A 144,179-nucleotide genomic window follows, 5' to 3' on the forward strand; every position below is an offset into this window, starting at 1 on the left:
ATAGGACAAAAAAGGTAGACTAAGAGGCACCAAGAGAAGAGACTAATAGACTAATTCAGAGAATACAAAGTATTGAATTTCTTAAGACTAATGTATGTTTTATGAGCCAAGAGTTTCTTTTATTATTAATATCTTGATCTGAGTTACATTGGTGTTGATTTTTAAAGTTTTGGTTTTCTGTGTTGTTTCCTTTTTTTCTTGTTCCTGCTTGATACATGTTTGCTAAAATGGCTGAACCACTAAAATGCTATATCTTTCGGTTATTTTGGTTATGGAATGTTTATCTGGAGTATAGTCTCATGTATACCTCTCAATCTGTGGATTAAGATTGGTTTTTAAACAAATGTTACTGATATACTTAGTAACACTCTTTCTAACACACTATCTTCTATTGGGTGAAATTCACATACTTACTACTAAATTTCCCATCTCATTTGGTGAGTTTCATTTCCAAAATAATAGGACACACATGAATTTCAACCAAAAAGAACTGAAATTGTTTTCAACTTCTACTGTTCATAGTGGCTACATTCATGTTCACCGGAAGCTCTTCATTTTGAAAATTATACTATTGTCTGGTAGAAATTATGATATGATCTATGTATCTACAGTTTTAGTCAATCTCTACGTGATACGTAGTTGAGTTTTTCAATTCACAATAAAGACTAGATAAAACTCAATATGTATCATGGCTGAAACCATTAATCTGAGACTATATATATCAAGACTAGATAATCCTTTTGGCATATTCAACGATGACATTGTTACGGCAACTCAACACATTAATAATCACATTTTAAAAGTCTTACTTAAGTAAACCCCTAATACTATAACACATATATATCAGCAAACAAGAACTCTGAGTACTTCGACATCCTTACCTTGACAGTAGCAAGGTCGCGACACCACTCCAAAGAGCACGACTTCGGCTATGGCGGTGGTGGGAACAACAGGTAGCTACGGTGGGCACGACGGAGGTCAGGGAACGGCGATGTGAGGGTGGGCACAAAAGAGATCGAGTGGGAACGGCGATGTCAGGGAACGGCGCTAGGTTTTAGGTTTTCGTCGTAGAATTTTCGAAGACAGGAGATGAAGTGTTGAATCAATATGGAAACACGAGTATATATAGTACGAAATTTACGACGGTGTATAAGCAACACCGTCTTTGTATACTTTTATTTCTACGACGGTGTCTTCAAAAGCACCGTCTTCGATAAGTTGAACCAAACGTACAAAGCCGGGGTTAAATTCAAACGTCGTCGTTTACGAAATGTACCGTTTAAAAATCGTATATAATTACGTAAATGCCACCGCGTTGACTACTACGTCGACTACTGAATGACCGACGTAGAATGTGCGTCGTAAAATAGGATATTTTTAGTAGTGTTTTATGAACAATTATATCTTACAGTATCATGAATTATGTCTAAATGTTATCATGTGATGAAGATAATCAAAAGTCGTCCAATACCAAAAATATTATAGATAAGGAAATATTTGATAAAATATAATTTATTTAATTTATATATATATATATATATATATATATATATATATATTGATTTATTTATGCTTGTTTTATAAAATAGAAAAAGTATTCGGACAACATTATGCATGGACACCAATTTGGACACAACAGAAAGAGAAAGCATCTTGTCTTTTAAGCAAAAGACAGAAGTACCTTTAATTATATCAAATTTTATTTTTTATAATTAGGATATTTATATCATTTTATAAATATTTTTTTTATTTTCTTTCACTTTCTATACAACTAAATAAAAAAGAAAAATGATCTTTCTTATTTTATTTTTTATCAAACAAAGTAAAAAATTATTTCAATTTTTACTTTTTTTCTCTTTTTAATTTTACTTTTTTTTTTTTACTTTTTCTAAACAAAAATACTATTAATAAAAATGAAAAGGACGTGAAACTTCATAATTATTAGAAAATGAAAATTCACCTATATGATATAGATTGAAATGTACATTTTTTACACGTATGAAAAACGTGACCCCATTCGTTTGTCTTTATTTCTAACTACTTTTATAAAAGTTTGTGTCTTACTAAAATATATTTTAATGGTAATAATAATTATGTTTCATCAAATAAATAGATAAATACTTTGATTTTTTATAATATATATTAAATTAAATGATCCAATCTATATTTAATACCACTATTCTTATTCTCTTTTAATTAAGCTATAAAAGCAATTCATTAACAAGTGCTAGCAATTCCCCAACTCATTCAACAACAACAAAAAAAAGAAGTGCAAGTTATTTTTGTTAGCTAGCTAGGGGTGATTAATATACTTTTACAAATAAATTACATGACCATTTTTCAAATTAGGTTAGATTAAAAAAGAAAAACATACCTACTCCTTACATTTAAAAATGTAATTGCCATTGAATTGAAAACTCTTTAAAATGTATTAAATAAAGATGATTTTAAAAATTCAAACGATATATCTTAACTATATATTACCTTTTATAAAAAAAACTATATACTACCTTCTCATTTTTAATGATTAAACAGAACAAAATTAGCCTTTTAACAAAGATTAGTTGTGATGTAAAACAAAGACTCGTTTTTAAACTACCCTTGGCTTGATGGAGAGCTAACTCTGACAATGTACTGGTTAAGATATTATTTTGTTAAAATTAAAAAAAAATGCAATTTAGCTATGCATTAATTAGAAAGAGCTAGTTTAAAGGAACACTTTCATTTTTTTTTTCATATCACTAATTTGTATTTAAGATTGAATATCCAAATTTCATAATATATTTAGTGTAATAGACAAAAAGAAAGTATTGAGTGTGGGTACTACGTCATGCATTGGATGTTAACTATAATCTTTGAGAGTTTCAAGAATAATTAAAAAACGGTAATTGTTTAATTCAAACGTATTTCATTTTGTTATAATTGTTATTGCATGGTATTAACTTATGTTTTGTTATATCATGCAGTATTTCAATGATGCTAGACCATTGGAACTATAGACAATGAAGGCGCTTCGTATCCAAAGTGGGCAACATACTATTTGAAATTTAAAAATGAAATAATTAGGGGGTGTTTGGTTTGGTTGTTTCCTGTTTTCATTTTTTACCGAAAACAGAAAATGATGATGGAAATGTGTTTGGTTGAAATTTTGAAAATATTTTTAGTCCTAAACGAACCAGAAAATGAAAAAAATAAAATTCCATTTTCACTTGAAAACAAGAACCTCATTTTGGGTAAAATGAAAATGCGGTGGCAAAGAATGTAATTTTAAGTAAATCTAAAAATACAAGAAGATAAGAAGTCAATATATCATAAATTTTCAGTGTTTTTATTTCCTAAAAACAGAAAACAAGAAGTCAAACTAAACATATTTTCAGAATTCTAATCTTTTGAAAATGAACACAGTTTTCAGAAAATGAAAATGAAAACCAAAAATTGATGTCGGGGAAAACAAGAATTCATTTTAGAATTGTAGTTTAGTTAATTTTCATATTTTACAATTCATTTCATGTAAGCACAATAAATATTATTTTAATTAATAGTAAATATTAAATTTTTATGGAATTTCTGCTTAAAATTGTCTGAAAACAGACTGAAAACTATCTGGTGTGGTTCTGATTTCAAATTTACAGGTTAATTTGGGATAATTAAAAAAAACAGCAAACAAATTAAAAAAAATCCAATAAACAACATCAATTATTTCAAAAACCGATGTTAAGTTGGACTCGCAACATTGATTTTTTTTTCTAAAAAAATGATGTTGTTGTTGAACATCAACATCGGTTTTCACTAAAAATCAATGTTAGTTAGCATAACAAATCGATGTTGGGGAGTACAAATAAATATTGGTTTTTAGTACCGATGTTGATTACCAAAACATAACATCGATTTTTTTTTATAACAAAAATTGATGTCGGGTAGTACAAATCAACATCGATTTTTCTTAAAAATTGACGTTATATGTATATACTAACATCGGTTTTACTAAAAACTGTTGTTATAGATATTCATTAATATCAGTTTTGGTAAAAATCGATGTTGATTTGTACATATTTGACTTTCATTTTTTGTTATTTCTTACTGTACAACATCGATTTTTTAAAAAAATTGATGTTGTTATTTTTATGTTAACATTGGTTTTTCAAAACTGATGTTAACGTTATTACTTTCAACATCAGTAGTTTTAATATCGGTTAATAACTGATATTAAAAGTACTTAATAACCGATGTTAAAACCCTATTTTTGAGTAGTGAAACATGTTATGACTACATCAATCAAATCATTATCACTCATGAAAACACAACAAGGTGAGTAAGTTCCAAATACAAACAACAAACATCAAGCATTCAACAAGACAACCAAAGAATGCACAAAGAGACATAGCAGACTCACAACTCATTGGCAGAAAGGTTTGACCTGCTCTGATACCATTAATGTAATGACTCGCCTCGTCGCTACGATATCACTAACTATAAAATGTGACATTTCAATTTTAAGTGAAAGCTCCGTTAATATTCACATGTTAGAACATAATTTAGTTTTTACATATATCTAAACCTGGGACTCACATGTCCAATAAAAAAGAGTCAAGGAACCAACTAAGGAAGAGTTGATAACAAAATAAAACTTGTTGGACAAGTGGCTTCAATAACTTAAGAAGGGGGGGGGGGGTGAATTAAGTTTTAAAATTTTCCCACTAACAAATTTTAACCCCCTTTTAAATGATATATGATAGGCTCAGAATGCAAAAGAAGAAATAATCAATTTAATAATGTTCTTTTAAATGCGCAAGACAAAGTACTCTGCAATAAAATAACTGAGATAAGGGAAGAGAGAAATGCAAACTCGATTTATACTGGTTCGACCACTTCTCATGCCTACGTTCAGTTCTCAAGCAACCTACTTGAGATTTTTCCCTATCTCTGTAAATTCTTTACAGTCTTTGAACACAACTTGGGATCCTTCACCATTGTGTTCAAGATTCTCACAAGCCAAGAGACAAACAATCTCTTGATTACAACTGAGTATATGAGATGAACATAAAGATTTTTTTCTTTAGAGTAAATGATACAAATTGAAGTTCCTAGTAGAATTCTCAATAGATTTGCATGTGTTTGACCAATAGTTGTTTAGAGAAAATTTAACAATTAAGTTCTCTGAATCATCTCTCTTTTTCTTTTCGAAGTCGGACACACATATATATAGGCCCATTGTGTCTTTTCAAAATAGTTTGAAGAGATGTGTCTTTTCAAAAAGTTTTTCTGAAATTTTCTCACTGGTAATCGATTACAAGATTCTGGTAATTGATTACACAGTTATATTTTGAAGGATGATGACTTTTCAAAGTATTTTTTGAAGTGTCGTTACTGGTAATTGATTACAAGATTTAAAATTCAAATTTTAAAACCCTCTTTGAAAAGCCCATTTGCAATCTGTCTCTAGTAATTGATTACAATACCTAGTAATCGATTACTAGTGCCTTGAGCTGTTGAAAATAATTATTTTAAGCCAAAACTGATCAACCAGTGTGAAATTATTTTAACAAATAAACTAAGGTCTTATCTTTTTTCTTGATCTTGTTTGCTTGACCTTGAATTAATCCTGAAACAATCTCTGTTTGCTTAACCTTAAAAGTTTCTTGAAGCAATCTTGTTTGCTTATACTTTGACATCATCAAAAATCTGTATACATACATCCACAAAATTGATTCAAAATAAAAACTATTTTAATCAATATAATATTATTTTAATAAAGACTTGTAAGTATCTTATGGTACTTTATGTTGATTAAAAAACGTTAAATATTGATTCAAAATTTTGCCACTATCTGATAACCAAATAGGACAGGATACTACAAGACAAAATATTTTTTTGTAATTAATTGTTTGATATGCTAAATAAAATATGATTATCTTATCTTAGAGGACTATAATAGTCAAAATGTGATATAGATCAGGAGAAACGAAAATGTAAGAACAAAAGTCTTTAATTTGTGATATAAAATATCAAAGTTGCATGTTATGAATACAAGTGGTGTTTGGTTGGGTGTGGGTTTCAATGGGTCTTTCATCTTTTACCTACATCCAATGTTACTAAAATCGACTCGAACCGATCAATCAAATTGATCCAATAAATGACACAATGATGCATCACATCAACTATACATGTCTTAAGAAAAGCATGTGAAAATTATATAAAAAGGATAAAATATGTTTTTTGTTCCTATAAAATTATCAAAGTTCGTTTTTAGTTCCTGTAAAAAAAATTTGTATATTTTTCGTCCTCACAAAATTAAAATGTGTGACTTTTTTGCCAGAAGTCAGGTTTGGTTATGTTTGAACTTATGTGTTTGATGATTGTGTACATAAGCTGACCTAGTACCCAACTGAATGCTGACATGTTTAAACTCTAGCCCAATTTCTCTCTCTCTTTCTCTCTCTCTCCAATTCGTGATTCGACCCAAAATCCCACCTCCCCTTCCTCTTGCTCTTCTCCTTCTCCACAAAACACCAACCATGACTCTAACCATGACCTATTTCTTGGGAGAGTCAGAATATCCGCCCCTCATCGGAGCTCCATCATGACCACTTTGTGCTCGAACTAACCTTCATAGAAAAATTAAGGAGATGTTCGACTCTTTCTCGTGACAATACTGGAAGGGCGATGGGGACTAAGGGAGACAGGGGCGTGGAGGGGTTGGCGGAGAGGGTGGGTTTGAAGGAGGTTTTGGAAGCAAATGGGAGAAGTGGTGGTGGAGATAGAAAAAGGTGTGTAAAGGATGAGGCTTCTTGGGTTGGGACGAAGGGGAAAATTGTGGGGAGTGAGAGGGAGAGTGAGGCCACTACAAATTATGGTTCATGCTATTTTTGTTCCTCTTTCTCTACTTCCATTTGGTGAGTGGAATCCATTTTGGAACAAAATAGATCCATTATCACGACTTTTCAAATTTTGATTTTAGGATTTGGGGATTTAAGGGCAAGTGAATTCATATTTGGGGGTTGGAGGTGGTGGCTATTTTGGTTCGAGGTGCGATGGTGATGGTGTTTGAGGATTGGTGGTTATGACTGATTTTTACATTTATTTTTTGCAATTAGTGGCAGTTTTTCCACCATAAATTGTATTCTTGCATTTTTTTAAAAATTTCTATAGTTGGTGGCGATTTTTAAAATGTAATTTAAAAAAATGTCACATATGTTTGGATTCATTCAAATCTAACTTTGAATAAACAAGTCACACATTTTAATTTTGAGGGGACAAAAATTTATAAGTGTTGGATCAAGTGGTCTCAGAATAATTAAGAAGGGGGTTGAATTAATTATTACTAGACCTTTACTAATTAAAAATTACCCTTCTTAGGCTTTTACTATGTTGTTAAGAAAATAAAGAATAAAAAAGAAACTTAACCAAAAGTAAAAACAGGAATTAAAGTGCACAGCGAAAATTAAAAGAGTAGGGAAGAAGGAGACAAACACACAAGAGTATTATACTGGTTTGGCAACAACCCGTGCCTACATCCAGTCCCCAAACGATCTGCGGTCCTTGAGATTTCTTTTCAACCTTGTAAAAATCCTTTTACAAGCAAAGATCCACAAGGGATGTACCCTCCCTTGTTCTCTTCGAACAACCTAGTGGATGTACCCTCCACTAGAACTTATCCACAAGAGATGTACCCTCTCTTGTTCTCAGTCAACAACCCAAGTAGACGTACCCTCTACTTGTACCACAAAGGATGTATCCTCCAATGTGTTAAGACAAAGTTCTCAGACGGTTAGTCCTTCGAAACTTTGTGAAGGGGGAAACAAAAGAATTTTCAGGCGGTTAGTCCTTTGAAATCTTTTGTTTATGGGAAAGGGAAGAATCAAAAGAATTCTCAGACTGTGTCGTTTTGAATTCTTTGACAAGGGAGAAGGGAGACACAAAAGAATTCAGGCGGTTAGTCCTTCGTTCTTTTGGAAAAGGGAGAAGAGAGACACAAAAAGAATTCAAGCGGTTAGTCCTTGGCGAATTCTTTTTGGCAAAGGGAGAAGGGAATGAAAAAGATGAATAGCACAAGTTTTTAAACAAAGAACTTTTCTTGGAAGAAAAAGTTTTGAACAAAAACTTTTAGAAAGATGAAGAGAAGATGAAATAAGAAAGTTTTGAAAGAAATGAAAGAAGATATTGAAAGATAGATTGAAAGATAGAATGGTTGAAATAGATGATAGATCTGAATGAGATTGTTAAAATGTTTCATGCCAAGGTCACATATTTATAGTTTCTTGATGACTCAAGTCAAAACTTGTAACTCATGGCAATTCCTTTAAAACTATTCACTTAAAAAGATATGACTTTTGAAAGAATCTTCAGAAACAAGTCACTTGAAGAAATGTGACTTTTGGAAATGAATTTTTCGAAAACAATCACTAGTAATCAATTACCATAAAGATGTAATCGATTACACATCAACAGATGTGACTCTTCATTTTGAATTTTGAAAATCTTAACGTTTTAAAACCATTGGTAATTGATTACTATAATCTCGTAATCGATTACCAGAGAGTAAAACTCTTTGGTAATGATTTTGTAAAAAACTTCTTGTGCTACTCAATGTTTTGAAAAACTTTTTAATACTTATCTTGATTAAGTCTTCTCTTGATTTTTGAATCTTTGAGTCTTGAATGTTGATTTTGATTACTCTTGAATCTTGAAATCAAATTTCCTCTTGATCCTTGAAGTGTTCTTGACTCAATCTTGAACTCATTCTTGAATGTCATCATCTTTGTTATCATGAAGTGATCTTGACTTTTGAGCTTTTTGTCATCATCTTTGTTATCATCAAAACTCCTTGAATCAATCTTACACACACACACACACACACACACACACACACACACACACATTTTACTACCTGTAGGTAGCCCCAATTCGTCAAGTTATGATATGAGAGACGGAGTGTCACGTCACCATGTCTTGTCATTGACACCTCAATGCCATGTCATCACCTTCTTTCCTTTTTCCCCTTCTTTCCCTTCTCTAATGGAAACTATGACCATCATGTCATCACCACACTGTGCCACCATCGCCGTCCACCACCACCACCACGCTGTTCAACCCCTTTTCCCCTTAGGGTAGATACCTTCTAATACTTTTCTACCAAAAATGCTATCACTTCTTTCTCTCCAGCTCAATCACCCCAACAATGCAAGAACCAATATCTTCCACAACTTCAAGCTGGACGACCAAGAGCAACACAAAAAAATAAAATGAAACATTGTTATTTACTTAAGCTAGATCCAATTCAAAGAGAAGTTGATAGGAAATTTGAGTAATTGGGGTGAGATTATGAGGGTGGGGAACTGGGTTTGCTTACCAATTACCACTTCTACTCTTTATTCATCACATAGCCGCAACAACTCTGCATGTGTTAATTGTTCTCCTGAGAATAAAGCATGGGGCAGGTGGTGAGGCGCGACGGCGTGGAAGATTTTGAACCACCCTCGGTGGCAACAACCATCGTGTGAGATGATAGATGCAACTATTGTGTGCCTCCCCCACTTTGACTCCCTCGTGCCTCCGCTGCTGCACAAGCAACCCTCCAACACACCACCTTCCTTTAAATCAATCTTAGCTTTGACATCACCTACGTCGTCGCCTCCCTTCCAACACTACCACTGTCCAAATTTGGTGTTGCCTTCATTTTTTCACTTTGCAAATCTTCTTTTTTTCTTTTCAAAAGTTTTTTCTAATGGTAGATCTAGTCTCAAAATCTCATTTGCAATTTTTTTTCCGATTATCTATTTGTTGTGGGTTCAAAATTTTATGTTGAGTTTACTATTTGTTGAAGAAAAAAGAGAAGGGGTTAAAGAAAGAGACAAAATGGGTTTAACATAAATAGAAGAATTTTTATTTTTCGTTTATTTTTTTGTTGCTTGCCTCCTTGCTTTGTACCCAAATGTAGCATTGTTATTTTTTATGCTTCCTCACTCGGTTGGACGACATGGTGGCGGCAGTGGTGGCGCGGTGTGGTCAGTGGTGGCGCGGTGTGGTCAATGGTGATGGTGCGGTAGTGATGATTTCTGTTGGAAAGGGGAATTAAGGAGATGATGTGACATTGAAGTTTTAGTGATAAGATGTGATGATGTGACACTCCGTCTGTCATATCACCATTTAACCGAAGGGGACTAACGACGAGTTATAAAATGTAATGTAAATTATTTTAAGTACTTGGTTGAAAAAAATGAATGTTAAATAATCTAAAAATGATCTATTTTTTAGAATGGAAAACTTAACGAAGCCTATAAAAAATATATATTCAAAATTTGTTAAAAAATTGTTTGAGTTAAAACCAAAATATCTAAAAAAGATTAGGAATCGATCGAAATCATATTAAATCCTTAGATAAAAATAAAAAGGACGCCTAGCTAACTGCATAATAATTATAGGAAAATGAAAACCCACATTTATGATGTAGGAACTGACGTCATTTCTGTGTCAATTGAAAAAATAAACTTTTTAGAAATATGAAAAACGTGACTCATTCATTTGTCTTATTTCTAACTACTTTTGCAAAAGTTGAGTATTCCTGCCATATATTTTAACTGTAATAATAAATATGTTTCAATAAATATTAAACAGATAAACACCTTTTGATTTGTTTTTACAGAACTTCTTGGTTTTAGTTACTATATTAAATAATCCATTTTTTAATAAAATATTCTTATTATTCTCTTGAGTTATAAAAGCCTTTTTTTGAAAAAGCATTTCATTAACAAGTGCAAGTTCTTTCTGTTAGGGGTGAGTAATATACTTGTACAACTATACTCCCTGACCATTTTAAAATTGAGTTAGATTCAAAAAAGAGAAGCATGCCTACTCCTTTCATTTAAACATGTAAGTGTCATTGAAAGCTCTACATAAGATTAACAATTTATTAAATACACAGTTAATTTTAAAATTTCATCAAATGACCATAACTATATTACATTCTTATTTTTATCATTACCTTCTTATTTCTTTGAAATGATTATACAGAAAAAAGGAAGCAGAAGTTAATATAATATCCCTTTTACAAAATCACAAAAATTCGTAATAAATTAAAACATCTTAATTAACAACTTTAAAATAGAGAAAGTATACACTATAATACTCCTATATTAATTATGTAATTATAAGTAAGTCACTGACTCTTTTAAAAGAGTGTGACAAAGAATATGTTGCTAATATTTCTGTTATAAAAAAAATAAAATTAGCTGTTTTTACTGAAAACATGTAAGATTGATCCATGCATGATGCATATTTGTGGTTGGTGTTCTCTGATAATAATGTCCTGCAAGTAGGGTATCGACCCTGTATAGACTGGGACGGATATACTCATGATAGGGGGGCCTTGGTCTCCTCTAGCTTTTTTCTTGCTCAAAATTAATCCTTTCAAAGTGAAATTTAATTTTGCAAACTAAATTCATAGTACATTCGCGTATATGTCATGTACTAAGAATTCGATTCCTATAAAACACGGCTTTCTTATATATAATTATATATACATGAAGGAGATTATGTGAACCACGGCTTTCGTTCTTTAGTTTTGTAAAATTAATTCACATCCACGGTTTTCGCGTATATTTGTTTCCATACACGTGAGCATCCCTAATAAATTAGTATTTTATTTTTATGTTTGTTTTTTAATAAATTTTTATTTTATACTAAATATGTAATAAAATAATAATTTTATTTTTGTCCTTAACATTTATTTGTAGTTCCTGATAAATTAATAAATTTTATGTTTTATTCCTAATAAATTTTTATTTTCTGTCTTTTACTATGGTTTTCTTATTTATGTTCAGCAGTACTTTATTTATATATATTTAGCTCGCTTAGTTAATTTTTAAATTTATTTAAACAATACTTTATCAATTTTTTTACCTATTTATTTCCTATTGTTCTAATTAGTTAAATGTCAACTTTTCGTGCAGGTCGAAGATTATGTAAACTAGCAAGTGTTTCGTACATATAAATTTTAAAAATATTTAGACATTAGTTTACGTTAATAAACATAGAAACTAAAATAGAAACATTACAACTTTTAATTTTTTGAAAAATACTAAAAAAATTTAATAAATGGAATATTATTTTAATGAAGACATGTAAACATCTTATCATACTTAATGTAAAAAAAAATACTTAAAGGAAACATAAAATATCATTTGGTTATACTAATTAAAGGTGAAAAAATTATTAACAAGCTCGTAAGTGATATTTAATTAAAATGAAAAGGACTCATAATCATCTGAAAATGAAAACTCACATTTATGGTACAATATTGACATAACTAGTTGTGTCAAGCGTGAAATATTTGTAAGCGATTCGTCTCTGTTTTGGATTCAAGTGCAAAAGCTACTTTAAAAATTTGTATATGAAATTTTTATATTCTCTTAATTTCAAACTTAAATTACTTTCTTAAATAAATTATATATATATATATATATATATATATTTTAATTTTAATGATTGAGTTTAATTTTTATACACTTTAAGTGTAAATGTCAACAATGAAAAAATCAGTATAACTTTTAATATTTTTATAAAAAAAACAACTTACAACATGTAATAATTTGTGATTTCATAACATTGTAAAAATTCTTACAATGAATTATACATTGTCATTTTTTATCTATTTTTTTCAATCATATATTATTAATTAGATTTTAAATTTTCTATCTCTTTACTCTCGTAAAATTTATTATACAATTTATTACAAGTATAATCTCTCAAAATTTTGTTACTCTGTTAGTGAGTGTACCTAACTGATTTTCTGTCTATGTACATCTTTATACTTTACCAGAATGAATTAAGAATATCATCCTTATAATTTCAAACATTTTTTTTGAAATTATATTTGTATTTAAAAAGAAGTACCCGCACTGCTCAACTATATAAGAGGAAGGAGTGGCATCATATTTCTTCACACCAAACCCACAAAACACTATAGCAATAGAAACATTTGCTTTTGAAAAACCCCTCACTCTTCATCACTACACTAGCTAGCCACATACAATGTCGACCAAATTTAAGGTGTTTCGTGAATTCACAAGCGATGACTCATTCCTAAACCAAGTTATCCCTGAAAACATCACCGAATTCCAAGTGACTCTGTCCCTCGCTAGAGACTACGATGGCAACAACTCAACCAACGGAAAGTTCATTCCTTACTGGGACACTGAAAAGGTCACTCCCGAAGTGATAAAAAAATTCAAGAAAAAATACGAACCCACCGCACTGAGGGTTAAGGTTCTTGTCAGCATTGGAAACAAAAACAAACAATTTCCTTTCACCATTGGCTCGGACTCGAACAGCGAAGCATGGGTCTCCGAGGCCACTGCTTCGCTGAAGAGCATCATTAAAACCTACAACCTTGATGGCATCGATGTCAGCTACGAGGACATCGCCGCCAACGAAGCCGACTTTGTTAATTCCGTTGGGGGGCTTGTGAGGAACCTGAAGCAGAACAAGCTCATTACTGTGGCTTCCTTCGCAACAAGCGCTGATGCCGCCAACAACAAATTCTACAATCTCTTGTACGCAGAATATGCTACTTTCTTTGACACTGTGGTGTTTCTGAGCTGGGTAGGGTTTACTCCTTCTCGCGCCAACCCAGTTGCGAGCTTGGAGGAGAAGATCCTTGCCGTGGCCAACGAGTATAAGGCCGTGAAGGCCTTTCTGGTCGCTTACAGCACCGTTGCTGAGGATTGGGCTAATTTTTCGCCACCTATCTTCTTTATCACTCTCCATGGCCTTCTGGGTAACTCTGCGGTTAAGGGAGCGTCCATTAAGGTCATTAGTGACGCCACCGCCTCCTTTCCCGCCAAGTGGATCCCTGAAATTTTATTGTTGGCTGCCTCTAAATGAATGAGGTATGACATGAAGGGTGAACACGTATCTCAGAAGTGTTATGTGATATGTATGATGTGTGAATCTTGAAATAATATCTTAAGGGCAAGAAGTTATTAGTTAAAATTATTAGAGGTAGTTTTATGAATGGGTCATAATAATAAATGCTAGCTATATGTACCACTATGGAATAAGATTGGGTCATAATAATAAAGCTAGCTTGCTAGCTATATGTACTATACGTAACTATGGAATAAGACCCATACTAGTGCTATAGGGGCTTGCTATATGTATGTGTTTCATCTGCAAATTAAGAGCTGAGACGCTTGCCATGCAAGGCAGACAACTATTATATATATTATGTTATGTGTTTGAAAAAATAATGCATGTGTGTGTCTTGTGAATAAAATATATTTTTAAGTTCCAAATGTGCATGTTTTCATATATTTCCAATCATGGTATTCATTAAATTATGGTGTCTATAACTACACTTGTGGCTGCGATCATATCGCAACCTTTGCAATTGGTGCATTTTCCCACAATTTCTTGTAATGTTGAAGATGGGACGAAACTGTAATTATGACTGCAACCACAATCTAAATCTATTTTTCCAATTTAATGTAGCTAGTTGTTGAGGATTAAATTAAAATTGTATTTTTATTTTTTAAAAATAAGTATATGCAAAATCGGTGTTTGGACTAAAATTATGAGTTTTTTTTATAAAAAAATGGAGATCAAAATTGCGATAAGAAATTTTAGGGAATTAAAATTAAAATTTAGTCTAAGTGTACTGATAAAGGAGCTGCATCTGGTAAATTACCTTTTCACAAATTTCTATTATAATTTCACCGCAAGGGATGTGTGGCCCGTTTTCAAGAAATTAATATAAGGATGTAGGATGAGCGGTGTTCATTCGGAGGAAAAAACATAAATTTGGTAGACAATTTGGCTTCGTTCATTTCAACAATGTAGCAAATCTGATTAAATTGGATGGAGGGTGAGCCACTATTATGATTGGGGACCAATGTGTGCATGATAACTTTTCAAGGGTTTAAATGTGGAGTGTGGTCATAACTCATAGCACAATAGTATTAATGATACCGATGAGAAACGTGTGGAGAAAAAGGGGCATGTTTCGTCCGAGAGTCGCAGAATCAGAAGGGTATCTTATGCACAAGTACGTAGAATCAAAGGTAGCTCTTATAAAGGCATGCAAAAGGGGTAAATGGAAGAATGTTATTGGAACAAATCCAAGTACTCTCACATAAATTAGAGATAGTTCCTAGTGTTTATATGTTAACTTTGATAAAGGAACAAGGGATAGACTTGATGTTGCTGGATAATCCTTATGCGGACTGTACACAAGACTTCATCTACATGGTGATAACGCTTGATCATAATTAACGGGAATGGGGATAAGTTTATGTTGTAAGTACCTTAAGGTATCTCTGGTGCCGGCCACTTATTATAATAAAGTATATATATTTGCTCAGGCCGACTCAACATATTTCTAGGCCTAAAGTTAATCTTCTAAAGCTAATCTTGAAAATGAGGTTTTTTTAAAACAAATAATTTTGAAAAATGATTGATTAGAGAGTATCAAATACTTACCAAGACTAGGAGCAAGCGAGCAGTAGCATGCGTAAGGTGTTTTAAAAAATTATGAATTGAAAAGTGCAAGAAAGAAGAAAAAGGATTAGGGAAAATAACTTTTAGGTGAATTTTGCTAAGAATTTATATATTTAGAGTAGAGAATGTAAAAGTGACTGTTAGACTAATTTTAGTAATAATTCATATATTTAGAGAGAAACTTTTGATGTATCTAATTATAGAATTAATGAGTAATTAATTTTTTAAGTGACAAAAACAATAAAAAGAGGCCCACTATAATGAGTGATAAATTTTGAATTCAAATACCAATATTGCAGATTTGGAGCATCAGCGGTACCAATATTGTAGATTTGTAACATCACTCTGGGCACTTTAAGAAAATTGGCCCATTACAGTAGAATAACATACATTAACAATTATATAAAATATTAATTGTAAGGATATTAATTTAGGGGGCTACAGCAAGGGCTTGAGTTGCTTTATGCTTCAGCCAGCCTTATATTTGCTGATCCAAAAAAAAGAGGATGTTTTTAAGGTGAAAATTTTAGAGTTTTCAATAAATATTAAGGAATAAGAGAAAATCTGTTAGAAACAGTGTATTAAAGAGCATATATTTTACCACTCCTTGGTAAAAATTATGTATACATACTATCTAAGATTATTGTTCCCTCCGTTTCAAAACTTTGGGTGTTTAGGGATTGTTTACTTGCCATTTGATTTTTTGTTTTATTTTTTAATTACAAGATTGCCTTTGTATTTGAAATTTGTTCTGTTTTGAAAGATTGGTATAGGAAGCAAAGAAAACAAAAAACAAAATATTTTTAACGTTTTCTTTACAAATATTTTAAAACAGGAAATAAATTGAAAACAACATAACGATTTTGTATTTAAAAAGTAAAACAAAAAATGAAAATAGAAAACAAAATTGCAAGTAAATTGTCCCTTAACTTTTCATTTTCGTTTCAAAACTTTGATTGTATTTTGGTGTATAACGGGGACATTAAAACTTAGAACTTTAATTGTGTATAAAAACCTCTAGCTCGCAGTTGTGCAATTTTTTTACTTACTTACTTACAGTACTTCCTCCGTATTCATCATAATTGCCGTTAAGTTAATTCATACAAACCAATAAAATTTAACAAATAGATAAAAAATAATAATTTTATAAAATTAAGATTGCCACCATTAATTTATTTATAGTTTCTGGTATCCATATTATTAATATTATAAGAAATATAAGTAAAAAAATATAATTAATATTATATTAAAAAATTAAAATAATAATTATTTTTGGATAAAATTTTTCTTCTTCGACAATTATTATAGAATGAAGGGAACAATATATAACTGAATAATTAAAACGTTTCTTTTAATGAAGTATTAATACTTTTAGTTTTACAAGGTACTTATAAAAGACGATTAATGTTATTTCTAAGTGAAAATTTTATAAAAAGAAATGTTTTATAAGAGTATAAATAAAGCAATTAAAATAATATAAAAATAATTAATGATAAACGAAAATAATTTAGTTAATTATTTCTTTTTAATGGAAGTTTACAGCCTCGTCAAGACTTCATATCACTTTTTAATAGAGACACTAATCTTCAATGATCATCTGAAAGTGGAAGGAAGTTGAACTTCTCTTTGGAACCTCAAAATTCCTCCCAAAATAAAGCACTTTGCAACCGACTTCAGACTAGAGGAGTATCCTATCCACCTTGTTGCAACTATTGCAAATTTAATACTAACCTAGAAAACCATTGGCATATTTTTTTCGGATGTGATCAAGTTAAGAAAGTTTCGGATGCTACTGGCCTTTGGAATACAGTCCACACGAGCATGCAAGAAGCTCAATCAACAACCAATCTCATTTTCAATCTTATAGATACTCTTCCAGAGGATCTCAAACGAACATTAGTCATTACTTCATGTGGCATTTGGAAGCGACGGAATGAGAAAATATGGGAGAACAAAACACTTCCTCCTAGCATATTAGTTTCTCATTCTCTTCAATTTCTTGCAGAATGGTCCAAGGCCCGAGGCTCAGCATCAACACTCAAACACACATCAAACCATTCCCTCATAGTGGGTCAAACCATTGCAAAATGCTTTTAAAGTTAATATTGATACAACAATTTTCCATGATAGTGGTGTATATGAACTGGATTCTCACAGATGCTGTCTTCGAATTTGAATCTGATTGCCAATCTGTTGTGGATGTTCTACATAGTCGTTTCAAGGGAGCTTCAGAGTTTTATATGGGCTTGGATCAAAGTCAAGCAAAGCAATTGGGAGACACTCCTATCATGACTCTAATTCTTGATCATCTGATTGGGTGAGGAGAGAGGAGATTGAAGAATTAAAAAACAAGTTAAAAGCTATTAGACTGAGAGGGATGATCTTCGTGACAGAGTATTAAACAATGAGAGACATAATCAGCAAAACAACACCCTCTTGCAACAAGTGATGGAAAAGATAAACTTTCAGCCTTCTAGAGTGCAACTTTCTTCTACTTCCAGATAAAATGACCTTATTGATAAGTCTTAGATTGGAATTTGACTGAAAGCATCTAAAGTGATAGATATTTTCTGTAATTATCTAGATAACTAGTTACTTACTACTACTTTTGTAAATGTTTTCATACTTAGTTTGGATGAAATTTGATACTTTTTGTGTAATTTATCTTGGTAACTAGCTACTTGCTCTGCTTTTGTAGATTTTTTGATACTTAGATTGGATGAGTCATGATAATTTATTCTATAAAACAAACTTGTTATGCATCATACTATTGATGTATTGTTTGTAAGTTGTTTGAATGGGTCTTAATGATAAATTCCATAAAACAAACTTGTTGTCCACTATTAGGATTGTTAGTATTGATATACTAAAGAATTAACTGGTAAATTTATTCTAAACTCAAATATAAAGATAAAAAAAATATTTAAATAAGTGACTGATTTATTGATGGAATTATTGAATTAATCGGTGAATCACATTATTAAATCCAACCTCAAAATCCTTAATTTGGTCACTAAATCAATCATTGATTAAGAGTTGCTGAATCATTCTCTAAAAATCTATCATTGAACAAGTCTCTAAAATTTAGTCGCTAAACCAGTCGTTTAATGTCAATCATTGAAGATTAGTCATTGAACCTGTCACTGAATCCCAATTTTTTCATAGAAAATCTTTGTATACTGGTCAAAATCATTCTTTGATGCCTATCACTGAATCAGTCTCTGATTAACAATTGTCAAATTATTCACTATAGAACAATGACTAAGATTATAGCGACAAACCAATGTTAGTCGCCAAATCAGTCGTTGATCAAGATAGCGACTGATATGCTTATCATATCAACTGATTTTGCTACGTTATTTACCTATTTTCTTGTAGTGGTCGGGGAAGCTAGTTGACCACCTTTAGTAGAGTCTTTCCTTCCTATTATATTTTTCCATTTACAAGACTCATACCTGAAATCTTGTTGTGACTAGGGATTAATGTAGATAGAGACTCACCAGGGTTTTGATGGGTATGAGAAAAAAATGAAAGATTCAAATTTTAATCGTTTTTGGGACTGTGATTAGACCCATGATGGTGGGAAGCACGATATGGTTGATTTAGGAACAAGTGAATGCCGAGGCACGACAATGGAAGGCCTTTCATTTATCTAAAGAGTATATCTAATGGTGTGAAATACACTTTTCCACAAGGAAAAGATGTTTCACTTTTCCATGCTAGAATCCATCAAAAATAAAATTAAAATAAGGAGTATCAAGAGAAATTAAACGAAACCTTAGTTGATATTTGTATACTTTACCTAAATTTTAATTTCCCAGCCTTGACCTGTTCGGTTTTGAAAATTATACAAATACATTGTTTTCTTTTTCTTCTATCCCAATCTACATATGTTTGCATTATAAATATCTTTTTACTCTTATGTTTTTTTGTTCTAGTTTGTAGTACTACTAAAAAAAGGACTTTTCACGATGCAGTTTTTACGACGGTCGTGATGCAAACGTCTTAAAAATATACGCGGTGACATGTTCGTAATTTGAAGCTGCTATACGAAGACGGTGTTACCCGTCTTAAAATTACTTGTTCAACGACAGGTACTGCAGCACCGTTGTAGAAAGGTCAATGGCATTTATTTTATAAAATAAATTATTTTATTTAAAATGATTTAAGATGGTGCCGATATGCACCGTCTTTGAAGCCAAGAGAGACAACGATGATGATTTTATAAACACCGTCTTTAATTGGTTTAATTAAAATTAAAAAATAATGCCCGCATCTCTTTATCTGCGCTTACTTTTCACTCCGAAGGTTCTAGATCAAGAGAAGCAACTATGAAGAAAGAAGAATACCAAGTGTTTGAAGAACTCGGGCAAGGCCGTTTTGGCATCGTGTTCCGCTCCTTCCAACAACGAGGACCGCTGCTGCATCGAAATGGAGGCCTTGGAGGTTGGTGGCATAGTGGTGGTGGTTGTCGCCAGCGAGGAGGTGGAAAAGAAGTAGCTGCCGTTGTTGTTGGAGAAGAAGTCGTTGTCATAGTCGTTGGTGAAGAAGTTGCGGTCTGGTGGAGGAGGACGTAGTTGGCAGAGCGAAAGTTGCACGGTGCTCCACAGATCTCAAATCTAAAATAAAAAAACTCAGATTTCAGATCTAAGAAAACTCAGATCTTAAATTTTACATAGAACCTTCTTGTGATGGTCTTACTCTGCGACGGAGGTGGCTTTGTCGGCGGCAGCGATGGTGCAATGAGGCCGGCGGGCTTGACCGGGGAAGAGTGGTCGGAGAAGCGAAGACGCAACAGAGGTATTTTTGTTAGTTTTTGTAATTAAGTTGAATTTTATTGTGAATGAATTATGGATTACTGAGTAATATTATGTTCTTGATTGCTTCATTGTAGACCTTGAATTGCATGTTCATCATCAATGCAGGTTTTGGATTTAGGATACTGTGGAACACCGTAAAATCATTCCTTGATCCTAAGACCACCGTAAAAATCAACGTGAGCATATAAACCTACTTTTTTTTGCTAGTGCTTGCGGCGTTTTGAACGTGCTCATTCTCAAGGTGTCATAAGTGTTTCCTTCTCTTGTGATGGAAGCTAGTTATTAAGCACTTCATTTGACAGCACAACAAGGTTTTCATTTAATTTTACTCCTTTGATGTAATTTTTTGTTCTTTTTTATATCTTTCTTTGGAGATTAAGCCAATTATTAAATTGAGAAAGCAATACAAGGTTTATAAAACTGAATTAAGGGTTATTGAAGGGTTACAAACATGAACATTCATATTTTATTCCTTTTGCTTTTGAAAAAAAGAAAAAACTCAAATATGAGAGTATTTACTTAGAATGAAAGGTTTACCTTCTGTTCCCGTTTCTCTCTAACTATTCCATCCTAACATATCCTTCTGGTCCAAATCATCCTTCTATTCCCGTTGCTGGACAATCATGCCTTGTTAGCTGCTGCTCTTTCAAAAGATTGATATGAAGTTGGTTGTCTAAAATCCAGGGATTCTCACTCCTTTGGATTGTTTCTGCTTTATTAAGTGAATGCTAGGATTTAGTTCCCAATCTATCTGTAAATGCGCAATTGAGGTGTGCTTTGGTGTCTTTTGGTTTAGGCTCATGCTGCTTAGTTAGAAGCATTGCGATTTTTTTGGTAATAAAACTTTTCATGTACAACAATTAATTGTAATCTATAACCATGTTGAATCTTGAGATCATCTATTTTTTATTTGCACATGTCTTAGCAGCTTTTTTCATCTGTAAAATATGCCATGTAAAGTAAGTGCTAGTACCAGCACGAGTAGACATGAAAATTGTCCTTTGAAAATATTAGACATTAAAATGTTGTTTCAAAGGTTTTTTTTTGTTTATTATCAGATTATATTTTATTATTAGATAACGATTAGAGGTTTACATTGCATTATTGATTATTAGATTGATTCTATGTAATCAATAGTGATTAGAGGTTTACTTTGTATTATCGATTATTAGATTGATCTTATGTAATCAATAGTGATTATATTTACTTATTGTAAATGATTAGAAAAATTAAGTATGAGATCAGATAAAAATAGTGTTAAGATACGATATAGAAGTGGAGGATAACTCTCAATTTATGAGTTAGCTTTTGAGATTAAATTAAAGTCAAACCCACATTTTAAGGTTAAAAAAAAAATAAGCGTGATCCCCCAACACACACAACATATTATAGTATACCCTTTTAACATTGTATTAAAGTCGTACCATCTTTCATGACCTCTTTAGCCATCATTCTGAATTGATTTTCCAAAATGTTTCAACTCCAATTAGTCACCTCTTTCACTTTGCCTTTGAGACCAGTACTTGCAACCATTTTCAAGCGCCTCCCCACTTCAGACTCGGGTTTTGTTTTCTTTGATCTTTTTACTTGTGTGTGCAGTATTTGCGATGGACAATGTCGCGCTTTCTATCACTATTTGGTAGCCACCACGCCAATCCTTTTTTTGGCGTGTGATTTTTTTACCATTGTTGCTTATCTTTGATAACCTCCACGCTGTCTAGCACACAACCAAACACCGTGAAGTTCATGTGTGCTCTCCTTTCTAACTCGTGATGCATCTTTAGTCCATTGGTTTTCTCTATTTCTTTCTCATAGTGATAAAATAAAAAAATGGCTTTCTTTCCTTTCCATAAACATAATCTAACCTTTCTACCCTTTTATGCCTTTTTCTTGGTGAAAACTTAGATGTTGAAGCATTGGCAGGCAGCCGTTGATTGATGATTAAAGGAAAAGACCAAGGATACCATTTCAATATAGAAAGACATTGTTTCTCTCTCTAACTCAAGATGTCCTCTCTCTTTCCTTATCTCTTTCTACCTGAGAATGTGCTTCTTTCACAAGTGAGCAATACCCATCACCATTGTGCGCCTTTGTTGGCTACCATCGAGCCATCATTTATTTGGCACAATCATATGATTGGAATTGCCTTTCATTTCTCTTGGGTTAATCATATTTGTAAAAAAAAACTTCTTCATATGACAAATAGGCTTTAGCTTGAAGAGGAGTACGATGTTACATGGTATTTATTATTAGATAGCAATTAAGAGTTTCTTCTTATTACTTATTATTAGACTGATCATATGTAATCAATATTAATTTTATGTGTATTATAAAAAAGACTAAGTGTGATCATCCAAAACATACAATATATACAATAAATCCTTTCAACATTTATTAAACATGCTTAATTTATGGGACCTTGTAGTCTGGAATCTAACAATTTTTTTTTTCGGGAATGTAAAATCAGTGATTCTTTTTGGTTGAAAGCATCTTTGAAAATCCACATTGTGTTGTTATTGTGTTATATGATCACATGAAAATCTTTATCATTTTTTTATTGATAAATGTTAGTTATTGTTAGTTTTCGTTAGAAATATAAGTGTAAGAGATTTATCATTTCTCTCCCTTCTTCCTTCATTCTTAAGTCCTCCTTTCTATCCATAGGTCAATCTTATATCTCCATGAAAATCTTTAGCATTGTAATAATATATATAGAAATGAAGTGGGAAATCAAGTTACACTATCCCTTCACACTACTAGAAAACTGATAATTTCTTGTGAATTTATTTGTGAAAAATAATCCACAAGAAATTCCTGCACATTTTTATTTTAAGAAAATTCATAGGAAATACTTGCGGATTTTATAGGGATGTATAATTTCTAGGAAATACCTACAATTTTCTTGTGGACATGTATTTGTAGGTAAAATTTATTAATTATATAATAACGTGGTAGGAAAATTAGGACAAAATTTCATGTGAATTTACAAGCAAATTTAGTTCCACAAGAAATATTAATTTTTTTATATCATTAGTTTTAAAATTATTTCAAAAACTCTTTTGTCAAACACTGGTAACCTGAATTAGAGATTTAGAGTATAGAAATATGGTATTTGTGCCTCTGGCGCCATAAACTCTTTTGTGCCAATGACCTAAAATCTCTTCTCTAAAAAGAAAAGTCAATTGAAGCTTGTCTCTTCTCTTGTTCTTTTAAGTTTGCCTCTTCTCTCTCATTTTGATTTACGCTTGTTTTTCTTCTCAACCTATATGTTAATTTTCTTTTCTATTGAGAATTGTTAAATCGGTATTTGCTTTTTCTTGTTACCATTAAATTCCTCATCAAGATTGATTCTATGAAACTCTCATCGATTATCTTTCAAAGATTATTTTGTTCAAATAGAATCTTAGGGTTTGGAATCTCCTCAAAGGCTTTGAACACATTAGAATATGAAATTTTTGTTGAGAGCTGTTGTAATGATGTGTTGTATTTAATCTTTAATTAGAATATGCATTTCACAAAATCTTTTGAACAAATAGTCATCCAATCATACAAAAATTTAAATTGCATTTCATTGAAAGGAAAACACAATTCATCAAATAACACATAAACAAAATGTGGAATTTAGACAGAACATGGTTCTTGAATGAGATGAAGTGAAATGCAAAAATTGAAGAAAAGGATGTTACTTAGACAAAACATGGTTCTAGAAAACAACCATTGAGTGCAAGGAAATTTGCCCAAATGAATTATAGCTTAATGGTGAAGGTATCTACTCGCCCAGGCGAGTTGCTTGCTTACGACTAAAGTTACATCTTAGCCCAAAAGAGCTGGATGCTAGCCTGAGTGGATTTAGAGTCAGAAATCTTCATGAAAAGACCATTTTGCCCTTCTTTGTGGCTTTGTTTCTTGATCTAAAAAACAATCATAAAAAATTGAGTGACCCCTTGGCCTTGCATTGTAATCAGTGTCATACATCACAATTCGAGATTGGTTCCCCTTTTCCTTCTCTGTAATTTCGTTCTTAATTTATTGCGTTCCATTTTTTTCTATCTCTATCTATGTTTTTCTCCTTTGCTATCTTCTTTGCCTCTTTGAAAAATTATGTTTTGCTAAAATTCTAGTTGAATTTGTCTTTGTTATAAATGACTCCGAAGAAACTCGCCTCTAAGAGAGTCATAGAGAGTCAAGAAGACCATTGTAGGAGAAGGATCTAGCACAACTCCACCTGTAGAAATTGAATTTGATGGACACCACTTTCGTAGTGAGGAACATCAGCGCTACTTTGAAGTGATCAAAGATAGGTTTTTCCTCAAGGAAAGAAAGGTTTAATTAGTTGAAGGTGAGTATATCTAATTCTAAGTAGAGATTATTAAGAGGCATTGGACACAACTTGCAGAGCTCATGCCTAAATATGACAAGGGTCAAACTGCATTTTGGAAGGACTAATTCATACGAAATTCTTTGAAAAAACCTCGGAGAAATTGAGTACAACAAGTGGCTCAAAATTAAAAATCAATTATAAGCTATCCAGTGCAATCATAGAAAACCAGGGTCTTAGGATTGAGACCAATTTTCTTTTGGTAAAAAACCTTAAGAATGAAGTTATCCTAGGATCACCATTCATCATATCTATGTTCCCTCTCCAGATATCCAAGGGAGGAGTAACCACTTGACACTTGGGAAGGAAAATCACCTTTGATTTTTCTACTAAACCAATTGCAAGAAACATAAACTTCATAGAATAGAAGATTAGCCAAATAAACTTTTTGAAAGATGAAGTTTCCTTTAGTAATATTCAGATCCAACTAGAAAAACCCAAATTGTAGGAAAAAATCCAGTCCCTACTAAAACACATCCAATCAACAATTTGTTCCAATTTGCCACATGCGTTTTAGAATCGAAAAAAATATATAGTTGATCTACCTTATGAGAAAGACTTTAGGGAAAAACAAATTCCCACAAAATCCAGACCAATCAAAATGAATGAAGAACTCCTTCGGTATTGCCAAAGGGAAATCAAGGACCTCTTTGATAAAGGATTAATTAGGAAGAGCAAAAGCCCTTGGTCTTGTGTTGTTTTCTATGTCAACAAGCAAGCAGAACTTGAACGAGGAACACCTCGTTCAGTAATAAATTAAAAACATTTGAACCAAGTCTTACAATGGATTAGGTATCCTATTCCAAACAAGAAGGATTTACTCAATTGGTTGAATTCAACAAAAATATTTTCAAAATTTGACATGAAGTCAGGATATTGGCAAATCCAAATAAAGGAACTAATAGGTACAAGACTACCTTCACAATACCTTTCAGGCAATATGAATGGAATGTTATGTCATTCGGTCTTAAGAATGTCCCTTCAGAATTTCAAAAAATCATGAACGATATCTTTAATCCGTATTCAAAATTTGCCATTGTTTATATTGATGATGTCTTAATTTTCTCTCAAACCATTGACCAACATTTTAAACACCTGCATACCTTCATTAATATCATCAAACAAAATGATCTTGCGGTTTTTCAAACCAAAATCAATCTTTTTCAAACAAAGATCTGATTTACCAATAGACAAGTCAATCAAGTTTGCCGACAAATTTCTGAACCAAATCTTAGACAAAACCCAATTACAAAGATTTTTAGGGTGTCTAAATTCTGTCGGTGAATTTGTAACATACTTGAACAATATTGTCAAACCACTACATGATAGGTTAAGAAAAAATCCTCCTCCTTGGTCTAATATTCACACCCAAGTTGTCAAGGATATCAAGCTCAAAGTTCAATCCATAAAAATTCTGTATCTCCCAATTCCACAGACATTCAAAATTGTCGAAACAGATGCATCTGACATAGGTTATGATGGTATCTTCAAATAAAGAGTCAATACCCAAGAAAATGTCATTGCATATACAACAAAGCATTGAAATTCTGCATAACAAAAATATTCAACTGTTAAAAAAAAATTTAGCAATTATTTTGTGCATTTCCAAATTTCAATCTGATTTGTTAAATCAAAAGTTTTTTATCAGGGTTGATTGTAAATCAGCCAAAGAAATTTTACAAAAAGATGTAAAAAATCTTGCCTTGAAACAAATATTTGCAAGATGGAAAGCAATTTTAAGTGTTTTTAATTTCGAAATAGAGTATCTCAAGGACACTTCAAACTCTCTACCTGACTATCTTATCCTTGAATTCTTACAGAAACATTGTCATGCTGCCTAAGGCATCCAATGCCTCCTTATGAGGAGGAAGAGGTAGCGGGAAAGGTTTCAAATTGGTTGGGTCATCAACCCAAGCTGAGTCATATACCCATAAACCAAAATAGCAATTCGTTTGAACGAATTTTTTTGTACTCAATGGTTGTTTTCTATAAATAGTCATGCATGATTGAAGGGAAAAGAGGTTTGATAGCCTAAAAACTTGAGCAAACACAGAACAAGAATGAGGAGAGGAAAAGTGGAGCTGAGGCACCAGATAGTTGTGACTGTGGATTACTTTCTTCGTCATTTCTCTTATTAGTCTTGTGCTCGTCGTAATAATCAATTAATTTTTCTTAAGGATTGGACGTAATCTTTGTATCATTATGCGTCCCTTTTGATATTATGTATTAATCTTTTCTACTCATTATTGGCAATTTCATTCTACTTGTAATGTTTGATCTTATTTGATCACTAGTGTCATGAAATTAAATTTTAAGTGAGGCTGCAAAGTAATCTTAGAATTTGAACCGAATGATTTTACTCTTTACATTACGTTGCTAAGAATAAAGCATAACATTTTGATTGCAAAAAACACGAGAATATAATTGTAATGCTGGGGTATTTACTGCATATGTAAGGGATCAATATTTAGTAAATGTTATTAGGTTCCAAGTGTGAAGAATCAACTTGGGATAACTATGGTGCATCAGTAATGTTAGAAAATTATTTATGTATGCTAATCTTATTAAGATAGTAAGGGTATGAACGATGAAATTCAATCTTATGTTTTCTTGAATTAATTTAAGTTGTTTTCATAATTTATGTATTTTTGACGCACTCAATTTTATTATTTTCTTATTTTTTTGTTATTTTTGTTGTTCTCATGATTTTGTTATTTTTACTATTTTTTTTACTTTATGTTGTCTTTAGTTAATCAAACCAAAACCAATGACATTCGATTAAATTTATACATAACTATTAAACTGATAACCTTTATCCGAATAAATTAAGTAAACTTGAGTCACTGTGAAGATAAATTCTTTTATAAATGTGAAACCTACAACGACAATGGGTACACTTGCCAAAAGTCTAACAAGTTTCTGGTGCCATATTCAGGGATTGCCACACTAAGTCTCGGACTGCCTAATAATTCTCCTAGAGCATTTTGTTTTCATAGCACACGACGTTGGATCTTGGACTCACCTCGTGTGCCCGAAGATATTCATCATAGGTGGATACAAAGGATATCCGACCAATAAACAAAACCAAATAAAAAAAAATCAATTCAACACAAATATTTTTACCTAAAGAACTACGTAGCTCTGATTTCCTCATTGCACCTGGGGATACGTAGGAGCAAAGGCAACACCCTTGTCAATTTGAAAAAAAAACAAAAAAATTCATCGCTCTTGGGAAAATAAATAATTTTGAAGTCATATTATTCTTATTGTACCCTTGATTAAAGGTTGTTGTTCTTTGTGACAGACACGTGGGGTGCTAGTACCTTTCTTATGCATAAACAATTCCCGAACCCCTTCATTTCAAAATTCGCCTATATACTTTTTAGTTTTTCTAACATTTAAATAAACATTGGTGGCAACTCTCTCTCTCTCTCTCGTTTTCTTCTTAGAAAACAAAACTCTTTTATTCTCTTTCGATGCTCGATCGTGATGTTAGGTTGCACCACCACCCCTGTACCTCTTATTTTTTTCAACGTGTGTATATATATATATATATATATATATATATATAATATCTTTTTTACCGGCGACAATGATACAAGCATTATACCCAGATGAAATTAGGGTGTGGCGTTATGCTTGAGATATATATTCGGTTATAGTCGCTCAATTTCTTAATTTTTTTATAATTTTTTATGAATTTATGTTTACAATATTAAAAAAGGATTTAAATTATGTTAAATTTAAATGTTATTGTAATTGTAAAATGTGTAATGATAAGATAATTTAATTATTTTATGATTATATCATAACTAATAAATTATTATTGTATTTCTATGAGATGAGTTGTCATGGATATTAGTATTATTTTCTACTTGTGGGAAAAATGTACTGTCTAATAAGTTCTCTAATGTAAATATTTTTCCTCTTTAACATAGCGGTGTATTGTTAGTTAATCATAAAAATACATAAGTATTAATAAATACTTAAAAGAATGACTTTTGTCCAAATATTTTAAGCAATTTTTTATTAAGGATTTTAATGATACTGTGTATATTATTTTTAAAGTATATTAAAATTAACAAATATAAAATGATATTAAATGTCAAAATGAAACATTTTAAATACTGTAAATAAAATATTTTAGAGAAAATAGTAATATAATATAATATGCTTAATTGTAGCAGTACATAGGCCTAACAATCTTATTTTTAATTTTTTTCAAATTTATATAGAATATATATTTTTAATTTATTTCAGCTATTAGAATATAATTTTATATTATATAGTTAAAACTATTGAACATTCGAATTTTATATTAACTATGTATGACATAAATATTTGTATAATTATAAATGAGGTTAATTACTATTTCAATGTTATATATGTTGGACAAGTGACCTCAATAACTTAAGAGAGAGTGAATTAAGTTAAAAAAATTCTCGTTTAATTGACTTCTATATTCTCTTTTAAATCTATATGTTAAGAATATTGAAGATGAAAGTTATATCAACAAAATACTTCAACTGTACAAGATAAATAAAATATGCAACATAAAGTAATCAAGATATGGAAGAGATGAATGCAAACTTAGTTTAGCCTGGTTCGGCCACTTCTTATGCTTACATCCAGTTCTCAAGCAACCCACTTGAGATTTTCACTAACTTTGTAAAAAAAAAATTACAACTTCTGAACACTCGAGGGATCTGTTTTTCTTGTGTTCAAGAAACTCACAATTCAAGAGACAAACAACCTCTTGATCTTAATAAGTCTTTAAAGAAATTACAAATGTTTTTCTCTCTTTTAGAGAAGAAGAGACAAGATAAAGTTCTTAGAAGAATCCTTAATTGATTTGCAAGTGTTTGACCAATGATTTGTTTTTAAGAGGATACAACAATAAGGTTCCGAAAAACTCTAAAAACTTTTGTAGATAAGTCACATATTTATAGACCCTTGGTGGCTTTTCAAAAATATATGAAGGGATGTGACTTTATAGAGTGTCTTTTAAAATTTCTTCACTAGTAATCGACTACACAGTTATGTAATCATGACTTTTCAATTTGAATTTTTGGTAGTTCCCTCGATTATAATGTCTGGTAATCAATTGCCAGTGGAAAAATGTCTGTTAGAAAATGTTAAAAATATTTTAAAACCTTTTTATAATCAATTTAAAAACTATGCTGTGAGACCAAACATTTGCAATCACTAAGAGACTTTTTTTTAACAAACATAGACTAAGACTTAGTTTTCTTCTTGATCTTTATTTTCTTGGTCTTGATTTGGACTTGAAATAAAACTTGTGTTACTTTTATCTTGACATCATCAAAACCTTCATACACATACATTCACAATATAATTATTAAATTTATGTAATAATATCATTATTAATATATTAAATATAAAGTAGTATTATATTCAATGCACACATTTGTTTAAATTAATTATGATGAATCTAAAACTTTTTTCAAAACTTAATATTTGATGAAACTTCCTATTAAATGATTTGTGTATATTGACATGATTTTAATGATGTATAAGGAAAGCCAAAAAAGCTGATGATTTTTGTTTTGATTATTGCTCTTACTAATTTAAAGTTTATGGAAAATGATGTCACAATTCATATACAAGTAAGACTTTTTGGTGGTGTGGTGTCTTTTTAAGTTGCAATTATAGAGTGCAAGATTGCAAAGTAACTAAAATAGCTTATGAGTTTGGTTTATTCTGCTTTAAAAGTTGATGATTTTTGTTTTGATTATTTCTCTTACTAATTTAAAATTTATGGAAAGTGATGTCACAATTCATGTACAAGTAAGACTTTTTGGTGGTGTGGTGTCTTTTTAAGTTGCAATTATAGAGTGCAAGGCTGCAAAGTAATTAAAATAGATTATGAGTTTGGTTTCTTCTTCTTATTATTATTATTGTCTTCCAAGCATGTTGAAAGCCTTGGTAACAATTATTGTATTCTTGATGATTGTCTCTGTTCAAGATGGTTTGAGTGATGATGGCTTTTTTGGCGGGAAGAATACTGTGCGTGTTTATAATGGGATGAATGATAGCATTCTTGTGCATCTCCATTGTCAATCGAAGGACGATGATCTTGGCCAACATGTTCTTGCCGTTGGAGAGCACCAAGAATGGTCCTTTGAAGATAGGGTTTTTGGCAACACTCTTTTTTGGTGCACGATGGATGCAGGTAATGTGCATCAAAGTTTTGAAGTTTATAATGCCAAAATTGAGGTGACGAAGTGTAGTGCCCAATGCAATAGAATTCTAAATAACTATGGAGGCTATTTTTTTAACGAGTTCTCTAGCTCCTGGGAGAAGAGATTGTCATGGCATATTCCAAAAACACCATCTTTTTAAAAGTTTTATATGCATATGTTATGCTAAGCAAAATTAAATAATAAAGAATTATTATTTCCCTTTATTTAGTCACAATTAATTTATTTTCCAATAGTTAATTGTTTTTATTTATAATTCATATTTAAAATTACCTAATTAATTGTCTCGTGTTCTCTTGCCAATTACTTTCCCTATCTCTTTTATAATTCTTTTGCGGAGTCTCTCTTTCCCCGTCTTATAAATCACACCAGGAAAGTTTAATGAAATAAATTCAGAATTTTTTAATTGCAAGGAAAGAAACATATTTTTGAAATACATACATTATTGGTGTGAAATGCTTTTCATATTAATCCACTATGTCTGACATGGTGATAGAAGTTGATAGTTTACAAAGACTTAAGTTCATCCTTATTGTTGTGATCTTTATATTACTTCCCTATTTCAAAATAATTGTTAGTCAATATATTATTTAATACATATCAAGAAAAAGTAATAAATAAATAGAAGAGAGTGATAGTTTTATAAAATATGTTTTATATTATTATTATTATTATTATTATTATTATTATTATTATTATTATTATTATTTTATTTATATATTTTTTTGTTTACTATTAATATTATAAAAAAATATAAATAAAAAATATAATTGATGTTATATTAAAAAATTAAAATAATTATTATTTTAGAATAATTTTTTCTCTTTTACATGAGAGACTCTAGGGGTATAAAATAAGAATAGTTTGGTAATTTAGAAAAGTAACAATGGACTTATTGTTTGCACTTATTGTACTATTAACCAACAATATAATAATTTCTTAAAAAAATTAAAATAAGTCTTCTTTTAATGTGAACTTATAATTTGACTTTTTATTTTCTTTAAATCATGATTAACTATGTTGCATTTATTGTACAATAGTTTATTAATTTAAAATTTGTAATACAACATTTGTTTCATAATCACAAAACTTTTGTAGTTTTTTCAAAATTGCATGAGATCTCATACTTAATTTAATTTTAATATTTAATAAATTTAATATATGAAAATATTATAAATGGGACCATTTGCAAATTGTACATTCTCCTATTCTTTTGAATTGGAGGGCTTTTTGTTTTGCTTCATACATTATCTATTGAAGATTAAAATAATAATTTTAAAATAAACTTTTACTATCTCATGGATGCTCCTTTCTTTTCTTGATGCTCATACTCAAACCTATAATCTCATAAAATTAGCATTACTATCTCTTTGGATCATACCTTAACATTTACTTAGGCACCTAGAGTTTACCTCCTCTGCCAAATCAAAGACAAGTGATGCACTAAGGCTTGTAAACGTCACTCTTACTCTTTGACCTCTTACTAAGATCTCACTTTCCTTTAAAATTGAATGTGAACATGCTCAATTTTTCCTTTCTTTGCTAACTTGCTCACTAGGGCTTACATCACCTCTCTAAGATGTATAACATCTTGCATACCCCTTTGGGTAACTCACATCATGCATAGTTCCTCCTCTATTGTATAAGTGTATGTTGCATCTCTCATCTCGCAACTAGGCTCACCATTCCTCTTATGCATCAACATAAGGAACACACATAATCTTCCATAATAACAATTCCTAGTTGGTTTCTACAGTTGTGTGATTTGTATTACCTTTTTATTAGTTATTTTTAGCCTTGTGTCAATTTATTGGTTGAGCTTAAGCCAAGAGAGACATCCTTCTCGCAACGACCACTTAATTACCACAAGTCAAAGTTGTTGAACTACCTCTTGTTATTGAAGGTTTACCCCTCTCTTCTGAAGGATGAATCTCCCATTCATATTGAAGGATTTCCCCTTCCTTCTTCTAAGAAGTTGTGGTTCCTCTATAGCGTTGCAACGCCTGTGGTACTCGTTGTCTGGCGTCCATACCTGGACTCATCACTAGGAAGACTTTTGATACAAGAGATCCTCATGTTCATGGATCCACCACCAATTCCATTATACTCACCCGAGTTTGTCACCAAATAAAACCATAAGTTCTTATATCAATTATTGTGCAATCGAGACCATGAACAATCCAAAACCTTAAGACATAGGTTTATGGTCATTATTCTCACTTATATGATGTTTAATTTTTTCATTTCTACCTAACGTAGGATTTTACTTACACTAGTAATCTAACAATTAATTAGTCCCAGACTAAGCAAAGTACCTTAATCCATTCTTCTTTCGTCAAAATCATATACATAGCAATTTCTTACAGGTCTAGTTTTTAATGCTAACTAGCTAAATCAACATCTTTCTCCGTTAAAAAGATTAATTAAACAATTTATGATTTTAATCATGGAAGAACCCTAGCTTATAATTTTTCTTAAACAAGGAACATGATGTATTAGACCAAGGGGGGTTTCGTTAAATTTGAAGCTCATTTTTTTTATCTGATATTAAAAAACAAATATCAAATTTAATTACCTGTTAAATGTTATAATAATTTCTTTAATAGTTGAATCATAAAGTTTTTTGTTATCTTCTTTTGGTTTTGTACAATGTATTTTGATATTCATGTGAGACTCAGTTTTTTTAAAAAATCGGTGTTGTTTTTTGACTTTTTTTTAATATCATATCTATTTTTTTTAATTATCAACCTATAATTATTCATATCACAACTTATCATTCAAAGTTGTAAAAAAACTCATAAAATAAGTCATGCACCAATAGTTATAAACAAAATATGTCATCATGGTTATCAAACTCTCGAGTTAACTCGCTAACTCTTACGAGTTTACGAGTTCACTTGTCCTCTGCGAGTTGAGAGACATTAATTGAATCCAAGTTTTGAGAATGTTGATGCCTGAAATTTAATTTCCACATATAATCAAACCCTTCACTCACTTGATCGCTTTATTTTGTGAAAATTTTATTACAGCCAGTGTTGAAATACCCACGTATATTTCCAAAGGATTCCTTTTGGGATATGTATGTTTATTTGTTGTTGTTTTCTAATTTTGAAAAACAACTTGTTTCAATTTTTGTATTCTTCCATATAACTGACTCACCTAGTGTAATAATGCTTTTGGTATTGCTTCAATTTTGTTTTCCCTCTTTATTCCTTAAATTTCTGTTTTGCTTTGTTGTGGTGGTGGTTGCTGAGTTTTAGTTATGGAAACATGAATCTCTGTGCAGGTTTCCATATTTCTTGCCATGCTTATTGATATCAGCTTTGCATTTGCATCAGCAATTGCTTGCATTTGGCTTCCGGTAAGTATATCAGTTCATCATTCACATATCTCTACCCTCTTTCATTTTTATTACTTTTATTCAAAACATTTTTTTAAACACTTTATTCTAAACATTAATATCATTACATATCTGATCTACATTCTGATATATGTATGAAATCTTAAAATTCAGGTCATGCTTTATCCAGTACCTGTTGTAATATTTATATATTTTTATTTTAAGTCTAATAAATTTCCAAATTGAAGAAATTCAAAACATTAGTCTTTGTTGTTGTGCCAAGGCCTGGTTTATCCACTAGTGCATGGAAAATATATAAAGTCCCCTTGCTTATGTCTTTCCTAATCAATATCATCCTCCGAGGCTTAGAATTCTATATATAGAAAGGGGTAGAAGAAAATAAGTTATTACATCATAACCGTCTTAGAAAGCTTGGTTCATGGTGTCTTATTGAAAAGCTTAATTTAAGGACCAAAATAAAATCATCCAACTCAAATAGAAACAAGGATTAAAGCCGAATTTAAACAAACTTAGGAAACATATATACTAACATACTTAACTTAGGTAACATACTTAAAGAATTTAATCCTCTTCAGCTGTCACAACATGGTGTTCTTCCCATTATTCTTTCTCTAACTCGCTCAACAACAACAACACACCACAACACATCAACAAAGTAAAAATATGAGATTATAGTTTCATTTGAACAACAAAGACTAATGTTTTGAGGACATATACATTTTAAGACGGTTATGAGGCAATAATCGTCTTAAAAACCTCACATTTTTTATAACGGTTATTTCGAGAATCATCGTTAAACATGTTTCACTTTTAACGATATTGGCGACAACGACGACTAACAACCATCATTAAAAGTTCAATATAGCTGTCGTTAAAAAAGTTTGTTTTAGTTGTGCACACATATATTACGTGTAGCATGCATGGGTCATATTTACTACATATACTGCTAGCTAGCTAGCGTATTATTATGACCCATATCAATATGATACAAAGTTTTTTGTAGTACTCTACGTTGAGTACGTTAATGATTCTTCTCTACAAGTGCAAGCTTGAATGATCCAGGGTTGGAGAAGAAAGAGAGGAGGTCGAGGATCCACTGTGGGGGGAAGTAGGTGATGGACCAACGAGTAACCTTAATGGATGCGCCACTAATGAAACCCTGAGAGAGAAGAACAAAGATGAAAACAAAGAAGAGGGGTGGTGGAAACAGAGTCGAAGGCCAATCCTCACAAATGATAGTGTAGCCGAGCAAAATCTTTTCATGGGCATTTGTTGAATTTCTCCATCAAAACTTTGTGGTCACTAAGATTATTATTCTCTCACTACTAAAAAAACCTTTTTCTACGACGCGCTTTCTAAGACGGTTATACATAACCGCCTTAGAATGTTACGTGGTGGCAGTTTTGTAATTATAAAGAATAGTTTTTTTTATGCCACACATTCTAAGACGGTTTCACGGAACTGCCTTAGAATGTCCTAGGGGAACACAAACGCCGGGTTTTTATACAAAAATGTCGTTGTTTTTGTGTGGCATGTACTTTAATTTCAAATCCCTAGCTTTGACTCTTCATTTCTTCGCCCACTCTTTCCCTCTATTCTTTTTTTCCTCTTCCTAGCTTTTGGGTCTGGAGCTTGATCTCCACTCCATTCGCCGGAGCGGCCGATAAGAATTCTGCATCACCGCCGTCAGAACCTCTCTTCCTTTCATTTGCGGCATCCTCGTCTTCATGGGAGTCGCCCTTTCTATCATCGCATTCCCTATGCTCGCGCGCATCCTAGCGGGGCTCAAGCTCCTCACCACGCGTGTGGGAGAGATCGCCATGGCCGTAGTGGCGTTCAACGATGTTGTCGTGTGGATCCTACTCACGGCACTAAGCTTCGTTGCTTTCTGTGTTCTGGACCTTGTCAATTTTCTATTATGTTTCGTTTTCAAAGCTGTGGACTTGTGGGTTGAGGCAGAGTTTAGACCCTGCTATTGATCCTCCGCGACAGGTACCAATGCCAAAGCTACTCTCTTTCTATCAAGATTGGTATTGTTTCTTGTTCCCCCTTTTTGGATTTTAATTTTTTGTGTCGCCATTCCACCCCCTTTTCGGGTTACTTCTACCAAGATTGGCTTTCAGGCATCTCTCTCTCTCTCTCGCATGCCGCTTCTCTCTCAACCAACCCTGTAGGTACTCCTTCCTCTACTCTCAGCCCTAAACGACTCTTCTTGTTTTCTCTGCTCCCAAGCTTTAGCTTCACCATACATAAATTCTTTAGTTAATTCTTATTTTCACTATACATAAACTATTTTTAGTTTATCACCTAATATATGGTTATTCTTTATAGATAACTTGTATAGATTCATCAAGTGATGGCTACATGTTAAATTTTTGTTTCAGGATGTGAAGTCATTGGACAAAACCCAAGGGATGAAGATAAGTGGTTTATTGCCATATTGGTTCCACATAGCATAAGGTGTTATGCGTAATGATGTTGATATATAATCATTATTTCTGTTGACAGGATCGAACGGTGGTGGGAAATCAAGTTTACTTAGGTCAATTTGTGTTGCTGCACTACTTGGGATATGTGGACTCATGGTTCCTGCAGAATCAGCCTTAATTCCTTATTTTGACTCCATCACGCTTCATATGAAGTCATATGATAGTCCAGTAGATAAGAAGAGTTCCTTTCAGGTTTGCTATTGGCTCATGCTTTTCTCTTATGTTCATCTATAGTAAGACATTATATAATGTTGATTACACCCTAACACATGGCACTAGAGATTGTTCAAAATTGGGACTAAAGGAAAGAATGAGATCATCGAAAATAACTCAAACTCCATCAAGTACACAAGTGAGTAAGGTAATCTGCTTGCTAGTTAAATGTTAAGTATGCAATAGCTAAAGCTTCTACTCAATGGAATTTAGGAATGAAACCTAGATTCAAGGAGGCCCATTCTATTACAGGCAAAAGGAAGCAAACAAAAATTGGGAACACAATCCCAGTATTGAGAAATTTGATTCATGTTGTTATTTTCCATCACTTTTAGCACAATAATAGGAAGTTGTTATTTATCAAAAAAAATGTTATATGAATGTTGCAAATTACTGGCTTAGTTTGCTTGTTATCATGATTTCATTCCTTTATTTTCTTGTCCCAGGTAAAAGCTTGGCATGCCAATTTGAATAGCTGCTCATCAACCAACTTTCTGGTCAAGGCTTCCAACTGAGCAATATAGCTAATGGTAAACATAGGAATTTTGGCACTTCCAACCTGTATACATAACTAGTCTATAGTTATTGATATTATCTACCTCAATTGCATATTTTTGCCTCTTTTAAATGGCTCAAAGACTTCAATCATCGATGTTAAGTTTAGGAAACAATGTCTGCAACATTTTTGTTAGAATTAGTTATTGTAGCTGCATTTTAATAATATTCTAAGAACATTTTAATTTAGTTTTAATATATTTTGTAATGGCTTTTTAATATATTTCTTTTTTATGTGAAACATATTATTGGAATATGTGTATACTACAAAATCAGAAATCTTACAGATTGAAGAGGCAATTGCAATTCTAGGAAATAGTTCTTTTGAGGAGAGAGCAATTGTACTTTACAAGTTTAGTAGGGTCTTTAACAATTAATATCCAATCCTTAGTCTTGTATGCATGTTTTATATTCTTAACATGTGCATGCTTTTGTTCTTATTGGTAGGTAGTAGTTAATAGTTGTGTTTAACCATTTTTATTTCTTAAAAATGTTTAATAAAAATAGTTTATATATATATATATAAAGGGGAAAGTAAAAAAATAGTTTATATATATTTTTATATATATAAAAATAGTTTACTGTGTTATTCTTAATTTTTATTAATTTACCTTGGTTTGTGTTTCTTAAGTTTTAAAGACCCAATTTTTTTCTTTTTTGTTGAATCCCTATTGGTTGGGACTAGCTAGCATTGAAGTTTGGGGAACTGCCATGTTGTCTAAAAAGAAACACTTCCCAACGTCTCATGTGGTTTATTTATATTTTGGGTCAACGTCTCATGTGGTTTGAGTGCAGTTACTGGTTCTGACCCAATTCAAGTTTTTGGCTCCATTGGACTCTTTATTTTTGGGCCAGCTTAATTGGAATTTAATCTAATAGGAAAATTGGCAAATTGGATTTTTTTTTTTTTGGTATTTTTTATTTTATAAACCACATATATTCTCAAGCATTATCAAAACTCAAACTTAGGATTGCTTATTAACTAGAACAATCTTGTGTCAATTGATCCTAATACTAAGTGATAACTATATGAAATTGGAAAAGTCTTGTTGAAGGCCTTGTTTTCGAATGGATTCTACAGTTTGGTACACAGCTTCATTTTCACCCTTTTTATTTGTCAAGTTTTTAATGAGTGGTAGAAAAGTTTAGCTAACTTAACTAAACCATCATCAAAGAATAAATTGACTAGAGCAGGAGGGGTTAGAGAATAGAGATAACAAGTTAAAAATTAAAATAAATAAAAGGCAAAAGAATATTAATAAAAAGTGAAAATAAAAAAGCTAAAAGAATATAATAATTTATTTTATTGTAATTTGATGACTAATTTGATGACTTCCAGCTTTAGTGTTGTTTTGGTGATTGCATGTGACTGAGATTAGTAGTCACACTTGTTCCCAAGATTACTCCTTAATCTGTATTTTTAACTGATGCAGGAAAGTAGAATACAAGTATTATCTTACAGAAGAGATGACAAGTGATAGGAACCACTCATCCATCAAAAACTCTAATAATGCCAACACTTTTTGGATGGAATACTATGATAGGAACCACTCTTTTTGTTAGATGGAATAAAAGGTTGTCTAGCTACTTTCATTGAATTATCTTGCATGTATGAGTTCCTATATATTTACTGTTGATGGGTTTGCATCACATCCTAATAGTTATTCTTTTAATATTCAGTTATTAATTATTGAGGGTGACTATATTCAATTGATCTGTGATTGAATGAGTGCAAATTTTTTTATAGTGTTAGTGTATAACTTTTTTTTTTCTTTTTTACTAATACCAAAAATATATTACAAATACGTATTTCTGAATTTGAGCATCCTGAATTACAAATAAATTACCTAAATACTCAGATATTAATATATTATTGACAATTGATTGAATTTTAATTTATTATTTATTTTCTCTGTCAGTCAACCACTGGCATTAATGGTCCCCAAGATGAAAGTGTTGCACAACAAAAGGTTGAAGCCACTGCAGAAAATAATGTTGCTAGTAATCATTCAAGTGGTGATGTTGCTTGCATTCAAAGAAATATGGAATTAATTCAGAAAGGAAGTGATGCACAGGTTAGTCTTCCAGACCTTTTTTTTTAATATTATTGCAGTTATTTGAAGACATTTGTAGCAAAGACAAAGAACAACACCATCATGTACATTAGGTATATCACTTGACTAGCCAGGGGCTGTAGAGCTTCGACGGAATCATGTAATATTATCATTTTATTTCCTTTTGTTGGTTAATTCATTGCAAATGAGAATGTTTCTTCTAAGATGCTTGGATAATATGATTTGTATATCACGTGGTTTGTATATGGTTTGTCTATGCAAGACAAATGCATTTATGTAAGTATCTCATTCAATTCCATTAATTTCATATATTACTAGTTTTCAATTCTGTAAAAAAAAAAAAAAAAAAGTAGCTCGAACTAAAAAAAATAAAAAAAGAATTCTACATCGATTATGAGATGACCGTTGTAGAATGGTAATCATTCTAAGACGGTCACCTAGCAAAGACCGTCTTAGAATGCAATGCATTCTACATCAGTTCTGAGATGACCGATTTAGAATGCTAACCATTCTAAGACGGTCACGTGTTCAAGACCGTCTTAGAATACAATGAATTCTACATTGGTTCTAAGACGACCTTTGTAGAATGTTCAGTATTCTAAGACGGTCATCAACAACCGTTGTAAAAAAGTTTCCCTTTTTTACGATATCTTTTATAACGACGATTAATAACCGATGTAAAATGTGTATTTCAACCGATGTAAAAAGTCATTTTTGTAGTAGTGTCTGCCACCGAGCTAGTGAAGCACTGGAAAAGAACTTGGTCATTGAAGTTTTTATAATCTTTGTACAAGGGCGAGTAGTATTCGTTAGAGGTATCATTGTTTGGAGATATGGAAGCTCGAGTGATGACTTTTTTTAGCTTTAGGTTCTTTATAACTTCCCCAACACTAAAAACAAAGACAACTAGTGGAGTTCGTGACCACAATGTCCTCGTAATAAACATCAACACCATCCAGGTTGTACTTTGGATTATGTGTGTGAGCAATTTTGTGGCTACGTCAATCCATGCAGACACATTATCCTCATTAATTTTGAAGGGGAAGTGACTCTTGTCGTTGCCAATGCTAACAAGCACTTTGGCAGAGGAAAAGCGTTTCTTGAAATTGTTTATCACTTGGGGAGTCACTATTGTTGTGTCCTAGCTAGGTATAAACTTTCCATTGGTTGAATCTTCCCCATCGTGGTCTCTAGCAAAGGTTAGAGCCACTTGGAATTCACTCACATCCTTAGGGATATCAACCTTTGTGAATGAGTCATCACTCGTGTACTCACGAAACACCGCCATTATATGTATATATACCTGTATTGTGGTTGGAGGAGTGAGGAATTTTTGGAGACGAACAAATAAGCCTAGCTTGCTTGCTCAAAATCAATCTTGCTATTGCTATTTTGTGGGTTTTGAATGGTTTGGTGAGAAGAAATTGAACACCACTGCTTCCTCTTATATAGTACTTTCTCAAGACCACCTCATCAACTACATACTCGTAAGTATGTCATACAATAGCACATACTAACTTTTGATTTTTTTTTTCTTTCACAATCACACTCTATTGGATTTTTCTAATTAATAATTTGTTTTATGTGTATCAATGCATAACTAACTTCGTACCAAATTCATTCAACGCTATTTGTTTAAGTCATTTTTGAATTTGAATTCAAAATATATATACACATGGATTGCTTAAAACTATTATGTCATATCTAAGGTTAATACTTAATGCACTCAGTTTAAGAAATATTTAATATTACTCACAAATTACATATTCACTGACAAATTAAGGTACTATCATTTAAAATTTATGATATGCTAAATGTCACTTTTGTAATTTATGTGGAAAAAAAATTATTAACATGACTTAAAATTTGTAAAACATTAATAGCTTTGAAAATAAATTACTACCTCTATTCTCAATTATAAGTAACAAAAAATAAATTAGTCTCAAATATTTATTTTAAACATATTTAATAATATCATTCTAAATAATATTTTTCAATTAATTGAGATTTTATTTTTAAAGATTTTTTTCATTCTTAATATTAAGTTTAATGAAGGATATTTAAAAAAATATTTTTTAAGATTAAAAAGTATTAATTTTCTTAATTATCACACAACTTAGTTAATTTTCCATACATTTGATCCTGGAGGGAGTAATTAAAACATCATTAGTTTTGAGGTGAAGGGAGTATTTGATACTAGATAATTAATTATGTTAGTTTTTTATAGGTATTTTTGAAACATTCAATTGTGATGAAATATTAATGTATAAGATGTCTTGTCATGTAAAATATCTAATTTGATGTCATAAATGTGTAGAAAATGTATAATACCTTTGTATGATTTCATTTAACAACTTAGATGCCTTTACAAATTTTAGAAACTCAAATGAAAGGTTAATATTGATCATTGTTGGTTGGAAGATAAAGTATTGTCATTGATTGGAGGGGTGATAGCCCAAGGACGACCACAATCACCATTGTTGCATCCACTTCATGGCCCAGAGGGGGAGGGGTTTGTCAGAAGAGCTAGAGTACAAGTCTTGTCAAACCCAAAGTTAGAGTTGGAAGATGAAGTGGCCAAGTTACCCATTGGACAAACTTCAAGAGAAATCATAATTCTAGCCCTGAAGCTCTTGAACTCACTTGAATCACACCTAGAAGTCAAGAATCCATGAGTAAATGTCGAAATGAATAACTATATACATCCTAAAAAGAAACTAGTGCTCAGGTTCTTAGTTGCAGAAACAAGTAAGAAAGATGAAGTTTGAGAAAATGAAGTGTGAAATGAGAAGGATGAGAAAGGGGCATACATAGGGGTTGGGCCTATGGAGGCCCAAATAATGTAACTATTCTCAAGTGTTGGATCAACTGAGATCATTGATTTAGAAAACAATGTCGCTTCATTTCCTGAATTACAATGACCATGATTATACCTACAAAACGAAGCAAAGCATCCTAACACACTGCCAAATACAACACTCGAGACACCTAGAGAAAATTGAACACCTCTGGCTACAACATTCATAAGAAGGGATGGAAATCTTTGGTCATAAGACATGTATGTCAAACTTCTTTATTTTCTTAAGGACTCACGGCTTAGGGAGCATGTGAGTAACATATGGACGAGTACCCTTTGATGAATGATTGGTCCTACAAAATGCCAAATGGGTCGTCAATACCCGCTAATACATGACACTCTAAAATACTAGAGAAATGAAGATGCTTTGTATGATAATGGCCAATAGTAATCTGTTTTGTCCTCTTAATGAATTAAGGCTTGGGGGCATGTGTATTGTATGGCCTAATACCTTTTAGTCACATTGAAGATTGAGTGTACCTTTATCCCTCCACAGGGCTAAACAGACGTCGACTTTCTTGATACATATCATTTTTGTGAAGATTAAAGAATATAGTTTATCTTATAATGTAACCCAATCATCATCAAAGACTTATTACCATGTAATCTCTAATTAACATTCCCTTAATTAAAAAGGTCAGACCCATGGATCATATGATCCTTAAATATGTGTACCTAAATTATTAGATTTTCGAGATGACATATATTATTTATTCTTATTTATTATTCTTATTTATCATATTGGTCTACTACTGACTTGAATATTTGAATGCTTTTGTACATAATAGGAGAAGCACATCGAAAATAGATGAGAATAATTCAGAATAGCAAAGGAAAAAGTTAGCAGATCGAGTACCCCGTGCAAGTTTAGGAATTGAATTATAATACCTTATGTAACACGAGATAGAGAAAATCTTCCAATTAAAATTTATAAAACTTAATGTGAAAATTAAAGAAAGTATTAAATATGTCAATGGAAGAAATGAAATGGAGGAGGCTTCTTGCTATTAAATTCACGTGGCTGAACCAAGGGATGGGGTTTCTAAACAAATTGAAATTTGTTTAGTTGGAAAATAGTGGCACCAGTGCGAGTGAGAGGGTGGATATTAAATTTGTGATTGTCTAATTGCTGCCTGTAAGTATGAGTCAATCGTGACACTTAATTGCATAAAATATAGAAAAATTAAAAGTTAACTTAATAGAACAACAGAATGTAAATTGAGTATCATTTAAATATTTTAGGGAGTATAATTTTGTCAATTAGTTTATCCAAAAAAAAAAATCACTCAAAAGACATTAGATTAAGGAATTTATATAAACGAGGTATACAATATTTTGTCTATATAAAATATTGAATTGATATGTCTAACCAAATTAAAGCCACTGAATATATTTAACATAGTTATTCATAATATTTTATTCAATAAAAATTAAGAAATAAATTATATATATATATATATATATATATATATATATTTGTATACTTTATCTTTAAATTTAGTTATTAAAATATGTTTCATGAATAATAATTAAAATTAAATATTTTATAAATACATAATAAGGTTAGTTACATTTTTAGTTCTATTGTTTTTTTATTTTGTTTAATTTCGTTCCATTATTAATTAAAACTTAAATAAGGTCTCATTATTTTTAAAAGGGTTCAGTGTAGCTCTTTTTGTACAATTTTGTCATTAGTGATTACAATTAGCAGTTTTAAACCGTGGCTAAAAGGAATAAAAGATAGTAATCCCTAATAATAATTTAATGTTTAACTTGTGTGTTTTATACTTTTAGAAAATACTTGTAATTCTTATTATCAATTATTTAATTTCAAATATTTTATTTTATTATTCCTTATTTAAATTTTAATTATAGTTTTTCTATAAATAAGATTCATGTGCACATACACATACAATGGTAAAAGAAAAAGGAGATTAACTTACAAAACACTAATAAATTATACAAAAATCCTATAACAATTAATAAAACTAAAATTTAACTTTACTTGAATTAGCAAATAATACTTCTAAAATATGATCGAGTATGTTACTTACAGTGTATAACGACTTTCTCAGGCGCATTGTTTTTTACATCGCGCGAAATTGGAGAGCGCAAACCGTAACCGAACCCCACGTCCTACGTTCCCTCTCATATATACATATAATAAGGACTTTCTAAGCCTCATTCAACGACTCCAACGTCTCTCTCTCTCTCTCTATCTCAAACGTTTTCCATTCCCAAATCTGCGTTCAGAACTCCAATCACGAGGAGCACTTGCTGCTGCAACTGCATATGCAACAATGTCATCTTTATCCGATTCCGAAACGTCGTCCACCGGTGCAACGGAGTACAGGCCTTTCCGCCATATCAGTCGCGATCGTAAGATCCGTTTCATATTCAGCTTTGCATTTCTCTTTTCCTTTTCTTTCGTTTCTCGACGAATGCTGGTTTAGAATTAGAAACTTGGTTTTGAAGCTTCAATTTCTCTCTGTCTGAATAGAGCTCGGCGTCGAAGCATCTCTGAATCTGCATTTCATTTGGTTTGGAAATTAAATCACAGAGTCTGTCATTTTGAAACTAAAATGAAGATGCGCGTGTTTGGTTTCGCATTGAATTATCTAGAACCATGGTGAAATGCCAACTAACGTGACTTTGAGTAAATAAATATTTTCCACGCCAATGTATTGATTTTGATTCCAGATTCCATTCTGAATTGTGTTAGTAAAAAAAAATTATATTAAATTATCCAAACATTAATTACATTACTTCAAAATCAATTTTATAAAATTAATTTTGTTTTATTTTTATTTAACTTTGATGAGTCCAATCATCTACAAAAGGAATCCACAGGTTTCTCTTATAGAAAATTGTGTGAAAAGAAATATGAATTTCTTAACTCTGATATTTTCTTTTTAATATTTAAATCAAATAGAAGACTAAATTTAATTAAGCATTGAGCATGTAATTGCTTCATTTCATGACTTTGTTGCTAATCATTTTCATGATTTGATGCTAATAGGTTTATTATATGAAATGCTTAAATCGGCAAAGTCACCTGATTCGAAAGCATGGAAGGTGTGTCTTGAGACTTTAATATGAATATTTTTACCATGTTTATATCTTCACATCTCATCTTCAGTTAATTCAAGTTGACATTTGATGTTGGACAGTTTTTCCTTACTTTCTCAGGTGCTAATAATGGATAAAGTCACGGTGAAAGTTATGTCACATTCATGTAAAATGGCAGATATTACAGACCAAGAAATTTCCTGTGAGAACCCTACAAAATAAAATCACTTTTTGAATTTCTCTTTTTCTGCATTTCTTCTTAAAGAAACCATTTACTATCTATGACTGATGGCACAAAATGTAAAGGAGTGGATGGTGGATGTCTCTGAGAAGCACTTATCATTATCATACAATGGTCTAACAGTTAAGAAGTGATTATTGGTGTCAAATGCTACTCTTTTCTTCCAAGATTTATAAAAAAACCAGACAATAAGATTGGGAGTGTTTCTCAGCATGTGTGCTATTTTAAGTTATTGGAGAAAAATAAGGAGTTAAGTACAAAAGTTACATCATGTTTTTTATATCCTTCTCGCCAACGAGTTCTCTAACTGAATGATGACAAATGGATTTTTTTTTTAAAAAACCTTGCAACACATATTTGATAGAGGTTGATTAATACTATTAAAAACAATATCCAGGTGTCATCATTTGATTAAAGAATTTAATATAAGAAATATAAAGAACTTGTCCAAAAATTTAAATCATTTGCCACAATATTTCTCATTCAATAAGCCATATTATCATGTTGCACCTGATATCAATTAGTCTTTGTCTTTCTCCAGCATGTAGTCCTCTCCACTCCAATTGGCAATGTACATTTGTCAAGCTCATTTCGATCTGAATATTGTACACTAAATTAGATGCTTTCTTATGTTCATTGTATCTTATGTTTTTCCTTTATATATACCGAACCATTTTACCACATCATCTGTTCTGTGGTTACTCTGTTAAAATATTGATATAGTATAATTTGTTGAACATTTCATTGCAGTGGTGGAAGACCTATTCCGGAGAAGGCAACCATTACCATCTTTGGATGCTGTTTATTTCATGCAGCCTTCTAAAGAGAAGTAACTTCATCTCTTAATTAGAAATTTCCATATTTTACGTCAGCAATATATATAAAAAATCATGTAAAAATTAAATAACTGTTTTATTATTCAAGGACAACTCTTTCATTACAACACAATATTAATTAGATTTACATAGATTTTAGCATTTTTATTAACTTCCTTCTTGTTAATTATTTAAAACATAGGCACAAAATTTTGCTAGCATTCACTTTGCAACTTCAACGCTTGCCGATTTCAATTTCAATATATCAGATATATATGTTTTTTGTAACCTAGTTTAACTATTTGATACAGCCTATTTATTTATCACAGAAGAAGAGGCTTCAAGCTGTATAAAAAAAATCTTAGTGATATTATCAATTGAGGGTAGTTAATAGGTTTTTTCCTTTAATTCAATGACAAAGGTTTGTGCAATAATGGGTGGGGAAAGAGACAAAGATAGAGTATGTTATAGAAAACTTAAAAGAAACAACTAGGAGACCTAATAGCTTATTCCTTTTCTTAGCTTGTAGGAGCCTTGCCTATGTTTTGTGAACCATTACCACAGAAAGATTCTCAGGTTGCACAAGGATTTTATATTATTCAAAACATTCTTGTGTGTCTACACAGATCATAGAAAGTTTCCTAAAGTTTTGGTGTAGGCTCTAAATCTTTTATGGATTATAAAGTAATCATGCACACACACATACAAATATTTGGAGTGTACAATGTATTCATAGAGGTACAAAAAAGATTTAACAGAAGGATAGCCATTACCATGAGTAAATGGGACTTAAATAATGCAAGATGTCAGACAGAAAAGATAGTTTCATTTTAAAAAAATCCAGGTATTGCAGCATGTCTCTCCATGTTCCTTGCCTTGAATAATACAATTATCCATTTATGTACAACTACATTATGGTAAAAGTAAGGAAAACATACTTGAGTGAGACTTAAATCTAAACAACCTTTGAGCTTTGATGCCTACTCCAAAAAATAATAATAAGAATAGACAGTAAAAAATTGGTTTCTATCAAAATGGATCTTTCCATTATCTGTGAGGATTAATTTAAATAATTGAAACTTGAAAAGCACAGACAACTTGATATATAAAATTGTCCCCATTAAATATACAACTGTTACAATTTAAATCAAGAAAAATACACCTTTTGTTATCTATATCATTCATCAATATCCCTTTTCCATCTTAAATCTATCAGCAGTATAAGGCCACAAGTTTTTGTGTTTTATTTGTATTAAATTCTTAGTGTTCATTATTTCTCTAATCCCTTTTTTTCTAATTTTATTCCCATTTTAACACAATTGTCTTCTCTTCCATGCATCATTTTAAATTGTCTTCTTTTCTCAGTTGTTCCTTTTATTTTCACTTGCACAATTTATCCATATTAAACATATCTTTTGCTAGCATGCAGTGTGGTCATGTTCCTGTCTGATATGTCTGGAAGGGAGCCCCTGTATAAGAAGTATGGGAAGCATTCTAATTTTTCCCAAGTTTAATATTGTTTCAACTTTTTTAAGCTTAACTCAGGACAAAACTTAACATTTTTTTCCCTTTTTATATGGGACGGGGGCTGTGTTTCTTTTCTTCCTATGCAATTTCAGAGCCTATGTATTTTTCAGTTCACCAATCCCAAAGGAACTTGTAAACCACATCAAGTGTGATACAAGTGTCTTACCCCGCATAGGTGCACTGAGAGAGGTCAAGATTTTGTTGTCCCTTTCTATCTAGTTGTTATCAGCAAGTGGTCAACATCAAATTGTTTTTATTGAAATTACTTTTGGTTCTGTTTTGCAGATGAATTTGGAATATTTTCCAATTGATAGCCAGGTAGTTATTGAACTTTGCAATTTCTTTGGAATATTTACTTTTATGCATACTTGGAATGAAATAGTTTAGTCCATTGACCTACTAAATACTTTTTCACAATCTTGGTGTATCATAAATCCTTCTTATACTATTGTTCATGGGACTGGCTTAGGTGTAAGAATAAACTACCTGGATGAATTTACTGATTTCTAACAGGAACTCCTACATGCATGATTTTGTCATATGATCCCAATGTTTTATTTATTTTTTTAGAACTTGCCAAATCTAAATTTTGCAGTCTTCTCATGGAATTTGGGATTGCAATGACATGAGCAATGTATAAATACCTAAATAAAAAATGCAAATCCATGGAAATTTGGCCAATATAGTAATATTGTATGTTACTGTTGCTCTTCAAGTATGCAACACTATTACGTTATTGTATTTATTGTCAAGAGAAGAATCGCCTTGACCTTTTTAAATGATGTTCAAAACAAGGGGAAAAATAGATTTTTCTTATGAGATGTATATGATGCAGGGTTTTATCACTGATCAAGAAACAGCAATGGAAGAACTTTATGGCAATGTTGAGAATACTCGCAGATTTAACACCAGCTTGAATACTATGTCTATTCGAATAGCTACAGTTTTTGCTTCATTGAAGGTATTACCTATACACCTCATATATTTACCCAAAAAAACCCTACACACCTCATACTCTATATTTGTAATTAATCCAGGTTAAGATTTTAATGAACTACTCTTGACTCACTGTAACGAGAGAGTTGCATGTACTTATTAAGTTATCCCCTTTTCTTCTTTTCTCCCTTGTTTTCTTTTTACATTTTTTTATATAATATACCCTTTCTAATTTTCATTCACTTTTGGTGTGTGCATATTTTGGTGCAAGTCTAACTAACTTTTTGAGCAGAACTCACTCAACCAAATAATTACTACATTATGATTCCTAGGGATCCAATCAGTTCCCTATTTGTGACAACTGTTACTTTTCCCCATTATTTTTGTTCAAGCATGATATGGTTGTTTGCATGGGTATCAAACTTAAGTCAAAATAAAACTAGATTGCTACTTACTTGTAAAGTACAATATAGGTCATTCTTCTATTGATTAAATTGAGTTACTCTTTCCCAGGAGAGTTAGGAAGGGGTTTTCATCATGACAAATCAAAATGCAATGAATATATATAATAGAAATTCAATTGTCTAAAACATCAACCTAAGAAATTGAAGCTCGTGTGATAGTTCTATGACGTGAAGAATTCCATACATACTTTCTGAATTGAAATACATGGAACACATTGTGAAGGTTATACAATGAGGGAGGTAAGGCAATTTGATAGGCAACAGGCCTGACTCTCTTGAGGATTTGGAATGGATTGATGAAACAAAGATTTAGCTTCTTTGTCTTGATGGCCCTTAGAAATACATGCTTACTTTTATCAAACTCTAGAGGTTGTCTATGGTTTCTTATTTGAATAACCCTTTTTGTCTATTTTTAGCAACTTGCAACTCATTCCTAATCATTTTGATCTTTTCAATGATTTCCTAGACTAGTCCCAAAAGGTTCCTTTCCCAACCTCAAATCCACATAAGGGAGTCCTACATTTACAGCCATAATGAGTCTCGTAGGGTACATGTAGGAAAACTCTTAGGGTCTCATAAAGAGTCCTATACTTACAGCCATAAAGAGTCTCTTTTGGTGCTCTATATTAATTTGTTGACAAGTTAGGCATCTAGACACAAACTCTACCATTTCCTTTTCATGTCTAACCACCAAAACATTCTCTAATTAAGGTCTAGGTATATAATGGTAGCTTAAATATGTGCTGAGAATCCATTCTGCTAGGAAATCAACGCTTTGATACCACTATTTGAAAATCAACGCTCCCACAAACAAAGTTACTTACATTCATAAAGGATTGTGAGAACACAACAAAGATTACACCGTAGAAAAATAATAACAAACACAAGAATTTAACATGTTGCGGTACCTCTTGCATACATCCACAAAACCGTCTCAAAAAGTATTTCACTATCACAAAAATGATTACAAGATTGTAACTCACCCCAAATAGTGTATCACTCTACAAACCCGAGTACCCCACTCAATGGTTACAAGAAATGATAACACTCTCACACAAAGACACTTTTCTCTCAACAAAGTGACTTTGTTTCACAATCTCTCTTCTCACACACTCTCTCTATGTGTTGTGTTTCTCCACTAATTATCTTCTCTATTTATAGTGAAGATTGACACCAACTATAATAAATAAGCTCTCTTGAAAGTTGAAACAAAAACAACTTTCAATGCATCCATTTAACTAAGATTCATCTAATAAAATAAATCTTTCACTTTGCATTTAAGCCACTTAAACCTTAGTGATAAAAATTCAATTCTCAATGTACATGCACCTTATCTTTTGACTTGAAATTCTACACATTTTTATGGGTTTCTCTTAAGATTTGACCAATTAAACCCTCATTCTTAGGAACACAAACTTTCCTAGGAAAAAATGGCCCCATCATTAGCCACTTCCATTTTGCCTTGTCATCGTTTTGTGTCATTGACAAGAAATTATTTTTACCGTACAAGAATCTCCATTGAAGTTTCAACTCAAACACAATCCTTGTCTACTTTTGATCCCTTGTTTATAAAAATGAGGACCACATATGAAACGTTTTTATAAATGAAATACTAAAATTGAGCGATTTATTTTTAAGGGACTAAAAATGAATATTTAACTCTTAATTGTTTGTAGGAACTAAAAATATATTTAATTATGAACTAGATCACCTATTATTTAATTAATTAGCAAGAGACAACACAAATATGACAATCACAATCTTGTGTTTAGATCAATCTTGATTTAAACTTAATTCAGTTAACCTAGGTTACCAAATCTATTAAACTAGCATCAAGTAGATTTCAAATTAATCAATCCTGATATTTGCCACCACTTCAATTATGAGATTAAAGTTCAAATCGTATCAGATCTAGGTAAACAAAATTGTGTTTGCAAAAGTAACTCATAATTGGAGAAAGAGAAAAAAATAGAAAGTAATATTTAAAACAAACATTAACCATATAAACTCAAAACTAAATTCATAATTATTGAATACCTTAGATTGACTAGGAGTTTAGCTTTCCATAGAAACCAAAATCTAAGTTTCTAGAAAAATGCAGAAAATACAGAAGAGAAGGGAGAAATCCTTAAACCTAAAAGGTCAAAACTAAACATGATTCAAGTTTTTGCACTCTGGTTTTCCTATATATAATATTCAATTCTTTGCTAGTGCATACTCTAACTCTAGCCCAACTTCTATCCCACGAAATTGGTTTTTTAAAGACACCTCATTTGCCTTATTTCTTAATTTGAGTGAGTTGTGCGTCAAACACTAAGGCAGTGTCACTCATATAAAGAACCTCATCAAGTCGAAGTTCAAGGCCAAATTCTACCATTGAAATGTCTGAATAGATTCTGGATGCATTTCACAAGATTTTTAGATTTCTCTCTTAATTTTCCTGGCATATAAAGAACATTAAAATTAGAAATCCATAGCTCAATTTATGTGTTGGTAGTTGGTTAGATGATAGTTGATAGTTGATAGTTTTAGAGAATTGTTTTAGAAAGAAGGCTATGTCATTGATTTCTTGGATTGTCAATTACAACATACCAATTGTCTATTTATAGGCTCAAGTCACCAACTTCTCAATGGTGGTGAATGTTTCTACATTACTTTAGATCTTTCTAGAGTTTTCATGATAGATTAGTATCATGATAGTTCTAGATTCTTCTATCTTATACATACACTTATAGTTCTAGATTGTTCTACCATATTCTATAGTTCTAGGATATTCTACTATTTTCATACATATTATATTTAAGAATATTCTAGAAATTTGTAGCAATTTCAACACTCCTCCTTGATGCAAATTTCTGTGACTCCGAGTATAGCTCGTAATTCTTCAAATCTTGGTCTCGACAAAGCCTTCGTGAATATGTCTGCAATTTGATCTTCTGTTCTACAGTAGTCGAGTTTGATCTCTTTAGTTGCTTCAGCTTCTCTGATAAAGTGATACTTGATTGCTATGTGTTTTGTTCTGTTGTGATGAACTGGATTCTTCGCCTTTGCAATTGCTGATTTGTTGTCGCAGTTGATTTTAGTAGGCTTATCTTGTTTTTCTCCCATGTCTTCAAGTATCCTACGAAGCCATATAGCTTGACTCGCTGCTTCAGCAGCTGCCACGTACTCTGCTTCTGCTGTTGATTGTGCTACTGTAGCTTGCTTCTTCGACGCCCAAGAGAACATTCCCGATCCTAGTGAGAAAGCATAGCCAGAGGTACTCTTCATGTCATCTGCTGAACCTGCCCAATCACTGTCGGTGTAGCCAAGTAATTCTGAGTTGGTTTCGGTAGTATACCATATACCGAACTCTTTTGTTCCTTGTAGATACCTCAAAATTCTTTTTCCTGCTCCAAAGTGTATTTGACTTGGGCTTTGCATGAATCTTGATAGAAGACTTGTAGCATACATTATGTCAGGCCGTGTAGCTGTCAAATATAGGAGGCTTCCAATTAGACTTCGGTATTTGGATGCATCAGCTTCTGGTGCTCCATCATTCTTCTGTAGTTTCTCATTTGTTATGAGTGGAGTAGCAACAGGTTTGCAACCATACATCTTGAATTTCTTAAGTAAGTCTTTTGTGTATTTCTTTTGCGAGATGAATATCCCTTCATTTCTCTGACTTACCTCTATGCCGAGGAAGTAACTCATCAAACCAAGGTCAGTCATCTCAAAGGTCTTTATCATGTCTTCTTTAAACTCCATCATCATCTTAGTATTGTTTCCCATGTAGATAAGATCATCTACATATAGAGAGAGTAAGAGAGTGTACTGACCTTGAGACTTGATGTAAAGTGTAGGATCACTCTTGCTCCTCCTGAATCCTCGATCCATGAAATACTGATCGATTCTGCTATATCATGCTCAAGGTGCTTGCTTCAAACCGTAGAGTGTTTTTCTTAGTCTTAACACTTTGTTTTCTTTGCCTTCAGACACGAATCCTTGTGGCTGCTCCACATAGATCTCTTCTTCAAGTACGCCGTTAAGGAAGGCGGATTTGACATCTAGTTGATGGATACTCCATCCTTTTTGTGACGCAAGAGCTATTAGAGCTCTTATGGTATCAAGACGAGCTACTGGTGCAAATGTCTCATTGTAGTCAATTTCGGGTTGCTGTGAGTAACCCTTAGCTACTAGCCTCGCCTTGTGTTTCTGTATGGTGTCATCAGGATTGAGCTTTGTCTTATAGACCCACTTAACCCCAATGATATCTTTTCCATGGGGATGATTTACTAACTCCCATGTGTTGCTTTTCTCGATCATCTGTATCTCTTCTTCCATTGCCTTGACCCATACTTCCTGCTTTGACGCTTCTTCAAAGCTTCTAGGTTCAAGTATGGCCAAGTTACAGGTTTCATATATGTCCACCAAAGATCTTACTCGTCTTGGAGTAGACTCTGGTGATGATAGTTCTTGATCTTGTTGTTGTGGTGGAGGTGAAGGTGGTTCACCTGGGTCTTCTTCCTCATCTTCTTCTTGAGGTAGTTGAGCAGGTATAAGAACGTTCTTCTCCACTTTTTCTTCATCCCAATTCCAAGAAGCATATTCATCAACTTCAACATCTCGACTGATGACGAGTTTCTTAGTTTGCAAGTTGTAGACACGGTAGCCCTTAGAGATATTGCTATACCCAAGGAAGATACCTCGTATAGTCTTGTCTTCAAGCTTGTGCCTCTTCATGTCTAGAATATGAATGTAGCATATAGATCCAAAGCCCTTAGGTGCTTTGCTGATGGCTTCTTCCTGTTCCAAGCTTCAATCGGAGTCTTGCCTTTTACAGACTTAGTTGGACATCTGTTGAGTATGTAAACAGCAGTGTAGACTGCTTCAGCCCAGAATGTGTTAGGTAGTCCCTTCTCCTTGAGCATCGATCTAGCCATCTCCATAACTGTGCGATTCTTTCTCTCGGACACTCCATTTTGTTGAGGAGAATATGCGACTGTAAGTTGTCTCTCAATGCCTTCATCCTCACAAAATCTTTCAAACTCGCGAGAGGTGTACTTTTTGCCGCGATCACTTCTTAGTACTTTTATCCGTTTTCCACTTTGATTTTCAGCAAGGGCCTTGAACTTTTTGAATACTCCAAAGACTTCTGATTTCTCTTTTAGAAAATATGCCCATGTCATTCTAGAGAGGTCATCAATGAAGAGTATGAAGTACCTGTTGTTCCCATGTGATGGCGTCCTCATTGGTCCACAAACGTCCGTATGTATCAGCTCCAATAGATCTTTCGCTCTCCATGCTCCGTTTGTTGAGAAAGGAAATCGTTGTTGCTTACCAAGAAGACATCCTTCACACACTTCATTGTTCTCCTTTATGCTTGGAAGATCTCTCATCATGTTCTTCTCATGTAACAACTTCAAGGCATGTGAGTTGAAGTGGCCAAATCTTCGATGCCATAGCCATGAATCATCAACTTGTACCTTCATGGCAATGTTTGTTGCATATTTTAAATTTAGAGGGAAGCTTCTATTGCTCTTATTCATCTTTACTTGGGCTATCTCAGACCTTTTATCTTTGTTGTCTAAGATTTTTCATACACCTCCTTCAAAGTGAAGTGTGTAGCCTCTCTCCATCATTTGGCCAATGCTTAGAAGATTTTCTTTTAGGCTGGGAACTAGTAAGACATCATGGATGAGTCGCATACCTTTATATGTCTCCACCATGACAGTGCCTTTGCCTTTTGATTCAACTACACTTTCATTTCCCAGTCGAACTTTGACTTTGGCAGACTCATCAATACTTTTGAAAATAGTCTCATCCTTGGCCATGTGATTGCTACATCCACTATCCAAGTACCAGCTTCCTCCCTTTTCTTTTATTGAGTCTTGAGTGGCGTAGAACATACATTGTTATTGATCATGCTCCTCTACGATATTAGCTTGATGCCTATTTTTGTTGTGACAATTTTTCTCTACGTGCCCGAACTTCTTGCAATGGTTGCATTGTGGCATATTACGGAACCAACAATTTTGCTCTGCGTGGCCTTGCCTTTTGCATATATTGCATGGAGGATTTTTATCTATGTTGTTCTTAAGAAAATTCCTCGAACCTTCTATTCTTTTGGAAGTTTCTCCATAATTTTTCTTTCCTCCATTTTCTTTGTTTTGGGGCTGAAATTTAAACTTTAACTGGAAGGCATTTTCAATTGTATCTTCTTTATGCCTATATAGTCTTTGCTCATATGCTTGAAGAGAGCCCACAAGTTCTGTCTCTGATAGAGTGGACAGATCTTTGGTTTCCTCAATCGTTGTCACGATTGGGTCAAACTTTTGGGGCATAATAATTAGAATTTTCTCAACAATTTTCTTGTCAAGAATATCTTCCCCAAAAGTTCTCATTTGATTAACTATTCCTTTAACTTTAGAATAGTAATCTTTAACTGTCTCAGACTCCTTCATCTTCAATAGTTCAAAATCTCTTCTTAGAGATTGAAGTTTAACGGCACGTACCTTAACACTTCCTTGAAACTCCTCCTGCAATGTGTTCCACGCTTCTTTGGCAGTCTTAGCTCCCATAATTCTTGGGAAAATTAGATCAGTCACCGCTTGTTACAAGGTGAACAACGCCTTTGAATTTTTCTGTTTATTTTTCTTCAACTCTTTTTCTTGAGATGCATTAAAAGCTGAAGTATCCGCGGGAATGGTGAAGCCTTCTTCTACTATGTCCCATAAATCTTGAGATGAAAAATATGTTTCCATTTTAACACGCCAGAAATCATAATTTTCACCATTGAAGATAGGGGCAGAAATAGTTGACAATTGAGTAGTGTTATCCATAGCTTAAAAAAATATTATTAGAGTGGGTTAATAGTACAAAGGAAATTTTTGAAGTAGTTGGGAGGATTTTGAAATGGTAGGTAGGTAATATAACTACGCCCAATGTATGACCGAACCAGGCTCTGATACCACTGTTGGTAGTTGGTTAGATGATAGTTGATAATTGATAGTTTTAGAGAATTATTTTAGAAAGAAGGCTATGTCATTGATTTCTTGGATTGTCAATTACAACATACCAATTGCCTATTTATAGGCTCAAGTCGTCAACCTCTCAATGGTGGTGAATGTTTCTACATTACTTTAGATCTTTCTAGAGTTTTCATGATAGATTAGTATCATGATAGTTCTAGATTCTTCTATCTTATACATACACTTATAGTTCTAGATTGTTCTACCATATTCTATAGTTCTAGGATATTCTATTATTTTCATACATATTATATTTAAGAATATTTTAGAAATTTGTAGCAATTTCAACAATATGACCAAAATGTTGAAACAACTGTGTCAAAATGAAACAAATGTTGTTAAAAAGATTCGAAGTCCAACATGACCCAATAATTCAACTTAATTAGTATTAGGACTAATCAATGAAGATAAAAAAAAATCATTTAAAAGGTAATTATAAGAGTAATTAAATGTGTTAAAGATAGTAAGTAGTAACTATCACTGATCAAGATGTTTAAACGTGGTGTCAATCTTGATCTATTGCATGTTTCTCAAATTCTACCACACAAGTTATACTTGATTTTCCTTTAATTCCTTATCTTCTCTATTTAAGGTATATGCTATAACTTCTGAAAGAGACTATTCAAATGTTTCTATCTTTTTAGGAGTTGCCATGTGTGTGGCATCGTGCTGCAAAGGATAGTGACGAGTCTACAGCAGCAGCGGTTCGTGAATTAGTTCCTACCAAGCTTGCTAATGCTGTTTGGGACATGGTTTCTAAATATAAATCTACCATTCCCGGTTTTCCACAAAATGAAACTTGTGATATGCTCATTGTTGACAGATCCATAGATCAGGTTAAAAATGTCTCTTCACTATGAATATGAATGTCTCCTTTTATAGCTCTCAATTTTGATGACTGTATTGAATCTGCACCACAGATTGCACCTGTCATTCATGAATGGACCTATGATGCTATGTGCCATGATTTGTTGAATATGGATGGAGATAAATATATGCATGAGGTATGACTTTTGCTTGTTTGCCCTTCCCTTCATCATGTATGCTGGTCGGCCCAAGGATAAGACTACTAAAGCTTCAAACAAAAAATTATTTACTAACAATTTTATAAAGTATAAAGGTCACGTATGTTGGTAAAAAGACTCGAAATACAGCTCTTTCAATTAAAATATAAAAGTCTTTTAAAATCTATTGTAGATCTCACTCACAGGAGGGCCCGGCCCCGCACGTATACAAGTTTTCTGCATTTTGCTGTTTTTGATTTTAACATAGCAATCATGTTATTAGGTTCCCAGCAAAGTCGGGGGCCAACCTGAGATAAAGGAGGTTATTCTACAAGACCATGATTCTGTTTGGCTTGAACTACGCCACACTCATATAGCGGATGTACGTCTTATTTACTAGAATTTGTTTGGATAAATAATTTTATACATACTTATAGAAAAAGAAAAAAAAAAGAAATTAATAAGTTTTTTAACATTAGTTTATGCATAAGCTAACTTATAGAAACTCTTTCACCAAATACATTATTTTTAACTTACCCATAAACTAATTTTAGCATATGGAAGAGTTTTTTTTCTCATATAAATGTTTATGGACAAGTTTATCGAAAAAGACCATAATATCAACTAACAATTCATATATTTCTGAAATCTCAATGGTCTTTTACCGACTTAAATACCAGGCTAGTGAAAGACTGCATGAAAAGTTTACCAATTTCGTATCAAAGAACAAAGCAGCACAAATTCAGCAAAGCGGAAGGTTTGCATTGCCACCTTTCTTCTTCCTTTTATGAAAAATAATGGTCATTTCGTGAAATGCCTCCAAATTAATTATGGTCCTACCTTTCACTATATTGTCATTATTCATTTCACGTATGACTTGTTTGGCAAGTTTTTCTTTTCTGAGAAATAATTGCTTTTCTTTTTAGATGCTCGCTCAAAAATAAAATAGAAAATCGGAGTATACAATTAACTCTGTAAGGAAAAGAGAGAAAATTAAATAGAAAATCAAAATTCCCTTTATATTAGTTATATATTGTACATGTTACCCCCGAATACGAGAGGATACTGATCCCACCTGAACCTCACTAAGATTAAATGTGAACTTGGACTAAACTAAGATTAATTACATATCCAACAGGATGATTTGTATAGCCTCCCAAACCTTCTCCTAACAGGTTACGTTGTTGCCTCCCACCATTTGCACTTATTTTGACTAAAATCCAGTTGAACTTGTGGTTCTAGTGCCATTTATTTTTAACCTATAAATTTGATTCTTTGCAGAGATGGTAGTGAATTATCTACTCGAGATTTGCAAAAAATGGTTCAAGCTTTGCCCCAATACACTGAACAAGTGGAAAAGATCTCACTTCATGTAGAGGTGATTTATTCCATCTAACTTTCATTACTTCTCTTTTTGGTTTGTCTAGGAAAAGTATTTGGTTGCATCTTAAGATTAATGGCAATGGAATAATGTAAGAGAACACTATTAAATGACATACATTTTGAGAAATGAGAACTTATGATGGCTTTAGAGTTTAGACACAAATTACATACAACTCTTTCAAATTTATAAGGTCACATTCTCATAACAAAAGAAATATATTTCTATTCTGACCAATCTGCTGGATGAATTCAAAGCAGATAGCTGGAAAGATTAACAAAATTATCAGAGAAACGGACCTTCGAGAGCTTGGACAGTTGGAACAAGATCTTGTTTTTGGGGATGCTGGAGCCAAGGAAGTTATTAACTTTTTAAGAACAAAGCAGGTGTTGAACTAAAAACACATATCTGAATAGTCAATATTATTTTATTTTGAACACTTTGTTTATTAAAATTTGTGTGCCCATGCAGAACACGTCTCCTGAATATAAGTTGCGTTTGTTGATGATTTATGCATCTGTCTATCCTGAAAAGTTTGAGGGTGATAAAGCTTCAAAGCTAATGCAGGTCATTACCACCTCTTAACAAATTGTGCATGTTTCATGTATTCTCCAAATTATTTTTTTTTTTATTTCGCATGAATATAATTTGAAAAATGCCTGGTATTCCCATCCCACTTTCCATAACTTCAAAATTTGTAATACAAGATGCTCAATATTTTCATCAGATTCATATTGTTTAGAAGGTCAGGGTAAATTTGACTGAATTGAACTTGGAAGACTGTACCTAACTCTCACTTGTTTTATGTTCATGTCTTCTTTTTTTTTTGCATTAAATGATCTTTTGTGCTAACTTTGTGTCACTTTATTTATAACTTTGCTCCTATATAAATCTGGATGAGTTTTCTAAGACAAGACAAAATAGGCTTCCTGTCACATTACTTAGTATGTTTGATTTCTCAGCTCCAATCTGTTTTCCAAGGAATTCAGCATCTACCAACTATTTCAATATTAATTTTATAATTCAAGAGAAAAGAATTTACCATAAGCAAGCATTATAAAATTCTGTACTAGAGACGCGTTAAAGTTGTGCATAAGGAAAGTGGTTTTTATTAATGATTTTTCTTATCTAATCAGTTGGCAAAACTATCACCTGATGACATGAAAGTTATCAGTAATATGCAACTTCTGGCGGGATCATCAAACAAGAAATCATCTGCTGCTGGTGGTTTCTCACTCAAGTTCAGTAACCAGAAGGTAAACATATATATATTCACTTCACACTTAAAGTACCTATGTAGTACCTACTCCCTTGTATAAAATCAATTAAAACAAAAATATTTGAATTGTGGATTCCTTTTCGTTAAGGATTTTAAATATTTTAGGCTGAGGCTGATATTTCTCTTGCATGCCCTTGTTGATAACTTCTCTTTCACACCAAATTATCTGTAAATAAGGGTTGTTTTTCTTGCATAGACAAAACAAGCAGCGCGCAAAGATCGTACTGAAGAGGAAGAAACATGGCAATTATTTCGATTTTATCCCATGTTAGAGGTACGACTAAAGATCATGAAAGCCTTGCTTTGGTGAATACAACTAAGTAATTTTCTATAGCCTTTTCTTTTCCTTTAACCAAAGAAATGTAAAAGTAATTCTTGCCAATTAAACAAGGATCAAGGGACTTTTCATTCACTAAAGTTCTACTACCTATAGGCAACGGCTTTATTTTCATGTCGTGATTGTGTTAGAAATAATCTGAGTAAAACTTACGGAGATTCCATACGAAATCTTTTTGTTTGCTTAAACATAGCAGGACTTGTTTCAAACATTCTTCGTTTTACTGTATATGACCAAATGCAATTTATAGATGGAATTGTGTTTATTAGGAGCTCATTGAAAATCTCATCAAGGGTGAATTGCCAAAGAATGAATATTCCTGTATAAATGAGCCAAGTCCTAGTAATGCCCGAGGTTCTGTTAGAATCAGACAACAGACCCAGACAGCTCCAACCACTGCTCCTCATTCAATGAGATCTAGGAGGACTGCAAACTGGGGACGAGCTCGTACTTCAGATGATGGATATTCAAGGTGACATGAACTATTACATCGACTGAAATTTGTTTCTTTACCAGAAACAAGTTGTGCTTTAAAATGATTTTAGTTTCAATTTCAAGTTCCAACCCTGATTTTCTATTTTTTCCTAACTTCAATAGTGACTCCACATTGAAGAATGTGACTACTGATTTCAAAAGGATGGGCAAGCGAATCTTTGTGTTTATCATTGGTGGGGCTACTCGATCAGAGGTAGAGTATGATAGAAAAAAAATGACTTAATAGCACTTTTAGTCCTCTAGGTATTGTAATCTTATGATTTTGGTCCTTCAGGTTCCAATTTCATGAATTAGGCCAAAGTTTGGCAATCATGTAATTTTGGTCCTTACATCTCTTATTTGATATTTAACAAATTTTATTGACATATAATGACATGATAATTGTCATTCAATGTCACATTAACAAAATTTATTAAAATATTTAACTGAAGATTGAGAGAGTGACCAAACTTTTACAATTGTGATATCTTTAAGGATTCAATTTGTACAATTGGAACTTGTGAGACTTGGAGACTAAAGATACTATTAAGCCAAAAAAAATAGTAAATATATCTTGGATGTTGCAATTGTAATCTTATACTACTTCTATTGTCATTTTCAGCTGCGAGTTTGTCACAAGTTGACACAAAAATTAAAAAGGGAAGTAATCCTAGGTACTACTTCCATGGACGATCCTCCACAATATCTTACGGTAATAAGTCCTTATTCATTTTTGCACATTTTCTCACAATGAGTAGTATAGGGCTCTGTGGCTCTCATCATGCATATTTTTATTTCAGCAATGTCCTGATTATATTTGTAGATCATCATATAGGTGCTTTATGATGTTGAAGGTTGAATTAAATCCATCTCAAACGATTTCAGTTTATATTGCCAAAAAGATTTCTGATCCAACTAACATGATTAAGTGAGCTTTTGAACTATTATGGTGATTCTGCAGTTACATGTTATACTATCACTTTCTTGAGTCTGAGGCTTCTATCCTGTATTAATTGGGACTCCATTTTAAACTTTGGGGGCTGAAAACCAAACATCTTGTTAATTAACCACAAGGAGCTATTTAAAATATTTTCAATGCAAAAACAACAAAGTGAAACAAATATGGATCTTAAAAAGGAAATATAGAGGATGGAAATTAAAACAGATATTTTATTAATAGACACATTTTAATCAAAATATATTTGAAAGAATGCTATGAAAAGAATAAACATGTTACTGCTACATCAAGTGGATCACTTACATAGTGTTGTAGATGAGAGAAAGAACACACCCTCTAGAGAGAAAAACGAGAGAAATGAATTAGAAATGTTATTAATCACAATTCACGCACTCACTATGTTGCAATACAATTGATAACGAGTAGGAAAGTGTATAATTGAAGTAGCTGCTGATATTTATTTGTTTATTTTATGTTAATTTTCATTTTCCTGATGTGGTGAATGTACAGAAATTAAAGTTATTGCTCGACAGCAATGTTACACAGCGGGATGGCCTCGGGATATAACTTGTTTCTAAAGACTGCTAATTACAGCAGGTTGGCAATATCCTTTTGTAACAATGATAATTATCCATAATTGTTTAGACATTAGAAAGTTTATACTCTCTTGACAAGGGATAAACACAGTGGGCCCTTTCAATTTTGTTTTATGCAAATTTTGTTAAAACACCACTCCACTCTCATATATATACCAAGGACATTTTTTCTTTTGAGTGTATACGATGGACATCTGTTGTAAGCTGTTGAAGTATATGTATTCATTTGACACATTTCAATTTATGAGAAAAAAAAATACATTAAAAATTTAACAGGAACAAAATTCAATACTTTTAATTTTATAAAGATGAAAAATACATTTTAGTCTTTATTTTTTTAAAAGTTAAACGCTTTTTTTTTAAAGTAAAATTCCCAAGTTTTTAGAAAGTTAGAAGTAAAATGCACCAAATTAAATTGTTAGGATAAAATTCACCAAAAATTAAAAAATTTAGGATAAAAAGTGCAATTAAGTTTAAATTTTATTTATTTGTAAAAATTTTGAATTGATTACCCATCTAATACCATTAAAGATGTTTGTTTCACAACATCTTCTATTATTGGGAATATAAAAGTGAGAATATTTATTTTTATGTTTTCTAAAAGGTTATAAAAAAAATTTGGGTATCTTTTATTTTCATGATGAAGAGTGAGAAAGTGATATTTCTATCGTAATATATGAAATTTTGTATTACACATGTGTTTTTTATGTTTACTTATTTTTATTTAAATTATTTTAAATTTTATAAATAGTAAACTACCATTTTATTCCTTGAAATTGCCAAGTGTTTTTACAGTAGTCCTTAAAATTAGATAAATGTTAAGCAGATTTCTAACCTTAAAATTTGTTAGTCATATTACTTCTCATGTCTGATTTCATTAGGAACAATTTACTAAAAGGCTAAATAACCAATTTAGTCATTTATTTTTTTTATCAGTTTAGTCTTTTATCTTTTAAAAAGCTCATTTTAATACTTTATTTTTTTAATTGATTCAAATTGGTCCTTTTGTCAATTTGGAGTTAACACCGTTAATAATATTCAGATACTAGTGACTAGCTAAAACCCGTCACAAAACAAAAAATAAGAAGAAGCACTCAAAGCAAGTTCTTGACAAAATTCACAAACCCTAATCTTCTTTCACATCAAACATCCCACAATTGATCATGGACATGTTTATTGTTAGGATTCGGTGGCTTAGACAGTGGAGTTGGGTTTAATATATTTTCCCAATTTAGGGTTTCCCTTATGCATCCCTTTTCAAGGTTAAGGATCTGGAGGCGGAAAAAGTCATTGATGCTAGCAATGACAAGCATTGGTGAAAGAGGGAATTGGGATCCACGGCAATGAATTATGTAAGGACGATGGATATGCGTTGGAGGGACCAACTGAAGGAGGTGATCTTTTTGTCGTGCATGATGTTAAGGTTGTTGAATGTGGCAACGACAACTGTAGAAGAGGGATTGCATATCTATTAAAAGAAGTGATTTTTAGAGGTTGAAGGTTTCCAATTGGGAAGGGTTTGAAAGAAATTGATGAGAAGCAATTTGATGTCGTAGAATTTTGACTCAATGACTAGGTCTTGGAGATAGATAGTTTTGGCATTTAAGGGAAATTATCAATTATGAGAAAAGAGAGAAGGAGCAAGAATAGTTTTGGGATTAGGGTTTGTGATGATTGTTGAGTGGTTGATAACAATTATGACAACTTTTAGTCGTCACAAAATGAAAATTTCATCCTCAAGGCAAAGGGCAAGCTACTAAGTGGTTTTAAATTTAGGCTTGGGATGACAACTTTTCTATTTGGTACGATGATTAAGCTAATATGGGTCTTATGCACCAAGATGTCCCTTATATAGCCTACCATGATGTTAATATTTATCTTAGGGATATTATGGTTGATAACAATTGGTGCACCAACCAGTTATATACTAGACTTCCATCATATTTCTCATATAAGCTTATTGTAATTGATTGTGTTATTGCACCTACATTCCAAGACCGATGTTTGGTAGCAAAACTTGAGTGGTTCACATACTAGAGCTTCAACTTACTCTTGGCTGGATGAGAATGGTACTTATATATCTTCCTTTGAATGGTCATTGGTTGTATAAAGTTATTGACTTAGTTATATTTCATAATGAACAGTTGTTGTCCTTTCTAAGAATGATTCTTGTAGTATATAGCATTTTAGTACAGTACATTCTAAAGTCCTTAAATAAATAGGTCAATCACTTAACAGGAAATAGTGGCTTACCTTAAGGTGAGTGATCAATGAACCTAGGTCACATCCCTTACAATTTTTTTCTTTTCTTTTGGCCCTTAGAAAAATGCTTCGTTTTTTGAGTCTCTACATTACCATTCTCTTTGTGTGCTTACACGCATAAGTTGGTATTTAAGGATATAGTAAATTGATGTGTTTACTATGTGATTCACTTGGGAGAAGAACCAAGACATACATTATAGAGACAATGTCTCATTTTGCTTAAAGCAAATTTGAGAACACTACACTATGCACACATGCCAAAGAACATAAAAATAAGCCTAAGGTTAGTTAATGATTGAGTGACTTGGACATTTCTGTTTGACTAGCAAGTGTTTTGATATTGCTCATTGGCAGATATAAATTGGTAGTTAAAATCACTTTTCTAAGACCTTTCATTGACACATGTTTTTTTTTTTGTTTAGGCTATGCAGATCAAATTGAGTACTATAAGCTCGACCCTAGTTTTAAGCACATCAAATTAAGTACTATAAAATTAAAGATAAAAATGAGTTACTAAGAAATTATCTAGACTTGAAATCAAATAAGAAATTTTTCTAAGCCCAAGTGTCTTTATGTTGGAATTTTAAATTGATTTCTATTTGAGACTCAACTTAATTGTAACATTCATAAATTTATTTCTATTACTTATATTTATCAAGATTAGAAAACATCTCATAATTGAGGTGTCCCTTTTCTTTTCTTTGTTATCTATATTTTAGTACCTATCAAAAAATCTGTTTAAGAATACTTTCATGCCTTCTCACATGTAACTCCATTTACCAACTAAACTTTTGCTTTTAATGAAAGGAATAACCTAGGCAATTCTTTTACCACTAATGAAATCTAATTAAATTCAATTTCACACTTCATACAATATTTCATTTCAATCACGAGTCATGATATTAACAACAACTATAATATGATTCCAAATCAAACACATTTATGTAAGGAGTTTTTTCCCCTATAGTCAATCGTGTGATGGCTAAAGTAATGACATCAAAATTTAAAACAATTAGATAAATAATAAGCAACCAAATTCATAATTTATTAAAAAAATACTAGGCTAAACCCGTCATTACTTATATGTGAAAACACCTATAAAAAATTAACTAATAGTATACTGTGTGTGATAGGGCATTAAGTTTTTCTTGAAAAACAAAATTAAGTGACCATGTTCTACATGGAGATAAAAAAAACATTGAAAAAGAAAGCAAAAATTATCATAAGTGGTGGCTTCATTGACGTAATAGTATGTCTCTTGTGTGTTTGTATGTATAACATTTGCATATTCAATTTATCATGTCCGCTCCTAGTATATCGACTACCATAACGCATGGAACTGAGCACCATGTTGATGATACTCAAGTTCATCGTTCTCATAACATGTCAAAGGACCATTGACTCCTGGTTATTTTAGTTTCATTATGCCATATTATTTATAAATTTAAACTTTATTAAACTTTGACATTGCATTTTATTAAACTTTGAAAACTTTGAATCAACACTTTATCAATCTTTAAATTAAAACTTTGTTATTAGATATATTTACTCATTATGAATGTCCACTTTTTATTTATGTTTGATTATACAATTTAATTAAAATTATATTTACAGTCAATAATTATTAAGTAGGTCAAAATGTAACATGGAAAAATAAAAAATATAACATTTTTCTTTTAGTGACCAAATCTGCGACCGATATTGTATTTTTAATTAATTTAATGTTATTAATCAAAAATTGAATAGCGACTGAATTAGCAACCAAAATGCATTTTATCCTAAAATTAATTATTACTAGCGACTAAATACTTTCTTTGGTATGCTATTATAAACTTAGCCACCGAATTAGCGACCGAAAGTAATTTTTAAAATTTAATTTTAAAGTTAATTATTCAATTGCGACCAAAATGATGACTGAAAATTATTTTAATCTCTTTTATATTTAAAATTAATTATTCAACAACGACTGAAAATAGTCACTAAATGTTATTTTAAATTATTTTCCATTTAAAATTTTATTATTTATTAGCGACCGAATTCAATACAGAATATTTCGGTTGCGGAACTAATCCCAAGCAAAATAGCAACCAAATATGCAATTACCGAATTTTCTTTTCTTTTGATTGATTGTTTTGGTCGCTATTTAGCGACAAAAGTGAAATTCGGTCGCTAAAGACTTCGCGAGTAGGGTTTTTGCGACACACGTTATTTGGTCACCATTTTGATCATTGATACTTTTAGCGACCAAACTGAACGATTTAAATTCATATTTTTTGGTAATGCTTGGGATCTTGGCTTTAAGGATGTTTGTCGTGAGATGGACAATTTTGAGGTTATTAATATCATTAACTTGAGACAATTCCCTCTCTGTCATCAGTATGTCGTGTTAATTCTCTAGGTGTTCAACTTGATGGATCACCAATGGAACATTTCTTACTACTACAAAAAAGTCTTTCAACGAAAATTCTAAAAGACTTTCAAAGATGATTTTGATCCATTGTTGAAAGTCAAACATTTTCAATGATGATTTTTAAAAGATGTGAAAAACACCTTTCTACATCAGTTCTACCTAAAATTGATGTAGAAATGTGTGTCAAAATTTAATGAAATAAAGAAATGTAAACATAAATATAGTTCTTGCAAATGAAAATTATTGTACCACATTGATTTGCACAAAAGATTTGTTATTGTGCTAAAAGCTTAGAATCAAAAAAAAAAGAGAATAAACCATCAATTTCATTCCTAAAGTATTAACCTCTTATTTAAATAGTCTATAGTCTCTAAAATAATATAGTATATATAAGTGATCTCTAGAGTATTAGAAATCATACCCAATACTCCCTCAAGTATTAAAATACTCTTCAAATTAATCCATAAACGTTTGTAAAAATATTAATATAAGAATTAAGTTGATAGATATTCTACACTTTAGAAACTATTTATATAATTTTATTACTTTAAAGACTATTTTGGAGAGAAGATAATTGATTGACTCAATTGATGATTTTTTAAAAAAAAAATCAAATAAGGGAATAAAGATCAAATTAAGATGAGAAAAATAAATATTGATCATTGAATTTTATTATATGTAGTCAAAATTAAAACTTTTTTTTAAAATAGTCAAGTAATATTAAACTTTCACCATTAATATATAATTATACAACTCCTTTATGTCTTTCCGTCTCCAATAAAATACTCTTTCACTAATTATATCATCACATATATAGATATTAAGTATACACACATACTATAAGCACTTTGACATCACACAAAAGTTCACAAATGGCAAATCCATACATCAACATGATCATGAACTCATGGTCTCACGACTTATTATACTAATCCCAAATGAATATTACTATTCAAACTGTTTCAAAATTATTTAATACTGTTGATTTATAATTTATTTTTCTCTTAAATAATTAAATATTAACGGAAATATAAATATGTAACACTCCTCAATTTTTAACTTCTTTCCTATAAGGTTGCCTTCTTAAATCATGCTCGTCCATTTTAAAATTAAAAAAAAAAATTGAACGTTTATTATTTGTTTTCCATGGTGGGCGAGTGGCTCAATGAAGACATAAAACGACTGCGTTTTGCCAAAAAAATTAAAAGAGAAAAACATTCTGCTTACCCTATTTGTTACACTCACTAAGGTTCTTCTCAGCCTATCCGCCGCGCGCCGCCGCCAAACTCCAACGAAGCACCCGTCGCTGTCGTGCTATTGCAGGTTAGCCGCACTTGTTTCATGATTCCTTTCGTCCTTTGTTTATCATATGAACTATATAGTATCTGAAATTTAACTTATTGATTATGTGACTGTAAGCATTAATTAGTATTTTTTAGAAAGAAAGCATTAATTAGGTTAATTCAACAACCTATGTGTGCATTACATTCTGCACATAAACATAGGTGACGCAATTTGGGTCACTGGAAAATTTTTTGAGCTAGATATGCTTACGTGGCAGTTCTTATAATGGGCTCTGTAATTATAATTCAATTGGAAGAGTGTTTAAGAAAAAAAAAGTACATGTGAAATTTGGAGTTCGAGAAGTCAATTTAGTATGTTCAGTGTGTAATGTGCTGATGTTTTACTTTTCCATCCATGTCTTGTCATATTGTGGTTGCTTTAATCAAAACTCTCGTATGATTTTTGTTTGAAACTCGATGAAATCTGTAGTTGTGAAATTGTGATGGTATGTAAATATCACTTTCCTTTATGAATGCAATGGTATTGAAATTCCAAGCACTTTTTGAATGCTCGTTGGTTTCTTAGATGTAGAAGTAAAGAAATAGTCTATTGTGGTGCTTGTGAATACCGGCGTAGCGGATGGCCGCTATTTTAATATTTTTTTATATATGTTAAATAATATATATATATATATATATATATATATATATATATATATATATTCAAAAACAAAAATATAAATATATATATATATAAGTTTTTAATATTATAAAATTATGATATTATTATATTTATTTAATATTATTTAATTATTAACATTATTATTATATATTAATATTGTTTGACTATCATTTAACTAGATATGTTAAACTTTAAAACAAATATATATATATATATATATATAAATTTTTAATATAATAAAATTATGATATTATTATATTTATTTAATATTATTTCTATATTATTTAATTATTAATATTATTATTATATATTAATATTGTTTGGCTACCATTTAATTAGATATGTTAAGCTTTAAAACAAATATATATATATATATATATATATATATATATATATATATATATATAAAAGTTTTTAATATTATAAAATTATGATATTATTATATTTATTTAATATTGTTTGGCTACCATTTAATTAGATATGTTAAATATATATATATATATATATATAAGTTTTTAATATTATAAAATTATGATATTATTATATTTATTTAATATTATTTCTATATTATTTAATTATTAACATTATTATTATATATTAATATTGTTTGGCTATAATTTAATTAGATATGTTCAATTTTAAAACTATATATATATATATATATATATATATAAAAGTTTTTAATATTATAAAATTATAATATTATTATATTTATTTAATATTATTTAATTATTAACATTATTATTATATATTAATATTGTTTGCCTCTATATAAGCCAACCTTATATATTGTTTTTTTTTTAATCCCCTGGTATATTAAAACCGCGCCGCAAGAAAGCCCTCTCTCTCTTCCTCTCTCTCCCTCCCTCCTTCTCTCTCTTCCCTCTCTCTGGGAAGAACAAAGCAGAAGAAGCAACAGAACCACCGAACCCACTCATACCATCAGTGCTTCGAAGTAGCGGCGCAAAAAACCGCTCCGCAACCCGCACCGCGCCGCTACGCTCCGCCGCGATAGCGGCCACTCCAGCCGCGACCTGAAATCGCACCGCTACAGACGTGTCCGTCGCGGATGGGTTCCGCTCCGCCCCGCCGCTATAGCGGCCGCTACGGCCGCTATTGACAACTATGGTTCTGTGTGTTGAAATAGAAGAATTTAGTGGACTGACGGTTTTATTGTGAGAAATGTGAGGGCTTGTTTGGTGTATACCAAGTCAGTTGATCCTGCTTGTTATGTATTAGTCCATTAGTCTATAGGCTCCTGCTTGATTTCTAAATAAATCGTTATTTTAACATAAGATCAGATCAGTGTCCATTGTTTTAATATTAGCAGTCGTCATTAATAGTGTCTTTATAATTCACTGAAATCCTCCGTTACGTAGGGCATAACTGGTTTCTGAGCATAGCAGAATGGAAACTTGGGAATGTTCTGGAGACCAAATTGAGTTCAATTCTCAAAGGTAAATTACTCACTTTTTTTATGTGTCTTTAATCATCTGAATGACCCTTGCATTTTTTTTGGGTAGTTTGGGCAATAGTGATAGCAATGCACTAATTTTGCCAGCTAAGAGGGTGAGGAAAAGGAAAGGGAAGGAACAGGTAGGGACAGTTGAATTTATTTGTTCATTCAATTTGCATGTTTACAAATTTTGTCTGATCAAATTTCTGCTGACTTAGGAAAATGGAAAAGTCAAATCAAATAAGAAACAAAAATTGAGCAAACCTCAGAAAAGGAAGATGAAGAAGTTAGAGGTTTGTTGGGTGGACAAAAGGGGAATTCTTTTATTATCTTCTCTTCTGTTGTACTGTTTACAGTCTCAGTTTGTTTGGTTCCCTTTGTTTATGTAGGATGACAAGGAGAAGCAACTTCTGCTGGAAAAAGCCATTAAGACATTGAAGTATGTGAATAACTTATTTTCCGGTTACAGTTTCTGCTTTAATGCTGTTTTCTGTGGAAAGCATTAAGTTGTTGATCGAAGTTTGAATTTTTATTTTTATATTATTTTATTTCAGTGAAAACACACTTCCAGAGTATGCATATCCTCTTTTGCTGTCTTCATGCAATATAAATCGGGTTTGTATTGTTAAAACAGAGATAGTTTTATGGAAAAATTATTTAGTGTTGAGGCTATTTGTTTACTGGTGCTATCATCTATTTGTAGGATGAGACTATGAAGGAAAAGCGTAGGAGGGCTGTTCATTTATTAAAAGAAGGATTGGAGGTTTCATATGATGGGCTGTCTAAGAAACCTGAGACGGATGAGATTCATTTAGAGCACGCTGATGAAGTCGAAGAAAATGAAATTCAAATTCAACCCATTAGATCAGAGGAAGTCTTAAATACAACATCAGTTTCTTTGGAGTCCTCTCAAGAACCAGTTCATGGCAATGAAGTTGAAAATTATAAATATGTCTCTGAACATCCTGCTGACATTTCCATTGACAAGCATCTTGATGAAATCAGAAGTTCTACCATGTCTTGTTCTACTGATGAAATAAAAAGCACCAAGTCAAAGGTATAGTTCCTACTCAGATTGCAAGTTAGTATGTATAATCAAGGCACAAGATATAATTCAACTGTGTCATTTGGACCATTGGAGGAATACCCCATAGTTATATCACTTATGTATTATCCGCCACCTTCCTTCTTTTTTGTGTATGCAAAAATTACACATGCTTTCAAAATTTGTTTCCTATTTTGTTAATTTTGAAAGAAATTATCTTGTATATGCAATTCACTATGCTTATATGCCTGTAATGGTAGTTAATTGTTAGTTAATGTGTCCTTTTTTGTTATTAATTGACAACATGATTTATGAGATCCCTTTGTCTTTCTTTAAATTACTTTAATGCTTTTTGGCTCTTGTTTCTTAACATGGGACAGGATAGGACAGATGAGAACCATAACTCCAATGAATTGAGCAACCTTTCAGATTATTCTGCACCAAGGTGGTCAAATGTTCCTACTGTTGTGCATGTGTATAGACCAACTGAGGTTGAAGACAAAAGAAAGGATCTACCTATAGTTATGATGGAGCAAGAGATAATGGAAGCTATAAATGACCGTTCTAGTGTTATCATATGTGGAGAAACTGGGTGTGGTAAAACAACTCAAGTTCCTCAGGTGAGTTTGTCTGCTACCTGATTATGGTGGTAGTGTCTATCATTTTAATTAGCTTACCTGTTGATTATTCTCTTTTTAATTTTTGAAATTTATCAGTTTCTTTATGAAGCTGGTTATGGTTCAAGTAAGGGTATTATTGGTGTTACTCAACCACGTCGGGTGGCAGTTCTTGCCACAGCTAAGCGTGTGGCTTATGAGCTTGGTCTTCGTCTAGGGAAGGAGGTTGGTTTTCAAGTTAGATATGACAAGAAGATTGGAGAAAGTTGTTCTATCAAGTTTATGACTGATGGAATTTTGCTACGAGAAGTTCAGGTTGTTATATTTTACCCCATCCCCATCCCCCTTCCCATTTTTTATTTTTATTTTGAGAAGTCCTATCAAGCTTTCTCTGCTGGATAACAAATGATAAATTTATAGAAACATTTGATCAGTTTGTGGGGAAACAGGCTGATAAGTTCATGGGAACTTAAGAAACATTTTTTAAATTAAGGATCGATGTATGTTACTTAAAACTTAATGCATGATGGGATCTTTGAATTTATTATTCATTGTGTAGCATCTTAATCCATCATTCCAGAAGGCTAATCACTTACTTGAAAACATTTATTTATTGGTAAAATATTTGAGAACATTACTGTTTGTATGTGAATTTGAGCTCATTTTAGGATGATGCATATTCCTTCTCACTTTAGATTGGAAACTGAAAATTGATTTATCATAAACTTTCCTCTTTCATTTGTTTGCACCATGTTTATTGTTATCAGTAGTTGCAAGTATGATTCTTATCAGAAAAGCAGTGTTGCTATTATTTTATTATTGTTGTGATGATGACTATGCTATATATATATATATATTTGGTGAATGACTCTGTCTGTGCTATATGAGAATGATGCTTTGATGTAATTGTGCCTTCTTATATTAGTTACACTAAAACAAGATTTGTAAGAGTTACAGAATCATATGTACTTCTGTTGTTTAATTAAATATCTGGTGCAGAATGATATTTTGTTGAGGCGCTATTCTGTCTTAATTCTTGATGAGGCTCATGAGAGGAGCTTGAACACAGACATTCTGATTGGGATGCTCTCACGTGTAATTAAAACCCGCCAAATGGTAAGTGTTAAAGTGATTTATTTTACAAATGTTTATAAATAAATATTTTAATATATACCTCTGACATTCTAATCAAGATGGTCTTTTATTTTTCTATTATGACAGATTTATTATGAACAGAAGAAGATGATACTTTCTGGGGAAAGTGTAAGTCCTGAAAAAATGATTTTTCCATTAAAACTTGTGCTTATGAGTGCCACCTTGCGAGTACAAGACTTCACTTCTGGAAAGTTATTCCATACTACTCCACCAGTGATAGAAGTTCCTACAAGGCAATTTCCAGTAACAGCGTATTTTGCAAAGAAAACAGAGAAAACAGATTACATTGGAGAAGCATATAAGAAGGTCTTGGCTATTCACAAGAGGTTGCCACCTGGGGGCATACTTGTCTTTGTTACTGGGCAAAGGGAAGTAGAGGACTTGTGCAGGAAGTTACGCAAAGCATCAAGGGAGTTTATCAAGAAAAAAGTTGAAGGGTCTGTGGAAACTGATAGCACTGTGGTCCATGAAACAAATTCTGTTGAGGGAGTAAATATTAATGAGATCAATGAAGCATTTGAGGTTCATGGAAGTTCGTCTATCCAGCAAACCGATAGGTTTAGTGGCTATGATGAAGATGAGGACGATGTAAATTGGAATGAATCTGAATTTTCTTATGATTCAGAAACAGATAGTGAACTGGAATTTGATGAGGATGATGATAATCTTGAGCTTTCAGAGAACAGAAGTAATATTGTTGATGTCTTAGGACAGGCAGGAAGTCTTGCTTCATTGAAGGCTGCTTTTGAAAAATTGTCTGGGCAAGCCACATTAAGCTCCTCAAATGGAGAGGAGACATCTGTGAATATAGAAGGTAATTTAGATCAATCAAAAGTTTTCAGGGAGAAAAGAGCCAAAGAAAATTGCAGTACTCCAGGTGCACTCTGTGTTCTACCTCTGTATGCCATGCTTCCTGCAGCAGCTCAACTTCGTGTATTTGAAGAAGTCGGGGATGGAGAGCGCCTTGTTGTTGTTGCCACAAATGTTGCTGAAACATCTTTAACAATCCCAGGGATAAAGTATGTGGTTGATACTGGGAGAGAAAAGGTGAAGAATTATGATCCCTCTAATGGCATGGAGACATATGAAGTACAATGGATAAGTAAGGCATCTGCCGCACAGCGTGCAGGCAGATCTGGAAGAACTGGACCTGGACACTGTTACCGTCTCTATTCTTCTGCAGCCTTTAGTAATGAATTTCCTGAGCACTCTCCTGCCGAAGTTGAGAAAGTACCTGTTCATGGTGTTGTCCTTCTCTTGAAATCCATGCATATTAAAAAGGTAGGTTAAGTGTGTTACTATATCCTTTGAGATTTCATTCCATTTGCTTGTTTATGTTGGGTGCTATCATTAGATGACAGAGTAGGGGGTAGTTTATTAAGTTCTCCTTTCTGATAACTTTGCTATTTATCATGGGCTGAATGAGGGAACGGGATGCATCTTAAGCCAAAGGCAAAAGGTCTTCCACAACATATATCATTAAGAAGATAGTATTCACATAGATTGTTGCTGTTTGGTTCTAAGGCTTTATTTTGCTCCTGCATTGTCAATTTTTTTTCTATATTGTAAAATTTATCAAGCTTTTCAAATGTCTGGCCGTGTGATTTATTCAATTCCTTCCTGATCAAACTGGATCTTCTTTTCTTTTTCTGTTCTCTGTTTTTTTTGGTTTGAGATATTTCTATACTCATTATTATTGCTTCTCATTCAGGTTGCAAACTTCCCATTTCCTACTTCTCTTAAAGATTCTTCTCTGCTTGAGGCTGAGAATTGCTTGAAAGCTCTTGAAGCACTTGATAACAAGGATGAACTTACACTTTTAGGAAAAGCCATGGCACATTATCCCTTGAGTCCTCGTCATTCTAGAATGCTTCTCACTGTCATTAAAAATACAAGGCATGAGCATAAATGTAATCCAAATATGCTTCTGGCATATGCTGTTGCAGCCGCTGCAGCTTTGAGCTTGTCAAACCCTTTTGTAATGCAATATGAAGATGATAGCAGCAGAGATTTAGAGATGGTTGAGAAATCTAGCTTGGGAGACGGTGAGAAAGGCATTGGTAAAAAAGAAAAGTCAAGGAAAAAGAAACTAAAAGAAACAGCTAAAGTTGCACGTGAAAAATTTAGAGTTGTCACCAGTGATGCCCTAACCATAGCTTATGCTTTGCAGTGTTTTGAACATTCAGAGAAATCAGCTGAATTCTGTGATGACAATGCATTGCATTTCAAAACCATGGATGAAATGTCCAAACTTCGACAACAACTACTTAAACTGGTCTTTTATCAGAGTGATAAAGGTGGTTTTGAAGAAGAGTATTCATGGATTCATGGAAGTTTAGAGGATGTAGAACGTGCTTGGCAGGCTTCTTCAGAAAAATATCCTCTTTCTCTGGTTGAGGAAAGGCTCATCTGTCAAGCAATATGTGCTGGCTGGGCAGATAGGGTTGCTAAACGTATTACAGCTTCTTCTAGGGCCTCTGATGGAGAGAAAACTTCTCATGCTTTAAAGTATCAATCAAGCATGGTTGATGAAAGTGTTTTCCTTCATCGCTGGTCATCAGCTTCCATAGTAGGCCCCGAGTTTTTGGTTTACAATGAACTGTTAGAGACCAAAAGACCAAACAAAGAAGGGATAACAAGTGCCAAGAGAGCATATATGCACGGAGTAACAAGTGTAGAGCCAGCTTGGTTAGTCGAGAATGCAAAGTCTTCATGCATCTTCTCTCCTCCCCTGACGGATCCTAGACCTTATTATGATGCCCGGACTGACCAAGTAAAATGTTGGGTAATCCCAACCTTTGGGCGTTTCTGTTGGGAGCTTCCGAAGCATTCATTGCCCATTAGCAATGACGAACATCAGGTGCAAGTGTTTGCCTATGCTTTGCTTGAAGGCCAGGTGTGTCCATGTTTAAAATCTGTTAGAAAATACATGTCAGCCCCCCCTGAAAGTATTATGAAGAGAGAAGCATTTGGTCAAAAAAGGGTGGGAAATCTTTTGAGCAAGTTAAAGAGCAGGCTGATTGATAGCTCTGCTATGCTCAGAATGGTGTGGAAGGAGAATCCAAGGGAATTATTTTCAGAAATTTTGGATTGGTTTCAGCAGAGTTTTCACAAGCACTTTGAAGAGTTATGGTTACAAATGCTTAATGAAGTGCTTATGGAGAAACAAGAAAGCCCTCTTCATAAAAGTTCTAAAAAAAAGAAAGGAAAATATAAACCACTATGAAGGTAAAACGCACATTATTCAATTGTTTGTGTAATCTAAGTAACTAATGTATTTCCTGTATTGACAGAAATTCTTAAAATATTTTAGATATAGGTTTTTGTTAGCTCGGCGAGAAAAAAGTTAGAGAAATTTTACGAAGAATTTGATTACAATTTGGGGAGGAGGGTCAACATGTGTTGGGTGGAAGGTTGAGTTGTGGGTTTAATATGGTGCCTAGATTGCATCTTCTCCAAACCAGCATATCATTTTTTTTCTGTCTTGAATATTGTGTTGCCTTCTGCAGGAAAAGAATGCATCCAAGCTTTAACCAAGTCAGTGGTGACTAGGGGAATATCCATCATGTATTCATCCTGAACTACCTCAGCACACTAATTGCCGTAGCATGGTCAATCACATAGCTGAACTACCCCAGCTTTAACCAAGTCAGTGGTGGCAAGGGGCATCTCCATCACTGTATTCATCCTGAACTACCTCAGCACACTAATTGCCGTAGCATGCTCAATCACATAGCTGAACTGATTTATCTGCATGAGAGATGTTTCAGAAATTCTATGCTTTCAGTTCGTCCTCTTTGGTATGCTTTGATGGAAGCTGTATGTATAGCTTTGTGGGGAAAAAATTGAGAAAATTATGAGTCGAAATTGATACAAATTGAATTGTTCTTCTCAGTCTTCTATCTTGCTGAATTTATTGGCTAAGATTTTCGTAGTGAGTAGACAAATAGTAGTTGGATTTGGTTGCTCATGAGCCAAATTTGAATAGTTTGGTGAAGCCAGGAGTATTAACAATTTTTGAAGAAGACTTATGGAGCATATTCCTTGATTCTACACCATTAACAAATTCTATTATACTCCAAGCTAATATGCTGTCTAAGTTATTTCTCAGCTTGTATCAGAACATAGAAAAGGATATATACATCAGCATAATGAAGTATAGTTGATTGGTGCTTTTTTGTTCGCAGCTCCCTAGTGCTTAATTTATAACAGTAATAAAGGCAATTGGAAGTTTTGGTCTACATATTTTTAGACTATATTATCCTTTAACTGCACACGTAATTTTTATTTAACCTCTCGCATCTATATAAATCGACCATTCCCTTCTCTATTCCCATACAATATATTAAAAAAATGGACACCATTTGTTCATATTTTCTATTTATATTGGTTATATTTAGATGTAGTATATTATTCATTTCTATATAATAAAAGTTAAATTTTACTAAGTTTTTTAATGAAATTTTACGATGTTTTAAATCTTAAAAATGAATTGTCGATAAACTAGAATAATAAAAATTGCTCATTTAAAAATTTAATAAAAATGCAACCACATACATATTAAGTAAATAAATTAATTAATTAATAAACTGAAATTATCATTTTTAAATGGATTGTTTTTATGCCATGAATGCATTGTTGAGTAAAGTAGTATTAGTACAGCTTGCGTAGAGTATAATTGATTGGTGTTTTTGAGAATTTTTTTAAAAAAATATCGCCCACCGTGGGGCTCGAACCCACGACCACAAGGTTAAGAGCCTTGCGCTCTACCAACTGAGCTAGACGGGCTTTTATAAATAATAGAAATCTCTTTCTTTATTAAAAAATATACGCTTGGAGTTTGGCATTTGCTATAAAACAATTATTTCTACATTAAATTATAAAATGTACATACCTATAAAGTAAAAATTAAAAATATATCTACCTTAAATTTTAATTAGAATATTTCATGATCTTAATTTACTTGAGATTAATGAAAACTATATTTTTATTTTCTCACTTCTGAAGAGTTAGCGTTAACGAATGATAAAATGAATCCAAACCTTATAGGTACCTATAAAAGTATTCACAAACAAGAATAGTAATTACCTATTTGTGGGAGTTAGGGATGTGGGAAGGTATTTACTCACGTTTTTTGCGAGAATGAGACAGGTATGAATACTATAGTACTCAACCAACTCCCCCCCCCCTCCCCCTCCTAGAGATCTATTAATGATATGGACTTATTTCTACAAGTAGGTACATTGACTGAACAATCAATAAAATAAAGTATATTCATTGGTTAAAAAAAATATCTTTAAAAATAATCACCTCTTAAACCATTTAATATCATGAATAATGTTGGAATAAAATTAAAAGTTATGACAAATTAACTAATCAACCACTTATATTAGTCTTATTGAATTAGGTAATTATTTCTTATATATAAGATGGATCATAATATTATGTGTGAATGCTTTGAATGTTATATTTAAATTGAGTATACTTTTAATTTATTTGTAGTAATTTATCTTATTATCATATTTTTTATTGATTTATTAATTTTATATACAAGTAAAGTGTGCAGCGCAAGTGCAGGGATAGGTTATAAGTACCCAACGGGTACTGGGATGAAAATGAAAATTAAAATTATAGGTTATAAAACTATTACATGATATTGCAACTATTTATACAACTTCCAAAATTAAGGGGGAAGAAAATATAATAATACACATTAGCTTAATATAACAACAAATGCTGTCAATTGCTCAACAAGGAAACAAGGTTATGAAATACAAGTAAATACAAATTACTAAATAGAGCTCAAGTAGTGTAGTGTCTGCTTTTCAATCACAAGCTCTATTATTTCTCTCATTTATTAGTGTTGCATAGAAGGCCTTGTGTTGTGACAACCATTTAATTTACATGGTAACTCCACACCCAAAATATAATAATAATCGAAGATGCGCAAGTAATCAAGGGTTATGAATCAAGGCATCAGGTTGTCTTTGTGGTGATGAGGCTTGGAACTCTGGCAAAGCTTTGTATGTTTCATACAATCTACTAAGGGTAGGGAATTTGGACTGCAAAAACTCAAAAAACAAATTGTGAATGTTCATCATACATAGAGGGTTTATGATTTCTTCTCAGGCAGAAGCATTTATTGATGGTAGAAAAAGAATTTTATTGAGAATGAGAATAAGAAATACTGCAAAAACTCAAAAGCAAATTGTAACTGTTCATATAGAGGGTTTATGATTTCTTCTCTCAGGCAGAAGCACTTATTCATGAAAGAAAAATAATTTTATTGAGAATGAGGATAAGAAATACTGCACAGCAAGAGAAAAGAACATAAACTAAGAGCATGAAGCATGTAGAACAGCATGCCAATCTCTGACTATCTGTCAAAGAAATCCCCTTAAAGAGACCTTTGGCATGATTCCACAGTAAAACTAGACAAGCCATGGAAATTCTAGCATGTTTTTCCAACCATATACACCAAACTATTGCCAACTGAGAACTCATCCGAAGCCGTTTCTTAGCATCTCTATTGGTGTCAAAGCATCTAAAACTACTAACCAAGTAAGACTGAAGATCCTTAAGACAGATCCATCCTTCGCCCAGAACAATTGACCTTTTGAAACAAATATTTAAAAATCATCAACTCAGATTTTAAAAGGTGTAAAATTATTAGGACCATCTAACGTTCAAAATATTGAGGCATTTTAACACCTTTAATTTAATTCTTAGGTTGTAATATAAGTAAGCTTAATTTGATAAGGAAAAAAAAAAGGAGAAGAGAGTGAAGAGAAGAATTTTATCTCCACTCCCAACTAGTCAAGCTTGTGAACCAATATTAGTATTTTGAAACAAAAGAAATATATCAAGAAATAATGAGAACTATACCATATCAATATCAAATCTCTGAACTGCCAGTGTAATCTGTGGGGCCAAAAACACATCAGCCTGCATAATACAACATTTACTTTGTTAGATATGCCTTTCCAGGTTGGAAGTTTAAGCAATTAACTTCAAAATATCAGAAAATTTCAGTGTTCCAGCTAGATTGTTACATTAATCAATTCAAGCATAGTAAACATTTTAAATGACAAAGATGGGCATGAAAAAGATAAGGCATATAAACCTTTGAAGATTATGAATGTGCAACAAGATGCAGAGAAATTTAAAATTCACTTCCAAAGGAGCAAGAATCTCAAAGTAGAAAGAACAGAATAATGCTTGAGAAACTAATTTTGGCAGCACACTGAAATTTCAAAATCTATGATGGACAAAAAACAAAAGATAATATTTAAAGGACTAAATTGGAGGGTGGAGGAAAAGGTAAAGAAAATTCCATTTACAATTTTTCTTTTCTCCCTTCAATAAATAGCTTAGCTTCAAGAAATATTTTAAAGAATTGATGTTGACCACAACATGGAACATATTAAAAAAAACATTCAAAACATATTGAAGCAAACCATTATAGTAAATAAAAAGAGAAAGAAGGCTTTAGGGCAACCAGATTATACCATATAGATATGTTCTCCTGTGGCATATGTACCAGCAAAATCCTTCAGTAATTTTTCAAGAGCTGAACATTGTCCAAGTAAAAAGTAAAAGTGAAAGTAAGAGAACTGAATAAATATTGAAACAATTTCAAAATACAAGGAAACAATAGCATAGAATATGGTTACCTGAGAAACCTTTGTCAATGGTAAATTGGGCCCATGGTTTTGATTCTGCACAAAACATTTTCTCCATATCTTTCTATAGAAAAATTTAACCTTCAAAAATCTAAAATATTTGAGCATAATGCCAATCCAAGCATTTCAAATCAAGAATTCAGAATGTACCAGAACATTAAGCATATGAAGAGGCTGTATACTGGAGTGAATAATACTAGCTACCTGTAAAATAACATAATCATCAGATAGTAGCCACACTTGATCTAGCACCTGCACCTTATCATGGCTAGAGCACAATGATTTGAGCCTGCTAATCTATCAGTATCAGAATATTTCCTTTCAGGATATATGTTTACACCACAGATTGGACTGGAGAATCATTTTATAGTGAGCAAATTCTTACAAAGCATGGTCTTTTTATAAATCTTTAATGATGCGCAGATACGATATGTGTATCTGATATAATACATATCCAATGTGGAGCTACGATTATTCTAAAAATATATAGGATACAATACGTGTAATTAATATATATATATATATATATATATATATATATATATATATATATATATGTATGTATGTATGTATAAAAAATCATAAAGCATAATAAATTATAATTTCTAGTCTACAAAATAAAAATTATAAATCATTATCGTAAATTACTTCCAATTGTCTGCAAATAAGAATATTATCATTATCATTTCTTTCTTGAAATCATCCATAAAGAGGACGATTTCCATTTTTGGTTCATTAAGGAACAATACTTTTATGTTTCTTTATTGTACATGCTTTTATTTCTCTTATTTAATTTATTGAATTTTCATTTCATAATTTTATTGTAAAGGATTGGATACGTATCCAAGAGTATCAGTACTGCATATGAATATGTGAAGCAAATTAAAGTATCAGTACCTCATAGTATATCTTGCATCCTGAAGAACTTATAAGATATTTGGAAACCTCTATAATATTTAACTATAACAATTCACAACAAGATTGGCTTTTTCCCACTGAATTGCTTCTGAAGATACCAAACCAGTAGGATTAAAAGTTAAAATGAATCTTGATTCAACACATTAATGTTGCAAATCCAAATCAATCTTGAGTTTTACCTGAAGATTGAGAGCTCTAAGCTGAGGATCAACTGGCAACAGTGGCTTCTGAGTATATTTTTCCTCCAAATGCTAACCATAAAGGAAAAAGTGAAAGATATGATATGAATCATCAATTTGGACCACAGAACACAAAACCTAATCAGGGACATACATAAAATTATTGAAAAGAAACTTGAGCATCAGAAATCCAAACAACTTGATAATATTCCCACTCAATTCCATCTTGAGGATCCATATTTTCTGAAATAACCCAAGTCACCAAGAAATGGACCCTTAAGACTGATATAATCAGATGATAGAAAATTATGAGTTTCTGCGGTGGAATTGATTAGAGTATTCAATATTTTCAGTGCTTGTTGTAGCACTAGACCTACCAGAAATATTGCATAAGAGTCTGAAACCACCACATTATCATCAACCAATACTGGAACATAGTGCAGAGGATTCAATCTCTCGAATTCTGAAATTTAAGCATAAATGAATGATTTTTCCGTCAAACAGACTTCACCAACCACTATTATTCAGTTTGGATCCTAAAGCACTACATATATTATAGAACTCTGAATTCACCTGGACTGTACTGCTCTCCTTTTGAAAGATCCACTGCTTTGTACTCATATGGGATCCCTAGTCATATTAGATACATATTAAAAAAATCAATCAATCAAGAAATATAAGTTCCTTGTGTCCAATTCAACATTTTCTGGAGTCATAACCAAATCCAAAACGCAAATCAAATTTCTGAATTCCCGTTATACACCTATATCAGATATAGTTATTCTCAATTGAAAAAATAAAATAAAATAAAATAAAAAGAAGCAATGTTGTAATGGAGATCATTCTGAAGCAAAGAATTGTGTGTGTGAAGAGGGGGAAGGGATCATCCTATCAGAATTTACTAAAATCCCAGAAAGGAAAATGAAAAATAAAATTACAATTGAAATGAACAAGGGGTTAAATATAAACAGAGAAAGAAGAACAAATCAACGAGAGCAACTTTTTCGAAGTAAACAAATTAAGTGCATGTGGAGAAATAGGTTAATGTTGAGAAATAATTTACCAATTTAAAAAAAACACCAAGTTCAAAAGCTAAAGCTATATAGATTTTTTTGTTGTTGTTAAAGACCATTGATATCTTTAACAGGTATCTTTTGCCGGAGCCAATACTGCTCAGAGTCATGTAAGACCGTTATTGGCGACAAAGCTATTTTCTCAAAATAAGTCAAACACAGATATAAACCGAGTGTAATTGTTAATATGGGAAGTTGGGACTTGGGAACAAAAATTACAATAAAGAAGTAAAAAAAAACCTTTGAGGGATAAAGCAAATCGAATACGCCATGAGCAAGAGCTATGACAGTAAGAATACAGCACAAGATTGGATTGCAGTGATGCATTGCTGCCAATGCCATGGCCACTTTTCTGCAGTGCAACAACAATTCAATTCATATTCATTTTGGAAAATTTTCAAAACATGACAGTGATCAATGAAACAAAAGAGCACAGAGAAAGAAGGATTACCCGCAAATCTAGGTCCATGTCTGATTCGCGGGTGCCAAAATCTATGGATTACTCTTCTTATGTTTTTCAATGTCAACAGTTTCAGCTACAACTTCAACAAAATCTAGTTCTTGCATTCAAAAAGATATACGGTCAACGACATAAACTAGTTTTATTATATTTTTTATTTTTAATTCAGCGACATCCGTTAGAAGCTTATGTTAGTGCTTTATTTATTTTTAGTTTTTTTGCTGGATTTATGTTAGTGCTTTATAATCATGTTACGGTTTTTTTTTAATAAGTTTTTAGTCTATATAAATATGCATGAACTTTTTATTTGTCTGTGTCCTTATTTTTTTATTTTAGACTTAATCTTGTTATATTTTTTATGAAAAGTTAATTTAAAAAAAAACATATTTTTTCAATTTTTCATGTTTCACTTTTCAAAAATAATTAGAAGCTGGAGAAGATTTTAAAGCTTATTAAAATTATACGTTATTTTGAATCAGTTCTCGTAAAAATCAATTGTTTTTTAAAATAATTTTATAATTATTAACAAATAAATTAATTTTGCAACAAAACAAATAATTAATTTATACTTTTTTAAAAATCTCTAAAGAATAATCACTGAATTCTTTTACGTTAGATTTTTTTTTTTAATCTTTAAGAAACCAGCCCTATATGACAATCATTTCTTTTCCATTAATTTAAAGTTGAAACATCCTATAGTCCACTTGAGCACTGAAGAAGCTTATTGATGCAAGTTGAAACGATTAATTCTTGCAATAATCTTCCGTGCAAGGAAAGGAAAATACTAATCAAATTGACTTCGTTGAACTGTATATTTGCAATCTACAGTTCAATGCATTCCAATGAAACAAAAATGTTCTAGTGTTGAAAAGAATAAAACAAAGTTCTGTTTTGCTTTTTCCTGTTTGCATGTTTTATGGTATAGTGTGTGTGTGTGTTCATTATTTTTCTTGTAAATTTATCATATTCAGGCTCAACTAGAAGATCGTGAATTCATAGTCAGCTACCGGAGCTACATTTAGAAAACAACAAAACATTGAAGCATTTGAAACATGTCAAAACTTCTGGTGGCTCCTAAATGTTAACAACTTGAATTTGTCATGCAGCATGCATCAAGGTTGAACTACATAGACATACAGAAAAAGACCAAAATTCAATGGACCATCACTCCATCAGCACACCCTCCTATTGGAGTGAAATAGCCTTAGTTCATGGAAATTGGGAAAATATAAACCTACTCAAGCATCTACCATACAACTGCATCATACTTCTACAGTCTGGTTTTGACATCATATCTTAAACTAGAATGCAAAAGTTTCATGTGTTAAAACACGTATGCTTGAAGAATTCAAGCTTTGCCAAATTCTGATTTCTCACAAATGAAATCGAGTGTCAGAATCTCAGGTGAGTACAGATAATATTTACAATGTATTCCTATATTTTTGTCCCAAAACAGTTGTTTATACAAGATATCTAATCATTACTGAGGCATAAGAATGAAGCTCTCAGATATTTCAGCACATATAGTGAAGGAATCGATAAACTTTTTGGTTCAGATTTAACCAAGAAACTTCTGGCTTCGTCATCAGTAACTTCACTGTATAAAGAAACCAAATAACAAATTATTATGCAATAAAGAAGAAAAAACACTTTATATGAATTGAATCACGACAAAAGTCATAATACAAAAATCTGTCTATAGCTTCTGTTTTGGAGATCAAGGTGAGTTCCTTAGAAGCAAGATATTCACAGAAACTATGAAGGTTTTTCTCTTGACAGAAATTACATAGATGTTTAACGAAATCATTGAACTGTTTTGGTTCCTTCACAAACAAAAAATTGTTAATTTAATAAACTACAAAGCAAAGGCAGATAAAACAAAGAAATTTAAAGAGTGATAACAAATGAATTAACAGTTGAACAGGGAAAATCCTAACCGTCTTTTATGTGCAGGAATAAGGGAGATGGTTACCTGCTCAAGGATGCAACCCTTGCAAAGCACAACTAAACATTCCAGTGCTTTAGGATAGTTATCTCCTTTGTGGGAGTCCTCCACCAGGTCAAATATTTTGGTTTTCATTTCATTAATTGCTTTCACGACCTAATCTGGACTATCTCTGCGTGAAATCAAAGCTTCAAAATCTTGAACTGGAGTCAGATCCCCAATTGTCTCGACTTTAACAGATGATTTTCCGACAAGATTGGCTGGTTGAGCAGTAATTTTCCTTTAACCTCTTCATCATTTGAAGAAGATCTCTTTCCTCCCAATAAATGCCTTGACTTTTTCTACAGCGAGATATTTTGAATGTAAATCACAATTGTTGTTTGTACTTTGTAACAAAAAGGAGCAAGCAAAGCATACACTCTTGCCAAGGGATTTCCCTTTAACTCCAAAGACCTACGAAATGAGTCTATTACAGATTTGATTGGCAAAAGCAGGTCAGCATCAGGCTCTGTAACTTTCTTGAGTGTGTCATCAAGAGGAGGTACTGCCACATCTGGATCCTTCGATTTCAGCTCAAGATAACAATAAAAACGCTGAAGATTGAAGAAATATCTGATAACTTTATCTTAAGATTACCTTATTTGGGGAGTTAGAGGATAGTTTATTAGAGATCAATGCTAATATTTTCAGTGGGGTAAATAACCTGATATCTTTTAAAATATACTAGGTAGCAAGGATTAAGCATACCTCTCCACATCTTAACTCTAGCCAACAAGACATGCTAAATGCAGATTCAAACCTCAAGTCATGATCATAACTCAAGTTAAACAATCCCAAGTCAAAAATGAAACTTCAAATCCTTCTGAGAGGAAAAAACAGAATAAAAAAGAAAAATGGAAATATTAGTGAATAAAGGCAGAAATGAGAACATAAACAAGATACATGAGTGGATAGAATAAGTACCTCTAAAACTGGATTTGGTGTAAGGTCGGGTAGCAAAACTTCCTCTTGCCCATGTGGTGCAAGATCAAGCGTTTTTATTAAGTTAGCTGCAGCCTCTAGCTGTTGTCCATTTGGCTGCCACGATGCTGGGAAATTAGTGAAGGAAGCGAATTGAAACTCTCACACGTCCTCAGCAAAAGGAAGTACATTTATGTAAAATGAATCATGCTGCACAGCAAAATCAGAGAACCAAGAAATAAATAAAAATGAAGAGGCAAAATTGAAGCCAGAACAGATAAACCAATATAAAATACAAGAAACAGACAGAAAAAACCTACAATATTTTCTCTATTGGATAAATTGGGTGTCAAGACCCCCAATGACAACATTCGCTTGTCCCCGTCTCCAAACACAACGTAATATTGCCACCTTATTCATTTCCTTCATAGCCCTTGCTACAGCAGAAACTGCAAGCCTCTTGTATTTCCAGGTTCAGGTAGGAAAACATACACATCTTTCATGTAATGGTGTCTTTTGTGAACATTTCATTTTCAGACAGGGAGAAAAGAAAAATAAAGAGTCAGGAAATCTCCATTAATAAATTCGAATCAAACATATTCTTTTAAAGCATATACAGTCCTACCTAAATACATTAGAAGAATCAGTAAATCCCAAAAGCTTCTGAACTCTAGTACTCATAATATATTTTGACTTTGTGTTTAGCAAATTTATCATTTGGAGGAGCCTTATCAGAATATTTCTTCCGAGAAGGAAATTTCTCTTCAGCTGTTTTCTTGTAAACCATTACCTGATTATCAATAACATTTTCATGAAAACAAAATGCTTTTTTTTTTACTTAGAATGTATCATTTAAAAGACAAATTGAATAAATAAATAACCCACTTGCATGGAGCACCTACTTGATAGACTGAGAAGAAAGAAAAATAAAGACACGGTAAATAATTAATCTTCAACTCCAAAACAAATTATATTCATTATTCTAACATAAGATTAAAAGAAATGTGATGTTAAATATTAAGATGCAGATGCAAGAGAAAACATTGGCTATGCCCCTCCACGGTCTCCTTGCCTCAAAATCTTTTAACTTTAATAAGTGATAAATTGTCCATGGAGTCATGGTACATGGACAACTCAAAATTGGAGCATTTGATATTTGATAATCATTTACAGTAGAAAAAAACATTTGTAAGATGGCATAACAACGTTAAATATCAAACTAATACCACAATGAAAAAGAAAAACATGTGAAATGATATGATTTATCAACTGTGATGGGTTCATCAGATAAATGAATATAAATGGCATTTAAAAAGTTCATTCATCATGTGCTGGAAATTAAATTTATTTATATACATAGATCTCACCTTAATGCTCAGTTTTGGACTGAATTCAAGATTCCCTCTGAAAACTGTAACTGGAGTTATATTTCTTTTTCTAAGAGCACCAAACAAAGAAATTGGATTCTCCACATACGACAGTCTTGTTGATGTTTCTTTTGAAAAAATATTTAATAAGCGATCATTCTCATCCATTATTCCCTTGTTTGCATCTTGACTAAGCTTTCCTCTCAGAATTATACTTTCCATTTTCATAACATGGGCAGTCATTTGGTTGGCAATGGTGGTAACTTGCTCTTCCATTGTTCCTTCATCAGATTCTTTTATTAGACATTGTGCATTTGTAATAAGACAGAGACGTTTCTTTCCCTTGTTTGTTACTCCAATTTTTTTTATTAACATATCCTTGCCAACAATGACACAGCATCAAGAACTAACATCAAAGTCAAGGTACGCAGAAAAGGATAAAAGTGAGCTGATGAGGTAAAATCAATGGCAGTAGGAAAGGATCAACTTCCTATTGGAAATTTAAATAATTAATCTTATAAAGTTTTGCTACTGATTACATCACCTGATTTTAATAAGACAAACATAATGATTTTCAGGAAAATCTAAATATAAAAATCATGCAAAAAAAAATATTGTTGACAAAAATTAAGTAAAACAAAGAGTTGCTCTTTAAGAAAGCAAGCAAATTGTACAACAGAAACAGAGGTTTTGTTTATGTAAAGAACTAGAGATATATAGCAAATGATTAGAAAAGCAAAATAAAAAAAATGAAAGATATATGGCATTAAGTAATACAGTGTAACCAGAAATGCAAATCTCCGGCATCTTGTATAGTCTAAAAGTAAAGAACTAGCAAAAGAATATACTTTTTGCCAGAAGCAAGCATGAATATTTTGATGCAGCGGAAAACTCAAAATCATATAATATTTTGACAAGATATTAAAAAAATACCATTAACAAGTAAAAAGTAGCATTATGTAAAACCAAGAAAGTTTTATTGTATTAAAACCAAGAACTTTATGGATACAATCACCGTCAGTTGTTCCTCGAGGCAGTTGTTACTAAAGCCTCCAAAATATCTCCATCCACAACTTTAGTATCTTTCAAAACCACCACATGTTGATACCCACCCACTTCCGTAGTAAGTTCATTATTAGTATCTGAAAAAATGTCAACACAAAAACAGGTGAGGAAGGCCCTTGATCAAATTCCATCACAGTAAAAGACAGAATTTAAAGAAAATAAATAGCAAAGTACAAGCAGGATTCTTCCAGTGACACATAGAAGCATGATTGCATGGATAGTTAGTAACAGTAACAACAGGAAATCAAAAGGTAAAAACTCAGTTTAGTCAACAGGGCAAAGATCTATGAAGCATGAACATCTTTCTTGTTCGAAGTATCACTGTGTCGGATATGTTTTTGAGACCGACACATCCCACATTTATCCAACACTTCTTATTAGGTGTTTGATTTCAAAAATACTTTTTGTTAGCTTGAATACTTAAATTGTCACCTTTATATAACTAATACACTTGAAAAATCATAGAAGATTAGTTTAAAAAGATGAATATAACATCAATTTAAATATTTTATCATATGTTTCTCATATTTCATTTAACTAGAATCTCTTTGTTTGTGTGTTATGTGGTGTCCTTGTGTCCTATATTTTAGACATTAACCGTGTTGAAGTGTCCGTGTCATGTCAGAATCCGTGCTTCATCGGCAAAAATTCTATTTAGAATGTGAATGAAACACAGCAGAAGCAAAAGAAAATCAATGAAGATCCGATAATTTCTTAGGTCTTGCTCCCCATTTCTGCATTACAGATAGCTACCATTTTCAGTGCATGGAAAACTTGGAAATTACATGACAACAAAATCAGTAATGAAACCAATAAAAACCAAGTCAACATGATCCATTGCATAGTAAAGACTAAAATGAGTGAGTACCTTCAGTTTCAAATAAGACTATTCCCACTTCATCATATTTGCTATAGATCAGCTGCACATAAAACAAAACAAAAACAAAAGGATCATGTTATTGAAGCTATCAACCAGCAAAACCAAACACACAAGATTGACATAAGAAAAACCAAAAAAAAAAAAAAAATGAAACTTTGAATAGAAAAGAGTGTGGGAATGATTACTACCTTTTCCTGTACTAGCATGGAGCAGACTTTCTCAATTTCAGGAAGAACAGAATGCATGGATGGGCCCACATCAAGCAGCAAAAGCAAGGCATTTTTTTTTCCAATAATTTAATTGTGGCACCAAAAGACAAACACAAATTTACGCATTCAGAAGTAACGAAATTTACAATAATAAAAAGAAACTAAAACTGTTCCTAACATGATTCTATAGCGAAAGACCAAATTTTGAGAACGAGTCAGCAACATAATTAAAAAGAAAGATGGTAACATTCTAAATGGTGTTTCCCGGGAAAATGAGTAAAGTTGAAGCAAAACCCTAAACCTAGATAGCTGAAGCTGGGGTCAAAAGAAAAAATGGATGCTTCAAATGAAGAGCACGCTTTTCTTTCATGGACGGTGATATATCGGTGCATTTTTATTTTTATTTTTCAGTTGCAAAGGAACTTTGGAGCGAAATAAAGTTTGTAAAAGCATCGAAACCTTTCCTTTCTGTGGAACTGAATTTGTGAATCATTAGATTAATTACGAAATTCAAACACTGCATTTTAAACTAAAATCTAAACATCACTTAAAACATCCACTTTGTCCTCGTATAAAAGAAATTATCATAAGCCAAAACATACTAAGGATAAATCCTAGGCCCGAAGAAAACATCGTAATAACATTCTTTTTACTTTATTTCATCTCTATTTTTGTCTTCTAGTAGTATTTCCCCCCCTCCTTATTTCACTCCTAATCAAAACAAAATAGAGAAAAAATGAAACTCGGATGTATATGCGAATAGACATAATTTTCTAAATACATACTAATTAAAATTAAAAAATGTAAGCATTATTATTTTTACCAATTTGACAAAAACCTTTTCGTACAGAGATAAGCATTTGTGGATATTTTTAGTATCCAAAATTGTCCATTTTCTAAAAAAATCGAAATATATATTTATTTTCTAAATATCCAAATCCATAAAAAGGAGAAAGAAAAAACAAAAAAAAAATGTTGCGGAAACGAAGCGTCCCACCACCCACCTTCTTTTTATATTCATCATTACATGATTCACATCTCATTCCATATTTTCGGGTCACATTCTCAAATTATTATAACTAATTTCGTCATGTGAAGATACGTTCATAAGTTCCTTAATTTTCTTGAACCTTTATTTTCAGCTCCCAACAATAATGGCTTCAATGGCATCTTCAAGCTCCTTCTGCAACCTCAAGTTTATCACCAAACCCAACAACAATGGTAGAACCAATGCTTCTTCTCTTCCCCGTATTGTATTCTGTCAGAAGCACAACGATGACACCCCCACCGACCAAATCAACCGAAGGTTCTTACTTCTTCACACTCACACTCTCTCACTCCTTCTTTCTATTGATTATTTATAACTATTCATACCCATCTTCTGAAATCTCTTTACATTTCAATTCTTTTTGTGTATTGAAGAGAACTCATATTGAGAAGCAGTGAAATAGCGACCATTGGTGCCATCTTCAACTTCGGGTACCCCTCCTCTGTTTTTCCTCGGTTTTTTTCTTTTTTGGAAAATTTAGTTTTTTCATTTTATTTTGAATGTAAATTGTATTCAAGATTTGATTTTGTTGGTGGGTTTGGAGACCCTTTTGGATTTTAGTTTCAGTTTTGTATTGTATTGGAAATGGGTGGTGGTTAAAAAAGAGAAAATTGAGTTTGGGTTTTGTGTTTTGGTGGTGCAGTGGGAAAAAACCTGATTATCTTGGAGTGCAGAAAAACCCACCAGCATTAGCTCTGTGTCCGGCAACTAAGAACTGCGTGTCAACCTCTGAGAATATCAGTGATCGCACACATTATGCTCCTCCATGGTTAAAGTTCCCCTCTTTTTCTTATTTTAATTTTCACCTTCGATTTATGGGATTATATGAATTAAATGCAATTTTTTTTACTTGTCTGTTTGGATAAACAACTTAGTTAAGTATTCATCATGTAAGTGCTTATGTATAAGTTGTTTCTATAATAAATAAAAATGAGGAGGGAAAGTTATTCCAAAAATCACTTTAAAAGAGGTACTCACTTTATTTTAATTATTGATTTTTTTAAAATTTAATGATTAAGATTAATTATTTATTATAATTATTAGATTCTAAAAAAATAAATAATAAGGATAATAAATAACTCTAAAAAAATTATTCTTAGAGCAAGTTGATGTTTTCCTAAAAAAAATATATAAATTGTTTATATAAGTCGTAAGCTTTTCGGAAATTATTCTTGAAATCTTATTGAAATAATCTGAAAACAACTTTTTTTTACATGATTTGAAAACAACTTATAGACATATCATAATCACATATCATTAAGTTATTTTATTAAGTCATTTTCATAATTTATTTCAAACACTTACATAAATACTTATAAGAGAAAATAAAATAAAATTAATTTCTTTATAAGCTATAAAATTAGTTAATGTATAAGTCAATAGGTAGAAGCTCTCTCGTATTAACTCTTCAAAAGTTTATTTTTTAACTTATATATAAGCTAAATTTAACTTAAAAGAGAAACTTATTTCATTTTTTCTCTTCCTTTCTTTTCTAGTAAATGTTTTTATAAAAGTTTACCCAAACAGAACTTTACACAAGTACTTATAAGATAAGTCTAATTAAGCTTTTTCAAACATGCTCAAAGTTAAAGTGTTTCCATAATGTTTTTTTGGGCCTTAATTTTCGTCAAGTAACTTGTGATGTCAAAATTGCGTGTTGAGGAGGGTCTGGTCAACTAGATTTAGGAGATAATTAAGCAGTCAGGGTTTATTTATTTATTGGATTTAATCCAAAAGGAACCTATGACATATTTGTGAGAATCACGTTGCAATAGATAATGGTGCACTTGGAACAATTTATCACGTTTTAAACCACGTGAAAGTAGTGCAACCGATATTGGACTATTGACTGTTGAACATTGTTGACTTGACATAAGAAATGAACTATTGGTCACACACGCATTGGCCGGTGAAAGTAGTGCAATCTTTACTTTTTCTTTTTTTGAAATTTTTTTTTTCACTACCTTTGGTCCTTGTATTGAGCATGGTCCCACCAAAATCCAAACTTTATTATTGGACATAGATGAATCATGATGTCACTTTGTTTTAATATTTTCATTCTTTTTCAGGAACTATAATCCTGAAGGTAGGAAAAAACCTGTGAGCAGGGAAGAAGCAATGGAGGAACTTATAGACGTGGTAATAAATGCAACTGAACTGAAATCTTGAGTTATCACTGGATTGAAATTTTCTTTTCCTTCCCTCATTTTATCAACATTGATTATAATTTATAAAATTTATGAAAGGAGTGATAGTGAATATACACTTTGTAACACTATTTCTAATACACTTTCTATTATCGGTTAAAATTTATTGAAAACAGTGTTGTTAAATGGCGGCCATGGCGGCGCCATGGCGGAGTTGCGTAACGGTTTTCTGAAAAAACGCCACCGAATAACGGTGGCGTGGCGGATTAAAGATGGCGGCGCCATGGCGGCCGCCATAGCCATGGCGGCCATGGCGGATGTGGCGGGGAGGCGGAAAATGGCAGAATTTTTTTTTTTGTCCGCGGTAGGAGTTGGGCTGACCCGATCCAACCCTACCCGAAAACTTAATGAAAACCATGACCCCCCCTACCTTTCAGAACGCTGCTGCAACCCTCGAAGCTTCAACATAGCGCGACCTCGGAACCAGCCACGACCCCTGCAACCAGCCTCGGAACCAGCCGCGCTTGACCCGCTGCACACAGCAGCCAGCAGCGACGACCCATGGCGTGAACGGCGGCGACGAGCACGGCGTGAACAACGGCGACGCGAACGGAGAAGACGACCCAGAACCGCGACCTCGACTTATACGGGTGGGTGGGCCAAAGCCTTTTTTTTGTTTTTGCTGCTTGACACCCCTTTTTTATGTCTGCAGCTTTTTTTCCGTTTTTCTATTTGACACCCCCTTTTACTTTCGACAGTCCCATTTTTAATTTTTTTTTCTATTTGACACCACAATTTTTTTTTCTGTTCAGTCCTCTTTTAAATGGCTGAACCATCATCCTCTTTAATGAGTTTATTTGGTGTTGGTACTTGATTATTGTATGAACTCATGAAACTTTTTTAGTTTATTTGAATGCAATCCTTTGTTTTTTTCAATTTCAATGAGTTTATATATATGTTTTTTTTTTTTTTTGGTCCGCCATGACTTCCGCCATTTTCCGCTACGCCATCCGCCATATTTTTATGGCGGATTTTTTACTTTCCGCCATGAACCGCCATCCGCCATTAACAACATTGATTGAAAATTATGAAGTCATGAGAGGAGCTCATTGAATAAAGAGTGAGAACTTACATGATTTTGTAATTTCTAATAATTTTTTACTATTAATAAAGAGTGTATTTAAATGGGTATGTTTTTGAACATTTTTCTAATTTCTAATCGATTTGTAATAATAGCTGGTTATTTGCACTTTCCCAATCATTGAAGTAAAGTTAAACCAGTTCCGGATAATTTTACAGATAGAATCAACAACACCAGACAAATTTTCACCACGGATAGTTGAAAGGAAAGAAGACTATATTCGTGTGGAGTACCAAAGCTCAATCTTGGGGGTAAGTGTAACTTACATCTAAGGAAACTCATCATGAAGAAAAATTATCCTTTTATACATTTTAGATGATATCAAGATTCAAGAACCATCTTTAATTTCCTTCTCCCTTTTTTCTGTCATGTGCTAACAGTTTGTGGATGATGTTGAGTTCTGGTTTCCTCCGGGTAAGGGTTCTACTGTGGAGTATCGTTCTGCATCTCGGTTGGGAAACTTTGATTTTGATGTGAACAGAAAAAGAATAAAGGTATGATTCCATAATTCATATGTGCTTTCTCTATAGTTAGATAAAGAAATTCTTGGTTCCAGGGTAAAACTCCCCTTTCCTTCATGTCATGTGAAGCATTTTTTACTCAAGTAGATCCACTAAATTTGAGTCTCAAATGTTTTAACTTTATTCTAAATGTTTTAACTTTATTTGAGTCTCAAATGTTTTAACTGAAGGTAAATTTGGTTAACTATGATCAGAAATACATTAACAAGAGTTGAAGAATATTTTTTATGTACAATAAAGAGAGTATTTGCTCGAGAGAATGTAAATCCTTTTCTAAATATTTTTGTGATGAAAAATAATGGTTGCTGGCAGGCACTGAGACAAGAGTTGGAGAAGAAAGGATGGGCATCTCAAGACACCATATGATGAAAAAACTTAGGCAGAATTCACATCAGCATCTAAGAAAATATTGTTTCATATACATTGTAACCTTGTATACTTTTGTATTAGATACAAAATCTCACAAGATCATTGAAAGCAAACTCTTCATGATTATTGGAATTGTAGAAATGATTGAGAACAGTACTTCAAACTCTCGGGGGAAGGAATGAAATGAAGATGTTACCCATATCTTTTTGAACTTCATTAATTGGTCCACTTATTTACTCTTTCGCTGAGTTCAATCTAACAATGTAGCATTCTTGTTTCAAGAATTTTATGTTGTGTTGTTTTTCAAATGCATTTGCCATGATTCACCTTCGGTGCATATAGCATTTGGAATCTGATTATAATAGGAGCATTGCGGAGACCAAAAACAGGGTGCATTTTGACTTTGGTAACTCTGGTTCTCAATTCACTTCCATACGTTGTTCAGAAATTGTTCAATCTTATAATTTAGAAACTGTCTAGTTATAATGTGAACAGACTAGTACTTGTTCAAATCCATTTCACTGGAATTACCATGCTTAATTTCGCTTCATGTGAAAAACCCACCACGTCATTTTTTAAAATTCTAGAAGCATTTCATACATTCTCAATCCAAGTCTGGTATCTCCAACAATAAATTTCTGTGTAAAGCATTTTAGGATGGCAATTTGAAGCCTAACTCCCTGCGAAAGCATCCACAGTAAGTTACAAGTTTATCCTACAGTCAAATGGTAATTTATGTATGTAATGTAACACAAACTTACTGTGTATATATCTATCTCAGTTGCTGATGCAAAAACAGTTTTGACCAGATCCACTGCTTCTGTTTCAGAGAGTGGAGTAACAGCATCATGAAACTAAATAAAAAAACTAGTTTAAAAACAATTATCTTGGGATGACCCCAATGATTTGCAGGTCAACCCAAAAATATGCATTTTTTTGTAATTTAAAAAATACACATTTAAAATTACACATTTCACTGTAACTAACATGTTAACTGTAGGGTTATATAGACCTGAAAAAAAATACAAAGTTGTTTAAATGTGATTCTGTGAGTTCTCTCATTTTAATTATGTTCTTAAGTGAACTATGTAGACCTTGCCAATTATCTTCGTTCTAATCACCAAACTGCCATTCGAGCCATCATTGGATATTGCTCAATGCTCTGTTCTACTCGTTTAAACAGGTCTTAATTTCTTAAGCACAAATTCATATTCATTTAAATTTACAGGTCAGCCCATGGGCCATGGGAGAAAGCTTGGCTGAGAAGTGTAACACACTCCTAATATTATTAATATTATTGGTTAAAATTGATTAAAAACTATAAAATCAGGATAAGCTTCTGAAATTGATTAAAAACTATAAAACTGATTAAAAAGGTAACTAGCATAATTTTGAAATAAGGATGAATAATTAAAAATTCAACATGAAAACATAACTGATAATGTTACATAATACTCTATCTTTACATATATATATAACTCAATCTGTTAAAAAAAAAACATAGTATATATAACTCAATGACCCAAAGTAAACTTAACTGAATCATTTTAAAGAACAAAAGAAACTAGGAATCAAATAGTAATTCATGCGAGAGGTTTACACAATCATCTAGTAATCCTCAACGTACTATGATCCTAAGTAAAAGCAAAATTATAAGAGAACTTTAAAAGGTAATGGGCTGTCTGTTAGGCCATGATTCTATCTTCTCAAAATACTTGGGAGGAACAACACCAACAAAACCTTCAGTCAAGATCACCTTGTTGTAAAAAATTTAAAGCTTCATACCTTCGGAAAAAATATATAGAAGTAGCAATCAACAGTCTTATTTGTTGTAGATTTTACTTTTTATCGACAAACAACAAAAAAAATCAAAACTGGTACACGTTTAGTTCAGAACATGTTTGGCTTATTATCATATCATACCTTCTAATGCTTTTCTAACATCTAGAAAGATCAGAACATTGGCATCCTGCCTCATACCTGGAAAAACAAAAAGATGTAGATGAGTAACTGGTACACAAGAGGCCAGTCAAACTACTAGAATTTACTGCATCTAAGGGAATTACTGAAAAATACTAAAGATCATGCTACACATAAGTACTTGATAAGACGAGACCGTCTTCTTCAAAGAATTCAGTAAAATGGTTCATGCAAGAACTTTAATATTCTAAACAAATTTCATAGGACACAGTAATGCCCATGTCAGCCAAAAAAAGGAGACTTCCAATTCCAAGGTTTCCACCCTCCAACAGATAGGTTGTGAAGGAGTAAAGAGATCCTAATAGATCCAAGCTGTGATCATTAATGGTACCTCTGATAGATAGTGTATTGCTAAATTGAAACAACTATCTATAATATGATTAATCACTTGCAAAGAAATTATTAGTCACTAATAAAGCACTAACGTATGCAGGTATTTTTGCTTCTGAGTTACTAACTGACTTAGCTAAACCATATTTGAATCTCTTTCATGAAATAAGTTTAAAATTCCTATTATTCTGGATTTTGGGAAAAAAACACACAAGTTAAAGGGTAAGAGGCAAAACTAGAAATTTGTCAATTGGATTCCATGTTTGGTACCAATCTACATTATCAATCATAATAGACATCTTTATTGTCATTCCTTCTGTATTTTAAAGCTGAGAACCATACTACCATCCTTAATATTCCTGAAGGAAAATTAACTTGCCTAACCAAAATAAAACAAAGATATCTAAATTTGAATTTCAATGTGTAAATAGGATCCGTTTTAAATAGTATATCACATTACCACTAATTACTTCTCCATCTGTTGGTAAACCACAAGAGAAATGAACATGCAATCTCTTCATACACTTCAGACCAGATCCTAGAATTGATGCCAAGTTCTTTCTGTAGGTTCCATGCACACAAACTGCATATAGTGGGAAAACCAAGCATATGAAACAAATAAAATAGCAATACAGAAAAAATTAAAATTTATTGAATGACGTGAAAAGACAGATATGGTGCTCTTCAGTTATTAGAATTGTGTTAATAAAAATTACAATATGCACTTCAGTAACCATAAATATGGCAACATATACCCCAATTAAAAGATAATTTTAAATTATAAATATGTACATAACATTCAGAAGTGAGTGCATTGCTATGTACAGTGTTCACCAAGACTCTAGTATATCATAACATATCCAAATCTCCAATAACTACGCACCTGGAAATTCTTCAGCTGAAAGGATTGGTTTCAATAAGCTTTCAGTTTCAACAGCCTGTAGACAAAAGGTCAATAATTGTAGTGTAAGGGCAGATGAACAAAATTAACTGTTAAACATAACATAAATGACAACATTAATCTAATATTTAACTGTTAATATCAGTAGCTGACTCTCTTGAGTCTGGCATAGTGTACATGTCTCTTCTAAAGGCATTATTGGGAGGAGTGAAGTTTGAGTTATGGGTTCCAGAATTCTGCAGTACATGTGCTCCACACATAACATTCACATCCTCTTTTTCAGCATTGGTTTGGAGGTGATGGTGCAGAAGACACTGCAATAATCACTAGACTTTGGCTTCTTTAATTTTTTGTTCTTGCTGGCTGCAAGGTAAAAAGCTTCCCAGTTCCCACCTCCACCTAAATATACAAGAGGACATGCATAAGTCATCTAAGAGTGCCTTTAGGTCAGCATATGCTAACCTTGCTTTGGATATTGATTTTACAAAATTGATTTTGACTATAATTAGATTTGAAATGGAGAGGTTTATATTGAGATTCTCAAATTTATAGTAACGCATGAACTTTTTCTTCCTTTTAGTCAAACATGCTTTAAAGAGCAAACTTGATTTCAATCTGTAATAACGGAGCATTACAATTTTGTTGTGAAATCACATTTATAAAAATAAATGCACGTCCAAGGAACATGCAATAAGTGATCCTTCATGTGAGGAAAGAATTATGCCCAAACTTTGCCTAATTTATATCAGAATTTACAAAAGTAAATCTCCTAATCAGTTGTCATGTTAAGCAAGCTAGCGTCTCATCAATTCTCAATCCGGTTTTATTTGGCAGTTACAATTTTGTTGTGAAATCACATTTATAAAAATAAATGCACGTCCAAGGAACATGCAATAAGTGATCCTTCATGTGAGGAAAGAATTATGCCCAAACTTTGCCTAATTTATATCAGAATTTACAAAAGTAAATCTCCTAATCAGTTGTCATGTTAAGCAAGCTAGCTTCTCATCAATTCTCAATCCGGTTTTATTTGGCAGTATACTTCTGAAGAAATTTGTGTGGTTCATTGTTCAAGCACACAAGTACACATGAAATTATGCATAATATAATTGAGCATAGACTAAGTGAGAAGAGAGGGAGGTTTCTCCTACTCAGTTTCTTTTTTTTGTTTTGTTTAACCAAAGTTATGTGAGGCTTCTTATTTGCATCCAACTAATCTTCTCTATCAAGTCGGTTCACTTTGGGATAAAGTAATACCTCCTTTTTAGAATTAATTAATCAATGTATCTATATATATGCCAATTAAGCTCCTCCTTTTTTTACTCCAAAAACATATGCATTATAAAAACAATTGTTGTAATAAATAAGCAACAAAAATGAGGGTTGATGTCTGCTGATATTGGTGTTTTGGAGGAACAACAAAGGGCACCAAACTGGGCGCTGCTCTGCTAAGACAACAATTGAATCCATCGCCTGATTCGGAACACCTGTAACGGAACCCTAGGCAGACTCAGGACACTCCCTTCATGCTGACCCGTGTCCCTCCAGAACATCAACACCCTCCCACGGTGACACCTTCCACACATTTTATTACTCCCACTTGGGTTACAGGCACGAGTCACCATGCCCAGCACTACTGTGCCTCTTCCCATCTCATTATAAACACTCGACATATATTTCATACAAACGATGTGGGACTTGCATGCGCTTGCCCTTCGTTTTTTCCTTTACAATTGTCTCCCTTGTTTAACCATGCAAAACAACACGTGAAGAAAGTGCAATTCACAAAAATAAAACAGGCCCTATCTCTTTAATCAACACATCTTAATAATTAGTCTGCCATCTTACTATTTGCACCCAATAAATATCAACTGCATAAGTGGGAGTCATCAATTATCTATCTTTAGCCTAGTTGGATTGATAGGTGTGTTTGGATTGCCATTTCAAGCTTTCAAAACAGACATTTACACTTTTCAAAGGAGGACACAGAGAAGAGTGTTGTGTCATTGAGCTTAATGTATTTCATATTGGGATAAATTATTTTCCAAATACATACACTCTAGGAGTGCGATTAAACATTCAAGTTTTTTAATCACTGGTATCTTGAAACGTTAATAGGATGTGGGTGTTTTTGTGGGTGCAATTTAGTAAATGTTATATCGAAAGTGAGAGAAATTCAAGACTTGAAAACGTCGTTAAATCGCATCACGGCCTTCATTGGAACCCACGATAGGATCAAACATATAGGATGAGTCTGGGGAAACTCAAATATACCTTCATTGTTTTTATTTTATTTCACTTAATAATAGGATGTTGATAGCTGGATAATTATTGTCCATCCATTAAGACTACAAATTTTTTTTTTCTCTTTGGGAGATAACACAATGAATGTAACAGAACATCAGAATTATTTGCTGAGTGTGACACAAATATTGGATCGTTATCACTGATTACCTTTAAAGATCCTCTCAAACTCCAATTTTCTAATAGGTAAGGTAAAACCCGTTAACACTTTCTGGGTCTTTGTTCATAACTTCGTGAGCACATTCACCTTTCTAGTAACAGTTCTTGCATTTTGATCAATATCTCACACAAATTGATGTTCTCTTACAAAGTGATGTTATCCTTGTTACATTCTCAAATTCATCAATAGAACTAATTTAAAAAGCATAGGATTTGGTTTAGAAAAATTTGTCAAAATTAAAACCACAGGAGTTTTGAACCTAACAAATGAGGTGAGACTGTTCCATAAGCCTATTTGCCCATATATTTTTACTATAAACAAATTCCTGTTTAATTCATTTTTTCACATTCCTTTTACTCCTCCAAAGGATTATTCTTCAAAAAATAATAGATATAAAAACATATATTACAGAAACCTTTTTGTAAAGCTTATCAAAGCACATCCTCTTTTTTATATTTTTGAATGTCATCAAAGCACATCCTTAAACTGTAGTAACAACTAACAAACCTCAACATACCAAATAGAAGAAAACATAACAAACTTAAAAGGCAAATTCTTCCACAAATTCAGTCATAAATAAATATGCAAACAAGTTTTCATTACATCCGAATTAGCCTACTCATAATTCTGCAGAATGCAGCATCTACCTAATCAGCCGATAAATATATCAGATACTCTAACTAGCTGCAACTTACAACACTGAAACTAAATCCTATGGTAATAAACATCAGACACGTTTGAAACAATCTTTAGATAAGAGAGAGAACACTGTAAACATTAATAAAACAGCTGAGTCATGAATGTTGTCAGCAAGAGTTCTTGAGGATCGAGAGTGAGCGTCGAACATCAACTTAACTATCAGGCAAAGATATGTTAATATCAGTGGCTGACTTTCTTGAGTCTGGCATAGAGTGCATGTTGACCCAGTTGTCTCTTCTAAAGGCATTGGGAGGAGTGAGGTTAGAGTTAAGGGTTCCAGAATTTTGCAGTACATGTGCTCCACCCATAACATTCACATCCTCTTTTTCGGCATTGGTTGGAGGTGGTGGTGTAGGAGACACTGCAATGGTTGGAGTAACAGTTGCTACTCCATAATCGCTAGACTTTGACTTCTTTATTTTCTGTTCTTGCTGGCTGCTTGGTAAAAAGCTTCCCACCACCACCTAAACATAAAAGAGGACCATGCATAAGTGCCTTTAGGTGAGCATTTCCTAACTTTATTTTGGATATTGATTTTACAAAATTGATTTTGATTAAAATCAGACTTGGAGTGAAGTGATTTATATTGAGAAACTTCTATCTCAAAAGTATAGTAAGCAAACTTGATTTTGATTTTTAATAACCGAAGATGACGTATGTTGTAAAATCACATTTATAACATGCTCGGGGAACATGCAATAAGTGATCCTTTATTTGAGGAAGAATTATTATACCTTAACTTAGCCTAATTTATAGCAGAATCTACAATAAAGTCTACCGACCACTTGTCATGACATGCAAGCTGGCTGTCTTCAATTCTCAATCCCATTTTGTTTGACAATATACTTTGGGAATATTATATGGTTCAGTTATCAAGCATATAAGTACACATGCACTTATCCATTATTTTGAGCATATACTAAATGAGAAGAGAAGGAGATCACTTACCTGCACAGGGCTGGCAGCTACAAGAAGACCAGCAACTCCGCCACCTACAACACGGCCATCAGGGCTAGCCAACGAGACCGACATTCCACCAGTCCTGCTTCTTGTTCCTTGGTTATCAGTAGGCATGAATGATCCAGACAAGGAAAGTATCTCAAAACGGCCCTACAAAAGAAATGTTTTCAGAAAAATGAAACTTAAGGTAATATAGGTATAGGCTTATAGCACCATCATGAACAAGTCAATAATCAAAAAACAAAACTACAATTCCCAACTCAACGATGAACTTAAGCAAATTATCATCAAGTACCAGCAAAGAAAAAATCAAAACCACATTTCTATGGCAGTCATTTCCATACATAAAGTAAAACCTAAACCATGCAGTCTTCTTAATATGAAAAATAATTTGATAAATATAAATATAAGCTCATTTAATTCTCTTACAGTTTCTTAGAATTTGGGCTTAATGCCTAACTCAACCCCCTACAATACATGAGATACATGAACATATTTATTTGCTAATTCCAAGCTTTAAGCTACGCTTTAAGCTTGTTGCAAATAAACATTTATTTTTTATCTAAATAAGAGATAAATAGAAAATAGAATGTCACGTGGAGGTGAAAAGACACCAGACAAGAACTTTGCAAGGAGATCCGTCCATGGTAAAATGAAGAAAGCTATGAATAGTAAAAGCTGACAATGGTAGTAGTAAGAAGACAATCTACCAGCAGAATTTAGACAAACAAAACAAAAAGAAAACCCCAAATAAGCCAGGCAGCAGCAGCAGCTTTCTGGATCTGGTTTGAAAGAAAATGTCACTAGAAAGACACCATTAAATGTTTTGGCAAGGCAAATGGTAGTGGTGAGACCTTAAAGGCTTAAACAGAATAGCTTGAGTATGACGGGGAAATCCATTCACGGGCTTTTGGCAGCTGGTAGATTGGCTCAGCATGAGCCTTTCTGTGGTAATTCTTGGCTGGAGAGGTCACTGGAAAACTTTCAGCCAAGGCAGAGGACCACTGGCAATGGCCAGAGAAGCATTTCAGGTCGCTGGAAGGAGGAATTGACAGCAGAAATTGAAAACTGTGGCTGAAACATGATGTCAAGTTAGAAAAAATCCCCAGAGATTGTCACCAGAAGGTTGTGGTATTCTCCGGAAATTGCAGGTCACTAGAATGATTCTGGTAGATCAAAGGCAGTAATAATAAAAAAGAAGGATGATAGTAAGTAGTAACTAATAAGAACACTTGACTACTTAGAATTGGAGCATGTAAAACAAAAAAACAGTTCCATATTTTCAGAACATGGCAGTGGAATTGTGATGGGACACATCAAAGATTCACTGGCAATGTGCCTTCTTTGTCTGTTTATTACTACTACTCTAAATCTTCCCTATATGATTTTTCATTATTATTATTTCTCACGAATTATTGATCATAAGATATAACCTTCTCCTGAACTGCTATTGATAACAGATAGCATAATCACTGACACTATTGACTACAAATATTAGTAAAATTGCACCATATCATTGAATTCAACTTTCTCACAGCCACAATTAATTTACTAAATAGTAAGTATTTGCAGAACTCAGGACAACATTACTAGTAATTCAATTTGTGTCTTGACCATAAATAATAAATATTAGCAATATAATTATTTTTGTAATCCCCAAAACTTGTATTCATATTCCTAATTTAATGTCATGAGCATTAATTACATACAAATACAATATCAAACAGATGCAATATAGCCTAGACAACAAGCATAAACTTGAAAAAGAAAAAAATAAATCACATCAACAATAATGGTTCCATCTTGAATGAGTCATAAAGGTCATTATGAAACACTAAAAAGAATAGGCACAAGGAAGAGTGCAAGTTTCATTTATATATGCTTAATTGCTTATTTAGCTAAGTCTACAAGTTTAAGGCAAGCAAAATAAAACAGAAAAGGTGTTTTGGTCTGACAGAAGTTCCAAATGAATTTATGAGCTTTAAAGTTAAAACAAATTCAGGATTCTTGTGAAAAAATGGATTAAAATGTCATGGTAAAAAAAGGTAAGCTTGCAAAAATGAAATAAAATAAAACAATGGCACAAATTACTGCCGCACCTCATAAGTTAAAGTACCCCCAGAAGAATCAGGCTGACGAAGTGTAACATTTGAAATCACACCATTAGCAGATAAGATACATATAGCTCGTGGTCCTTGTTGAGAAAAGGATATCACCTTCATCGTGATGTCCTACAACAGCCAAAGAATGAAACAAAATAACCTCATTCAACTATCTTTTGGAAAAGGTTTTAGCATCGTAAAATATGAACATTGCTTAGGGAAAGTATAAATGAAGGCTTTTCTCCTTCAAAAGTACAAAACACTAAGCTTTCTCCCATGTATTCAAACTTTTTTGCCATGAACTAGAACCATGTTAACAGTAACACCATAGAAGTCAACATAGAAAGAAATACAATTGTTTGCTCATCAAATTAATATCGCCAAAACCAATGTAACATCCAATCCCATTCATTAGCAACTTTGTTAATTCCCACACCATATAGCATGTTCTCATTCTCTCTAGCAACACCACCCCTTTCTTAACTATTTCCATATTTCAAATTAGATGATATCAAGATTTCTACATATTTATTCATAAACATCTGTGAGTTTGCCAATCCAAAACAACGGCATTAATATGCAAGTCTAGGAATCATAACCAAAGTAGATAGACACAAACCTATGATAACAAAAATGCTAATATAGAACAATTATATGACACCATGTAAAAACAGAAAACTAATGCTTGCCTAACAAATGATTTCTATTTATAACACCTTATACCACACAGAAATTCATAAGGCTTTCAACTATTTTCAATTTATTTTACTGGCAGAACTCCTACTGAATAGATGTCTAGATATCCATACTCCATACCTAGCCAGAAGCAAATGCTTATTTCGTATTCTCATTGGTTTTAAAGGGGGGGTGAGGCGACAAGGGAACAGTATTCCAGGAGTTGACTTGAATTTCCATTTGCAAACTCCACTCATAAAACAAAGAAAAAGTTGCATATACTTGTCATCCTTATAACTACAAATAAATAACAATTAAAAAAACAGATATTTAAGCAGTTTTTTCAGTAGATTTATAATTCCAAATAAAGGGGTAGCAAATGGTTAATGTCTATTTGAAAATTTTAATGTATACCTAGAAACCAGCAAGTGAGCAACACCCTACACACAATGGATAGTTTTAGTCTATAAGACATAACCAGTGGTGTGACAGAAAATCAGGGAGGCACATATCACATAGTAAGGGTCTATTTGTTTCCCATTCTTGAAATCTATTTTCTGTTTTAAAAAGAAAAATACAAAAAAAAAAATGTTTTGATAAGATTAGTTTTTGAAAATTGTTTTAAAAAATAATACTTTTTTAGTTTAAAATAAATAAATCTTCCAAGTTATTTTGGTTTCTTACTTTCAGTTTTCTGTTATCATTTTCCCCACACTATCTCATCATCTTCCCCCACTCCTACTATCTAAAATTAGTTTTCAAAAAAATGTTTTATAATATAGTTTTTTAAAACATAAAAAACAAAAATACAACCAAAAACACCTTACATTCACATCACTACAGGTACTATTTACCCTCAAGGATAAGAATAACAAGAAACACTTGATACAAATTCAAAGCAAAAGGAAACTCATGCAAATTAAATGAAGCTTTTCCCTTGTCCTGTCCCAGGGAAGCATACCTCGCCAGCATTGACAGTGATGATATGCGGCATAAAATTTGTACCATCAGAGCATGCATTCAAGTCACCTACAGAAGTACCAACAATAGATATTACTTAACTGAGTTGACACGTAGAAAGTAAGCAATAATATCTATAAAAGCACCGATATATTTCCCCCTGGATATTTAAATTATCTTAGAAGTAGTAGGAATTTTAAAGAAAAAACACAATATTGGTGACATTTTCTAATCCAATTAGGATTTAGGATAGGGGCCATGCCATTCAGAGATTAAGCAATGCCAATATAAATCCAAGACAAAAGACTCTGCTCCAGAAGACTAGGCATGACCAACCTAAATGATAATAAGGTTAAGCTAAAAAATAAGCTTACCTTTCAAGAAATACCATGTCATTTCAACAGAAGCATTCAATCTCAATGATATTGCATATTTCATCATCCCCCCAAAAAAGTAAAAATGTAACAAATGAAAGTCAAGAGAGGCAGACTCCCTTGCTAACACAAATTTCCTAATCCGTGCATGAAATTAACAAATTTCCCAAGTAATTCATTGTACCTTTCTTTGCAAATTTTCTTGGTACAAAAGGATGGCTTGTAAGCTATTAAAAATAATAAGGAATTTGTCATGAATTTGTGGAAACTAATTCACAAGTTAGACAGGAAGCAAATTCAAAGACCAAGACAAACAAGTAAATTCACAATCAGAAACAGAGAAAAGTCATTTGATAAGCCATATTAATTACCAACAAGAGCAATCAACACTAAAATCATCAAAGAGACAAAAACAAATGCATTACCTAGATAATCCAAACCAACTTTTTTTGATGGCTTATAGTCCATCCCCCGCATTTTCCCCCGCTTCCCGGAGGAAAAGTCATTAGAAGGCGGAGCCGACGACGAAATTGGCATTGGTGACAATGCCATAGTGACTGACCCATCAGGCCCATATTTCCTCGGCCTACCCCGTTTCTTCTTAACTGCTGTTCCATCCAACCCCGCACTCACAGGTGAGACACCAACAGGTGCAGCTGTAGCAGCAGCACCACCACCATCAGGGACATGAACCTGGTTTGGAGCTTCACTCCTTGGCGCCACATGGTAAGCTGATGGAGCTTCTGCACCTATCACTGTAACCCCAGAACTAATACCTTCTCTGGCTTCCATACAAATATTGAATTTCCACTCCAAGGCCTATATTACCAAACCAACACCTACAATCCCATAATAGAATAGAGAACAATTAGAAAGCAAATGGATTACTAGAGCATAATTCATTACAAAAAATTATAGCTTTTAGCAAAAGCATCAATGCCTTCAAACCTTCTACAGCATGTAACAAAAGCACAGTGAAAACCCATCTAAGGATCTCACCGACAAGTAACAAGGTAAACAAAGATGCAAATTTTAGTTTTACACAAGAAGCTGCTTCACTTTATCAGCAGAGATCCATTAGGGACTTTAGCTTTGCAACAATGGAAAAAAAAATTAAAAAGGATTTCATCACTTCGGGTTCAGAGTAAGCAGAGAATCATAACAAGAAATGCAGTTGTTTTCTATCAAAGATAAGTTTTTGGGTTTTTTCTTCATCACAGGAACCAGAAATTTACCTCTTAACAAGAGATGAAAAAGAAAAAAAAAATAATATTAGCCACTAAAAGCAAAATAACGAAAATGAGTAAAATAGTACAATTATAAAAAAAAATTTTAAAAAAAACAATCCCTACTTGACTAAAATAATTGGTGAAATAAAAAAAAATTTATTCATTTGCTTCAAATATTTCTCAGGCTGGAGTTCAGAATAAAGCATAAGCCATACAAAAACATCAAAGGCTTTTCAAAAACATAAAAACAAACAACACCCTTTAGCATAAATCTGCTTCATTCCCAGCATTATCCCAAACTTTAAAAGACAGAAAGCTGAAACAAAGAGGGGGAAATAGTAATAAATACCAAAAATAAATAAAAAATTGAAACAAAATTTCTTATTTATTATTCTCTTATGAAAAGCGTATCAACTTCAGTGTGTGGATATTCTTCAGAATGCAAAGATCATGACCTGTCACTGTGATTCCACACTTGAGCAAGCTTCTTCCAAAGCTGAAAACTTGTATTCAGATTTCTTTTTCAGCTCAACAAGATACTCATTAACTCAACTGAACTCACCCCAGAAAATGAAAACACAAAAACAAAATGAAAGAAAGAAAAAACACAAAGAAGAAGAAGAAGAAGAAGAAGAAGAAGAAGAAAACACTGTATATGTTCTGGAAAATTCAATTCAAAGCAACTTACAAATTTCAGGAGGTGAAAAAAACCCGTTGGCTGGTTGGTTTTTCCAAAGCTGCTTGAATTGAAAGTTGAAAAAGAGAGAAAAATGGAAAGCTCAAAATAAATACTACTACTGTTACAGCAATTAAAAATAAGGGAGAGAAAAACAAGGGTGATAAAGTGTATTTAAATTAAACAATAAATAATATTAAAGGTTTTATTATTATTTGATTTGAATAAATTCCTAAACCCGATAAATACAATTTGGTTAAGAACAATTTGACGTCCGTGATGAGCAATTTAAAAAAAATCAAAAAATAATAATAATAATAATAATAATCATAATGTGTGTGTACATATGTTGAATCCATGGTTAATATGGTAAATTTGTTATAAAGCAATCTAATTTAAGAGGAAATAAAGTGGTGCCTTTTTCTTTTTTTATTCACCAATTAATTAATTTTCCTATTTAAAGCTGCAAAGACAGGGTTGGACGGCCAAACCTTTATGTTGCCGCTGACCTCCTTTTTGTCTTTTTTTCTCAAAATGAAAGATGATGAGATTAATTTATGTCCTTGATGTCACTTTTAATTACCATGTAATGCCACTGAAGTGGAAATCTTTTTCTTCTATACTTTTGCAATTATTTATACTGAAAATTTTGTTAAATACATTGAATGTGTTGGTTTGGTGTTCATTAGGATTGCTTCCATTCACAAAATTGAAGTGTGACCAGACAAAAAAAGTCTTTGATTTGATTCATGTAATAGTGATATTTCGTTCATAAACATCCACTATTATAATATCATTTTATGTGGAATAATCTGTTTATCTTTTGAATTTCGACTTTCAAAATATATATCGCCAATTACTACTTCTTTGAAAATATCAACCTGACAATCATCTTAATTATTTGCAGAGTAAAGAAAAGTTAAAAATAAAAACATTAAATAATTTTTAATGGAATTTAATGTTCCGTTTTACTTTTCATATTATATAAATCATTAAAAGTAAAGCAAATGACATTAACACCCTATTTAGTTTCTTCGAAACTCACACATACATTTGTCGTCATCATTACAGAAAATACACTTAACGATGTGTCTTAGTATAGCGTATTTCAAATAATTAAGAGAATTATGGAAGGAAACAAAGAAAGAGATGATATCAAGTAAATCTAAAAAATTGTAAACTTCTGGACTATTAAGTAGTTTTCTTATAATTAATAAAAAAACTAATTGATTTTTTTAATAAAAACTAATTTATTTTAAAAAAATTGAATTACTTTTTAATAATTCAATAATTTTCTTATATTCTCTTCGTTTCTTTTCAATTGTCTGATTTTTAAAGATTTTTTGTTTTTATTTATCTATCATTTATCCAAGATTAAAATAATTATTATTTTATTAATTATATTCTTACGTATTTTTTAATCTTTTATTATGGAGTGAAATAAGAAATTCTAGGACTATTTTATTTAGTATGTCATAAAAAACTAATTGAATTTTATTTTCTTGTGAATAAAAAACTAATTGAACTTAATAATTACTACTATTAAAGTTTACGGGTGAAGTTAGATATTATTGGTTTTCTATATAAAGGTGGTATGAAGTAATGTATTCATGACATAATGCATATGCATACAATATCTAATAAAGAAAAAGGAAAGTGATGAACAAGACGAGATCTCTTTATTACGTATTAGAAAATCTGAAAGCACACAGTGTCACGTGACAGTGGGGATTGGTCATTGTAGCAGGTAGCCAGCTGCCTCAGTTAGGAAAGACTTTCCTTACCCGTGAGTGAAAGAGAAAATAATAATTAATATTTTTTGATAAATACTATAAGAAAAAATAAAAGAAAAAAGCATATCTTGCCCACAAAGTCATGGCTTCCATCAACAAATTTAAAGTTACGTTTCATCTAATCTAATCTAGATTATTATAATTTTCATAACGTTTCACCTGATTATTTTCAAATTATAATAATAATAATAAGGAAAAAAGTTAATGTGAAAAAACTGACTAATTATGTACTTGGTGTTTAATTTTAGGTGGGATCAATTTTCAAACCATGTTAAATGCTTATCATGATGGGTGTAAATTACGTTTGGATCCCTTCAGCTTTATCGAAACAACACTCTACCTAGATTTATTATAAATAAAAAAAATACTATATTCTTACAAACTTATTTCTCAGACAAAAAAAATAAATAAACAAATTTATTTCTGCATCTAATGACATGGTTATTGACCGGAAGAGGGGTAGGGGAAACGTGAATTAGTTTTGAACTTTTGCTCAAACCAAACCAAACCAAATTTTGCTTGATCCATAACAACCAAAAAATATCGAGAAGAATATATGGCAATTTAAAGGCTTCTTTTTTATATAGTTATTTTTTTCTTTTTGGTACAAAATTTGAAGGCTTTTAAAAGAATACTAAGGATTTTGATTTTAAATTTTTTTTTATTTTTAATTATAAAAATGTCAAATATTTTTATTTTACTTATTTTTTTTCAAAAAATATAAAAATAGTAAAAAAAAAAAGTTTGCACAGGCCAAACAAATTGTTCTTAGTGTGTTTTTCTGTTCACATGGCAAAGCAATTGTGAATCTGTGTTCTAATTCATTTCTTTGCAAACTCAAAATATGCCTTCTTTATCCATTTACTTTAGTCTTTAATTTTTGTAAGTCTTTTTTAATCATTGGTGTCCAACATTTATTAGTTTTAGTGATATTAATCTTTGTCGATAACTTAATTGATCATTTTTAAATAAATTTTTTTTAATTATATTTTTTTTATCCATAAAACTCAAACTTAAATTTTACTTAAAAGATAGTTCAAGACAATTCAAACTAATGACTTGTCATTTTGTAGTCTAATTTGTACCATAAATTATTATTTTTTAAATGTCCTTAAAATAATCACAAAATTATTTTACATTTGAATCACTTTTTTTAAAAATATGTTACAAACTGGACATAAATCACACAAAAATAGCGATACAACAAATTTTTGAAACCATAAGAAACAATACAACTATAATATGATATGATATACAAAATTAATATTTTTTTATCATTCAGAAAAACTAAAAACACCAAACAAAGGCACGAAGACCTAAAATATTTTAATATATAAAATTAATATAAAATAAGTTTTTAAATTACAAAAGGCTTTATGTCAAAAAATTTGAAAAAGAATTTTTTTTAAGGAAAAAAATTACAAAAGAGTTGAAATTCATATTTTAGAATTAACAAATCATTATAAGCATAATAAAACACTAAAATTTATCTAACTATTTTGACATCCCAATTTATGTTGGTATAAAAATTTAAAAAATAAAAATATAACTAAAAGTATTTGGCATATCCGTATATATGAAAATATATAACAAATTATTTTGGCCATATCATAATGTTACAATATGATATTAAAAGGGTTCTTATAATGCTAGAGGTTCAAGAATTTAATTAACTTTTTTTTGTAGATTTAGAAAACAAGTTGATTAAGTTAACAAAAGACAAAGTTACTTAACCTCTATAAATTATAGTATATAGGGTTTTTTTCGGTAGAAGTAAAAAATAAGTTAACGCAAAAAGAATAAAGTGCATTTTAATTTTTAATAGATTTAGCCTGGAGTGTTTTCTTAAAGAAACCTCAAAGAGCACATATGTAATTTATCCTAATGTGTGTAAAGAAAATATTTTTTTTTTAACACAAGAATATACAATAAACATAAATAATTAAATATAATACTACCGTAGTATCACATATACTATAACTTTTTTTACATTCAAATAATGAATGCGAATCTAATGTACAAACACGTCTTTAGAGTAATTTAAAGCTGGCAAGCGGGGGGAGGGGAAATCATTCACCCCAAAAGTACATTTCTTTTGTTTTGGCCAAACATGGAATTTAATTATGCATAGGGAAATGATGTTTAGTGTGAAAGTTAATGCACAAATATTATATTGGCTGATTTCCGTTAATTTTTTAACAATAATTTCTGAAAAATTTTAGATTTTAAAAATTTTAAATATTTCAATTAAAATCATTTTATTTTCAAAATTTTGTGTTTAGATAAAAAAATTTAAAATAATGAGAATGAAAAAAAAAAAGATATAATTAGTATGTTAATTCTCGATCAATATTTTTAGGAGTTCAGATGAAAATAAAAGAATGAAAGTTAATGCACAAATATTATATTGGCTGATTTCCGTTAATTTCTTAATTGTATTCATTTTTAAATTATATAATTATCCAATCAAAACAAGACAATTAGAATTCGTTCAGGTCTTTTACGAGAAATCCTCATACCAAATAGTATAACTCGTTTGTTTAATACATGTACCGACTCAATTATATAACTTAACATGCTGAAAACTCAAAGAGAAATATGAATTGTTAATAGCACGAAGTAATGTGCGAATGTTATTATTTGATTTACAGCAAACTAGCAATTTAAATTTTTTTCTGTAAAAAAGCAATTTAATTTTTTTTTATCTTTTCAATATCCAATGAAATATGTACATGTATTTATCGTGCAAATTCGTGTGGTATATTTTCATACGGAATAGCATATCTCAAACCCAAATAGCAACATTTTAAATTTAACTTTTCAAATTATAGTAGCGCTTTTCATGTCTAACAAGGCTCACAGGCCGTACTTGTTAGTATAATATTCATTGCTATTCTTTGAAATATTATGATAATAAATCATAGATCAAAACATGCGTGTAATGCAAATACATTATAATATTCAGAATTCAAATTGAATTATAAGTCCTCCTAATACTAGCTGTACATCAGCTTCCTAAAATATAAAATCTTCAACCCTTGCCGTGACAAAAACGATTTTTGTTTAGTTCCACAGTAATCGATTGCTTAGTAGTATGATAATACCTTAAGAATTTAGCATAATATAATTAACCTTTTTTTCTATGCGTTGTTGTCTTTTTAATTGAGTGTAGCATCTTTGTCTAATCTTTTTCTTCTTATGAAATTTCAAACACAATCATTAACACCAGATTTTCTTAATAAAGAATACATACCTTTGCTTTCTTTGAAATCATTATAATCGAAATCTCGCAAATATACTCATTTTCAAAACCAGATATTTCTTCCTTTTTTTTCTAATACATAAAATAAATAAAAATTTCAAATTAAATTGACTTAATGTCACCTTTAACCCATCATATTTCATATTTATTTCATTTTAATACATTAAATTTTAAAAAAATCATTTTAATTTTTTATGTTTTCAAAATATATAATTTTAATTTTTAAAATTTTTTTACTTGAAATGTTAGTGTTATGTTTATCATTTAAATTTTAAAATAATTAATTTAATATAAAATCAGCTAAAAAGGGGCACTATTTCTATATAAAACACAGAACATTTTCTTTATGGAGTTGGTGAAATCTACGTTTCCATCTTCGAAATACTGTTTTTGCAGCTATTTACAAACTCTACATTCAAAAAGCAAAATTCACGGGCAAGTTGAATGGTTTGGAGCATATATGACATCTAGAGCACGTTGTTGCACCCAGAACTTCTCCATGCAATAAACCCCATAGCTCTACCTCTATCCTTAGACACTCATGCGTCAAAGTTGATTTTAATACAACTTCCAATTGGTCTCCTCCAAACAGTTGCTAGTGGTTGTTCCAGCGCCTCCTTCATGTGAATCTCCATCTGTTCATTATTTGCCTTGGAAATAACATCTTCAAATTGGATTTGAATATTTGGAATTTGGGTATGACCAGGATGTACCCGGTTCATTTATATTCGAATTTACCTTATTATCTAATCCAATCAAATAAAATGAGTAATTTAGATTGGTTTTTCAAGAAAGAAAAAAAAATAAAATTTAACTTAAATCAATTTATTTGTAAATGATTTGGGTTGAATTGGATTAACGAATCAAAGTATTTAAATTTATTTGTTATTTTTTTTAAATTTAATATTTTATATAAACCAAATTTTTTATTAAATGAAATATTGAATATATTACTTATAATTTACATGTAGTCAAATAATGGAAAAAAATATGAAGAAATCATATTGTTGTCATCATCATCACATAAGCTAAGATATTATGTTAAACATGATTTAAAAATTAAAATATAATAAATAAGTTTAATCACCACATCCAAGAAGCTTAAAAACTCAAAAACTAAAACTATTGCAACATAGTTGGAAAAAAATCCAATGTTCTCAAGTAATCAAATAAGTAGTGCAACCGAAACTATTGAGAGTTGAAATCCTAATTTTGTGAGTGATTAAATGAAATCATGAGAATTGAGAAAAAAAAAAAGACAATTTCACACAAGGTGATTTATATCTTCTACAAGAAAATGTTTATTACCAATGGAAAAATAATATTTATCTAACTATTTTTTTCTTCAATGTCATTATGTTTAATTATTTAATAATTCAAAAAATATAAAAGTGTGAGTTTCTTGATGTTTCTTATTATTAGAGTAAAATTGTTTATAATTTTTTTTAGGAATGACATGATATTATGGGGACCACAAAAAGTAACTTAAGAAATCTAGTTAAGAAATTCTCATAAGAAAATGCTCTTAGTTGCTAAGTTTAATAATAATAATATTAATGTAAATTAATGAGTCAACTAGCTAGGTCAGAGGATCGGTCCAAATATTAAAACCTCTTATCTATCTCAAAATTCAACCGGTTTAAACGGATTAAGTCGAAATTAATTTAAACACAAAAAAATATTCAACTCAAATCATCTTGGATCAATTCATATTCGCAGCAAAACTCATATCCATGAATATCCCTTGGGTGTGAGTTGGTTATTTTTTACAAATTAAAATTATTACAGTGACAACTAAAATTCATCACAATATTTTAAAAAAAAAATTCTAGTTAAATTATTTTTCATTGAAATATTATTATACATGATGACGATTTTTAACCGTTAGTATATTAAATTAATTATTCTAAAATTTTAAAATTAAAAGAAAACTAACCTTTCAAATAATAAATTATCAATACATTTTAAAAACATAAGTAACATTTTAAGCCAATTAAATAAAGTGCGTACAGTGTAGATTCAAATAGAGGTCAAGGACAAAAGTCCAATGTCATAACCCTTTTATTTTCCACGTGTAGGACACCCATATGAGCAAGTTGGATTTTGGATTCAGCCATATGCCGTTACACTTGTCCTAGGTTGCTTCACCTTTCAGACACTCTTACTTACCACTTAGACTAGGTCTCTCTCTCTCTCTTGTCGAATCACTAGTGCAGGCCACATGCTGTGTCTATTATACCAGACGGTCAAACCCAACATGATGGTACTTTGTCTTCAAACTCATCCAAATCCAAACATAATGAATTGCAAATTCTATTTAATGTAATCAATTATAGTTATTTTAATTTAAAGCACCAATTCAGTAGGTGATTGACCCAATCAGTGTACGTTTAATTTTGTTTTGAATTTGAATTCTGTTTATAAATAAAAAGATTTTATTAAAAGAGTTCATTTAATCATTTTATCGTAATCTTTTAATAAAATCTTTTTATTTATAAACATTGATGATTAAATATCGTCAATATAATTAATATTTATTTTATTATATACGATAGAATTAAAAATAAACATTTTAAAATAAAATAGGATATAATATAAGTATTGAAAAATAATATAGTTCAATTTCACTAATTAAAGAAAATAAAACATTTGATCTTTTTTTTATTTTGTTCCCAAACTTGATAAATGTCCATGAAAATTTTGTATCATGTTTTTTTATAGACAGATTATACATCAAACATGTTTTAAACCAAATCATAAAAATGAACGTTGTCGTTGTTGGGAGACGCAAAATGTAAGAAATTTAATTTAATAACGAAAACAAATTTGTATAACGAGAAAGTTTTAATCATGATCCAAACTTTCTTAATTTTTTTTCCTTAAATGTTGAATCATGGATGAGATAAGGTAAGTATTTATATAAGTATCAATCTAATAGAAAAAAAAATGTTGGTGGGTGATTAAGAGAGAAAAAAAATTCAAGTTCTATCCCTACAAATAAAAATTAACAAATTAATAATTAAGATTTATTAATAAAAAAATTGTCAATCTAACATTGAGTATAAATCATCTGTTATTTAACTTGCCATAAGTCCTGAGTTTAAGATCTAAATTAATTCTTAAAAATGTTTATTAAATGAGAAAAAGTACTTCAAATTTTTTTTTTTTTAAATGAGTTTATATATTTTTTGATGTCATGTTTCTCAGTTAATTTCTTTACAACTTCACACTACAATCAAACTCATTCAATTGCTAATGGCTTGTTTGGTTTGATGGAAAAGAGAATGAAAAAAAAATATGACAATTTTTAATTCGTCCATTATTTGGAGCTTTAAATGAGAATAAGTAAACAAAGAAAAAAAAACAAAAACAAAATTGAGTCCCACATAAAAAAAAAAACTTTCCTTTCAATTTGGGAGAAAAGAGAACATAAAAAATGTAAAAATATTTAGGATAAAATTACCCTTATTTATATATTACATCTCTTTTTTATTTGAGACATTTATGTTATTTTAATTTTTTTTCTTCTCTTTCACTTTCTCAATTGTCAAACAACTTAAAATATCTTACCTTTTTTTTTCTTTCCTTTTTTTTCCTACACCTAACACACCATAAAAAATTTATACATGATGCAAGAAATATTAACTTATTTCATGAAAAATATATTAATTATACATATATATATATATATATAAAATATTAATATTTTTTTAAAATATATAATTTAATTATCCATGCATTTAACGGGTACAAAATGTACTAAATAATAATAATAATAAATTATAAAAGATATTAATTTTAAAATATAAATAATCAAGTAATGGAGTACAAATAATTAATATGTTAAAATTAAGATTGAATTGTTTTGATATCACTCGAGTTCAATCCCTAACAAAAATAATTTTTTTATCAAATTATACCTATTTTTTAATTAAACTTTAAATTAGTCAGAGTTCATTTTTCATAATGAATGAAAAGGTTAAAAAAATTAAAATATAATTTTTTTTCTAAACTTAAACTTTGGTCAACAACTCAATATTTGCTCGACAACCTAAATATAAGAAAAGTTTTATGCAACATAAAACCCGATCATATCATGTCAACAAAGCAATAAGACAATTAGTTCATTTGAGGGGTCATTTACCCAACATTAAGAAAATTATTTGGGCATTTATAAAAATAATGTGAAAAACATTTGAGTAATATCAATATATAAACCAATATACAATGTATTGCTCGAAACAAAATGAGAAAATAGACTTTTTTTTATAAATATAATTGATAATTGAGAAATATAATTGAAGTCAAATGTGGTTGGTGTTTGTTTTGGTTTGATAGAATCATTTATCCAAGGGTAAATTCAACCACTACAATACTACGAAGATCAACCAACTGTCCCAATCAAAATGGTTGGGAATTGAAGATAGCTAAATATAATAAAATTTAAACAAGTTAATAAGGGAAAGCTTAATTAAGAATATTATATCTACCAATAATTAATAAACTAAACAAATAAAATATAAGAACATTCCAATCCAATTATGTATATGGCCCAAAGACAAGAATCCCATTCAGGCATTCACCTGGTATTTTCATCAGACCCAAATTATTAATATGATGTGTCACATCCTATTCCATCCATAGCATTGTGATTTAAGTTGCACAAGTGCTAGCCAATGCAAAACTACACATGCACTCAATAAGTTACCAATCAGCATTCCTCAAACAAACGAAAATTCCAGTTCCTTTCCTTTTTGTCATATTTGTTGACTTAACTTCATCTTCCATAATATATAATTGTGAACCAGTGCTCCACAGCTAGAACTGTCATAATCTTTGGTTCATGTGTTCTATGGGTGTTCCTGATCTTACCGTGGATAATAAATAGGAAATAGGGGCATCCTAATTTCAAGTTATTAAACATGGTTACAATATGTGAGTAAATAATTTCAAACACAAATTTATATTACAACCTTTATATCACGTGAAAACGTGATTTTAATCACAAAAACTATTGGTATGAAATCGTCATTAAAAACATCATTTTATCTCAAAATAAATTGATTAGGTAGAGATGATTAGTTTGGTGTCACATACAGAAGCCCCATATACCTCTTGTTAAAGAAAACATGATTTTAATGTTAACTAAACAAAGATTCACTATGTTTATTTAATTAAGATTTAATAGAATTAGTTTTGATAAAACTTATTTTGAACATAACTATATATTAATTTAAAACACGTATTCAAATTAAAATGTTAAATTTTTATTAAAAATATAAAAATATTTTTTAATTTTAAAAGAAGAATAAATAATCATTTTTATTTTTGCAAGTGTGACGGTGATAAATTTATTCATGAAAAATTAAAAAATTAAAATTTAATTCATAAAAATATAAAAAAATATGATAAATATGTCCTACCATTAATTTCTGATTTTCGTGTTAACCTTAATAGGTCTACCTACGAGGCATATGTCAACACCCGATTTTGTAATCCTTATTTTATTTTTATATTCCATTTCAGTTTATCTTTCTCTATTATATTTGTTTGAATAAAAATTGAATAAAACGGAAGACAATATTTTGGGCCAGAAACCCAATTTTCAATACAAGCATACATGGCTGTCCAACCGAAAACAACAAAAGAGACAGAAGCATTTTGGGACATAACTGAAGTCTCGGTTTGGGTTTCCTCTGGACTCCAGCAACACCAACTAGCAGCAGCTGTCTCCAAGATTCCAGCAATAACTTGCCAACTTGTGCCGCATAAAAAAAGAATGTTCCTACAAGAGGACAAATATCAATTCCCCAGATGAGGAACCCAAGCTTCTGGCTCGAACTTATAAATACAATGACTATGGATAGATTTGGTGATGCGGGAGAAAAACGAGAAAAAATATTTGCATTATAATAGAAAGAAAGTACCCAAGCTTATAAATACAATGGCTATGGATAAATTTGGTTGTGTGAAGACAAAAGAATATAAGAGAAAAGAGAAAAAAAATATCTGAATCTAGGTAGAGAGAAAATAATGTGGAATCCACACTATATTTTGAAAATTTCCCCTTAAATGGTAACTTCTCTCCCACAACTACCCCTATGAGTGAATGCGGTGGGGGCAGAGAAGATCACGCAAAAGAGGAGTTGAGTTGAGAGGGAAGAGAGAAAACAAATATGAAGGAGAGTGTTTTGAGAGTCATCAAGTTTCTGGGAAGAGAAGCAGCTTCGGTGGAGCTGTTGTAGTATTTGTGCTATGTTTGTTGTTCTTGCCTGTGTAGCTGTTGTAATCATGTGTTAGTCAGCTAAACTAAAATGAATAATTTGTGAGTAGTGAGTAGATGTTGTATGTATGTGAGTTTTGTTTCCTAGTGTGCGTATTAGTCACCTCAAAAATAAAAAGATAAATTAATTTATTAGTTATCTAATTTATTTTTTAGGTTTGATTTGATCGTTTAATTTTTTTAGATTTAATTTGATCCTCTAATTTTTAAAATCGATCTGCGATATTTTTTATCCTGACATACATATAAATAAATAAAAAACATATAAGAATATGGAATTTAATTAAATCAATTTTATTCAAATTACTTAAACCAATTTTTGATTACATGGGTAAAAGGATCACATTCGTTTCACTATTATCAAATAAAACTTATTAAAAACATCTCCGACTCAAAACAAGCCGTCCAAGTTTACAAAAGAACTCAAATTAAACAACGGAATAAAATAAAGTAAAATATATGTTTGGAACATCATGCAATTAAAACAAAACTTATGCTTCGATGTCACATTCTATTATAGCATTATGTCCCAATGTCCTCTAGCACAAAGTTCTTTAAAGTCAACCACCTAAACATCTACTCCCATGAATACAAGGTATGAGATCATTACAAGATCCAAAAACAAATAATACATAGGGAATAAGTTCTCACATTTTAAATAAAATACAGATAAACAAAGACATAATCAAAATACATTATAAAAATATTTATAACATAGCTCAATTTAATACAATGCACGTCACTTCACCACTTTATCATTTAAAATTTATTTTTCAATCACTAATCACATTACACATGAATCACACACTCAAGTAAAGACGTAACAACACTCATCAATGTCATAATGAACAATTCACAGACATTATACAACAATTATACTAAGAGTCAAACCTATATGCAATGTGATACAATTTCAGTGAAAAACTACACTGGGGCGCTTAGGAGTACATAACAAGACACGTCACACAATGAGTATGTCAAATCACTTTCACTAAGTAAAATCATAAGGTGACAAGTCAGGGTTACTTTGTTTTGCGAGAATGTTCCAACCATATGGGATCAACATAGACTTAAAGGAACACTCAAACTGAGTGTTTTTACCCCCAAGGCCTAAACTCCGAAAAAACCGTTAGAATCTCACCTTCCTCATTCAGGTCCAACCCCTAAAACAACTTTTGCACGCAGACACTGCTCATGAATTATACAATACCCACGACCTCACATTTGTTTTCAAATATATTTAACACATTGGGCTACAATTTAACACTTCAGGTTCTTAACTTGGAACCCTACACTTTTTTTTAACACTTCGTGCATAAACATTTTTCTCAAGGTAAACACTAGTCGGGTTATTGTATAATTCACAATTCACAACACAAGTATTGCCACATCAAGTATTAACCACACGCTTATTCACAATCATATTCCATGTCGACGTCTCACAATTCATCACATATACAATTTATCTCTTACACATAATTTCAATAACAATTTCATGATCCAACATAACAATTTATCACGCTAATATAGTAAATCTTGTCCAAAATACAAACAAATTATACAAAAATGCTTTTCACAACATGGGGAGTAAAATCCCTCAAACAATTTCACATAATCATATCAGAATCAAAGGAATCAAAATCATAGGTCAAAAACACGAAAACACCAAGAGCACTCAATTTATCAACCAATTCGCATCAGAGCATCAATTGATCCGTCAAATACAACAATCTCTTAATTATAATCATAAAGGAAGAATTACAATACAATAAACATCCTAAAACAAACCTTAATTTGATCTTCTAAGGATCCCTACGCATGTTCATTCTAACCCCCAATTGCGATAAACTCATCCCTCACCTCTAAGCGGGGCTCACGTGTGTAGTCCTGGAGCGATAGCGGCATCTTTAACGATTCTCTAAGATTCTTTAAGCTTTTCCTCTAGTTGGTTGCTCTGCTAGGGTTTCCAAACGTTAGAAGAAAAGAGAAGGGATTAGAGCCTCCATTTGTCTCCGTGCGATAGAAATTTCTCTTACCACAAACATTATTTCGAAAATCCCAATGGCGTGGATGTGCAAAAATGAGTTCTAAACTTGGTGTTCAAATTTCACGATGATCCAACGGTTAACAAATATGTGATCGTAGTTTTCCTATGAGAAGTTTGAGTGTATACGAAAAAAGATGAATTTTGGAAGAGGAGGAAGACAAAATGAGATAAGAGAGTACTCTTAGCCTATTATTTAGGTTATTTTTTCTTTATTTTATTATTTTGTAAAAAGAAACTTTATTTTACTCCTTATCAAATCAATAAATAAAATATATTTTTTTTATTTTCTAAGAACATATATTTATTTTATTTACCTTAAAACTATTATTTTAATTAATAAATTATTTCTCCTTATTTATTTAATCATAAAAATCTTATTATTTTCCTAAAACTCTATTCTTTTTAAATACAATCTTTTTTAATTTATTTTAAAAAAATGAGATGTTACATATTCAATTTGATCCTATCATCTAAATTGGACCAACGATGTTAAAAAATTACACTTTGTGACTGCTTAAAATCACTTAATGATGTTTTTAAATTGCTATAAAATGCATATTTAAACGGTAGAATCAAATTTAGATGATAGAACCACACAAATTAATTTAGATGAAGGGATCAAATTGAATTGATTTTAAAAAGAGGATAAAATTGAAGCAAAAAAAATAATTAAAAGACTAAATGGAATCAATTTTAAAATTAAAGGATCAAATAAAATCCAAAAATTATAAAAGACCCAATCAAAATTAAAAAATAAATTAAAGAAAAAAATCAATTTAACCATACTAAAAAAGGAGAAAGAAAAGTGAAACTGAATGAAAGTGTTACTCACACATGTACTGAACCAGACAATTTCCTGAACCCTTATCACACCATTAACCAAGGCCGATAGGATCACCCAAACCATCACTGACCCAATACATTGGATTTCTCGAAGCCATATTGTTACCAATATGTGTTGCAAGTGATGGAATTTCTAATTAAATCCCAAAAGCAAATTGTCACACAACATTCCTCTACCCCCCACAGCAAAAAGAGAACATTAACCTCAACCCCATTTGACCACATCTCTCGTATGATAAAAGCCATGTTGTATTTTGATAGACTCAAACATTTTCTTTGAAAAAAGTAAGATGCCTAATATCCCTGCACTGAGTAACAGTAAGTTCTTAATTCATTTCCAACACCAATTTATCAGACTTTACATTGTGTTTAGAAACCTTGCATATCAAGCAGTGCCACGAATTTTATTTTTTTTAATGATTTTTCTGTCAGAATACTCTGCTGGCCCTAAATGGTTACTATACTATCACTTCCAACTCCACTGGTAAATGAAGCTATCTCCATGAAATGCAATCAGTCTTATACTATACATATGAACGCACAAAGGTTTTTTACATGGACAATTTGCTGTGTATCAAGGAAAGGTTTTCATTCATGCACACTATCATATTCAGCCTCTAAAAACAAATCCACACACTCATTCACAGTGATGCTCTCACGAAAAACTTCCCTATGATAGCATTCAGAACATAACAGAGAAATATTCTGCATTTGAATCCATAAAGTCAAGAAACTAATAACAGATACAAATACAATCACAATAAAAACCCCATCTCCTACTCAAGACGGTTATTAATGCCATTTAATCAACATCAGTAGCTCGAACACATTAAAGGCTCTTTTCCTTAGACATAAAAAACATCAGAACCAAGAGAATGGTTTCAGTAGCCACAGTCACAATTAATTAAGAGCTACATTCGGTTATAGGGACCAATCATAAAGAGAGATTGGAACCAAGTACAGCTTAAGTTCCAGATCTCTGAAGCAAATGTGCAAGAACATGTACACAGTTGCCTAGACACAAAATTATATAAGTACAGCAAAATAACAAGAAGTAAAAATGAAGATAAAATTAAGAAAAGTAAGGTGAGTAAACCATTCCTGCAGATCCACGAAAATCAAATATTTCTTCAAATACCCACCCAAATCATAAGGCCAGACTTAACTCAAATCATTTTAACTACAAATAATAAAGAAAAGAATGACAGAGGATAGATAGTTTTGACTTCTTTTCTGGGTGATGAAGCAGCAGTTGCTTCAAAATTACAATTCTGACAGACTAGTATTTTGAATTATATCACACTGTTGACCCCACATTATGATACCTTTTGAGAAAGGTTCTTCATGCCATAACCAATACACTTTAGAAAAACCGACTGTGAGTTCGGATCTGGTTTGATAATAAACTTCAAATCAAGAAAATCCCTTAGATTTCTGAGAGTTTCAACTCCATGCTGGGAAAGTTTTCCTACACGAACCTTGGAAACATCTTGAGGGCATAGAGCACAAAGAAGAAATAACAAACCCTATAAACCAGAACATTAAAAAATATATTAGGTAAGCCAAAGTTCCACAAATGGAAGCAATTTTCATCTTATATATACAAGTCCTACAAACCCAGATGCAAGACAATAAAATTGAAGTAGTTACTTATTTCAGCACCAAAGAATAGCATTTATGAGTCATAAAACTTCCTGGGAGGTTACATCTCTGCTGCATGTTCTCTTTTCTTTTCTTTTTCTACCTGTTCCATAGCTCTTCCTCTCTACTATCTAAAAAATTTTAAGCCTATATTCTCCCTCTGTTACCAGCCTCAGTCAACCAGGACCATAGTTCTCTCATTTGTAAGAAGTTTTTGTCCATAATTATGTGCTTAACACCAGTATCAATCATTTGGTAAAGAACCATTAAAAGGGGATGAAACTGCTAACAAACTAACCTGATGTGTTGAATCTACCACTCCATTTTGAGCTATCTCCCCTACTAAAGCATTAGCAATCCCCACACCGATATCGTCTGGAGGCATCAAGTCTCTTTTTGCATCATCTGCAAGGCCAGAAGTATCTTCATCCCTTGCTTGAGAAACAGCAGTATCTGCAGAGATGAAGCAACCAGACGTAGTTTCTGCAACCAGCGAAATCCCATATCCAGGAGAGCTGCAACAGAAAATGAATGAATTACATTTTAATACAATATAGCTTTCACTTTTCTACCAAATATATTTCCAAAACTCAAATTAAATATTCAACAATTTCCACTGAATGAAAGGAATCATACTTTCCCGCCTCTGGACCTGATCTGTGATCAGAGAAAATGTGCACATCAGAAACCAGCGGATTGATGATTCCACGGGCAGATTTAATCATGCTATATTCAAACTGAACAGACACTCTTGTTGAAAAAGTAGTTCCTCTAATTTTCCTCACAAAACCCTCATCAATCCAACTAACCGCCTGTTTGAAAGAACATACATATAAGGCATTGAAAATTTTAAATTAACCATCAAATCAAATTATCAAAAATTTAGAAACTTACCGTTAGATTCTGAACAACTGGAACAGACAAAACAACTTCACCACCACCATTGGGAGGTAATCCACGACTCTCTACTTTAAGCTCCAAGTCTTCAAATGGAACTCCAAAGCGCTTCAATATAGGTAAAGTAGTTGACTTGAAGGTATCAATAGATGGATCTTTAGAATCATTTGTAATTCCTGATAAACAATATTCCAAACAGTTTTAATTTAAAGTTTCAACCACCACAATATCTTCGTTTTTCTATATAAGAAGAAATGTATAAATAGGAAGTAGAATACAATTACTATACCTTTGAGCCTAATAGTAAGGGGCTGTTTGGCAAACAAACATAACACAATGAGTGGCTCCAGAAAATAACCAATGGACCGTGAGACACCGCAATCGTGTGCACTGTGTTGTCTGCCACCCATAATAGTTCCAGGTTTGTACTTTAATTTGGTACCTGCCCAACCCAAATAGAATGAATAATCCATCCGTTAAGGGAATCATAGTTTGCTCCAACCAAACTAACTCCACTAAAGTCAAAAAACAGTTCAGATGAACTGCACTAAATTGCTTTTAGCAGTGCACTTAACTGAATTGGTGCATGAACTCTTAAAATTATATAGTTTTATTAAAACTGAACTAGAAAAATAATTCAATTCAGTTTTTACTAAAAATAGTTCAGTTTTTTTTTTATATATATATAGTTTAGTCTAGTTCAGTTCATCAAGTTTAGTTTTTCTGAAGTCTGAACACCCCAGGTCGTGGGTTCGAATCCTCTCGCTAACATTCTAATATAAAACTAACTAACAACAAACATTTGTCGATAAAAAAAAAAACAGCTAAACATGATTAATAATTAAGAAAATGGTTACCGGTTTCGTTGATTTCGACGTGGCAATCGTCGCAGACGGTTTCGAAGAGTCGAAGGAGTGAAATTTCGTGGTTTCGGAGACCAGGCCATGTCTCGTCGGCGCGAATGTCCTCGATGAGAATGGGAGTGGAGGAGAGAGTAGAGAGAAGAAGGCGTTGCCTGAAGCTCCGGCTTCCCTTCAGCCTCTAGTATGTCGTTTTCCCCATTCTGAGCAGCAACTCAAACTCGTGACAACTTGAAGCTGCAGATTTTGATACGGACGAGGTTCGGCTTGACGCAAACCCAGTAAAATAAAGCTGAACAAAAAGGAGATTAAGACTTCAAAGAATAAAAATCGCTTTGAGGATTGAAGCTCTTTTGTTGCAGGTTTGAAGTTGCAGTTCTTTTGAGAGGTGAGACTGAGTCATAATTTTTTGTTGTAGGGTTTCCAAAATGTGAGTGAACTTGGACCTTTCTGTACGTTTGTTTTCCGAACGTACTAATGGCTCAAGCCTTACATGCAAGCTGTCATAATTTCATGTTTTTAATGATTTCTTTTATTTCACATATTTAAAAATAATGTGGACTTTTATTTTGAATTTGTAGGAATTGTGATAATGACTAAACAAAACAAGAGATGGATGAAACTTAAAGATAGGGCTTTCCTAGGGTATTTAAAAGGACTTGAAGACTTCTTAGAATTTGTTTTTTCTAGACTTAAGCCTTATGGACGCAAGCCTAACCAAACAATTAAGTATCCATGTCATAAATGCAATATTTTTTTATAAGACAAGAGATAATGTGATGCATAATTTACTAAGGTGGGGATTTGAACCAAGTTATAGGCAATGGAAGTTTCACAGTTTGATGAAGATTATTCTTCATCTGATAGTGATAATAATGACTTTAATGTTAATCTTGTAAAGGAGCGATGATGGTCAAACCTATTCCATGCTTTATTATATGCATCAATCATTAGATGAGATAATGTACTTTATCATCCAATTTATATTAATGAATAGTCAAATACGGAAATTAAAAGGTTTTATAGATTGTTCAAAGATGTTGAACAATTTTTTTTTACTAGATGTCAAAAATTCTAAAAAATATATTTTATACGTGTGTCTTTCAAATGAAATGTCTTTATACTTTGTTTAATTCACTATTAAAACTATTGATTGAAACTTTACCCAAAGGTAATGCATGTGCTTATTGACTCAATTTATGAGATTTGAAATATTATTAAAAATCTTAGACTTGATTATGTCAAGATAGATCAATATCTATATAATGATTGTATTTTGTATAGAGGAAAAGAGTATGAAAAGCTTGGTGAATGTAGTATTTGGGAAAAATCAAGTAACAAGAAAATAAGAATGATGCCTTTAATAAGATTGCATTATTCATTACTTTCTTATTTCAAACAAAGATTAATCATGTCAAAACATAATAGACTTGTGAAATAAGTCTATGACCACCATTTTTTGTAAGGACAAGAACATGACCTTTGTCTTCAATAAGAACTTTTCAATCATTGCCAAAAAAACAATTTTCGTTTTGCTTCTCATGAAGATCCACAAATAACTTTTTATTGTCAAGATACTATAAGAATTTATTTTCTTCTTCTTTATTATTAACAAAAATATAAGAGCAAATTATAATAATACTTCCTGATATTTCTTATAATTATATAAGATTTCTCTACTACTTTAATCATCACTTTCATCTCCTTTATAAAAGGTGTTAGTTTAAGATTTGATAGGGTGTGGGGTAGGGGGGGTGGGGGTGGGGAGTGTTAGTGTAATCTTTTCAAGCATATATATAATGTGGTGTTAGTGTTATATTTTCAAACTTAAAGGGCAAAAAATGTTGAATTATATGAAATTTGATAAAAGTTCAGGAAGTGTTGCTATAATTTGCTCAAAATATAATTTCTTCTTTTTGCTTCAAATTAGTTTATTCTTCTTTGTTAACTAATAACAAAAATTTCCCTTTTTTTCATCAAGATTCATGAATAACTTTGTATTGTCATTGATATGGTTAAAATAACTCTTTAATGACACTTTGATAACTGCAAAATTTTAGTTAATTTGATAGTCAATTTTGACTAAAAATGACTACAATTTCTTTACTTTATCGTTATTTTTAATGAAATAATAAAGAAATTAATATCTTTGTAGTTTTTTATTATCAGAAGTTAAAAGAATAAAATTTCAAATGCTTTGGAGAAAAATTGATACAAAAACTTGAAGATTGGGACAACCCGCTTAGCCTGCAAAACAGACCCAGTGTGTCTCTGTAACATCCAATTTTTCGTAAATAAATTTAAAAAGTTTTTTAGTAATAAATAAATAAATAAATAAATATAGAGCAAATAATAGGCTGAGTACCCTAGGTATAAATAGTTATGTTAAGTCAGCTGTCTCCTTTTTGGCCTCATTTTCGTTTTTCCCCTTTTCCTCTCAAAACCCTTTCTTTTTCCCGCAGCCCACCAAACCAGTCTCAGAAAAACGACGATCTCGAACCCGTTCACCGTTGGATCGTCGTGAAATTTGAGTATCATGTTCGCAACACAATTCCGAGCATTCTCACCGTTGGGAATTTCAATATCATGTCTGAACTGAGAGAAAAACCCTTCGCATTGTAGTCTTTTTCTTTCCCGCAGAAACCCAGAGCTGTCTTGGTAAAACTACGATCCCGGTTTCGTTAACCGTTGGATTATTGTGAAATTTGGATATGTTGTTCGAAATTCAATTCCGCATGCTTCCACCGTTGGGATTTGCGAGAAAATATTCGTGGAGGGAGAAAAAGGAATCGTATGAAGACAGTACAAGTGGAGGTTTCAATCTCTTCTCCGTCTCTCTGACGTTTGGGAATTCTATTGGAGCAGTCGGATGAATAATTGAAAGAATTTCCGGGAACCGCTAGAGATGTTGCTATCGCTGGCTGAAGACACGTGAGCCCGCTTAGAGGTAAGGGATGAGTTATTCACAGTTGGGGATTAGTGAAAACATGTGTAGGGATCCTTAGAGGATTAAATTGAGGTTTTATTTTGAGATGTTTATTAAATTGCAATTTTTCCTTTATGATTATAAATAAAATATTGATGTTCTAATGAAAATTGCTTGATAAATTGTGCTCTTGATATTTGTATATTTCGACCTATGATTTTGATATAATTGTGTAATATTAATTAAGGGATTTTAGTCCTAATGTTGTGATAGTGTTTTATATAAATTGTTATATTGAGGATATGAAATGATGATTCAAATTGTGAGTATGTGATGAATTGTAGAAGAATATGTTGCTTTGAGATTATAATATTGTTATTGAGATTGAGTATAAGTGTAAAGTTGAACATGTGTTAATTTGTGAGATACGTGTAAACATGTGATGGTGGATTGTCACACTATGAGAAGTGAAATTGTGAATGAGTTCTAGTTGTGGATAAGTGTGTAGTTAACACTTGATGTGAAATTAATTGTGTTGTAAGCTATGAATTGTACAATACCCGACCAGCGTTATCTTGAGAAAAGCGTTGATGCGCAGTGTTAAAGAGAAAATGTAGGTTTCCTATTTAGGAACCAGTGTTAAATCGTAGCGCAATTGTGTTGAACGTGTTTAAAACACGAGTGTAAGGTCGTGGGTATTGTATAATTCATGAGCAGTGTCTGCATGTAAAAAAAATTATTATTTTAGGGGTTGGACCTGAATCAGGAGGGAGAGGCCCTGACGGACTCTTCGGAGTGTAGGCCTTGGGGGTCACCGGGTTTGAGTGCTCCTTTAAGCCTATGCTGATCTCATATGGTTGGAGCATTCTCGCAAAACATCGTGACCCTGACTGGTCTCTCTATGATCTTACTTAGTGAGAGTGACCTGACAAACCCATTGTGTGGTGTGTCTTGTTATGTACTCCTAAGCGCCCCAGGGTGGTTTTTCACTGACATGGTACCACATTGCATATAGAATTGAGTCTTAGCATAACTATTGCATATGCTTGCTAATTGATGTGTTATTATATCTTGATCGAAGTGTGGGATTTTTGTGTAATGTGATTGATAATTGAAAAGTGAATTTTGAATGACGAAGTGGTGAAGTTATGTGAACTATGTTTAAGCAAGTGGTATCTCATTTATATAATATGTATATTTAATTGTCTTGTTTCTCTATTAGCTAGGAATGTGATAACTCACTCCCTGTGTGTTGTTGTGTTTGGATCCTGTGATGATCTTGAACTTGTGTTCGGGGGAGCAGATGAATAGGTGGATGACTATGAAGAACATCATGCTAGAGGACACGGGAACACCACGCTCTGATAGGATGTGACATTAGGATATAGGTTCTATATTAATTGTATGAGACTTATATGACTTTCTTTGAGTCGAGATGACTTTATTATTTATTTGGACAAGTTTGAATATGATGTAGAAGAAAGTGAATGTGAGCCTTTTACCCATTTGAAAAGCTTGTATTTAAAAATGTTTTAAAAATACTTTTAATTAATATTTGAATTTTTATTCCTTTATTAATATATATGTGAGGGGTAGAGGGTGTCACAGTCTCCTCGCTTAGTGGCCAACTTAGGCTTACTGCGAAGAAGACTCATGAAGAATCCCAAAGGCGCGCTTAGCGCGAAAGCCCGCGCTAAGCGCGAGGTCTTGTGGAAATTAAGCTACCTTAGGCCTATAAAATGAGTAAGAAGCAAATGAGAAAGTCACCAATCCCTACACATTTACAGACCGAGACATTGAGACTTAGAGTTCTCTAATGAATACATCAAAAGCCTGAGTATTTCAAATAAGAGAAACCCTATATCTATGTCCATTATCCCCTTCTCTTCCTCTATCCATCCCTCTTCTTCTATCCACATCAACCCCTAAAGTGTAAAACCTCTCATGACAATAAAAGGTTAAAACCCCATTGTTGAGAGTCCGACAGACCAACTCTTTCTTATTATCTATTTAACGCAATCCTGTTTCTATTACTCTTTTCTGTGCCTAATTGTTTATTATGGTTTGACCATCCATATAGTGTTCAGGGGATAATGCATTAAAAAATAATTATTTTATAAAGAATTGGGAAATTGTATCTAAATGAAATCATTGCTAGAAATAGATTGATATTCGTTTAGCCTATTTCATGCATCTCTAATCTTAATGTAATTTATCATTTTTATCTTTGCAAAGAAATTTGAGAGAGAAGAATAGATAGATTAGGCTCTTAGTGCGGAAAATCAAAGATAGAGTGTCATATTATATGTAGGTGGAAACTAGGATACCATGAGTAGTTTTGACATGCTAGATCCCAACATATTTAAATTCTGAATTTATCTTTTTATCATCATCTTTATCTTCTACGTATCTTATCTTTTATTTTAAAATTTCTTATATATTTTATATTCTTTTTTTTCTTTTATCTCTTTAAATTTCTATCTTATCTCCTAATCTTCTATTTTAATTTTCTTATCCTTCTTATCTCTTACTTTTTTAAAATTTTACATTTAAATTTCTTATCTCTTCCTTGTAAACTGGGTTTGCATCAATCTAAGTACAAACAAAGTCCATGTGGATTTGACACTTGAACTTTTGAGTACTTTACTACTTGAGAAAATTTGGTGCACTTGCCAATGAGTTAACATACTTATATGATTGAAATCATTCTACTTATTAAATTTGTCATTGCAATTAGCACTCCAACTTTCTTAGACTTAATGACTATATTTGTCAAACATTGATTATTAGATTTGCCATACCTTCTCCCTCCTCCTTTCTTGTAATCACAACTTCCTTTATTTCAAGTTTTGTGATTGTTGGTTTCACTTTCATTAATGAAGTGACATGTGTCTTTTCAATGACCACTGCCACCATAATTTTCACCTCTTCTATAGTCTTGCCTTTAACCTTTTCTTCTTCCTTGTGAGCTGGTGAATTCTTGCCTTTTGTCTTTCAAGGGGACCTTTGCTTGAGAAGTTCAAATTGGCGATTCCTTCTTCTTCTTCTTCAATCTTTTCTCATAAACTTGCAAATATCCTTGTAGTTCATCGATGGTCATGACCTCCAAATCTTTAAATTGTTCAATGGCTACAACATTAAGGTCAAATCTTGAATTGAATGTACAAATTGATAATTTTTTCCACAACATGAACATCTCCAAATTCTCACCATCTCTCCTCATTTAATTGGTAGTTTCAAAGACTCTTGTGATCAACTATGCATGAATGGATCCATTCTCCTTCATGGGACTTTTGAATAATCACTCAAGATTCCTTTGCCTTTGTTGCATTCACACTTTCTCAAACACTTCATCACCAAATGTTGCATGAATTATGCTAAGAACATACTGATCCATATATTATGCTAAAAATATTTTTTTTATTAATTCAATACGATGAGATGTTTCTATAGAATTATTCTCTTAATCTTTGAGGTCTATTATAAGTGATCACATTAAGTTGGTGTCACATATATCTTCTCTTAAATTTATGATAACCTTTCTTCTCCCAAACTTATTTAAGATATTTTTTTAGTGTCTTGATATTTTTATTCTTTTATTCTATTTTTTTAATTAATTTAAAGTAAAATAAATAACATTTGAATTCTTTTTCATTCATGAATAATCCGTGCACAATACATAATAGAGTTTTTTTGAATAAACATCTTCATAGGTAGTTATAAAAGGAGAAAACTAGAAAGAAAAATTAAATAAGCTTGCGCATATAAGTTAAAATTAAAATTGTAACACCCGAATCGAATCACACCAGAATGCGAGAGATCTAAAGGTTATACAAGTATGAGACTGTGCAGTTGAGGATGACTTAAAAGAATTAATTGGTACTACCTATACTAACAAGATGCATTTACTATGAAGTGTTGTAGTGTGAGAACCACCAAAAAATCGATAATTAGAGACGTTACAAATATATGCATAAAATACTATATGAAAACTCTCATATATATTAGCTTTTCCAAAAGATAATTTTTAACTCATACATAGGTTAATTTTAGCTTATGAAAATACATATTTATTTTTTTTCATATTTATTTTTTGCTATAAGTGTTTATGAAATTTTTTTATCTAGATATACTCTAATTATATAATAAAATCTCTTCATACTGATCAATTTGATAAATTGATAATGTTTTAATGAAACAACAAATAAAGATAAAAATAATTGTTGTCATTAATCCGCACGTCTAGATATTATTTTTCATGCTACTTTGAACTAATGAAGCATGAATTATTCATCCCCTTGACATATGATTTTATAATTAAAGAGATTAAAGCAATGCCATTAGATTTAATTAAACTCTCCCACCAAAGGAGAAAAAAGATTTTGAATTTATAAAAAATGTTAGGTAGATCTCTTTCGTAGATTGGCAAAATAAATATGATTTTAACCTTCAATTGTGTCATCCTATATGTAAAGCAACCTACTATTCTGAATCTAAGTAAATTAACTAACTTACATCAGATTAAAAAAGTTGATTAATATCAATGAATTCTTCCAATAACATTCAAAATATAATATTTTTTTCTAAAGTGCTCTTCAATAATTAGAACTTGATATTAAGAAAAAAAAGTGAGTCAATGAAATTATAATCAATTTTAATTGAAGAGTATTTTTGTGATCAATAGTATCAATAAATAGGATGAAAATAGTTAAGTTTACTTATATTTGAGTTTATGCTTTTCTTCTTATATTTAGGTATAATGAGAGTATCAATACAAAAATAGGTACATGTTTAATTGATCTTCCAAATTCAGGGCAACTTTGAAGTATCAACCTATTGCTACAAATTATTTAGAGATAGACAATAAAACCTACTTTTTCTGTCTTAATTATGATTACACAACTTCAACAGTTATGTAATGCATATGGGGAAGCTTCAACATTTATCTTAAAATTAGTTTCTAGAATCAGATCCATTGTTAGCAGTCATGCCCTAGGCTTTGGTTTTGGCATCACCACCTCTAAATACCCCATCATTGAATTGAGTGAAGTTGTTGAGGTGCTCCTTTTGCATAGACCTAACCACTTAGTGTCAATAGAACATATTAGCACAAACCTTATGATAGTTGACCCTTTGAATAAGGGATTATCGCCCAAGACATTATAGAACATGTTGAAAGTATGGGCATTATTGTTATTGATGATCATTAAGTGTAATTTATCTTATGTATTTTTAGTGACACTCTGAGCTCAATTATGATATGTTTTTTATTACCTGTTCTCTATGTTTGCATGCATGTTTGTGTTAGAGTAATGTTAACAGGTTTTGTCTTGAATGAAGACATTATGTTGGACCAATTATGTACTCCTAACTAATGGTCATATTAAGGAGAAGACTAATTTGTAGTATATGGAAGGGACTATATCGATTAGATGATGTACAACCGCCATGACTCGAATTGGTTCATATTCTTAATCATGAAATTATGATGTACCCAATGTACAGAACAATTTAGTCATTTTTAATGCGCATTATGTTAGTTAATCTATTTATTTATTTAGTCCATAATGTTTATTAATGTCACATGAGCCAAGTGGGAGAATGTAAGAATTAATGTCTCATGTGAGAGGCATGTGACTTATGAAGGGACTAATAAGTAAATAATTAACGATTAATGGCTAAATTGTAATTGGGTTTAATAGGAGAAGTTTCTAAAATTAACTGCTACTTGATGGGAGTAGTGGTTATAAAAGGGGTTTAATACCCACTAACGTGATATAAGGTCCCCTTCCTCACCAGAAAAGTGTTCTCTCTCACCCATAGCCATCACGAACGGAGAGAGGCAGAAAAGAAACCAAAGGAAGTGAAATCTTATTTCTCTCATTTTCCAAGGAAATCAAAGTACACCAGACAGAAGTTCCTATGGAGAAAGATAAAAGTCTTCCTATGGAGAAAGGTACACATCATTGTTTATTGATTATTTGTGAGAATCATAGGTTTTAAGATCCTGTTGGTTTTCTATAATTGATAGTCTAGGAAACCCCTTAAGAATTTTTACAATTCTCACATTCCATAAATATTTTCCATGCAATAAACTTTGTCAGCTATTGTGATTTGTGAAAGCCTCAATCTCCCTTATTCTAATATCATATCCCTTCAAAAAGCAAAAAGTCAAAACATTTTTCATTCTATTTTAATTCATTTTCTTATATATTCTTCATTTATTCTTTAATGATATTTTTTTATCCATAAAAATAAAAAAAATAAATAGGGAAGAATTTATGATTGTGTTTGTAGTACCACCACTTAGGAGAGTGTGTAAAGCCCTCTTAAAAATAAGGTGTTGATTACTTAATAACAAGGTCCCATTAGATATGTACCTTAGCCATTGTTCACTTGTCATAGACTTAATTTTTTTAATTGTTAGTATAACAATATTTTAAAATTTCAATGATATATAGGTAATTAAACAAACTGTGGTTGAGAATAGTGAGGAAATATGAGATTGGATAATTTAAAATTCTAGCTAAAGAATCTTTGAAGTTTTTTGTTAATTCTTTTTCTTCTTCTTATAACTGTCCACTCTTTGAGTGTGAACTCGGCACAGTGGTAAAAGTTGTGTCTTTGGGTTCGAATCTAAAAACACTCTTTTTGCATATGTAAGGATAATGTTGCATACAATATTTCTCCCTCGTACCTTGGTATAACGAGGAACCTGCAGGTAATGAGGTACACTAGTTTTTTTTTTGTTTTTTTTTATAATTGTCTACTCTTTCTCATTTGTTTCCCTTTGTTTCTTTAACTTATGACTTGTCACTCATGAATATTTCATTTAATTTAATCTAATTTTACCTATTATATTTTCAATGGTGAGAAATACTAAAAACATATTTCTAAACACTCTCTTTTAAACAACTTTTTCTTATAGATTAAAATTTATTAGAAATTACAAAAAATTAGGTATCTCACATCTTATTAAATGATTCTCTTTTATTTTCAATGAATTTCAATCAACAATAAAATATATGTTAAGAGAAATTGTGTTAGAGGATATATTTTTTGTACTCATCTTTCAATGATAATGATAGTATTAATTATAAATACTAACTATTCTTTTCAATTCATAAAGTAAAATTCACATAAATAAATAGTTTTACCATAATGCCATTAAAACTAAATTGTGAACTATTTTTAATGTATTAATTAATTATTAATCAACATGACAAAGCAAAATAATTAATATAAAAATGATGGTAAATATTTGATTAAGTATTTTTAATTTTTTTTGCCTAAGTCCCAAAAATTATAAATATGATCTTTTAGAGATTTATAATAACTCACAGAGGCTCCTCAATCAACTGAGTTACACTCCCTCAAACATTAACAATATATTTAAAACAATAAACTATACTAACACCTCTTTTGTTTTATGTGAAATGCGTTTGATATCCTTCATTTTTGGAGACTTATAAAAAATGTTAAACAAGTGAGCTTAATAACTTAAGAGGGGGGGGGGGGGGGGGGGAAATGGGTTTCAAAAATTTCCCCCCAAAAAAATTTTAACCCCCCTTTAAAAGAAAGGCCCCAAAAGGCGAAGAAGAAACAACAATCAATTTAATAATGTTCTTTAAACAAGCAAGACAAAATTGATTGCAATAACATAAATGAGATAAGAAAAGAGAGAAATGCAAACTCGATTTATACTGGTTCAACCACTTCTCGTGCCTACGTCCAGTCCTCAAGCAACCCACTTGAGATTTTTCACTATCTTTGTAAAAATCATTTCTACAACTTCTGAACATCCAAGGAATCTCTTTCCCTTGTGTTTAGGAAACTCACAATTCAAGAGACAAGCAGTCTCTTGATTACAATTGACTTTCTAAGAAGAACAGAAAGATTTCTCTCCTTTAGAGTGGATAGTACAATTTGAAGTTCCTAGATGAACTCTCAATAGATTTGCAAGTGTTTGTCCAAAGTTGTTGAGAGAGCATTTGATAATGAAGTTCTATTGGAATATCTCTATTACTTTTTGAAGTCAGACACACATATATAGGCCCTTCATGCCTTTTCAAAATGGTTTGAAGAGATGCGTCTTTTTAAAAAACTTTTTCTGAAATTTTTCACTGGTAATCGATTACAGGTTTCTGGTAATCGATTACACAGTTATATTTTGAATGGTCATGACTTTTGAATTTGAATTTCAAGAGTTCCGTTGCTGGTAATCAATTACAAACATCTGGTAATCGATTACAGGTTTAAAATTCAATTTCAAAACCTTTTTTAACAATTATTTTTCAAAATTATCTTCTGGTAATCGATTACCAGAGTCTTGGATGTCTTGGAAATACTTTGTTTTGAGGCAAGACTTGATCTTGAGTTATTCTTGAAGCAAGACTTTGTTTGTTGAAACAACCTTGTATTAATCTTGAAGCAATGTTTATCCTTTGAAGCAACCTTATTTAATTCTTCTTTGGTGTCATCAAAATCATGTATTCATATATTTTTTAAAAAAATTCTAATTGTTTGATTTTATTAAAGAAGTCAAGTCAAATTTCCAAAAAATATTTAGTTAAAAACATCACATCAATCTATTTAAATAGATTATTATTATATTAATATTTTTACTAAATTTTTTGATATTAAAGCATTTCTAATGAGATTTCTTAAGTTACTTTTTGTAGTTCGCATAGTATTTTTTGTGGTTTTCACAATATCATGTCATTGTAAAACAATTCATACACAATTTGTTCCAATAATAAGAAATTCTACGAAACTTCAAAAAATTCATACTTTTATATTTTTTTATTTTCACTTAATTATGGTTGAAATAAAATAATTAATTAAAATGGAGAAGAAATTTTAAGAAACAGCTTTTTGGAGAAGATACAAATCTTATTTTTAAGAAATTCTCCTTATCAAATAGATATGTTCTACTGATTTTTTTTTTATAAAAAACAATTTATTCACTTAAAAAACACTTCAAGAAATCCCATATTGAAAATGTTCTTATATGCTTTTCAGTTTATTTAATAGAACTTAAATTCATTAGTTTACAAATAGGTTTCACTTATTTTGAAGGTTGTAATATGTCATAAGCCTTAGCAAAACATTCAGAATAAAAAAGCCTTAGCAAAATATGTTCTTACAATTAATTAACTGATGATATTGAATTTAAACCTTTGAATGGACCATCTCCCTGTCCATTTTTCTTCTTGGGAACTAGATCTAGAGGAGGTATGCCTCAAAAGTCAAAATCATACAAGAAAGGAATCTCCAAACTAAAACTAACATGCCAAAGAAAGTTCAACAATATAGAAGAGACATCATATATATGGATCCATAATAGTATAATACGGCATAGAACAAGAGCAATTAGTCAGCCAATTCCAACTACCCTATTTAATTTTCTTCTCCATATGCACGAATAAAAGAAAACAAAGACCAACCCCCTTGACATTGATCAAAGTTTGTTGATCTGAAGCAATGCGTCACAACAGTATACCACCATTAACTAATTTTACAGCTAACCTCGAATCACCAATCAGTTGCTCAATCAAAGTTATGATGACTTGCCATGTTTGTATATGTACTAAGAACGCATTTAATATTAGTTATTAAATTTGTAACATTAATTAAAAGTTAATAAACTTAATTTAATTTGTTAAGATTTTTTAAGTTTTTAATTTTTTAACTTTAGTATTGTCAATTGTTGTCATTTATATTAGATTAGGTTTATCTATGAATATTTTTAAAAAAATCCTATAATAATTTAGTTAATTAATCAATGTTCTATAAAGATTAGATAAAAGTATGGATTTGCTTAAAAAGCTGTAAACCAAAGGCTAGAAGAGGCCACAAAGCCCCAAGTGTAGAGGGAGACGTGCATTTTGTTTTTTAACAACAAAAAAGTGCAACTTGGATGATGAAGGTCAATAATGTAATGCTAATTCAACACAGTAAAAAACTATTGAAGTATATACATGGTATATCATTACTCCCCAAGTTTTCATCAGACTAATTTCTTCTATAATTAATAATTGGATTTGGCCTTTATGGTTTAATATAATTAAAATATAACATATTTGTATTCATAATCTAGCATATTAATAAAATAAAAATATTAATATTAAATAAGTTTATATATGTTAATTGAAAATAATGCGAAACTCTAACTTATATTTTTAAAATATATAATAGACAACGATTAATAGATCACTTAATCGCAACACTACAAAAACATGTCAAATTAAATACTTAATTCAGTTGCATTTAATTTGTAGAGAAACATAGAAAATACAAATTTAGTATTTTTCAGTCCTCACAGAATTTAAGCCAGATATATAACTGTGCTATTATGCTTTTGTATTGTTGGATTTTATTTTGCAGTTTTATACTTTATCATGGATATTGAGGTGGAAACAACTCATTTTGGATCTGGTTTTATGGATAATTAATTGCATTAGATTTTAGGATTGATTGATACTTAATATTTCTTGTGTCACTAATTTTAAGATCTTTTTTTAAAAATAATTTCTCCTTTTTTATAAGATTAATATCTTATTTAATTATTCACTTTTCAATCGTATTGATTAATATGTAATTGGAATTTATTTATTATTTAATTTAATGTCCAGTTCTTTGTTTCTTGAGTGCTAATTAGCGTCCACCTATATTGAACTGGATTGGGAATTTGGGGAGGACTCAAAAAAAAAAGGGGGGAGAATTTTAACAAGTATTGTGATAGAAAAGAAAGAGAGAAATGGAAAGATAATGAAGGTAGAAGTGAGTAGATAATTATAATTTTTTCTTCTTTCTTTTATGTTGAGTGCAGCTATGAACTTAGAGAGTGATAAACTTACATCTATGGAAATGAAGGGAGTGAGGGAAAATAATAAATAATGTGACGAAAAAGAAATTAAAAAGGAAATATATTGAATAGTTTATGTTTGCGTTTAAATTGGTAGTGAGATCCAAAAAAATCATCATGTCCTATCATAATTTTTCATCATACTAAAAATAGCTTTAAAACTACCATAATTTTATCTTGGTTTACTGCGTTTCCAAACAAGCACACTATATGACCCAACAAAAACAAAAAAACAAACACTATATGAACTTAATGACCCTTGACATTTCTTTTGATTCTGTGTAGTAAATTGTTTTGGTGATCCATTGATCTCTCGAGTACTCAGGTCAGTGCTAAGTAACCAAAATTCCAAGAAGGGTTCATTAATTCATGGCCTTAGAGCACACTACCTTTCGCAAGAATGGAAAACCAGCCACATGACAGTGACAGAAAACCTTGATGGGCGTTTTGATTGCAACATCTGCTTAGATTTTGCATATGAACCAGTGGTCACCCTTTGTGGCCACCTATACTGCTGGCCCTGCATCTACAAGTGATTCCATGTCCAAAGTGCTTCTCTTGCACCAGTGAGCACCCCCAGTGCCCTGTTTGCAAGGATGACATATGCCACACCACTATGGTTCCTCTATGGCCCTGGCAAGGGCATAGCTCATAGTGACCGTGATGGAAAGGCATCATCATCCTATAGAGGCATCATCATCAACTTATTGAATTTCAATTTCTCTTATTAAATTTATAGCTAACTTTCCTGTAAATTGATTATTGGTCTAGTCACAAAGCACCCCGATTCTTAAGAGTTGAAAAATTAAAGCACTCTGAAAAGACAAAGATTTAGACAACACAAAACATTCAGGTGGCTGCAGAGGCCAATAAACTGCTGAAGTATAATCCTACCATTGGTGTAGAAGTTGTGATTGGAGGGACAAGACTTGCTTTAGAACAGAAACGGATGCAGCCAAACCCTTGCCAGGTAAATTATTTTCTCATTGTCACCAAACTCTTATTTTATGTATTAATATGGTTTGTATATGAAATTTAAATAATAATACTTGCTTTGTTAGTTGTGGCAAATCTATAGTATACATATCTTTTACAAAAATAGTAATGTAGAGCTCTTTAAAAAAAAGTAATATACAGTTGTGAGAATTTAATTTCCATGGCAATTAAACATGGACAGTGTGCGTTAAAATCTCTGGCCTTTGAGTCCAGTTCCTGCAAATAAATTAGACATAACACGAGCAACCCATTTAAGCTAGACAACCCATTTAATTGCTGGAAACTTCATATGTCTGTCCACTTTTTAGTGCTTAATAGTAGAAATTTTTTGTTATGCAGCTGAGGGCTTCAAATCATGGTTGTTGGACACATGGAGTGCTTGCACTCACAAGAAGAAAGTGATGGCATCAACACTCATGGCTTTCTGGAATCTATCTTCTAAAATAGAAGTAATCGGAGTTAAGATGTGAGCCTTCAAGCACCTGAATTTGTGCAAAACCTGGTCTCCAATCATCGTTTCCAATTAGCTTGAGGTACAAGTAACAAATTGGGGAGTTTACACATGGTGTTGTGACCTCAAATTGGTCCACCATGCATGCTTGGAATGGTTTTCTTGGCATGTCATCGAGAACCTCTGGTTCCAATGGATCAACTTTCCTTAGGTGCTTGGAGTTTAGGTGCCTCACCAATATGACATTTTAGTTTGTGTCCCCAAACCTTAAGCTCACAATGTTCGAGGTTTCAGCTCCCCATGTGCATGTGGTTTCTATGGTGATCACGTAGGGGCAGTTTTTCTGCTTTGTGCAAAGACAAGTTTGTTAGAAAATTATGGAAAATAATAGGTAGACATGTAACATCTTGAGAGAGAAAAGAGAAGAAAAAAAACATAAATATAATGATTGAAACTCCCTTTGTTCCTATATTCCTATGTATAAGATTCGAATTTAAAATGATACTTATTATTTTTTATAAGATTCAATTTAAAATATTTTAACATTAATTATTTTTAGACTAAAAATATTAAAAGAAGAAAGAGAATGTATTGATAGCATCTTATCATATCTTGGATGATCTTTTAGGAGTGGTTTTCATATTTTGTTTCTAATCACTGCTGATGATGATGATTCTAATCACTGCCTAGCCTTCATGTTCATGAATTTGGTGAATCCTTGTTTGATAACCGCCAATGTCTCACGATGGAATTTTTTTTAATTAATTATTTTAACCATTTATATACTATGAATGAATTTGTACAGTGGTTGGTTTTTTGTTGTTTCAGGTAGTTCCTTTTCTTCTACTAGGAGTGGAGTATGGCCACCTAATTGCTGGAAACTTCATATGTCTGTCAACTTTTTAGTGCTTAATAGTAGAAATTTTTTGTTATGCAGCTGAGGGCTTCAAATCATGGTTGTTGGACACATGGAGTGCTTGCACTCACAAGAAGAAAGTAATGGCACACTACTAAAAAAAAGGTCTTTTACATCGATTCTTATGATTTTTCTATATCGGTTTTGACGCGTGGTTGTAGACCCATGTCGTTGAATAAACAACATCGGTTTAAGGACCTGATGTAGAATGTGAGTTTTCTACATCGGTTGTAAAGGTGAACCCGATGTAGAATGTCAGTTTTCTACATCAGTTTTGAGGTGAAATCGATGTAAAATGGATACTGTTTCTACATCGGTTATCAGTCAACCGATGTAGAATGAGGAGAAATAGGAGGGTTTCTACATCGGTTATCATTGAACCAATGTAGAATTGGAATGAGTTTTACATCAGTCATAAGCCAATCGATGTAGAATGAGGTTTTTTTTACTTGAATAAAAGCAATCCACATAGTAAGTATTATAGTCTGTTTCTTACCAGTTACCACCAATCTTTTTCTTAATTTTTCAAGGACCTCCACAAGTACAACAAACTATATTTAAAAAGATACTAAAAAATACATGTTCATGTAAGAAGTCTCGTAGCAAAGGCATGAAAAAATGGATGAGTGCAGTCATCTTTTTGAAGCTTTGATATGCTAATTCATGTTAAAACAGACTTAGTTAAAGGAATAAAAAGTATGGTGGGTTCAAACCAATAGCAGTTAAGTGGCAATTGAAAGTGAAGCTACTATAAAGAAATGATATGCTAATTATTTTTCATTATTTCATATTAGACTATTAGTACGTGTTGTATCAAATAATCTTAAAGAAATGATAATTTTGTAGTTTTTTAAAATTTAAAATCAAACTATAAAAATAAATCAAACCAATAGGGAACAAACAATCATATAGGCTATCAAACCAACTTACACAAAGCAATAAAAACTATAGCTTTTTTTATATTTTTTTTATAAGCAATGAAAACTAAACTTAAAAAGTGTTCTTAGATGTACCTGAAGCAAACCAATCTCTCTCTCCAAAACCTGAATCTTAACCATTTGCTTCCACTTCCCATGAAAATCAACAAGGCCAGGCAATGGTGATTTGGGCCTCATCACTTGCTCGATTGAACTGCTCAAATAGGTTGTTGTTGAGTAGTAGCCACCGTCATCCATTTCTAGTTTCTACCACAATGAACAAATGAAACAGAGTTTAGAGAGCAAGAGCATTGAAAAAAAAATGGTTCCACATAATAATTTTTTTTATATTATTTGAATTGAATAGGAACCTGCTAATGATTCAACTCTACTGGAACATAACATGATATGCAAAAAATAAAAAATGCAAATAAATAATGGTATATCATTGCAAAAAGATTGAAATGAACTTAATAGAATGCTAGATTTCACACTACACGTGTGCTCACACACGGACAGAAAACAATTTAGGTAGTTCTCATGTTATGACTTTTATGAAGCAATAGAATGCTAGATTTCAAGATATAAAGCAGAAAACAATTTATCACTATGAATAAAAATTATAAGACAGGTGAAAATAATAATTGATTGTGTGATAATTTAATAAAAATTATAAGACCGATGAAAATAATAATTTTTAGAAT

General features: G+C 31.6%; 7 protein-coding genes, 1 non-coding gene and 2 pseudogenes across 16 annotated transcripts; 4 read left to right on the forward strand and 6 right to left on the reverse strand.

Moving 5' to 3' along the window:
* Window positions 1–12,952: 12,952 nt before the first annotated feature.
* LOC547969 (ruBisCO-associated protein) lies at window positions 12,953–14,237 on the forward strand. Its single transcript, NM_001249828.1, has one exon. It carries the CDS (start codon window positions 13,030–13,032, stop codon window positions 13,879–13,881), a length of 852 nt encoding a protein of 283 aa, NP_001236757.1. The 5' UTR covers window positions 12,953–13,029; the 3' UTR covers window positions 13,882–14,237.
* Window positions 14,238–44,690: 30,453 nt separating this feature from the next.
* On the forward strand, window positions 44,691–62,774 carry LOC100787667 (protein transport Sec1a). Its single transcript, XM_014775184.3, has 21 exons — window positions 44,691–44,840; window positions 45,481–45,536; window positions 45,651–45,732; window positions 46,522–46,600; window positions 48,016–48,066; window positions 48,206–48,302; window positions 48,399–48,431; window positions 48,949–49,074; window positions 57,168–57,359; window positions 57,444–57,527; window positions 57,811–57,909; window positions 58,208–58,284; window positions 58,809–58,905; window positions 59,169–59,294; window positions 59,380–59,475; window positions 60,045–60,164; window positions 60,384–60,461; window positions 60,794–60,996; window positions 61,122–61,212; window positions 61,621–61,710; window positions 62,467–62,774. The coding sequence occupies exons 1-21, from the start codon at window positions 44,762–44,764 to the stop codon at window positions 62,521–62,523; spliced, it is 2,013 nt and encodes a 670-aa protein (XP_014630670.1). The 5' UTR covers window positions 44,691–44,761; the 3' UTR covers window positions 62,524–62,774.
* A 5,725-nt stretch (window positions 62,775–68,499) lies between these two features.
* On the forward strand, window positions 68,500–77,636 carry LOC100788201 (ATP-dependent RNA helicase DEAH13). Of its 4 annotated transcripts, none has more exons than XM_006573377.4 (13): window positions 68,500–68,547; window positions 70,569–70,646; window positions 70,713–70,785; window positions 70,864–70,938; window positions 71,035–71,084; window positions 71,200–71,260; window positions 71,349–71,702; window positions 72,071–72,310; window positions 72,407–72,622; window positions 73,307–73,423; window positions 73,529–74,743; window positions 75,174–76,690; window positions 76,972–77,636. In XM_006573377.4, exons 2-12 carry the CDS (start codon window positions 70,597–70,599, stop codon window positions 76,686–76,688), a joined length of 3,966 nt encoding a protein of 1,321 aa, XP_006573440.1. In that variant the 5' UTR covers window positions 68,500–68,547; window positions 70,569–70,596; the 3' UTR covers window positions 76,689–76,690; window positions 76,972–77,636. The 4 variants fall into 4 exon arrangements, with proteins under 4 accessions (XP_006573440.1, XP_006573439.1, XP_006573438.1 ...); XM_006573376.4 differs by lacking the exon at window positions 68,500–68,547 and adding an exon at window positions 70,023–70,399; XM_006573375.4 differs by lacking the exon at window positions 68,500–68,547 and adding an exon at window positions 70,233–70,373.
* Window positions 77,637–78,177: 541 nt separating this feature from the next.
* Window positions 78,178–78,250, reverse strand: TRNAK-CUU (transfer RNA lysine (anticodon CUU)). The gene has a single exon. It is a non-coding gene; the product is annotated as a tRNA-Lys (tRNA).
* Window positions 78,251–79,097: 847 nt separating this feature from the next.
* GSTZ1 (glutathione S-transferase zeta class) lies at window positions 79,098–83,863 on the reverse strand. Its single transcript, NM_001368828.1, has 10 exons — window positions 83,766–83,863; window positions 83,555–83,666; window positions 82,815–82,871; window positions 82,619–82,704; window positions 82,242–82,313; window positions 81,295–81,348; window positions 81,136–81,208; window positions 80,971–81,032; window positions 80,348–80,407; window positions 79,098–79,524 (listed from the first exon to the last, which is right to left on the reverse strand). Exons 1-10 carry the CDS (start codon window positions 83,781–83,783, stop codon window positions 79,417–79,419), a joined length of 702 nt encoding a protein of 233 aa, NP_001355757.1. The 5' UTR covers window positions 83,784–83,863; the 3' UTR covers window positions 79,098–79,416.
* Window positions 83,864–85,096: 1,233 nt separating this feature from the next.
* On the reverse strand, window positions 85,097–90,272 carry LOC121174788 (ATP-dependent DNA helicase 2 subunit KU80-like; annotated as a pseudogene). The gene is made up of 9 exons (XR_005891167.1): window positions 90,180–90,272; window positions 89,980–90,031; window positions 89,056–89,188; window positions 88,047–88,452; window positions 87,305–87,469; window positions 87,000–87,192; window positions 86,683–86,889; window positions 85,747–86,581; window positions 85,097–85,371 (listed from the first exon to the last, which is right to left on the reverse strand). The product of XR_005891167.1 is annotated as an ATP-dependent DNA helicase 2 subunit KU80-like (transcript).
* Window positions 90,273–91,181: 909 nt separating this feature from the next.
* On the forward strand, window positions 91,182–95,642 carry LOC102667445 (uncharacterized). 2 transcript variants are annotated; one of them, XM_041015703.1, is made up of 7 exons: window positions 91,182–91,506; window positions 91,623–91,679; window positions 91,892–92,017; window positions 93,318–93,387; window positions 94,695–94,787; window positions 94,917–95,030; window positions 95,370–95,642. In XM_041015703.1, the coding sequence occupies exons 1-7, from the start codon at window positions 91,355–91,357 to the stop codon at window positions 95,421–95,423; spliced, it is 666 nt and encodes a 221-aa protein (XP_040871637.1). In that variant the 5' UTR covers window positions 91,182–91,354; the 3' UTR covers window positions 95,424–95,642. The 2 variants fall into 2 exon arrangements, with proteins under 2 accessions (XP_040871637.1, XP_040871640.1); XM_041015706.1 differs by having other exon boundaries at window positions 91,229–91,506; window positions 93,318–93,384.
* Window positions 95,643–97,089: 1,447 nt separating this feature from the next.
* Window positions 97,090–100,289, reverse strand: LOC100789260 (tRNA 2'-phosphotransferase 1-like; annotated as a pseudogene).
* A 1,228-nt stretch (window positions 100,290–101,517) lies between these two features.
* Window positions 101,518–108,965, reverse strand: LOC100796830 (uncharacterized). Of its 4 annotated transcripts, none has more exons than XM_014777441.2 (7): window positions 108,789–108,933; window positions 108,556–108,603; window positions 107,297–107,710; window positions 106,499–106,566; window positions 104,860–104,991; window positions 102,749–102,910; window positions 101,658–102,264 (listed from the first exon to the last, which is right to left on the reverse strand). In XM_014777441.2, the coding sequence occupies exons 3-7, from the start codon at window positions 107,661–107,663 to the stop codon at window positions 101,953–101,955; spliced, it is 1,041 nt and encodes a 346-aa protein (XP_014632927.1). In that variant the 5' UTR covers window positions 107,664–107,710; window positions 108,556–108,603; window positions 108,789–108,933; the 3' UTR covers window positions 101,658–101,952. The 4 variants fall into 4 exon arrangements, with proteins under 4 accessions (NP_001241091.1, XP_014632927.1, XP_006572871.1 ...); XM_006572808.4 differs by having other exon boundaries at window positions 108,556–108,652; window positions 108,789–108,916; NM_001254162.3 differs by lacking the exon at window positions 108,556–108,603 and having other exon boundaries at window positions 101,518–102,264; window positions 108,789–108,965.
* A 14,883-nt stretch (window positions 108,966–123,848) lies between these two features.
* On the reverse strand, window positions 123,849–126,802 carry LOC100797356 (probable RNA 3'-terminal phosphate cyclase-like protein). Its single transcript, XM_014775204.3, has 6 exons — window positions 126,400–126,802; window positions 125,832–125,984; window positions 125,540–125,718; window positions 125,282–125,457; window positions 124,944–125,160; window positions 123,849–124,530 (listed from the first exon to the last, which is right to left on the reverse strand). The coding sequence occupies exons 2-6, from the start codon at window positions 125,950–125,952 to the stop codon at window positions 124,321–124,323; spliced, it is 903 nt and encodes a 300-aa protein (XP_014630690.1). The 5' UTR covers window positions 125,953–125,984; window positions 126,400–126,802; the 3' UTR covers window positions 123,849–124,320.
* Window positions 126,803–144,179: the final 17,377 nt, after the last annotated feature.

This window comes from Glycine max, chromosome 1, assembly GCF_000004515.6.
Source record: "Glycine max cultivar Williams 82 chromosome 1, Glycine_max_v4.0, whole genome shotgun sequence".
Classification (NCBI taxonomy): domain Eukaryota; kingdom Viridiplantae; phylum Streptophyta; class Magnoliopsida; order Fabales; family Fabaceae; genus Glycine; species Glycine max.

Excerpts from the sequence above, each read along its gene's own strand:
- LOC547969 (NM_001249828.1), top strand. The coding sequence starts at position 13,030 with ATGTCGACCAAATTTAAGGTGTTTCGTGAATTCACAAGCGATGACTCA.
- LOC100787667 (XM_014775184.3), top strand. The coding sequence starts at position 44,762 with ATGTCATCTTTATCCGATTCCGAAACGTCGTCCACCGGTGCAACGGAG. Across the intron at positions 45,537-45,650 it reads CTGATTCGAAAGCATGGAAG|GTGCTAATAATGGATAAAGT; the intron begins GTGTGTCTTGAG and ends TTACTTTCTCAG. Across the intron at positions 48,432-48,948 it reads ATTTTCCAATTGATAGCCAG|GGTTTTATCACTGATCAAGA; the intron begins GTAGTTATTGAA and ends TATATGATGCAG.
- LOC100788201 (XM_006573377.4), top strand. The coding sequence starts at position 70,597 with ATGGAAACTTGGGAATGTTCTGGAGACCAAATTGAGTTCAATTCTCAA. Across the intron at positions 70,939-71,034 it reads GGAAGATGAAGAAGTTAGAG|GATGACAAGGAGAAGCAACT; the intron begins GTTTGTTGGGTG and ends TTGTTTATGTAG. Across the intron at positions 74,744-75,173 it reads AATCCATGCATATTAAAAAG|GTTGCAAACTTCCCATTTCC; the intron begins GTAGGTTAAGTG and ends CTTCTCATTCAG.
- GSTZ1 (NM_001368828.1), bottom strand. Across the intron at positions 81,349-82,241 it reads TTAGAGCTCTCAATCTTCAG|GTAGCTAGTATTATTCACTC; the intron begins GTAAAACTCAAG and ends GTTATTTTACAG. Across the intron at positions 79,525-80,347 it reads AGAGATTTGATATTGATATG|TCCAAATTCCCTACCCTTAG; the intron begins GTATAGTTCTCA and ends GAGTTTTTGCAG.
- LOC102667445 (XM_041015703.1), top strand. The coding sequence starts at position 91,355 with ATGGCTTCAATGGCATCTTCAAGCTCCTTCTGCAACCTCAAGTTTATC. Across the intron at positions 91,507-91,622 it reads ACCGACCAAATCAACCGAAG|AGAACTCATATTGAGAAGCA; the intron begins GTTCTTACTTCT and ends TGTGTATTGAAG. Across the intron at positions 93,388-94,694 it reads TGGAGGAACTTATAGACGTG|ATAGAATCAACAACACCAGA; the intron begins GTAATAAATGCA and ends ATAATTTTACAG.
- LOC100796830 (NM_001254162.3), bottom strand. The coding sequence starts at position 107,663 with ATGGAAGCCAGAGAAGGTATTAGTTCTGGGGTTACAGTGATAGGTGCA. Across the intron at positions 106,567-107,296 it reads AGTTGGTTTGGATTATCTAG|GTGACTTGAATGCATGCTCT; the intron begins GTAATGCATTTG and ends GTACTTCTGTAG. Across the intron at positions 102,265-102,748 it reads TAGCTGCCAGCCCTGTGCAG|GTGGTGGTGGGAAGCTTTTT; the intron begins GTAAGTGATCTC and ends TTTTATGTTTAG.
- LOC100797356 (XM_014775204.3), bottom strand. The coding sequence starts at position 125,952 with ATGGGTGGCAGACAACACAGTGCACACGATTGCGGTGTCTCACGGTCC. Across the intron at positions 125,719-125,831 it reads CCTTACTATTAGGCTCAAAG|GAATTACAAATGATTCTAAA; the intron begins GTATAGTAATTG and ends ATTGTTTATCAG. Across the intron at positions 124,531-124,943 it reads TGGTAGATTCAACACATCAG|GGTTTGTTATTTCTTCTTTG; the intron begins GTTAGTTTGTTA and ends TCTGGTTTATAG.